We start from the raw sequence: 144179 nt of genomic DNA on the forward strand, positions 1-144179 counted from the left end.
CATAACACTTTAACCATCGTGTGGACGACACTGATGATGGGCCATTAGCTCGTGAGCAATTACCTAGTTCGAGTGTGGTGTCATTTGTATCCAGAAGCGGACGAACGAGTGCTTCTCTGAAACCCATGATTCGAAGCTGTGTACCGAATCCTGTGTCTCGTTAGGCTTGGGGACAGAAGGGTTCGTTATATAGGCTTCGACCAGGCGTATGTCCCTCCCCCTAATTATGGTCTCTACCTCTCGAAACAGATGGTTTCGGTACTGCTTCAAATTATGGTCTCTACCTCTCGAAACAGATGGTTTCGGTACTGCTTCAAATTATGGTCTCTTCCTCTCGAAACAGATGGTTTCGGTACTGCTTCAAATTATGGTCTCTACCTCTCGAAACAGATGGTTTCGGTACTGCTTCAAATTATGGTCTCTACCTCTCGAAACAGATGGTTTCGGTACTGCTTCAAATTATGGTCTCTACCTCTCGAGACAGATGGTTTCGGTACTGCTTCAAACACACGTGTCTCCGAGGCTAAAATGGTTCGGTAACACAGCTTCGAGCTGGCGAATCCCAAGCACTTCTATCATGTCTTAGGACGAGTGTCCACGACTGAAACCCCTTCAATTCACGTCCCCCCCCCGTGAATTATGTCCTCGACTCCCCAGTGGTGTTGTCACCACACGGTACTTACCCTACCCTTGGTCTAGCTAGTCCTTGGACTTCATCTTTCCTCGACTTTATGCCCAAGTTTCACCTCCCTCTTCTTCTCCCTGACGAGGGAGTCTGATCAGTCACGCGACGGTGTGAAACAGACGAGAGAACCACGGCGTAATAGCCCAGCTGTCTATTGCCTCAGGGCGTAAAAATTATCTATTTCCACCGTGGCGCTCAGCAGACCACAGACTGAAGCTATGAGTCGTGTGTGTGTGTGTCTGTGTCTCTTTCTCTCACTTTGAACGCAATATATCCTATGGAAGTTCTAATTCTCCCTCTAATTCTAAGGTATACGTCTTCAATGAGCATTAGATATGAGTCTTGTACAAATTCTATTAGCATTTACCTCAAAGAAGTATTGGGGAATTTGACCTGAATGTGGTGTTGTTGTGGTTGGTCTGCGTCCTTAACTTCACGAGGAACTAGTGTGTGTTGTGTGGTCTCAGCCTCGCCAGGAAACATACGGTGAGCGACGTAGTTCCTCCTTAGGAAGCGAACAGGTGTTGACAATGGCAGTGTTTGTGTTGTCCCAATGAGGGGGGAGAGCCTCTCTCTCTCTCTCTCTCTCTCTCTCTCTCTCTCTCTCTCTCTCTCTCTCTCTCTCTCTCTCTCTCTCCTAAAACCGGGTCGCAACAGGTGGCCGGGGTTGTCTACTTTAAACCTAGGCTCAGCATTTTTCCACGTCAAAGAGCACGGGGTCATCTCCCCCTGCACCCTGTGCATTAGTGAGACGTGGTGGTGGCTGTGCATTTTGGAAGGCCACCTGGGAAGGAGGCCTGGTCGAACACCCCACCACCAACACCAACCCCGTGGTGCACACACACACCCACACACCACGCCACCACCACCACCACCGCGCCCCGCCGCGCCCGCGCGCCTGTGGAGGGAGGAAGGGTTGGGAAGAAAGGGGGAAAGGGGCACCATCACCAACCCCGTGCACACACACACCCACCGCCGCCGCCGCGCCTGTGGAGGAAGGAAGGGTTGGGAAGGAAGGGGGAAAGGGGCACCCCACCAACCCCGTGCACACACACCACGCCACCACCGCCACACCACGCCCCGCCGCGCCTGTGGAGGGAGGAAGGGTTGGGAAAGGGGAAGGGAGGGTTGGGAAGGGGATGCAGGAATGGTGTATGGGGGGGTTAAAGAAAGAAATAGAAGGAAAGACAAGTGTTGGGGGTGGAGAGTAGAAATTGGAGGTGAAAGTCATCCACCATACTCGTCAAGTCATCGTAAGATTCATGTCAATTTTTGGAGTGTGACAGTACAGGAGGGGATACAGGCGTTGACATGAGGCCTGTCATGTCACACACACACACACACACACACACACGAGAACCGAGATGCTGGAGAAGGTACAGAAGAAGACGCGGGACGACTCCATGGTTTCCAGGGACTGACAAGACGATTCGATTCTCGTGGTGAGGTGAGGCGCCCTAGCCAGGCCAACGCCACCGAAGACAGGTGTCCCACAGGAGGGATAAGGGCAGCCAGGTTCGAATCCCTCGCGAACCTCATCCCATACCATTGTTTCCCCAGGCCATCATCAGCGTATAACGCCACAGTAAACACCACCATCATCATCAGCATATAACGCCACAGTAAACACCACCATCATCATCAGCATATAACGCCAAAGTAAACACCATCATCATCAGCATATAACGCCATAGTTAACACCATCATCATCAGCATATAACGCCACAGTAAACACCATCATCATCAGCATATAACGCCACAGTAAACATCATCATCATCAGCATATAACGCCATAGTAAACACCATCATCATCAGCATATAACGCCACAGTAAACACCATCATCATCAGCATATAACGCCACAGTAAACATCATCATCATCAGCAGCATATAACGCCACAGTAAACACCATCATCATCAGCATATAACGCCACAGTAAACATCATCATCATCAGCATATAACGCCATAGTAAACACCATCATCATCAGCATATAACGCCACAGTAAACACCATCATCATCATCAGCATATAACGCCAAAGTAAACACCATCATCATCAGCATATAACGCCATAGTTAACACCATCATCATCAGCATATAACGCCACAGTAAACACCATCATCATCAGCATATAACGCCACAGTAAACACCACCATCATCAGCATATAACGCCACAGTAAACACCACCATCATCATCAGCATATAACGCCAAAGTAAACACCATCATCATCAGCATATAACGCCATAGTTAACACCATCATCATCAGCATATAACGCCACAGTAAACACCATCATCATCAGCATATAACGCCACAGTAAACATCATCATCATCAGCAGCATATAACGCCATAGTAAACACCATCATCATCATCATCAGCATATAACGCCACAGTAAACACCATCATCATCAGCATATAACGCCACAGTAAACACCATCATCATCATCAGCATATAACGCCACAGTAAACACCACCATCATCATCAGCATATAACGCCATAGTAAACACCATCATCATCATCAGCATATAACGCCACAGTAAACACCATCATCATCATCATCAGCATATAACGCCACAGTAAACACCATCATCATCATCAGCATATAACGCCACAGTAAACACCATCATCATCATCAGCATATAACGCCACAGTAAACACCATCATCATCATCATCAGCATATAACGCCACAGTAAACACCACCATCATCATCAGCATATAAAGCCACAGTAAATATCATCATCAGCATATAACGCCACAGTAAACACCATCATCATCATCAGCATATAACGCCACAGTAAACACCATCATCATCATCAGCATATAACGCCACAGTAAACACCATCATCATCATCAGCATATAACGCCACAGTAAACACCATCATCATCATCATCAGCATATAACGCCACAGTAAACACCATCATCATCATCAGCATATAACGCCACAGTAAACACCATCATCATCAGCATATAACGCCACAGTAAACACCATCATCATCATCAGCTTATAACGTCACAGTAAACACCATCATCATCAGCATACAACGGCACAGTAAACACCATCATCATCATCAGCATATAACGCCACAGTAAGCATCATCATCAGCATATAAAGTCACAGTAAGCACCATCATCATCATCAGCATATAACGCCACAGTAAACACCATCATCATCATCAACATATAACGCCACAGTAAACATCATCATCATCATCAGCATATAACGCCACAGTAAACACCATCATCATCATCATCATCAGCATATAACGCCACAGTAAACACCATCATCATCATCATCATCAGCATATAACGCCACAGTAAACACCATCATCATCATCATCAGCACATAACGCCACAGTAAGCACCATCATCATCATCAGCATATAACGCCACAGTAAACATCATCATCAGCATATAACGCCACAGTAAACATCATCATAAGCATATAACGCCACAGTAAACATCATCATAAGCATATAACGCCACAGTAAATATCATCATCAGCATATAACGCCACAGTAAACATCATCATAAGCATATAACGCCACAGTAAATATCATCATCAGCATATAACGCCACAGTAAACATCATCATAATCATCGGCATATAACGCCACAGTAAATATCATCATCAGCATATAACGCCACAGTAAACATCATCATCATCATCAGCATATAACGCCACAGTAAACATCATCATCATCATCAGCATATAACGCCACAGTAAACACATCACATCATCATCAGCACATAACGCCACAGTAAGCACCATCATCATCATCAGCATATAATGCCACAGTAAACATCATCATCAGCATATAACGCCACAGTAAACATCATCATAAGCATATAACGCCACAGTAAACACCATCATCATCAGCAGCAGTAACGCCACAGTAAACATCATCATCAGCATATAACGCCACAGTAAACACCGTCATCATCACAGCATATAACGCCACAGTAACATCATCATCCATCAGCAATAACGCCACAGTAAACACATCATCATCAAGCATATAACGCCACAGTAAAAATCATCATCATCAGCATATAACGCCACAGTAAACATCATCATAAGCAATAAACGCCACAGTAAACATCATCATCAGCATATAACGCCACAGTAAACACACATCATCATCAGCATATAACCCACAGTAAACACCATCATCAATCATCAGCATATAACGCCACAGTAAACACCATCATACATCATCAGCATATAACGCCACAGTAAACACCACCATCATCAGCATATAACGCCACAGTAAACATCATCATCATCAGCTTATAACGCCACAGTAAACACCATCAATCATCATCAGCATATAACGCCACAGTAAACTCCATCATCATCAATCAGGCATATAACGCCACAGTAACAGCAATCATCATCAGCATATAGAAGCCACAGTAAGCACCATCATCATCATCAGCATATAACGCCACAGTAAACACCATCATCATCATCAGCATATAACGCCACAGTAAACATCATCATCATCACATATAACGCCATAGTAAACACCATCATCATCACAGTATAACGCCACAGTACAACATCATCATCATCAGCATATAACGCCACAGTAAACCATCATCATCATCAGCAGCATATAACGCCACAGTAAACACCATCATCATCAGCATATAACGCCACAGTAAACACTCATCATCATCAGCATATAACGCCACAGTAAACACCATCATCATCAGCATATAACGCCACAGTAAACACATCATCATCAGCATATAACGCCAAAGTAAACACCATCATCATAGCATATACCCATATTAACACCATCATCATCAGCATATAACGCCACAGTAAACACCATCATCATCAGCATATATAACGCCACAGTAAACACCACATCATCAGCATATAACGCCACAGTAAACACTCACCATCATCATCAGCATATAACGCCAAAGTAACACCATCATCATCAGCATATAACGCCAAGTTAACACCATCATCATCAGCATATAACGCCACAGTAAACACCATCATCATCAGCATATAACGCCACAGTAAACACCATCATCACAGCATATAACGCCAAGTAAACACCATCATCATCATCATCAGCATATAACGCCACAGTAAACACCATCATCATCAGCATATAACGCCACAGTAAACACCATCATCATCATCAGCATATAACGCCACAGTAAACACCACCATCATCATCAGCATATAACGCCATAGTAAACACCATCATCATCATCAGCATAAAAACGCCACAGTAAACACCATCATCATCATCAGCATATAACGCCACAGTAAACACCATCATCATCATCAGCAATAACGCCACAGTAAACACCATCATCATCATCAGCATATAACGCCACAGTAAACACCATCATCATCATCATCAGCATATAACGCCACAGTAAACACCACCATCATCATCAGCATATAAGCCAATCATCAGCATATAACGCCACAGTAAACACCAATCATCATCTCAGAATATAACGCCACAGTAAACACCATCATCATCAGCAGCATATAACGCCACAGTAAACATCATCATCATCAGCAGCATATAACGCCACAGTAAACATCATCATCATCATCAGCATATAACGCCACAGTAAACACCATCATCATCATCATCATCAGCATATAACGCCACAGTAAACATCATCATCATCAGCATATAACGCCACAGTAAACACCATCATCATCATCATCAACATATAACGCCACAGTAAACACCATCATCATCATCATCAGCATATAACGCCACAGTAAAACATCATCATCATCATCAGCACATAACGCCACAGTAAACACCATCATCATCATCAGCATATAACGCCACAGTAAACATCATCATCAGCATATAACGCCACAGTAAACATCATCATAAGCATATAACGCCACAGTAAACACATCATAACATATACTCCACAGTAAATCATCATCAGCATATAACGCCACAGTAAACATCATCATAACATATACCACAGTAAATATCACATCACATATAACCCACAGTAACATCATCATAAGCATATAACGCCACAGTAAATATCATCATTTAGCATATAACGCCACAGTAAAACATCATCATCAGCATATAAGGCCCCAGTAAAACATCATCATCAGCATATAACGCCACAGTAAACATCATCATCATCATCAGCATATAACGCCACAGTAAACACCATCATCATCATCAGCATATAACGCCACAGTAAACATCATCATCATTAGCATATAACGCCACAGTAAACATCATCATCATCAGCATATATCGCCACAGTAAACACCATCATCATCATCAGCATATAACGCCACAGTAAACATCATCATCATCAGCATATATCGCCACAGTAAACACCATCATCATCATCAGCATATGACGCCACAGTAAACATCATCATCATCAGCATATAACGCCACAGTAAACACCATCATCATCATCATCAGCATATAACGCCACAGTAAACACCATCATCATCAGCATATATCGCCACAGTAAACAACATCATCATCATCAGCATATATCGCCACAGTAAACACCATCATCATCAGCATATAACGCCACAGTAAACATCATCATCATTATCAGCATAGAACGCCACAGTAAACACCATCATCATCATCATCAGCATATAACGCCACAGTAAACACCATCATCATCATCAGCATATATCGCCACAGTAAACACCATCATCATCAGCATATAACGCCACAGTAAACACCATCATCATCAGCATATAACGCCACAGTAAACACCATCATCATCATCATCAGCATATAACGCCACAGTAAACACCATCATCATCAGCATATATCGCCACAGTAAACACCATCATCATCAGCATATAACGCCACAGTAAACACCATCATCATCAGCATATAACGCCACAGTAAACACCATCATCATCATCAGCATATAACGCCACAGTAAACACCATCATCATCAGCATATAACACCACAGTAAAAGTACCTCCACAGTCATCATATATACCTCACAGCCCCATGCCCCCGCCCCACCCACATCAACACAATCGACACTATATCCAATAACCCATCATCATCACCATGGCAACCACCCCATCAATACATTCCCTTCCCCCCCACCAACCTCTAAGAAGACCCACCCCCCAACCCCACCACCTCTCTCTCTCTCTCTCTCTCTCTCTCTCTCTCTCTCTCTCTCTCTCTCTCTCTCTCTCTCTCTCTCTCTCTCTCTCTCCCTTCCTTCCCCTTGTTCCTCCTTCTCCCTCCCTCCTCCCCTTCCTCCTCCTCCCCTTCTTCATCCTCCCCTTCCTCCTCCTCCTCCTGACCATCGACCAGGTGGCCAGCAGCAGCTCCCCCCCCCCAGCAAGCCCCACCCCAGCAAGCCCCCCCCAGCAAGCCAGCCCCCCCAGCAAGCCCCACCCCAGCAAGCCAGCCCCCCCCAGCCAGCCCCCCCTCCCCCTCCTCACTCCCTCACGACCTGGCCTCCTACGACAGATCACCAACCAGTCTAAGAACACACATAGACCCAACTGCTCATTCACCAGTGCCCATCCAGATGGCAGAACTCTCCCGCCACACACACACACACACACACACACACACACACACACACACACACACACACACATGCGTTTTCCCCACGAAAATTCTCATGCGTTCTTTTATTATTTTTGGTATATTATTGACCTTATCATCAAACCTCACACCTTTCTACACGTCATGGTCAGTATATAAAGCATATAGTTTATATATAAGCATATATATATATATATATATATATATATATATATATATATATATATATATATATATATATATATATATATATATATATAAGCATATAGTTTACATATAAGCATATATATATAAGCATATAGTTTATATATAAGCATATATATATATATATATATATATATATATATATATATATATATATATATATATATATATATATATATATATATATATATATAAGCATATAGTTTATATATAAGCATATATATATAAGCATATATATATATAAACATATAGTTTATATATAAGCATATATATATATATATATATATATATATATATATATATAAGCATATAGTTTATATATAAGCATATAGTTTATATATAAGCATATATATATATATATAAACATATAGTTTATATATAAGCATATATATATAAGCATATAGTTTATATATAAGCATATATATATAAGCATATAGTTTATATATAAGCATATATATTATTTTTTTCTCTTCATTGAATATGGTACATTTAGGGAAATTGACTAGGTTCACTTCGTGGGGTAAAAATCGAACCACTAGGGTTCGAAACGGAGTGAGACCATCTCTTTAATTTCCACTAATGTATCATTTATTCTTTATTGTCTCTCGTTTATCGTCGTTATCTCTGCACTTATCATCACTAAACGTTAAATGATCGTTAACGGGCAATTACCAGTTCGTTCGTTGGCTACGAGTGGAACCAATAGGTTTGTGAAGCTTCAGTGAACCTTCGAAGCGCTTCGAATCCATTGGCTCGCATAGAAAACGTAGCTGATACCGTATTTCCCATTTTCCTTAAAGGAAAATGGGAATACGGTATCCCTTTCAACTCATTCTGAAGCTTCAGTGAACCTTTGAAACGCTTCGAAACCATTGCCTCGCACAGAAAACGTAGTTGAGACCGTATTTCCCATTTTCCTTAAAGGAAAATGGGGTTATCCCTCTCGACTCATTTAGGGACCCGTATCATTCCGGTGGTGAAAAGGGGGGGGGGGGAGATTTGGGGGGCCATTCGGGGGGGATTTGGGGGGGGCCATTTGGGGTGCCATTTGGGGGGGGGCCATTTGAGTCGGGGGGATAGCCATTTAATGTCTCTGAAATGGCACTAGTGGTTCCTTACTATTACAGCATTTGCCCAGAACCACTTCCTTACGGCTCTCTCTTTAGGACACCCTCCCCCCCCCCCCCCAGCTGGCGCATGGCGGCGGAGGGCCACGCCCTGTGACAGCCCAGGGCCAAGGGGAATGGATCGCCGGAACACCTGGCCAAGACAGAGCGCCAAGCCCAAACTTCGTGCTCTTACCAGTTTTTGGACGATGTCAAAGTTCGTGCGCTACCAGTTTGGGACGCTGAGAAAGTTTGCGCTCTACCAGTTTTGGACGCTATCAAAGTTCGCATTCCCATTTTTGGACGCTATCAAAGTTCGCATTCCCATTTTTGGAAGCTGTCAAAGATCGCATTCCCATTTTTGGACGCTATCAAAGTTCGCATTCCCATTTTTGGACGCTATCAAAGTTCGCATTCCCATTTTTGGACGCTATCAAAGTTCGCATTCCCATTTTTGGACGCTATCAAAGTTCGCATTCCCATTTTTGGACGCTATCAAAGTTCGCATTCCCATTTTTGGACGCTATCAAAGTTCGCATTCCCATTTTTGGACGCTATCAAAGTTCGCATTCCCATTTTTGGACGCTATCAAAGTTCGCATTCCCAGTTTTGGACGCTGTCAAAATTCGCTCTACCAGTTTGGGACGCTGTCAAATTTCGCTTTCCCAGTTTGGGACGCCAGGAAACATTTGCATCTGTCACCTTCAAAGATTGGAGGATCTAAATCTAAATCACCTTTAGAGATAGGGAGATCTAATCACATACATTCCCTCGTGTAGTGATTAGGTTAGGTTTTAGACCCTATGGTAACTGTGCTAATCATTATTTGATTATAAACTATATACCGTCGTGCTCAAGGGTCGTACCGTCGTGCTCAAGGGTCGTAACGTCGTGTTCAAGGGTCGTAACGTCGTGTTCAAGGGTCGTACCGTCGTGCTCAAGGGTCGTACCGTCGTGTTCAAGGGTCGTACCGTCGTGCTCAAGGGGGTCGTACCGTCGTGTTCAAGGGTCGTACCGTCGTGTTCAAGGGGGTCGTACCGTCGTGTTCAGTGGTCGTAACGTCGTGCTCAAGGGTCGTAAAGTCGTGCTCAAGGGTCGTAACGTCGTGTTCAAGGGTCGTACCGTCGTGTTCAAGGGTCGTACCATCGTGCTCAAGGGTTGTACCGTCGTGTTCAAGGGTCGTACCGTCGTGCTCAAGGGTTGTACCGTCGTGTTCAAGGATCGTACCGTCGTGCTCAAGGGTCGTATCGTCGTGTTCAAGGATCGTACCGTCGTGCTCAAGGGTCGTACCGTCGTGTTTAAGGGTCGTACCGTCGTGCTCAAGGGTCGTACCGTCGTGCTCGAGGGTCGTACCGTCGTGCTCAAGGGTCGTACCCTCGTGCTCAAGGGTCGTACCGTCGTGCTCAAGGGGGTCGTATCGTCGTGTTCAAGGGTCGTTCCATAAGGAAAGGCGGCCTTTCTTAACACAAGTTTACAATCAAGAAGAGAAACAAGTGTGGAATGTCTGTGCATGTTATTGCATGATTTCAACCCGTTTTCTGTGAAGCGTCCGTAATTCCAGCCCACTTTCTATGAAGCCTCCTTAAAATTTACAGCACTAACTTCGGTAAATGACCAAGTACAGGGGATATAGCAGAGGAGATACCCTTGTATATATAGATATCTTCTCTATATAGATCTAACTCGCATTTCATTTAATTATTTTGTTTTGATATGCACACGATTAACACCTTCAAAGCCAGTTCACACACACACACACACACACACACACACACACACACACACACACACATATATATATATATATATATATATATATATATATATATATATATATATATAGCAATTTGGAGAAGTTTTGGGTCATTTTACTGCCCTGGGCAGCCGGGGGTCGCCGCTCCCCTGGGGAGGGTGGAAAGGGGGAGGGGCGCAGGTCGTAAAAGAAGGTGAGGGGAGGAAGGGGGAAAGGGGAAGGGGGAAGGGGGAGGGGAAGGATACGTAGACGACCAGAGTTACGACCTGGGGGGGGAGGGGAGCAGGTGGTCGTACGGCTGGGTTCCCTACTGAAGTGGTATTGACTCTCTAGTGGTGGCTCTACCACTACACCTACTACTACACCGTGGTGGCTCTGCCACTACACCTACTACTACACCTATCACTATACCTACCACTATACCTACCACTACACCTACTACTACACCTACCACTACAAATACCTTCACACCTACCACTATACCTGCCACCATAACTACCACTATACCTACCACCACACCTACCACTACACCTACCACTACACCTACCACCACACCTACCACCACACCTACCACTATACCTGCCACCATAACTACCACTATACCTACCACCACACCTACCACTACACCTACCACCACACCTACCACTACACCTACCACCATACCTACCACTACACCTACCACCACACCTACCACTACACCTACCACCATACCAACCACTACACCTACCACTACACCTACCACTACACTTACCACCACACCTACCACCACACCTACCACTACACCTACCACCACACCTACCACCATACCTACCACTACACCTACCACCACACCTACCACCATACCTACCACTACACCTACCACCATACCTACCACCACACCTACCACCACACCTACCACCATACCAACCACTACACCTACCACCACACCTACCACCACACCTACCACCATACCTACCACCACACCTACCACCACACCTACCACCACACCTACCACCACGCCTACCACCACACCTACCACCATACCTACCACCACACCTACCACCATACCTACCACCACACCTACCACTACACCTACCACCACACCTACCACCACAACTACCACCATACCTACCACTACACCTACCACCACACCTACCACCATACCTACCACCACACCTACCACCATACCTACCACCACACCTACCACCATACCTACCACCACACCTACCACCATACCTACCACCACACCTACCACCATACCTACCACCACACCTACCACCATACCTACCACCACACCTACCACTACACCTACCACCACACCTACCACCACACCTACCACCATACCTACCACCACACCTACCACCACACCTACCACCATACCAACCACTACACCTACCACCACACCTACCACCACGCCTACCACTATACCTACTACCACACCTACCACTACACCTACCACTACACCTACCACCACACCTACCACCACACCTACCACCATACCTACCACCACACCTACCACCACACCTACCACCACACCTACCACCATACCTACCACCACACCTACTACCATACCTACCACCACGCCTACCACTATACCTACCACCACACCTACCACCACACCTACCACCATACCTACCACCACACCTACCACCACACCTACCACCATACCAACCACTACACCTACCACCACACCTACCACCACGCCTACCACTATACCTACTACCACACCTACTACCACACCTACCACCACACCTACCACCACCACACCTACCACCACACCTACCACTACAACTGCCACCATACCTACCACCACGAGGGGGAGGGGAGGTGGAGACGGAGGGGTGGGGGTGGGGGGGCCGGGCCCGACCTGCAACACTCTCTGGGCCAAGGAAGGGAAACAGACATGATCTGTTCCCCTTAAAGACATAGATGTCTATTTCCTCTTCTGTTTCGCCCAAGACGCATCCTAAAAAGTGCGTTCAATATCCGCACTTGAAGTTCTACATGAACATACACACACACACACACACACACACTCTGGTTGAACTTGGCTCTCTCGTGTTCAATAGTTCATGATGAACAAGGTCGTCTGTTTCTATATATAATCTTTGTTCATTTCTTGTAAAAGAATATATATATATATATATATATATATATATATATATATATATATATATATATATATATATATATATTTTTTTTTTTTTATACTTTGTCGCTGTCTCCCGCGTTTGCGAGGTAGCGCAAGGAATCAGACGAAAGAAATGGCCCAACCCCCCCCCCATACACATGTATATACATACGTCCACACACGCAAATATACATACCTACACAGCTTTCCATGGTTTACCCCAGACGCTTCACATGCCCTGATTCAATCCACTGACAGCACGTCAGCCCCGGTATACCACATCGCTCCAATTCACTCTATTCCTTGCCCTCCTTTCACCCTCCTGCATGTTCAGGCCCCGATCACACAAAATCTTTTTCACTCCATCTTTCCACCTCCAATTTGGTCTCCCTCTTCTCCTTGTTCCCTCCACCTCCGACACATATATCCTCTTGGTCAATCTTTCCTCACTCATCCTCTCCATGTGCCCAAACCACTTCAAAACACCCTCTTCTGCTCTCTCAACCACGCTCTTTTTATTTCCACACATCTCTCTTACCCTTACGTTACTCACTCGATCAAACCACCTCACACCACACATTGTCCTCAAACATCTCATTTCCAGCACATCCATCCTCCTGCGCACAACTCTATCCATAGCCCACGCCTCGCAACCATACAACATTGTTGGCACCACTATTCCTTCAAACATACCCATTTTTGCTTTCCGAGATAATGTTCTCGACTTCCACACATTCTTCAAGGCCCCCAGAATTTTCGCCCCCTCCCCAACCCTATGATCCACTTCCGCTTCCATGGCTCCATCCGCTGCCAGATCCACTCCCAGATATCTAAAACACTTCACTTCCTCCAGTTTTTCTCCATTCAAACTCACCTCCCAATTGACTTGACCCTCAACCCTACTGTACCTAATAACCTTGCTCTTATTCACATTTACTCTTAACTTTCTTCTTCCACACACTTTACCAAACTCAGTCACCAGCTTCTGCATATATATATATATATATATATATATATATATATATATATATATATATATATATATATATATATATATATATATATTTTTTTTTTTTTGCCGCTGTCTTCCGCGTTTGCGAGGTAGCGCAAGGAAACAGACGAAAGAAATGGCCCAACCCACCCCCATACACATGTATATACATACGTCCACACACGCAAATATACATACCTACACAGCTTTCCATGGTTTACCCCAGACGCTTCACATGCCCTGATTCAATCCACTGACAGCACGTCAACCCCGGTATACCACATCGCTCCAATTCACTCTATTCCTTGCCCGCCTTTCACCCTCCTGCATGTTCAGGCCATATATATATATATATATATATATATATATATATATATATATATATATATATATATATATATATATATATATATATGTTTATTTATTTATTTATCTAAATACAATAAAAAAATAGGTGGATATATTTTTTCTTTGTTCTATTGTTTGCCAGAATGATGACTCAACAAACAAGAACAAACGAAGTCATCTCTCTCTTTCTCTCTCTCTCTCTCTCTCTCTCTCTCTCTCTCTCTCTCTCTCTCTCTCTCTCTCTCTCTCTCTCTCTCTCTCTCTGTCCCTCTCTCTCTCTCTCTCTCTCTCTCTCTCTCTCTCTCTCTCTCTCTCTCTCTCTCTCTCTCTCTCTCTCTCTCTCTCACAGCTGGCGTGGGTAAACACCCACCTCGGTCGAGCCTACCCCAGGCATAGTCAGCCAACCGTATACAAAGGCCAGTCAACCTTCTCCCCTCTCACTCCCCTCCCCTCTCCCCTCTCTTCTCCCCTCACCCCGACCTATCCTAGCCCTGGCCGGCCGCTTTAACACGGCTGGAAGTCTGGCCAGGCCAAGCCGCTCCTAACATAGCTCATGACCCACCCTTTTAAAACCCTTTATCCTTTAGGATTAAGTCCCCCCCCCGTGTCTCTCTCTCTCTCTCTCTCTCTCTCTCTCTCTCTCTCTCTCTCTCTCTCTCTCTCTCTCTCTCTCTCTGTGTGTGTGTGTGTGTGTGTGTGTGTGTGTGTGGGGAGAGGGGGGGGGGGGGATCTCTGTGGTGCAGAGGTTAGTGGTATGTAGTTAAGTAGTTAAGGTGTGTAGTTAAGTAGTTAAGGTGTGTAGTTATGTAGTTAAGGTGTGTAGTTGAGTAGTTAAGGTGTGTAGTTAAGTAGTTAAGGTATGTAGGTGAGTAGTTAAGGTGTGTAGTTGAGTAGTTAAGGTGTGTAGTTAAATAATTAAGGTGTGTAGTTAAGTAGTTAAGGTGTGTAGTTAAGTAGTTAAGGTGTGTAGTTCAATAATTAAGGTGTGTAGTTAAGTAGTTAAGGTGTGTAGTTAAGTAGTTAAGGTGTGTAGTTCAGTAGTTAAGGTGTGTAGTTGAGTAGTTAAGGTATGTAGTTGAGTAGTTAAGGTGTGTAATTAAGTAGTTAAGGTGTGTAGTTGAGTAGTTAAGGTATGTAGTTGAGTAGTTAAGGTGTGTAATTAAGTAGTTAAGGTGTGTAGTTGAGTAGTTAAGGTGTGTAGTTCAATAATTAAGGTGCGTAGTTAAGTAGTTAAGGTGTGTAGTTAAGTAGTTAAGGTGTGTAGTTCAATAATTACGGTGTGTAGTTAAGTAGTTAAGGTGTGTAGTTAAGTAGTTAAGGTGTGTAGGTGAGTAGTTAAGGTGTGTAGTTGAGTAGTTAAGGTGTGTAGTTAAATAATTAAGGTGTGTAGTTAAGTAGTTAAGGTGTGTAGTTCAGTAGTTAAGGTGCGTAGTTAAGTAGTTAAGGTGTGTAGTTAAGTAGTTAAGGTGTGTAGTTCAATAATTACGGTGTGTAGTTAATTAGTTAAGGTGTGTAGTTAAGTAGTTAAGGTGTGTAGTTGAGTAGTTAAGGTATGTAGTTGAGTAGTTAAGGTGTGTAATTAAGTAGTTAAGGTGTGTAGTTGAGTAGTTAAGGTGTGCACTTTCGTCACAGGAGTGTATGGTAACTACTTAACGAGGAGGTCAACCCAGGAGGAGGGGGAGGGGGGAGGGGTGGGGGTCAGAGGTCAGAAATGGGGCGTCCGCGGTGATGGGATAACCAAATACATACAAACATCTGTTAATTCTGTTCCACTGTTAATATCTGTTAATTCTGCTCCACTGTTTATATCTACTAATGCTGTCCCACTGTTCATATCTGTTAATTCTGCTCCACTGTTAATATCTGTTAATTCTGCTCCACTGTTTATATCTACTAATGCTGTCCCACTGTTAATATCTGTTAATTCTGTTCCACTGTTAATATCTGTTAATTCTGCTCCACTGTTTATATCTACTAATGCTGTTCCACTGTTAATATCTGTTTATTCTGTTCCACTATCTATACCTGTTAATTCTGTTCCACTGTTAGTATGTGTTAATTCTGTTCTACTGTTTACATCCCTCTGTTAACATCCCTCGCGTCTGTTCTACGGTCCATCTGTTCATTCGTCTATGTCTCATGTCTCATGTCTGTGTCCTTCATAACGCTTTGTCTGTAATCAAAGTCTGTGTTTTACCCCCCCACCTCCACTTACATGTCATTATGAGTGTCTGTGTGTCTGTATCTACGTCTGAGTGTGTGTGTGTGTGTGTGTGTGTGTGTGTGTGTGTGTGTGTGTGTGTGTGTGTGCGTGTGTGCGTGTGTGTCTCTGTCTGTATCTACGTGTGTGTGTGTGTGTGTGTGTGTGTGTGTGTGTGTGTGTGTGTGTGTGTGTGTGTGTGTGTGTGTCGTCTAACGAATTAATCCAAATTTGTTGAAATTTATTCCAGTTTTTTTCCTTTGGGGAGGCGATGGCCCGGGTAATGGTATTACAGGCATTTATTGGTGGCTAATTAGAACAGGTGGGCCATTAATAGTACTGATTAGAGCCCTAATTAGTGTGGGTATTTTGGGAATCGTGGAGAGGGTCCAAAAGGTGGTTTATATATATATATATATATATATATATATATATATATATATATATATATATATATATATATACATTCTTTCTTTTTCTTTCATACTATTCGCCATTTCCCGCGATAGCGAGGTAGCGTCAAGAACAGAGGACTGGGCCTTTGAGGGAATATCCTCACCTGGCCCCCTTCTCTGTTCCTTCTTTGGGAAAATATATATATATATATATATATATATATATATATATATATATATATATATATATATATATATATATATATATATATATATATATATATATAGATATTGATTGAGGGTATTGATTGAGTGGGTGAAGGCATGTACAGAGCATCAGATTGGGGAAGAGCAGTGTGGTTTCAGAAGTGGTAGAGCATGTGTGGATCAAGTGTTTGCTTTGAAGAATGTATGTGAGGAATACTTAGAAAAGCAAATGGATTTGTATGTAGCATTTATGGATCTGGAGAAGGCATATGATAGAGTTCATAGAGATGCTCTGTGGAAGGTATTAAGAATATATGGTGTGGGAGGAATGTTGTTATTAGAAGCAGTGAAAAGTTTTTATAGAGGATATAAGGCATGTGTACGTGCAAGGAGAGAGGAAAGTGATTGGTTCTCAGTGAATGTAGGTTTGCGGCAGGGGTGTGTGATGTCTCCATGGTTGTTTAATTTGTTTATGGATGGGGTTGTTAGGGAGGTGAATGCAAGAGTTTTGGAAAGAGGGGCAAGTATGCAGTCTGTTGGGGATGAGAGAGTTTGGGATGTGAGTCAGCTGTTGCTCGCTGATGATACAGCGCTAGTGGCTGATTCATGTGAGAAACTGCAGAAGCTGGTGACTGAGTTTGGTAAAGTGTGTGAAAGAAGAAAGTTAAGAGCAAATGTGAATAAGAGCAAGGTTATTAGGTACAGTAGGGTTGAGGGTCAAGTCAATTGGGAGGTAAGTTTGAATGGAGAAAAACTGGAGGAAGTAAAGTGTTTTAGATATCTGGGAGCGGATCTGGCAGCGGATGGAACCATGGAAGCGGAAGTGAATCATAGGGTGGGGGAGGGGGCGAAAATCCTGGGAGCCTTGAAGAATGTGTGGAAGTCGAGAACATTATCTCGAAAAGCAAAAATGGGTATGTTTGAAGGAATAGTGGTTCCAACAATGTTGTATGGTTGCAAGGCGTGGGCTATGGATAGAGTTGTGCGCAGGAGGGTGGATGTGCTGGAAATGAGATGTTTGAGGACAATGTGTGGTGTGAGGTGGTTTGATCGAGTAAGTAATGTAAGGATAAGAGAGATGTGTGGAAATAAATAGAGCGTGGTTGAGAGAGCAGAAGAGGGTGTTTTGAAATGGTTTGGGCACATGGAGAGAATGAGTGAGGAAAGATTGACCAAGACGATATATGTGTCGGAGGTGGAGGGAACGAGGAGAAGTGGGAGACCAAATTGGAGGTGGAAAGATGGAGTGAAAAAGATTTTGAGTGATCGTGGCCTGAACATGCAGGAGGGTGAAAGGCGGGCAAGGAACAGAGTGAATTGGATCGATGTTGTATACCGGGGTCGACGTGCTGTCAATGGATTTAATCAGGGCATGTGAAGCGTCTGGGGTAAACCATGGAAAGTTGTGTGGGGCCTGGATGTGGAAAGGGAGCTGTGGTTTCGGGCATTATAGCGTGGCAGCTGGAGACTGAGTGTGGACGAATGGGGCCTTTGTTGTCTTTTCCTAGCGCTACCTCGCACACATGTGGGGGAGGGGGATGTTATTCCATGTGTGGTGAGGTGGCGATGAGAATAAATAAAGGCAGACATTATGAATTATGTACATGTGTATATATGTATGTGTCTGTGTGTATATATATGTGTACATTGAGATGTATAAGTATGTATATTTGCGTGTGTGGACGTGTATGTATATACATGTGTATGGGGGGGGTTGGGCCATTTCTTTCGTCTGTTTCCTTGCGCTACCTCGCTATAGCCTGGCATTTTTTGCTCACATTTTCAACTTCCTCAGATTTTAATGAAAATATTTTGTAGAGATATTATTTTATACGGTATTCAAGTATTTTGGGTCAAAAGACTTTAATTCATAATATTAACCGGTTAATTACCACATGAACTAATTATGATAAAAATTAAATGCTAATTACTCGAGTAATTATACGAATTTTTAGATTTTGACCAGAGAATCGTATTCAGCATACATAAAAGGAACTATGCTAAAAATTTGAAGAAAAGCTATTTTTTCAAAAAAATCAAGAAAAATCCCAAGCCTTGAATTTTTTTTTCTTTTTTGCTCAGATTTTCAACTTCCTCAGATTTTAGTGAAAATATTTTGTAGAGATGTTATTTTATATGGGATTAAAGTATTTTGAGTCAAAAGACTGTAATTCCTGATATTAACGGGTCAATTACCACCTGGATTAATTATGATAAAGATTAAATGATAATTACTCGAGCAATCATACGAATTTTTAGATTTTGACCACAGATTCATATTCAGCATATATAAAAGTATCTATGCTGAAAATTTCAAGAAAATCTATTTTTTCAAAAAAATCAATAATAAATCTTGCATTTTATCCTCAGATTTTCAACTTCCTCAGATTTTAATGAAAATTTGTGTATAGATGTTATTTTATATGGGATTTAAGTATTTCGTGTCAAAAGACTGTAATTCATAATATTAATTGTTTAATTAGCACCTGGACTAATTATGATGAAATTTAAATGCTAATTACTCGAGTAATTATACGAATTTTTATATTTTGACCACAGATTCTTACTCAGCATACATAAAAGTATCTTTGCTGAAAATTTCAAGAAAATCTAGTTTTTCAAAAAAATCAAGAAAAATCCTAGGCAATTTTTTTGCTCAGATTTTCAACTTCCTCAGATTTTAATGAAATTTTGTGTTTAGATGTTATTTTATATGGGATTTAAGTGTTTTGAATCAAAAGACTGTGATTCATGATATTAACCGGTTAATTACCATCTGGACTAATTATACGAATTATATGAAATTTAAGCATTTTGAGTAAAAAGACTGTAATTCTTGAGATTAATGGGTTAATTACCACCTGGACTAATTATGATGAAATGGAAATGCTAATTACTCGAGTAATTATACGAATTTTTATATTTTGACCAGAGAATCGTATTCAGCATACATGAAAGTATCTATGCTGAAATTTTCAAGAAAATCTATTTTTCAAAAAATCAAGAAAAATCCCAGGCTATAGCCTGGCATTTTTTTTGCTCAGATTTTCAACTTTCTCAAATTTTAATGAAAATCCTTTTATAGATTTTATTTTATATGGGATTTAAGTATTTTGAGCCAAAAGACTGTATTTCCTGATATTAACCGGTTAATTACCACCTGGACTAATTATGATAAAAATTTTACTATAATTGCTCGAGTAATTATACGAATTTTTAGATTTTGATCACAGATTCGTATTCAGCATGCATAAACATATCTATGCTGAAAATGTCAAGAAAATCTATTTTTTCAAGAAAATCAAGAAAAATCCCAGGCTATGGCCTTGTATTTTTTTTGCTCAGATTTTCAACTTCCTCAGATTTTAATGAAAATATGTGTATAAATGTTATTTTATCTGGTATTTAAGTATTTCGTGTCAAAAGACTGTAATTCATAATATTGACCGTTTAATTAGCACCTGGACAAATTCTGATGAAAGTTAAATGCTAATTACTCGACTAATTATGCGAATTTTTAGATTTTGACCACAGATTCGTATTCAGCATACATAATAGTATCTTTGATGATAATTTCAAGAAAATTTATGTTTTCAAAAAAATCAAGAAAAATCCCAGGCTATAGCCTGGCATTTTTTTTGCTCAGATTTTCAACCTCCTCAGATTTTCATGAAAATTTGTGTATAGATGTTATTTTATATGGGATTTAAGTATTTGGTGTCAAAAGATTGTAATTGATGATATCAACTGGTTAATTACCACCTGGACTTGCATTTTTTTTGCTCAGATTTTCAACTTTCTCAAATTTTAATGAAAATCTTTTTATAGATGTTATCTTATATGGGATTTAAGTATTTTCAGTCAAAAGACTGTAATTCCTGATATTAACCCGTTAATTACCACCTGGATTAATTATGATAAAAATTAAATAATAATTACTCGAGTATTTATACGAATTCTTTGATTTTGGCCAGAGATTCGTATTCAGCATACATAAACGTATCTATGCTCAGATTTTCAACTTCCTCAGATTTTAATGAAAATTTGTGTATAGATGTTATTTTATATGGGATTTAAGTATTTGGTGTCAAAAGATTGTAATTGATGATATTAACTGGTTAATTACCACCTGGACTAATTATTGTAAAAATTAAATGATAATTATTAGAGCAATTATACGAATTTTTAGATTTTGACCAAAGATTCGTATTCAGCATACATAAACTTATCTATATTGAAAATTTCAAGAAAATCTATTTTTTCAAAAAATCAAGAAAAATGTAAGTAATTTTTTTTTATGAGATTTTCAACTTACTCAGATTTTAATGATAATTTGTGTATAGATGTTATTTTATATGGTATTTAAGCATTTGGTGTCAAAAGAGTGTAATTCATAATATTAACCGTTTAATTCGCACCTGGACTAATTATGATGAAATTTAAATGCTAGTTACGAGTAATTATACGAATTTTTAGATTTTGACCACAGATTCGTATTCAGCATACATAAACGTATCTATGCTGAAAATTTCATTAAAAATATATTATAGCCTTGCATTTTTTTTGCTCAGATTTTCAACTTTCTCAAATTTTAATGAAAATCTTTTTATAGATGTTATTTTATATGGGATCTAAGTATTTTGAGTCAAAAGACTGTATTTCCTGATATTAACCGGTTAATTACCACCTGGACTAATTATGATGAAAATCAAATGATAATTACTCGAGTAATTATACGAATTTTTAGATTTTGACCAGAGAATCGTATTCAGCATATATAGAATTATCTATGCCGAAAATTTCAAGAAAATCTATATTTACAAAAAAATCAAGAAAAATCCTAGGCCATAGCCTAGCATTTTCTTGGCTCAGATTTTCAACTTCCTCAGATTTTAATGAAAATGTTTTAATAGATGTTATTTTATATGGGATTTAAGGATTTTGAGTCAAAAGACTGTTATTTCCTGATATTAACCGGTTAATTACCACCTGGGCTAATTATGATAAAAATCAAATGATAATTACTCGAGTAATTATACGAATTTTTAGATTTTGACCACAGATTCGTATTCAGCATGCATAAACGTATCTATGTTGAAAAGGTCAAGAAAATCTATTTTTCAAAAAAATCTAGAAAAATCCTAGGTTATAGCCTGGCAATTTTTTTTGCTCAGATTTTCAACTTCCTCAGATTTTAATGAAATTTTGTGTATAGATGTTATTTTATATGGGATTTAAGTATTTTGAGTCAAAAGACTGTAATTCATGATATTAACCGGTTAATTACCACCTGGACTAATTATACGAATTTTATGGGATTTAAGCATTTTGAGTCAAAAGACTGTAATTCTTGATATTAATGGGTTAATTACCACCTGGACTAATTATGATGAAATCTAAATGCTAATACTCGAGTAATTATACGAATTTTTAGATTTTGACCAGAGAATCGTATTCAGCATACATGAAAGTATCTATGCTGAAAATTTCAAGAAAATCTATTTTTCAAAAAATCAAGAAAAATCCCAGGAATTGCATTTTTTTTTTTTTTTTTTTGCTCAGATTTTCAACTTTCTCAAATTTTAATGAAAATCTTTTTATAGATGTTATTTTATATGGGATTTAAGTATTTTGAGTCAAAAGACCGTAATTCATGATATTAACCGGTTAATTACCACCTGGACTAATTATGATAAAAATTGAATGATAATTACTCGAATGATTATACGAATTCTTTGATTTTGGCCACAGATTCATATTCAGCATGCATAAACGTATCTATGCTGAAAATGTCAAGAAAATAAATTGTTTCAAAAAAATCAAGAAAAATCCAAGGCCTTGCATTTTTTTTTTTGCTCAGATTTTCAACTTCCTCAGATTTTAATGAAAATATTTGTAGAGATGTTATAATATATGGGATTTAAGTATTTTCAGTCAAAAGACTGTAATTCATGAATTACATGAATTTTTAGATTTTGGCCACAGATTCGTATTGAGCATGCATAAACGTATCTATGCTGAAAGTGTCAAGAAAATCTATTTTTTCAAAAAAATCAAGAAAAATCCCTGGCTATTTTAATGAAAATTTGTGTATAGATGTTATTTTATATGGGATTTTAGTATTTTGAGTCAAAAGACTGTAATTCATAATAGTGACCGTTTAATTAGCACCTGGACAAATTATGATGAAAGTTAAATGCTAATTGCTCGACTAATTATACGAATTTTTAAATTTTGACCACAGATTCGTATTCAGCATACAGAATAGTATCTTTGATGAAAATTTCAAGAAAATTTATTTTTTCAAAAAAATCAAGAAAAATCCACCGTATATATAGACATGCATTTTTTGCTCAGGTTTTCAACTTTCTCAGATTTTAATGAAAATCTTATTAGAGATGTTATCTTATATGGGATTTAATTATTTTGAGTGAAAAGACTGTAATTGATGATATTAACTGGTTAATTACCACCTGGACTAATTATAATAAAAATCAAATGCTAATTACTCGAGTAATTATACGAATTCTTTGATTTTGGCCACAGATTCGTATTCAGTATACATAAACGTATTTATGCTGAAAATTTCAAGAAAATCTATTTTTTCAAAAAAATCAAGAAAAATCCCAGGCTATAGCCTTGCATTTTTTTTTTGCTCAGATTTTCAACTACCTCAGATTTTAATGAAAATTTGTGTATAGATGTTATTTTATATGGGATTTTAGTATTTTGAGTCAAAAGACTGTAATTCCTGATATTAACTGGTTAATTACCACCTGGACTAATTATGATAAAAATTAAATGATAATTACTCGAATAATTATACGAATTCTTTGATTTTGGCCACAGATTCATATTCAGCATGCATAAACGTATCTATGCTGAAAATGTCAAGAAAATAAATTGTTTCAAAAAAATCAAGAAAAATCCAAAGCCTTGCATTTTTTTTTTGCTCAGATTTTCAACTTCCTCAGATTTTAATGAAAATATTTGTAGAGATGTTATTATATATGGGATTTAAGTATTTTCAGTCAAAAGACTGTAATTCATGATATTAACCGGTTAATTACCACCTGGACTAATGATGAAAATTAAATGCTAATTACTCGAGTGATTATACAAATTTTTAGGTTTTGACCAAAGATTCGTATTCAGCATACATAAACGTATCTATGCTGAAAATTTCAAGAAAATCTATTTTTTCAAAAAATCAAGAAAAATCTAATGCATTTTTTTTGCTCAGATTTTCAACTTCCTCAGATTTTAATGATAATTTGTGTATAGATGTTATATTATATGGTATTTAAGTATTTGGTGTCAAAAGATAGTAATTCAGAATATTAACCGTTTAATTAGCACCTGGACTAATTATGATGAAATTTAAAAGCTAATTACTCGAGTAATTATACAAATTTTTAGATTTTGACCATAGATTCGTATTCAGCATACATAAAAGTATCTTTGTTGAAAATTTCAAGAAAATCTTGTTTTTCAAAAAAAAAAATCATTAAAAATGCCAGGCTGTAGCCTTGCATTTTCTTTTGCTGAGATTTTGAACTTCCTCAGATTCTAATGAAAATTTGTGTATAGATGTTATTTTATATGGTATTTAAGCATTTGGTGTCAAAAGACTGGAATTCATGATGTTAACCGTTTAATTAGCACCTGGACTAATTATGATGAAATTTAAATGCTAATTACTCGAGAAATTTTACGAATTTTTAGATTTTGACCACAGATTCGTATTCAGCATACATAGAATTTTCTATGCTGAAAATTTCAAGAAAATCAATTTTTTCAAAAAACTCAAGAAAAATTGCATTTTCTTTTTTTGCTCAGATTTTCAACTTTCTTAAATTTTAATGACAATCTATTTATAGATGTTATTTTATATGGGATTTAAGTATTTTGAGTCAAAAGACTGTATATCCTGATATTAACCGGTTAATTACCACCTGGACTAATTATGATAAAAATTAAATGCTAATTACTCGAGTGATTATACGAATTTTTAGATTTTGACCACAGATTCGTATTCAGCATGCATAAACGTATCTATGTTGAAAATGTCAAGAAAATCTATTTCAAAAAAATCAAGATAAATCCCTGGCTATAGCCATGCATTTTTTTTTTTTTTTGCTCAGATTTTCAACTACCTAAGATTTTAATGAAAATTTGTGTATAGGTGTTATTTTATATGGTATTTACGAATTTTGAGTCAAAAGACTGTATTTCCTGATATTAACTGGTTAATTGCCACCTGGACTAATTATGGTAAAAATTAAATTATAATTACTCGAGCAAATATACGAATTTTTAGATTTTGACCACAGATTCCTATTCAGCATACATAAAAGTATCTATGCTGAAAATTTCAAGAAAATCTGTTTTTTCAAAAAAAATCAAGAAAAATCCCAGGGTATAGCCTTGCATTTTTTTTGCTCACATTTTCAACTTCCTCAGATTTTAATGAAAAGTTGTGTATAGATGTTATTCTATATGGTATTTAAATATTTCGTGTCAGAAGACTGTAATTCATTATATTAACTGTTTAATTAGCACCTGGCGTAATTATGATGAAATTTAAATGCTAATTACTCGAGTAATTATACGAATTTTTAGATTTTGACCACAGACTCGTATTCAGCATACATAAAAGTATCTATGCTGAAAATGTCAAGAAAATCTATTTTTTCAAAAAAATCAAGAAAAATCTAAGGTATTTTTTTTGTTCAGATTTTCAACTTTCTCAGACTTTAATGAAAATTTGTGTATAGATGATATTTTATATGGTATTTAAGTATTTCGTGTCAAAAGACTGTAATTCATAATATTAACCGTTAATTAGCACCTGGACTAATTATGATGAAATTTAGATGCTAATTACTCGAGTAATTACACGAATTTTTAGATTTTAACCACAGATTCGTATTCAGCATACATAAAAGATATGTTGAAAATTTCAAGAAAATCTATTTTTTCAAAAAAAAATCAAGAAAAATGGCATGCTATAGCCTTGGTTTTTTTTTTTTTTCTCACGTTTTCAACTTCCTCAGATTTTAATGAAAATCTTTGTATAGATGTTATTTTATATGGGATTTAAGTATTTTGAGTCAAAAGACTGTAATTCATAATATTAACTGGTTATTTACCCCCTGGACTAATTATGATAGAAATTAAATGTAATTACTCGAGGAATTATACGAATTTTTAGATTTTGACCACAGATTCGTATTCAGCATCGTCGTGCTCAAGGATCGTACCGTTGTGCTCAAGGATCGTACCGTCGTGCTCAAGGATCGTACCGTCGTGCTCAAGGGTTGTACCGTCGTGCTCAAGGGTCGTACCGTCGTGCTCAAGGGTCGTAACGTCGTGCTCAAGGATCGCACCGTCGTGCTCAAGGGTCGTACCGTCGTGCTCAAGGATCGTACCGTCGTGCTGAAGGATCGTACCGTCATGCCCAAGGATCGTACCGTCGTGCTCAAGGGTCATACCGTCGTGCTCAAGGGTCGTACCGTCGTGCTCAAGGGTCGCACCGTCGTGCTCAAGGGTCGTACCGTCGTACCGTCGTGCTCAAGGGTCAACACACGATCTCAACTTAGATTACAATGGGCTACTAGGTGTCAGGGAGGCCCTAAGGTCGACATTCACACCTGACCGCCTCCTAGTTATCGACCATCTCTCCCTCACACGTCCTCAGGGGAGGGGCCATCAGCAACTCACTGTCTATCGGAATGTCTATCTTAGCATCGGGATGAGGTTGAGTATGTGAGAGGGAAAAAAAAATATGAGGTTGAGTTCTCATAATGGTGAGGTTATGGTGATAGAGTGAGGTTGAGTCTTATGGTTAACTCAGAAGGGATGAGGTTGAAGGGATGAGGTTGGAGGGATGAGGTTGATGAGGTTGAAGGCCCCCCCTCCCTTTTTCCCCTCCCCCCAACCCCCACAACCTCACTCACGTATGTTGTTGGACGACGCCACCACCACAGTCAACAATACGAACGTAAACTGAATACGTTCGTCTTAATATTCCTTTTCTGTCTACCTCCAATTCCAATGTGTTTACCAATTCCAATGTGTATACCAATTCCAATGTGTATACCAATATATACCAATTCCAATGTGTATACCAGTTCCAATGTGTATACCAGTTCCAATGTGTATATCAGTATATACCAATTCCAATGTGTATACCAGTTCCAATGTGTATACCAATATATACCAATTCCAATGTGTATATCAGTTCCAATGTGTATACCAATTCCAATGTGTATACCAATATATACCAATTCCAATGTGTATACCAGTTCCAATGTGTATACCAATATATACCAATTCCAATGTGTATACCAGTTCCAATGTGTATACCAATATATACCAATTCCAATGTGTATACCGATTCCAATGTGTAGACCAATTCCAATGTGTATACCACTTCCAATATGTATACCAATATATACCAATTCCAATGTATATACCGATTCCAATGTGTAGACCAATTCCAATGTGTATACCCTGTTCGTAAAACCTCTCCTTACTCATCCTCTCCATGAATTCAAACCATTTCAGCACTCCTTCTTCTGCCCTCTCAACCATTCAAACATTCCATTTACGACACATCCATCCTTTCTCGTCCTTTTTTTTTTTTATATCTAGAGTCCGTGCCTCGCGCCTCCATACAACACCGTCGGGCCTGCTATACCATCAAATGTACCCATCTTTTCCCTTAGTGACATTGCTTTTCCACACGTTGCTCAGTGCAGCCACAACCTTCGCCCCCTGACCCACCCTATGGCTCCCTACATCTCCCATGGTTCCATTCGCTGTCACCTCCACTCCAAACCACTTCACTCCCTCACCTGGGTAAGAAACTGGTTCATAAGGACGGAAATGAAGGACGATTTTACTGTCACACACACACACACACACACACACACACACACACGTCAAGGCTGTAAGAGCTATATTCGTCTGCAGCAACACAAGTTACACCAGACACTTCCTAACGTTAGGTAAGACGCTATCTTGCCTCTAAGAACCCCGAGCCAACGTACACAGAAGGGAACTTTGTGGCGCTCGTGAATAAGGTCTTAATTGCCCTCACAGCCTGTGAGCCACAGACGGAAGCCAGCAAGACAAGGGAAAGTCGACTCTCTTCGCATCTCAACTTTTTTTCTTTTAACAAACACGTTATTTCTGGGTGTGGTGTTATCTTGACGTGGTGTTATCTTGGTGTGGTGTTATCTTGATGTGGTGTTATACTGGTGTATCTCTGACGTTATCTTGGTGTGGTGTTATATTGATGTGGTGTTATCTTGACGTGGTGTTATATTGGCGTATCTATGGTGTTATATTAGAGTGATGTTATCTTGACGTGGTGTTACATTAGCGTATCTCTGTTGTTATCTTGGTGTGGTGTTATCTTGCTGTGATGTTGTATTTGCATATCTCTGGCGTTATCTTGGCGTGGTGTTATCTTGCTGTGGTCCTATATTGGGGTATCTCTAGCGTTATCTTGGTGTAGTGTTATCTTGCTGTGGTGTTATCTTAGTATGGTGTTGCTGTCGTGTTATCTTAGTATGGTGTTGACGTGATGTTATCTTAGTATGGTGTTGACGTGATGTTATCTTAGTATGCTGTGGTGTTATCTTAGTATGGTGTTGACGTGATGTTATCTTAGTATGCTGTGGTGTTATCTTAGTATGGTGTTGACGTGATGTTATCATAGTATGCTGTCGTGTTATCTTAGTATGGTGTTGCTGTCGTGTTATCTTAGTATGGTGTTGACGTGGTGTTATCTTAATATCCTGTTATCTCGACGCGGTATCATATCGTCTTAGTGTTATCTTACCTAGTTCTGGCAGCCTTCCCCCCCCCCTTCTATTAAAGATCTACTTATGATTACCTACTTACTAGTCTATCTATCTATCTATCTATCTATCTATCTATCTATCGGTGAATCTATCTGTTTACCTATTTATCTATCTATCTATCGGTGTATCTATCTATATCTATTAGTTTACCTATCTATCTATCCATCTATCTATTTACCGGTGTATCTATCTGTATCTATTTGTCTATCTATCAATCTATATATCTATCGTCTATCTATCTATCTATCTATCTATCTATCTATCTATCTAATGGGCGTTAATGTGTCGCTAAAAGCACGTGATCCTCAGCTCAGTTTCGGCTAATATGAATCTGTTTATAAAGGATCAAAGTCTTTCTGATGCACTTATGATGGGGTTAACACTACGTCCCCTCCCGTTCAAGACTACGGTCATCACATGATGCCATTACCATCACATAATGGCATTATCATCACATAATGCTATTACTATCACATAATGGCATTATCGTCACATAATGCGATTACTATCACATAATGGTATTATCATCACATAATGCTATTACTATCACATAATGGTATTATCGTCACACAATGTGATTACTATCACATAATGGGATTATCATCACATAATGCTATTACTATCACATAATGGTATTATCATCACATAATGCTATTGCTATCACATAATGGTATTATCATCACATAATGTGATTACTATCACATAATGGTATTATCATCACATAATGCTATTGCTATCACATAATGGTATTATCATCACATAATGTGATTACTATCACATAATGGGATTATCATCACATAATGCTATTGCTATCACATAATGGTATTATCATCACATAATGCTATTGCTATCACATAATGGTATTATCATCACATAATGTGATTACTATCACATAATGGGATTATCATCACATAATGCTATTGCTATCACATAATGCTATTATCATCACATAATGTGATTACTATCACAATGCTACTACTGTCACATAATGCTATTACTGTCACATAATGCTATTACTATCACATAATGCTATTACTATCATACAATGCTATTACTATCACATAACGCGATTACCATCACATACTGTGATTACTATCACATAATGCTATTACTATCACATAATGCTATTGCTATCACATAATGCTATTACTATCACATAATGTGATTTCTATCACATGATTGTAAGCGGGTTAAATAATGTAATCCCTGCCATCACATAATGCGATTGTAAGCGGAATGGATGATGTAGTCCCTGCCATCACATAATGCGATTGTAAGCGGCGTGAAAAATGTGATTCCTGCCATCACATGATGCGATAGGTGAGCAATGTAATTCCTGCCATCACATAATACTCTTTAAAAATCATGTAATTAAGTTTTGAAATAATTAAATCTACATAATATTCATGATTAACCGCATGTTACTTATTCGTTACCTCTGGGAACTTAGAAGCGCTATAGAAAAGATTATCTTATAATTCCAGGTATAGAAACCTTTCAGTATGTTATAGACGAATTTTGAGAGCTTTTTGGTAAAAAATACCCGTAAATATACCCTGAAAAATACCTGTAGATATATCCTGCATCTTTTGTCTTTTTTTTTTTAGGACAATCTGTTTCCTGAAATATGTATTTGTTATATTTTCCTGTTATATTTTTCTTGCGAAATAAGTTAATTTTGAAGTCGAAAATGTAGTGTTGGGGGCATAAAATGGTTGTAAATAAACTCTTGAGACGATGGAAGATTCAATATATGTTATGATGATATACTTTATAATCAATCATTATATACTTCATAATCATTACATACTTTATAATCAATCATTATATACTGTATAATCAATCATTATATACTTTATAATCATTACATACTTTATAATCAATCATTATATACTGTATAATCAATCATTATATACTTTATAAACAATCATTACATACTTTATAATCATAATATACTTTATGATCAATCATTATATACTTCACAATCATTATATACTTTATAATTAATCATTACAGACTTTATAATCATTATATACTTTCTAATCAATCATTATATACTTTATAATTAATCATTACAGACTTTATAATCATTATGTACTTTCTAATCAATCATTATATACTTCACAATCATTATATACTTTATAATTAATCATTACAGACTTTATAATCATTATATACTTTCTAATCAATCATTATATACTTCACAATCATTATATACTTTATAATTAATCATTACAGACTTTATAATCATTATATACTTTCTAATCAATCATTATGTACTTTATAATCAATCATTAAATACTTTATAATTAATCATTACAGACTTTATAATCATTATATGCTTTCTAATCAATCATTATATACTTCACAATCATTATATACTTTATAATCAATCATTATATACTTTATAATTAATCATTACAGACTTTATAATCATTATATACTTTCTAATCAATCATTATATACTTCACAATCATTATATACTTTATAATCAATCATTATATACTTTATAAACAATCATTACATACTTTATAATCATAATATACTTTATGATCAATCATTATATACTTCACAATCATTATATACTTTATAATTAATCATTACAGACTTTATAATCATTATATACTTTCTAATCAATCATTATATACTTTATAATTAATCATTACAGACTTTATAATCATTATATACTTTCTAATCAATCATTATATACTTCACAATCATTATATACTTTATAATTAATCATTACAGACTTTATAATCATTATATACTTTCTAATCAATCATTATATACTTCACAATCATTATATACTTTATAATTAATCATTACAGACTTTATAATCATTATATACTTTCTAATCAATCATTATATACTTCACAATCATTATATACTTTATAATTAATCATTACAGACTTTATAATCATTATATACTTTCTAATTAATCATTATATACTTCACAATCATTATATACTTTATAATCAATCATTATATACTTTATAATTAATCATTACAGACTTTATAATCATTATATACTTTCTAATCAATCATTATATACTTCACAATCATTATATACTTTATAATTAATCATTACAGACTTTATAATCATTATATACTTTCTAATCAATCATTATATACTTCACAATCATTATATACTTTATAATTAATCATTACAGACTTTATAATCATTATATACTTTCTAATCAATCATTATATACTTCACAATCATTATATACTTTATAATCAATCATTATATACTTTATAATTAATCATTACAGACTTTATAATTAATCATTACAGACTTTATAATCATTATATACTTTCTAATCAATCATTATATACTTCACAATCATTATATACTTTATAATTAATCATTACAGACTTTATAATCATTATATACTTTCTAATCAATCATTATGTACTTTATAATCAATCATTATATACTTTATAATTAATCATTACAGACTTTATAATCATTATATACTTTCTAATCAATCATTATATACTTCACAATCATTATATACTTTATAATCAATCATTATATACTTTATAATTAATCATTACAGACTTTATAATCATTATATACTTTCTAATCAATCATTATATACTTCACAATCATTATATACTTTATAATTAATCATTACAGACTTTATAATCATCATATACTTTCTAATCAATCATTATATACTTCACAATCATTATATACTTTATGATTAATCATTACAGACTTTATAATCATTATATACTTTCTAATCAATCATTATGTACTTTATAATCAATCATTATATACTTTATAATTAATCATTACAGACTTTATAATCATTATATACTTTCTAATCAATCATTATATACTTCACAATCATTATATACTTTATAATCAATCATTATATACTTTATAATTAATCATTACAGACTTTATAATCATTATATACTTTCTAATCAATCATTATATACTTCACAATCATTATATACTTTATAATTAATCATTACAGACTTTATAATCATTATATACTTTCTAATCAATCATTATGTACTTTATAATCAATCATTATATACTTTATAATTAATCATTACAGACTTTATAATCATTATATACTTTCTAATCAATCATTATATACTTCACAATCATTATATACTTTATAATCAATCATTATATACTTTATAATTAATCATTACAGACTTTATAATCATTATATACTTTATAATGAATCATTATATACTTCACAATCATTATGTACTTTATAATCAATCATTATATACTTTATAATTAATCATTACATACTTTATAATCATAATATACTTTATAATCAATCATTATATACTTTATAATCAATCATTATATACTTTATAATCAATCATTACATACTTTATAATCATTATATACTTTATAATCAATCATTATATACTTTATAATCAATCATTATATACTTTATAATCAATCATTATATACTTTATAATGAATCATTACATACTTTATAATCATAATATACTTTATAATCAATCATTATATACTTCACAATCATTATATACTTTATAATTAATCATTACAGACTTTATAATCATTATATACTTTCTAATCAATCATTATATACTTCACAATCATTATATACTTTATAATCAATCATTATATACTTTATAATGAATCATTACATACTTTATAATCATAATATACTTTATAATCAATCATTATATACTTTATAAATCAATCATTACATACTTTATAATCATTATATACTTTATAATCAATCATTACATACTTTATAATCATAATATACTTTATAACCAATCATTATATACTTTATAATCAATCATTACATACTTTATAATCATTATAAACTTTATAATCAATCATTATATACTTTATAACCAATCATTATATACTTTATAATCAATCATTACATACTTTATAATCATAATATACTTTATAATCAATCATTATATACTTTATAATCAATCATTACATACTTTATAATCATAATATACTTTATAACCAATCATTATATACTTTATAATCAATCATTACATACTTTATAATCATTATAAACTTTATAATCAATCATTATATACTTTATAATCAATCATTATATACTTTATAATCAATCATTACATACTTTATAATCATAATATACTTTATAATCAATCATTATATACTTTATAATCAATCATTACATACTTTATAATCATTATATACTTTATAATCAATCATTATATACTTTATAATCATAATATACTTTATAATCAATCATTATATACTTTATAATCAATCATTACATACTTTATAATCATAATATACTTTATAATCAATCATTACATACTTTATAATCATAATATACTTTATAACCAATCATTATATACTTTATAATCAATCATTACATACTTTATAATCATTATAAACTTTATAATCAATCATTATATACTTTATAATCAATCATTATATACTTTATAATCAATCATTACATACTTTATAATCATAATATACTTTATAATCAATCATTATATACTTTATAATCAATCATTACATACTTTATAATCATAATATACTTTATAATCAATCATTATATACTTTATAATCAATCATTACATACTTTATAATCATAATATACTTTATAACCAATCATTATATACTTTATAATCAATCATTATATACTTTATAATCATTATAAACTTTATAATCAATCATTATATACTTTATAATCAATCATTATATACTTTATAATCAATCATTACATACTTTATAATCATAATATACTTTATAATCAATCATTATATACTTTATAATCAATCATTACATACTTTATAATCATTATATACTTTATAATCAATCATTATATACTTTATAATCAATCATTACATACTTTATCATCATTATATACTTTATAATCAATCATTATATACTTCATAATCATTATATACTTTTCAATCAGTATATACTCTATAATCATTATATACTTTATAATCATTATATGATCATTATATACTTATAATCATCTGTCCCAGGAAGCATAAAGAATTATATTATAATTTCGAGAACAGAAGCCTTTTAGTAGGTTACATCCCATTTATGAAAAAAGAGAAATTGGCTGGAAATACACTTTTTATGTCATTTATTTTCTCCGATAAATACATCTACATGAAGATATCAGTCCTGGCAATTTTGCCCAGAATGAAGTGAATTGAATTTATTTGCGATAAAGCAATTCATCATATTGTACACCACACACACACACACACACACACACACAACACACGTCCTGTGCCATTAATGTCACCTCGAGCACACACACACACACACACACAACACACACACACACACACGTCCTGTGCCATTAATGGCACCTCGAACACACACACACACACACACACACACACACACACACACACACGTCCTGTGCCATTAATGTCACCTCGAGCACACACACACACACAACACACACACACACACACACGTCCTGTGCCATTAATGGCACCTCGAACACACACACACACACACACACACACACACACTCGACCTGTGCCATTAATGGCACACCCGAAAATGGGCTATCATTGTCAAACACTTCATGCCGGGCTTCACCTTAGCGAATCTATACAAATTATATACATTCTAAGCTCGGGATGTTCTTTGAAGGCAATTATGTCCTGTAATTAAACTTCGAAATGACTAGCATTTGCATATTTCCTGATTATTCGCTTCCTATCTTTTTATTTCCGATCTCTCGACTCTTATGAAAATTTTGCATCTTTCAATCTAGGTATAGAAAACCATTCCTTATGCAATATTCCAATTCAGAAATAAAATATTTTTTAGCCTGAAACATGCCACTGTAATTTTTGTATATTTTATTCAGGTTTTACATTTCCCGTAAAATATTAGCACATCCTATTTTTTTCCGCTAAATAAGATTCTTGTATTCAATTTGAAGGGTTATTTGGAGGCCATAAGATTCTTGTGTTCAATTTGAAGGGCAGTTTGGAGGCCATAAGATTCTTGTGTTCAATTTGAAGGGCAGTTTGGAGGCCATAAGATTCTTGTGTTCAATTTGAAGGGCAGTTTGGAGGCCATAAGATTCTTGTGTTCAATTTGAAGGGCAGTTTGGAGGCCATAAGATTCTTGTGTTCAATTTGAAGGGCAGTTTGGAGGCCATAAGATTCTTGTGTTCAATTTGAAGGGCAGTTTGGAGGCCATAAGATTCTTGTGTTCAATTTGAAGGGCAGTTTGGAGGCCATAAGATTCTTGTGTTCAATTTGAAGGGCAGTTTGGAGGCCATAAGATTCTTGTGTTCAATTTGAAGGGCTGTTTGGAGGCCATAAGATTCTTGTGTTCAATTTGAAGGGCAGTTTGGAGGCCATAAGATTCTTGTGTTCAATTTGAAGGGCAGTTTGGAGGCCATAAGATTCTTGTGTTCAATTTGAAGGGCAGTTTGGAGGCCATAAGATTCTTGTGTTCAATTTGAAGGGCAGTTTGGAGGCCATAAGATTCTTGTGTTCAATTTGAAGGGCAGTTTGGAGGCCATAAGATTCTTGTGTTCAATTTGAAGGGTTATTTGGAGGCCATAAGATTCTTGTGTTCAATTTGAAGGGTTATTTGGAGGCCATAAGATTCTTGTGTTCAATTTGAAGGGTTATTTGGAGGCCATAAGTCCCGTAATCAAGACTTGCAAATGATTACAAATTTCAAGATACTTAATGAGTATTTATCCCATGATTATTCACTATTTAACATAATCATTCCAGGTACAGAAGCCTAATATATTATAATATAAGTCTAAACATTCCTTTATAATATATACCCTTTACAAATATACCCTGAACTTACATTTTTGTCATAGAATATAAAAGTTCTATGTAAATTTGCTTTTAAACTCAGTAGACGTCATTATTTTTCAAACCCTGAACAGCATTTAGGTGTGTTTTAATTAGCCTCTGGTATAATTACATGCATAAAACATTGTATATATAATTATTTATCTCATGACCTTCCCTTCCGCCATGCAGAAGAAAGGAGACCCAGTGATGCTGATAAACAGCCAATGGGGCAGCTCACTCGTTAAGTCGTTACACAAAATTGCAGCCCTTGTGTTTACGCGACACACACACACACACACACACAGTAGAGGTAGTATGATATAATTTTCGCCACTAGCCACAAAAAAAGTACAAAAATGGTACCCAAAGTGATCCACCAGGCTTGCAAAATTAATCTTATTGTGATTCTAAAAAAAGTGGAAGACATGAGAGATATTGACTGACGAATATAACACATTAATGTTCCAAATTAGTCCAAGCATATATATATCTTCCCGCCATCCAACACAGAAAAAAAATGTTGTATAACCTTGATGTAAATATGAACTTCTACATCTACCTACCTACCTGCGTGTCACTCACTGACTCCAGAGTAGAACAGTTCATCTACCGTACAGGTAGAATGAATGGATCACCTGAGATTCACCTCTCAACGTTTTTCTCAGGAAAGTTCGGTCAAGGTTGACAATGGTAACGTTTGCAGACAAACGTAACAATAGAAAAACGTTTTCTCGTAAGGGGGACGAATCTTCTTGTCAAATGAATGCATTTTCTTCTTTTAAAGAATTGTAAATGTCCATTGTTTTAGAATATATCAGACCAAACAATATAACAATATTATGTCAAACAAATCAATTAATTACATTGATGTATTTAATTCCATATATCTTTGTTTGTTGGCTCGTTGTCAATAGCTGGGTGTACTACCCAATTGGGTTGGAACAGACCTGACATAAAGAAATGTTCAGTTTTAGATATGCTTATCCAGTAGGTATAAAAGTTTAAATAGATTTTATTGACCTGTGATTGCGCTTGATTTCCTAAATTCTATTCTGTTCTATTTCTGGAAGTCTGAGAGGAACATAGTGCAAATACTAGATACTGACAGGTATGGGGGACAGATTACAATAAAGTATTCTTTAAACTAGTAATATCACAGTCTTTAATGGGGGGAAATGATACAATTAAACAATAGAGATGAGGAAAAAAAAACACAACTTGAAAATTGCTTTCATAAAGTTTGACCAATCCTCCAAAATATGTGATTGATGCCACGACTATGACTGAACATAGAGCTAAGACTCAGTATATACATGAAAGACAATAGATAAAAAAATGAGTCCAAATTTGTAGATTAAAAACCCTCATTAAGCATAAGTATAAAAAGTGAGACACATTGCGCATCCAGCTGCTCACCTGAGAGCTCGCATAGGCAAGATGTCGGTGGTCAGCTGTCTCCGTGCTGGGTCCATCGCCTTGAAAAATGTCCCCGTTCCCACGCCATTGCATGGCCATTAGTAAGTGTACTTAAGGTTATGAAGTTGTTATTGAGTCTGCAGTACTGGCTGGGGTTGTTACAAGGTCGTTCTCTTGTCTCTAATGGCCTTTGTACACCGGCCGGAGGGTCGTTCGTATCATGGGATTAAAACAAATTTTTTTTTTAGCTCTACAGAGCACCTCATTTCCCAGTAATTCAACAGAGGTATTGGGGAACTACCTCTCTTACTACCACAACCCAGACAGTAGTTATGGTAATGGCTTAATGGCTCTAGAGTTGTTTAGAAGTAAATGGAGTAGTTCTCCCCAGCAATAAATTCCTTTCCCACATAATTAATTAATTTAGTTGTCGATTAAGAGGTATTTATGAATCTTAACTCAGTACGGAGAGATTTTTAAAGTTTTCTAGACCCATGACACGAAGCGGTCGTGTTTTAACCCCGGGAATGTTGATGGAGGTCAATGTGATGACGTTGACACCTGGGGTCAAACGATATTATGCCGACATATTTTTTTTTTTTACCTATATGCTGGACTTTCCAATTCTTTCAACAGAAGAAAATAAGGTGATGATTTAGTTAATGATTAGATACATTGGTAGTACTATGGAGTTGACTAATGCATGATCATTTTATTGTATTGATTATTAATTGTTTTAATGTATTGTTAATTTAAACGAGGTTGGGTAGAGTTTAAGGCACTCAGTACGAATTGTACAGCATGATTGGGATAGAGATAACAAAACAGGCATTGAAGTATATATATAGACAATTTTTTAAATTGCTAATATAGTATAGGCCTAAATTTCATTAGTCGATTGAGCTGTACTTCTGTATTACAGGTGTTACCAACTGTATTGCAAGCTTTTTGGATTCTCTTGTTTAGGGAGACTCGGAGAGTGATAGAGAGAGAGTGAGAAAGGACGTGAATGCAACCTTCAGCTTCCTAAATCACTTGTCTGACACTGAATGGTTCTATGATTATCTTGTTAAGTAATGTGAGAAATGTTTGTAAATTTTCGTTTGACAAACTCAGTCTCCAACTAATGCAATTTCTCTATCATCAGCAAACCACAGCTGACACTTCCTAGGCCCTCTTATCCCAGTTAACTGTGTACTCACTCCTCCCTCTAAGACTCCTGCATTTACCTCACTCTCCACCCCATCCATCAACAGATTAAACAACCATGGTGACATCACACACCCGTCGACCATTCACTCTCTGCTCTTCCTACTTGTACACATGCCTTACATTCTTTGTAGAGGCTCCTGCTGTCCAAGGCTGCACTACTTCCAGTAGCAAGGAACTGTAGATTCCTTTGGAGTGAGAAGTATTTTGAAAAAGCTTTACTCCCTGTGATAAGCCCATGCCAAAGGTGACTTTTTGCTCGCATCATAACCTTGAGCAGACAAGAGTCCAGTAAAACCTCCATATATACATATGAAAGTCTTCAGTCACTTAACCCTCGATGGACTTGAATTCATTTCACACACTTCAGTCACCGTAAATGGACAGTCTCTCCCACTGAACAAAACGCCAACCATTCTAGGCACCACTTATGACACGTATGATATTCACTCCCCTTACCAGTAACATAAACATAAAATCAACGCACAAAGTAAATCCCCTCAAAACACTAACTGGCACCAGATTTGGACAAGAAAAAAAAACCCTTGAAAACTTGACCTAAACAATTCATCTGCTCCATTAAACTATGTTTCATCTCTCTGGTCTTCCACCCTTTACATGGACAAATATAACAAAATTGTGAACCACACTAAATTGTGCAGTCACTGAACAATCACTGGCTGCCTAGAAATCAAAAACACCAAACACTTTCAGAATGAGACAAAAATCCTCCCAACCTCAACATGCTCAGCGTCCAATTCTTAGCAATAGCACCAGGTACCCTTCAGCCTGAGCTTCTCCATGACTAACCACCAACCCCCAAGTAGAAATGAAAAGCTTACTCCTGCCTCACACTGCAGTAACCTCTACTCCCAGATCCCCTCCATCTCTAACAGATATACACACTAAAATAACCCAGCAAGTACTAAACGACTGACCTACGAACGTAGTCTTAAACTCCAACCCTCCAAACATGCACCCGTCAGAAACCATACTACCCACACAAACATGAGTCACACTCTCCTTATTTTTCTGGATATCACCCATCACTACAGCACTACAAAAAAAATTTGATATATCCCTAGACCCTTCATGTCCATGATGCAACTGCCATAAAGAAGACACAGCACTTATTCAGTTGCCCTGCTCACTCTGCACATAGACACTTACATATCACAATACTTTATGACCTGTGGTCCTGACAAGGGGTTGTGGCCAGCTTCCTTAGTGCTATAGGAGTCTCATAAGAAATTGTAAGTGCCTGTTTAGGATTTTTGTGAAACGAAAATGCTGTCTGTGGTGATACTATATTAAAGTATTTTGTGGCTGCATCTGGCCAAATTATTTATTTCATTTTTACACTCCAATGATACAGCAAAGTCACTAGTGTCTTAACAAAAATTGTGCCTTAGTGTTTTATGTTTGATTTTTTGGAACTATCTAGTAAGATCTGTTTTTTTTTCTATTTTCAGTTCAGCGAGAGATGGGGGGTGGCCCTAGAAAGATGATCATTACTCCTTCTCGTTGGCAGTGGCACAAATTCAAGGACCTGCTTCACTTCTATATCATGCTTGGGGTCATTCCTCTTGGAATAATGACATTTGCCATCAATATTTTCATTGGTCCTGCTCAGTTGGCTCCCATCCCAGAAGATTATGTCCCTAAACCTTGGGAATACTATGCGGTAAGGTTGAAGGCTAAGTTTAAGAAATAGTTGTAGCCAGTGTTACTCATCAACACAAGGTGATGAATGTATATAAGAAGTAAAAAATTACTCGCTCTTCCCTCACATTGCATGTGGGGTGCATGCAATGTGGAAGAGCCAAGCAGATTTGCAGAAAGCAAACCCGGTTTTTCATTGCAGAAATGAGGTCATGTTTCAATCCTTCCATCCCTATAGGGGTTATGCTACAATGCCCACTCCTGGATCCAATATTCACACTCTCATCTCCCAAATACAGACATGAAACTTGTATATAGTACGTTGTGTAAAGCGCTTATGATACTTAGAACTTGTACCTTGATGCATGTGCCATGACTGGATAAAATATGATAGGAATTATGGAAGGTTGACTTGTATGTTGAGTTGTTTTAGGTACTTGTTTTCATTTGCTTTTTCTTGTTCTGTAGTGTTGCATCTTTCTGCTTGTTCAGACCCTGAGCTCTGAAAATCTTTTCTACTTTGTCTTTCCATCTCCAGTTTAGTCTTTCCTGTATCTGTCCCCTCCACTTCTGACACATATATGCTTTTTGTAAGTTTCTCACAAATTCTCCGCATAGGTGCAGGCCATTTCAGGACTTCTTCTTCATCAATCTAAACTGGACTTTCCTTATTACCATACCTCTCTTTTACCCTATCACTTACTTGATCATCCCTCCTCACACCACATGTTGTCCTAAAACATATAATTTCCAACATAGGTGTTAGCTTTGAAGAATGTATGTGAGAAATACCTAGAAAAGCAAATGGATTTGTATGTAGCATTTATGGATCTGGAGAAGGCATATGATAGAGTTGATAGAGATGCTCTGTGGAAGGTATTAAAGAATATATGGTGTGGGAGGTAAGTTGTTAGAAGCAGTGAAAAGCTTTTATCGAGGATGTAAGGCATGTGTACGTGTAGGAAGAGAGGAAAGTGATTGGTTCTCAGTGAATGTAGGTTTGCAGCAGGGGTGTGTGATGTCTCCATGGTTATTTAATTTGTTTATGGATGGGGTTGTTAGGGAGGTGAATGCAAGAGTTTTGGAAAGAGGGGCAAGTATGAAGTCTGTTGTGGATGAGAGAGCTTGGGAAGTGAGTCAGTTGTTGTTTGCTGATGATACAGCGCTTGTGGCTGATTCATGTGAGAAACTGCAGAAGCTGGTGGCTGAGTTTGGTAAAGTGTGTGAAAGAAGAAAGTTAAGAGTAAATGTGAATAAGAGCAAGGTTATTAGGTACAGAAGGGTTGAGGGTCAAGTCAATTGGGAGTTAAGTTTGAATGGAGAAAAACTGGAGGAAGTAAAGTGTTTTAGATATCTGGGAGTGGATCTGGCAGCGGATGGAACCATGGAAGTGGAAGTGGATCATAGAGTGGGGGAGGGGGCGAAAATCCTGGGAGCCTTGAAGAATGTGTGGAAGTCGAGAACATTATCTCGGAAAGCAAAAATGGGTATGTTTGAAGGAATAGTGGTTCCAACAATGTTGTATGGTTGCAAGGCGTGGGCTATGGATAGAGTTGTGCGCAGGAGGATGGATTTGCTGGAAATGAGATGTTTGAGGACAATGTGTGGTGTGAGGTGGTTTGATCGAGTAAGTAACGTAAGGGTAAGAGAGATGTGTGGAAATAAAAAGAGTGTGGTTGAGAGAGCAGAAGAGGGTGTTTTGAAATGGTTTGGGCACATGGAGAGAATGAGTGAGGAAAGATTGACCAAGAGGATATATGTGTCGGAGGTGGAGGGAACGAGGAGAAGTGGGAGACCAAATTGGAGGTGGAAAGATGGAGTGAAAAAGATTTTGTGTGATCGGGGCCTGAACATGCAGGAGGGTGAAAGGAGGGCAAGGAATAGAGTGAATTGGATCGATGTGGTATACCTGGGGTTGACGTGCTGTCAGTGGATTGAATCAGGGCATGTGAAGCGTCTGGGGTAAACCATGGAAAGCTGTGTAGGTATGTATATTTGTGTGTGTGGACGTATGTATATACATGTGTATGGGGGTGGGTTGGGCCATTTCTTTCGTGTGTTTCCTTGCGCTACCTCGCAAACGCGGGAGACAGCGACAAAGCAAAAAAAAAAAAAAAATTGCCTTCTGTACCATTTCATCTCAATCTGGCAATGCTCCCAGTTGTTGTGGAAGAGAAGGCTTAGGAAGTGAGTCAGTTGTTGTTCACTGATGATACAGCGCTGGTGGCTGATTCGGGTATGAAACTGCAGAAGTTGGTGACTGAGTTTGGTAAAGTGTGTGAAAGAAGAAAGCTGAGAGTAAATGTGAATAAAGGCAAAGTTTTTAGGTTCAGGAGGGTTGAGGGACAAGTTAATTGGGAGGTAAGTTTGAATGGAGAAAAACTGGAGGAAGTGAAATGTTTTAGATATCTGGGAGTGGATTTAGCATCGGATGGAACCATGGAAGTGGAAGTGAGTCACAGTATGGTGGGGGGGGCGAAGGTTCTGGGAGCTTTGAAGAATGTGTGGAAGCAAGAACGTTATCTCGTAGAACAAAAATGGGTATGTTTGAAGGAGTAGTGGTTCCAACAATGTTATATGCTATAGATAGGGTTGTATGGAGGAGGGTGGATGTGTTGGAAATGAAATGTTTGAGGACAATATGTGGTGTGAGGTGGTTTGATCGAGTAAGTAATGAAAGGATAAGAGATGTGTGGTAATAAAAAGAGTGTGGTTAAGAGAGCAGAAGAGGTTGTGTTGAAATGGTTTGGTCACATAGAGACAATGAGTGAGGAAAGTTTGACTAAGAGGATATATGTGTCAGAGGTAGAGGGAATGAGGAGATGTAGGAGACCAAATTGGAGGTGGAAGGATGAATTGAAAAAGATTTTGAACGATCAGGGCCTGAACATAGAGGAGGGTGAAGGCGTGCAAGGAATAGAATGAATTGGAACGGTGTGGTATACTGGGGTCGACGTGCTGTCAGTGGATTGAGCCAGGGCATATGAAGCATCTGGGGTAAACCTTGGAAAGTTTTGTGGGGCCTGGATGCGGAAAGGGAGCTGTGGTTTTGGAGCATTACACATGACAGCTAGAGACTGAGCATGAACGAATGTGACCTAATTTGTCTTTTCCTAGTGTTACCTCGCGGGGGGGAGGGATGCTGTTTCATGTGTGGCTGGGTGGCAACGGGAATGGATGAAGGTTGCAAGTATGAATATGTACATGTGTATATATGTATATGTCTCTGTATGTATACGTTGAAATGTATAGGTATGTATATGTGTGTGTGTGGGCATTTATGTATATTCATGTGTATGTGGGTTGGTTGGGCCATTTTTTCGTCTGTTTCCTTGTGCTACCTCGCTGACGTTGGAGACTTCGATTAAGTATAATAGATATTGATAAATGTTATTCACAGTTATTCTCAACTTTTCTCTCACACACTCCCAAGCTCAGAAACCAAATTCTGCAGTTTATCACCACAAAACTTCTGCCAGTACCATGTTACCAGCAAAAAGATAAAAGCTCCCAAGCACCCCACCTTTTCTAGACTGTAGACCTACCCTTTTCCCCAGAACGCATTCACTTCCCTCAGTACCCTATCTATTTCTGTAAACAGATTTAAACAGCCATATTGACATCTGGCTTACCTGTCACAGACCCACCTGCACCTAAAACCACTCACCCTCCTCTCTTTTTGCTCACACACACACACCATACTCTCTTGATAAATGATACTCTGCTTCTAATAATTTTCCTCCCAAACCATTTATTTGTAATACCATCCGCAATGCAACTATCAACCCTATCTTATGCTTTTTCCAGCTTCATAACTGGAAAAAGCACTTTCTTGTAAGTGCTTCTCACATATTCAAAGCTAATATCAGATCCACACATCCTTTATGACTTCTGATGACTACTACTCAGATATTTCTGTAGTTTTTTCTGACTGCTTCATGTGCCCTAATTCTGCCACTGACATTGCTCCAATTTACAATATCCCATGCATTCTTGACAGTCTCTTCCTTGTTCAGTTTCTGATTACTTAGAGAATCTTTTACTCCTTTTCTTCCTTCCTTATGCTTGGTCTCCCCCTCTTGTTCCCTTCACCCCTGACTTGTACTTTCTTACAGTTAATTTCTCCTCACACACCCTTTCCATATACCCAGAGTATATTAAGTAAGTAAGTTTTTATTAGTCAAATTGTAATTTTTTTTTTTTTTTTTTTTTTTTTTTTTTTTTTTTATACTTTGTCGCTGTCTCCCGCGCTTGCGAGGTAGCGCAAGGAAACAGACGAAAGAAATGGCCCAACCCCCCCCCATACACATGTACATACACACGTCCACACACGCAAATATACATACCTACACAGCTTTCCATGGTTTACCCCAGACGCTTCACATGCCTTGATTCACTCCACTGACAGCAAGTCAACCCCTGTATACCACATCGCTCCAATTCACTCTATTCCTTGCCCTCCTTTCACCCTCCTGCATGTTCAGGCCCCGATCACACAAAATCTTTTTCACTCCATCTTTCCACCTCCAATTTGGTCTCCCTCTTCTCCTCGTTCCCTCCACCTCCGACACATATATCCTCTTGGTCAATCTTTCCTCACTCATTCTCTCCATGTGCCCAAACCATTTCAAAACACCCTCTTCTGCTCTCTCAACCACGCTCTTTTTATTTCCACACATCTCTCTTACCCTTATTGTAATACAAGATATATTACAAAATGAAATTCTTCTTGGCTTTGAGAGCTCCCTAGTGTTTCTACATTAAAAGAATAATAAAATTAATAAAGCAATAAAATATTAAAGGAAACACTAATATTTTACTCTCCTATTGTGATGACAAATGATTGAAAAGGAGGATGCTTTTAGGTACAAAAGACTTTCTGTATCTATCAGTACGCTGCATGGGCAAAGCTAACCTCCTTCCTGATTTTAAATATGTGTAACAATTGCATAGCGGATGGGTTACATCTTTCATAATCCTATCTACTTGTTTCATTACGCCTGTCTGATAAAGCTTATCTAGTGATGTGGTCGCCACACCTAATTTTCCTGCCTTTTTAACAATTCTTCCCAACTTATTTGTATCTTTACAAGTAAGTTTCCCATACCAGGCAGTCACTGAAAAATTTAGAACTGATTCTAATATTGATTTGTAACATATGTTAATGATCACTTTATCTACATTTAGGTTGCGCAATGTACGTACAAAGTGTAGTCTTTGGTTACATTTCCTTGACACCATATCTGTATTAACACTGCCTTTCAACTGGTCATCAATCTTAAGTCCCAAATACTTGTACTGGTTTACTCTTTGAACGTGTTCTTCCTCAATTGTTAATAAGTTGGGTACATGTTTATTTTTAGCATCCTTTTTTTGCTATCTCCACCATACTCTTTTTAATTGCACATTTCTCTTGTAATCATTTTTGAGTTGATAAACTTCCTTCACACCACATATTGTCGTATAGCATTTCATTTCCAACGCATCCACCCTCTTCCATAATTTTGTATGTAAGGCCCATGCCTAACAGCCTTACAACATCATTAGGAGTGCTAGACCTACCATCAAACATACCCATTGTTGTCCTCACAGACTCCTCTTGCCTCACACTCCTCATTGCACCTAGGACCTATGTCTGCTCACCCACCCTATTGCTTGCTTCAGCTTCTGTGTTTCTGTCTGCTGACTAGTCCACTCCCAGGTATCAAAAAGTTTTCACTACCTTCAGGTTCTCTCCTTTCAAACCCACATTCCATCCTGTCTCTCTCTTAATGACCTTACTTTTATGGACATAAACCCCTCACCTTTTTTCACAGACTCCCAAACTCAGACACTAGCTTCTTCAGTTTCTCTTACTTGAGTCTACCTCCAGTGTTGTGTCATCAGCAATAAGCAACTTACTAACCTCCCAGCTTCTGTATGACAAAATTTTTTTTTCCAATTTTGAAAGGATAGTGTAGATAACTTTTTACCATGTATATTATATTCCAAAATGTGTGAAAATCATGTGGCATGCTCTTAAAGAAAAAGGTCGTATTTTTTGAGTTGAGGTGACTGGCTGCAGAGGCATTTTAGTTGGCTGCAGATGTGCAGCGAATGGAATAGTTTGCATATTATTCTTAAACAGGTAATTGTTTTCCCCTGGATCGAAATTTTCATAACATTTTAATGAAACTGTTGCTTTGATTTTTTCTGTAGATGTCCTCCCCTAAAAAAGGAAAAAATATTGTTTAATTTATGTATTTGTTTTGTTTTTACAGCACCCAATCTCCCGATTCTTGGCAAAGTACCTGTACACTAGTCATCAACAGGACTACGAAAAGTACCTTCACTTTATGTATGAGGAAAATGAAATAAAACAGATGAAGTAAGTTCATGGGCTTTTAGTATAATATGATTGAGATATTTTTTAGTGGGTATTGATAATAGGACATATGAAAGTTTGAACATTGTATATGGTACTGCGATTTAGTGACTATACCAACTGTATTATGACAAAACAGTGAGATGATTACAACAATTGCATGGAAAAAGTGGCAGATGCAGAAAAATGTAGTGCAAGCAGAGTGTGCTACTGGTAAGATTGTTTATCGGATGGTGGAAGGCAGGATGGGTATAGGCATTTGCAGTCTTTGTCACAAGGGCTGTAGAGGATAGATGAGAGCAGGTGGGTGTGAAGGTGGAATTATGAAAGTTTTATCTGAAATTTAATTTTTACTATTTTGATAAAATAATAGTGAACATTAAATGATTGGATGATGAGAGGATGAGAGTAAATGTTAATAGGAGAGAAATTAGTGTTGCTTTGATTGTGAGCATGAAAGTAAGTGAAAGTTAGATAAGAAAGAATAGGGGGTTGCATGCTTACTTTAGTCAGAAATAGATTGATAAGGCTTGAAATATATGATGCAAAAGATATAGCCATGCTGTCTGCAAAAATGAAAAAAAAAGCTCATGAATTCTATTATAATTTCATTGAATTTATGATGAGTTGAGTCTCATTAGTCTGGTCAATTTATTTTGTAAGAGATGTAGTTCACCTGAAGCTGCAGAAACCCCTGGAGGAGTGCAGGGGTTATGATGATAATTTTTTTTTTTTTTTTTATTATACTTTGTTGCTGTCTCCCGCGTTTGCGAGGTAGCGCAAGGAAACAGACGAAAGAAATGGCCCCCCCCCCCATACACATGTATATACATACGTCCACACACGCAAATATACATACCTACACAGCTTTCCATGGTTTACCCCAGACGCTTCACATGCCTTGCTTCAATCCACTGACAGCACGTCAACCCCGGTATACCACATCGCTCCAATTCACTCTATTCCTTGCCCTCCTTTCACCCTCCTGCATGTTCATGCCCCGATCACACAAAATCTTTTTCACTCCATCTTTCCACCTCCAATTTGGTCTCCCTCTTCTCCTTGTTCCCTCCACCTCCGACACATATATCCTCTTGGTCAATCTTTCCTCACTCATCCTCTCCATGTGCCCAAACCACTTCAAAACACCCTCTTCTACTCTCTCAACCATGCTCTTTCTATTTCCACACATCTCTCTTACCCTTACGTTACTCACTCGATCAAACCACCTCACACCACACATTGTCCTCAAACATCTCATTTCCAGCACATCCATCCTCCTGCGCACAACTCTATCCATAGCCCACGCCTCGCAACCATACAACATTGTTGGAACCACTATTCCTTCAAACATACCCATTTTTGCTTTCCGAGATAATGTTCTCGACTTCCACACATTTTTCAAGGCCCCCAGGATTTTCGCCCCCTCCCCCACCCTATGATCCACTTCCGCTTCCATGGTTCCATCCGCTGCCAGATCCACTCCCAGATATCTAAAACACTTCACTTCCTCCAGTTTTTCTCCATTCAAACTCACCTCCCAATTGACTTGACCCTCAACCCTACTGTACCTAATAACCTTGCTCTTATTCACATTTACTCTTAACTTTCTTCTTCCACACACTTTTCCAAACTCAGTCACCAGCTTCTGCAGTTTCTCACATGAATCAGCCACCAGCGCTGTATCATCAGCGAACAACAACTGACTCACTTCCCAAGCTCTCTCATCCCCAACAGACTTCATACTTGCCCCTCTTTCCAAAACTCTTGCATTTACCTCCCTAACAACCCCATCCATAAACAAATTAAACAACCATGAAGACATCACACACCCCTGCCGCAAACCTACATTCACTGAGAACCAATCACTTTCCTCTCTTCCTACACGTACACATGCCTTACATCCTCGATAAAAACTTTTCACTGCTTCTAACAACTTTCCTCCCACACCATATATTCTTAATACCTTTGCTTGTACAAAATTGCTGCTGTCTCCAGCCGTTCTTTTTCCATCTGTGAACCTTTGCTGAAAAGTAATTCCTCTTGCAAAATTATTCTCTCTCCCTGGCATCAATAGAAATTCTCACCTCACTTAGAAATGACAGTGGTTTCCTTAAACTTGACGGTTCTTTTGAACATAATTTAATGACGACCCAGAACAAGTAAACAAACATTTTGTTCTTCAAATAGTTTTGATTTTATTGTTTAAAGAACCTACAGGTGAATATGTTTGCTAATTACATAGAAGTATAAGGGAAGATGAACTTATGAAATTGTGCTATGATTTTTCTCTAAAGAATTGACACGTTTTACCCTTAGGTTGATTGAGAAGAAGGTTCATAAGGTGATGGCTGAGCGTGGAGATTCTCAGGCATACTATTATCGACCGATCCTTACTAAGTACCAGCGCATGGTTCGTGAAAATTATGAGCAACTGCAAAATAGTAGGGGTACTTAAATTTCTTAGTATTGCTAATTCGTTGTGGGACTTCAGTTGTAAATCTTTTCTTTTATTATCAGGTTTTTGGTTAATGGCAGATCATTCATTGAATTATTGATTGCAGTTCAGTAGTGCAACAAATTGAGATATATAAAACAGATTGACAGCATTTTTAGAACCATATTGTATATATGTAACAAGAACATGATGATTAGGTCAGGCCAAAAATACTGTGGTATTTTGATTGCAGTGTAAATTGTAAATAGTTTTATTATATACAATTATGTATTGTTTCATTAAATCCTATTTTACATAATGGACTTTTCATTTTCATACTTGTGTGTTATTTCCCACATTAGCAAGATATCACCAGGAACAGACAAAGAAAAGGTTTCATTCACTAATGTTCATTTTCAAGCTGTCATGTGTAATGCACTGAAACCAGATTACTCAATCCACAAACAGGCTTCCCAGACCTTACCATAGTTTCTCCCGTACTTCACATGCTCTGGTTCAGTCTGTTGATGGCACATCACCCCTTGTATACCATATGCCAGTTCACTTGATCCCATGTAAGTCTTATGCCTACCTGCATGTTCTGGCCTCAGGCACTTGAAACATATTTCACACAATCCTTCTATGTCCAATTCAGTCCACTTTTGACACATACATCCTCTCTTTTGCCATCTCCACACTCATTGTCTCATGTAACCATTTCAGCACTCTCTCTTCAGCCCTTTCAACTGTACTCTTCTTATTACCACATTTCTGTCTTTCCCACCCATTAGTTCTTATGGATCAACCCTCCTTTCACACCACATTTTGTCCTCAAACATATCATTTCCAATACCTTCACTCTCCTACGCACATTCTATATTCTTAGATATGCTCATCTTTTCTTTCCCAGGTAGTGACTACTCTTTCCAAACATTCCCCAATTTCTTCCAAGTCCTTTACCCCATTATCCAACCAATGACTTGCTTCAGTTCCGATGTTTGCATTTGCTGTCATATCCACCCTCAGTATCTAAAACACTCCTATTCTTTCATGTTCTTTTCATTCAACTTGTACTCTAAACACAAACTATCAAGCTCCACTACTGTACTTTAATAGCCTTGCTTTTATTTGCATTTACTTTCAACTCTCTCCTTTCCCACACTTGTAAACTCAGACACCAGCTTCTGCAGTTCCTCACTTGAATCTGCTACAGTGCTGTGTCATAAGCAAATAACAGTCATTTTAAAACCAGGTATCATTCTAATATGGTTTTAGAAAATTTGATTCTACCATAGATCCTTTGAATATCAAATTTCATTCAGAGGATTTGCTGATCATCTTGATTTAGAGAGAGAGTATGAAATGGAGATATATGGCAAAACCAAAAAATTGGCTTTCAAGGCTGTCAATGAAGTTTTATTAAAACAACGTTTTGAAAGAATATTAAAGGTGAGGGTTGGTAGTCATTATATGAAAAAATTCCTGCATCAAGGACAGTTGCCACAGGGCAGCATGTTAAGTGTTAACTGCTTCATTGCTCTCATTGATAGTGTTGTAGACAGTATGCCCGAGGGTGTTAAGTTACCCTTGATGTTACTTCTATTGTACATCTGATGTTGCAGGAAAACACTTGTGAGCTGCTGTTAGATAAAATTAGTGACTTAGTTTTAATTTCTGAGAACAAAAGACTAAAGCCATACATTTTGCAAGGTAACCAAAAGATCAACAATTTCAAAGTGTTATTGAAATGAATTTTCATTACATAGTAAGAGGAGATAAGATTTTAAGGCATGACTGATGATTGATGTGGGCCCCTCATAATAAAAAGACTTCAAGTAGAATAAGATTTCTAAACATTTTTAAGATAGTGTGTCTAATCCTGGGGAGCTGATAGGAAAATTATGTTATATAATTCAAAAACTAGACTGTGACTGCCAATTGGTCATTGATTATATCTAGAAAATGATTGTTTTGCATAATCTTGGTGTTAGAATATACATGGGAACTTTCAGATCCATCAAAATTGAAAGTGTGTGTGCAGATTTTGGTAAGCTTTCTACTGATTTCAGACTTGAAGAACTTTGCTTACATTACCTCTTTAGGCTCGAACATATTTTATGTAACCCTTTACACAATACTGTATATTTTCGTTGCCAAGAGGACTGCAGTATTTGATCAACATAGAAAGTTCCTTCAATCTGTTACTGTAAAAATGAAAAATGCCGGTAATGAGTGGTTTGGACATAACTTGAGAAATAGATTTTTTTGGTAACTTTCCTGATAAGTTCCTGAGATTAACTTTGTAGGGACTGGATGCAAACACCTGAAACCAACATTGTGTACTTAATGATGAAAAGTAATTTCTTTCAGCATGATATAATACATGAAAATGATATATTTACTGATGTCACAAAATGTGATGAAGGTGTAGGGTATGCTGTAGTTAATGAAGAATCTAGCTGCTGCAGAACATTATGGTTTTTGGTTACGTCTAAATTAGCTGAACCATCCCAAAATAGATATATATTTATAACCTACTTCACTTCCCATCATCTACTCCAAGCCATATTAGACTATGCCCCAAAGAATTCTTTTGTTCAAAAAGTCTAAGTCAGGATTGTGAGAATCCACTCAAAGCAAAAAGAGAATGTTATCATTGGTAATGGAATTACAAGTGGAAAAAACCAGCTAAACCTAGCAATCTACATGCATGAGTTATACATAATTATTTCATAGGCAGATTAGATAATTGTGAAGTGTAAATGTCCAGTGAGATGTGATGTAAAGGAAGGCACAAAAGTATAGCTTTTTCCCTTTCAAATGGAATTATCATTTTGAGACATTTATCTGTTGACTGAAAATTGGTCATACTGTTCCCATGGTCACTGAAACAAAAAATTCATGCAAATATATTTATTTAATTGTTAAGAAAGCCAACAGACAATTTCATGTGAAAAGTAAGTTTTTGAATAACCATCAGGTTCAAGGCTTTAAAAAATCTACAAAACCATCGTCAGGAATTGCCCGGAGAATTACAAAGATAGATTTGGAAAAAAAAACTTCAAAGATGCAGGTAGTATCCCATGTTTAGGCAGTTTGGATCCCTATAGGTTTGAAATGGTTTCTCTTAAGATAAAGAATTACTACACCTATACAATACGTCCAGCTTTTGGGAAGCAAATTTTGTGATGTTGATTACGTAGGTTTCCAGGAGGATATGGTTTCCCAAATATGTTTATATCATTGCAGGGTTAAACCATAGTTTGGAGGCAAACAAAGGGATATGAATGACAGATAATAGATGTAGGTGGAAATTGTGTTTTCCTGATGTTGAGCTTATCTAGGGTCCTGCTTCCCCCTTCCTGCATAGGACTGAATTAAGAGGGGCTTTTTCAGTGTTTGAAAAGTGAACGAGTATTAGAGTGAGGAGGGGAGGGAAAGTGAGATGAATCATCACCGAGAGTGAATAGGGTTAGAGGTTGAAAGGGATCATTTATGGAGAGAAGAAAAGAGCAGGTGATAGGACAGAGCCCTGAAAGACACCAGTGTTGATAGGATAAGAAAATGAAGTCACTCCACCGATTACTTGTGCAATGGACTGTCGGGGGGGGAAATTTTTCATCAGAGAACAGAGAGAAGCAGCAGAGTCAAAGGAAGAACTTTAGAAAGTGATGACTTATGCTACAGTCAATTGAATGCTGTGATGTTGAGGGCCATGAAAACAGAATCTTCAAAATCCATGAGAGACAAGAATCAAGAGGTGAGTCACATAGGAAAGAATGCTATTGGCCCTTTGAACCACAAAAGCTGCATTGGTTGTCTGAAGAATGGGAATGGTATTGTGATAAGAAGTGAGAACAATGGGCTAATTGTTGGAGGGGTTAGATGTATTAGGCCGATAAGAAATAGGTTGGGCAAGGGTCACAACTAGCTCAAAGGCACGCTCTTTCAGAACTCAAGGAGGTATCCCATCTGGACCTTACGCTTCATTCACTTGATGCTGGGACAGTATTTGAAAGACTGTGTAAGTGTATTACAGTATAGGGTACTCCTGGGGAAAGAAGAATAGACACAAAAGCCATCCAAAGTGGAATCAGAGAGGGAGAAAAAAATACCAAATAGAGCCCTAGCTGTATCAGTTGGATTGTTAGAAATAGCTAGATCAGGTTGGGAGAGAGGAGGAAAAATTGAACCACAAGGGACTGAAGGGTGTTTTAGTTGAGGACCAAGGTTGTTGGAGGACATTGTCAAATGCTTTGTTGATATCTGTTGCCAACTTGCAACTAATACTGTGAGGGAAGGGCGATGTGCTTGGTTTATGCTGTCTAGGATGTGTCCGTGTAAGATATGTGCCCAATGTGACAGTGGATTGATTGGTTCTAATACAGTTTTGGGTGTGTAATATTTTTCTCTTGATTCTGTTGTGGATCAGTTTTTCAGAGTGTGGGTATTAAAGACAAAAGAAGCCTAGGATGGGAAAGGAAAGGGGCATTTAGGAGGTTTAGAGGAGTCTGAAGACTTGTGCTGTTAGAAATTTTCCAGAAGTAAGGCATTTTGTTGTGTAGTTAGTACTAGTTGAAGAAACCTGTAAGTAATAGTTGGAGTGCATTTAGGCCAAACTATTTTGTGGGAAAACTTTATATGTTATCAAGGCTTTTAACAGGAGGGTTCATTAAGATTTTAATTGCATTATTTCGCCTCACGTGTAGTGAAGGATGGGAGAGCATTGATTTCAGAATGGATTTTGTAGTTTTTTTTCATGACTCCCGGGTATATATGACGTTGTTTTGTGGTATATTTTTTTTTTGAGAAGTATAAATATGTTTGCATGTTCTTCAGGAGTAGGGGTGCTAAGGGGTTTGGTCAATTGTGCTTCATGCTATGGACTGGTGCTGGAAGTGAGGATCATCCTTATTGTGCAAAGTAGTTGTTTGGTGTGTTTTTCTGCGGTTAATGTATTTAAGGGCACCAATTTTTTTTTTTTTTTTTTGCTTTTCAATGATTGAGTGATTGTTTAGCCTTTATGTATATCTATATTTGTTATTTATTAATTATACTTTGTCGCTGTCTCCCGCGTTAGCGAGGTAGCGCAAGGAAACAGATGAAAGAATGGCCCAACCCATCCACATACGCATGTATATACATGCACGTCCACACACGCACATATACATACCTATACATTTCAACGTATACATATATATACATACAAGGTCATATGCATATGTACACATGTACATAATTCATACTTGCTGCCTTGATTCATTCTCGTCGCTACCTCGCCACACATGAAATAACACCCCCTCCCCACGCACGCGCGCGAGTAGCGCTAGGAAAAGACAACAAAAGCCACATTCGTTTCACACTCAGTCTCTAGCTGTCATGTATGATGCACCGAAACCACAGCTCCCTTTCCACATCTAGGCCCCACAAAACTTTCCATAGTTTATCCCAGACGCTCCACATGCCCTAGTTCAATCCATTGACAGCACGTCGACCCCGATATACCACATCGTTCCAATTCACTACTGTATTCCCTGCACGCCTTTCACCCTCCTGCATGTTCAGGCCCCGATCGCTCAAAATCTTTTTCACTCCATCCTTCTGCCTCCAATTTGGTCTGCCACTACTCCTCGTTCCCTCCACCTCTGACACATATATCCTCTTGGTCAATCTTTCCTCACTCATTCTCTCCATGTGACCAAACCATTTCAATACACCCTCTTCTGCTCTCTCAACCACACTCTTTTTATTACCACACATCTCTCTTACCCTTTCATTATTACTCGATCAAACCACTTCCCTGAACTACGATTGTTTGAATGTAACCAAAAGATGATCACAAAATGATCACAATGGAATCATATCTCATTATCTCTGGGTAATAGCTTTACCACTACAAACAAAATCAAAGCTTCATTGATTTTGGAATTAATATGTGATACAGTAAGTGTTTCCGTTCATGATTAAAAAAAAGAGATAGTCCCAGGTGGAAAATATACGATTTTTTTAAAGCATAGAGTGAAAGTTTACGTAAACCTTATGAAGGTTAAATACGGAATGGAGACTTTTCCTATAAATTCAATTATTTCTATGGTTATCTTAAGATGTATTCCTAGTCTTCACTTGATATACATTTGTTTATATCATTTACTATTCTTCAAGAAACATTGTTTATATTGAGCAAACACACTCGTAGTAATTGTCGACATGCACTTTCAAGTTGCATTATAACCACATGCATCAATAAATCGTATTATTCAGTAGTTAAAGGCTACGCCATACGAAATAGTTAACGACCCACAACTAGCAGTTTAGCGAAGGAGAAAACAGATGGTGTCGAAGGACAACTATATTTCATTCCCTCAAAACCTGATGGCCAGTTATGGTCGTGAGATGTATAATTGAATACACTTATAGTTAAGGAATTTATGATTGTAGTTTGGAAACACGGCCAGGAAGGTTCTTTAATTAAGAGAATAAAACCAGTCTAATTACTAGGAAGTAATTAAAAGCCAACGGAACCTCGTATAATGATAAAAAATTGCATTTGATTTGGAAATAACAGTTGAAATTACTATTAAAAATTCCTCAACTGTATTGTAAGAACAAAAACTTGTACACGTAATAGAAATTAGAAATATTCAGTGACACCGTAGTGGTCATTGACACCAACACGAGCATCTTTCAGTTTCAGTCATTTTTGTTCCAATTCTTAGTAATATCGCTGGAAAAGATTTATTCTCTTATGGAAAATGTATATACATATACTGCTAAACTCCTAAAATATAGAAAAAAAATTTCGAGAAAATTTGATGAAAGTTTTAGTTCTTCCATTATCAATATATTGCACCACATAATCTTAGAAGTTAACGTACTAAAGGATTACTATAAAGAGTTTAGTTATGTGTGCAAATAGTCACATATTTGTGACATAAGTAATTTTATGGTTAAACGAGAAAATAAATAATTTTCAAAAAAGCTACCATAGAGGAAGCACCTGTTTCCGCTGAAATTTCGTACAAACCCTTGTGGTTGCTCACAGAGTACTAACTAAATTCGACTGTAAAAGTATATCCTTTATGACATTAAATAAAGACAGAAATAATCTATTGAATCCGTCTATTAAAGAGGAGAAGGCAAACAGATGTAATATTCCAATTTGTTGTTCTGGCCTCAGTCTCTCGTTTGATTGTTTACTATTATCATATGATCAGACACAACCTCCCTAGCTATGGTAAGCTGGCTTATTTATCACTCCCTTTGCTCTGAAGGTGTTCAATGGTCGTTTATGGCCACTTTGTCGTGTCGGATGACTATGTAATTGGCATCGTGACCCCGTAATTGGGTAGATGTACGTGTGCGGTGTGGTGAAAGGCAGTTTTGGAGGGGCTGGAAAGGACTTCGTTTTCGTGGAGGTTATTAAATGATTTTCGAAATGAACTTTGTCGCACTATGTCGTCGTTTTATTAATGGCATAAGATATAGAAATGGATTAATTGATGAGGAATGGCTTCATTATGGATGAGATAGTACCTTTTTTTAATACTCATTAATGGATATTGTCCAGCCTTGTAATTGGTGAATGAGAGGCGTAGGTCGTTATGACGAAACCGATTGAAATGAGGTGAAGTTAAACCATCTTTGACCAGAGCCGACCTTTACTTTACCCAAACCCATAAAAAATAATGATCAAAAATTGATTTGTAACGATTTGGTTAAGGTTGCGTTGGTTTAGGTTAAAGTCATATGACTAATGTCTAGCTCGCCATTGCGTGCCATCAGATTATCACGACATATTGAATATGAAAAATAATTGCTCTGTTATGATGTAGAGGAAAATTACAGAATGTATTTGCAAAATCACGAGTATTATGAAGGATATCCAGCGATTTTTTTCAGATTAGTTTAGATTAGGTTTCGTTCAGGTAGATTTTCCTATGATTTTTTTATTACTTTTAAACGACTGTTACTTTCTTTTCTGTTTCAAACTACTGCTTTTCTTGTTATTTCCCCTCACTCCAAACCCTCCTTCCCACTGGGGGCGGCCCCCGTTATCATTGGAGGAATGGGGGAGGATAACTCGAAAGGTCGTGATTTGTCGTAGGATTGAAGGGCAGAATAGTGCACAATACACCTAAGAAACCATTAAGACACCAATTTACCTTCCAAATAGGTGGATGTCTGAAATGGGTGATTTTACCTTTTTTTTGTTTTGTTTATGTATTGAAATGGTTAAAGACGTCTTTGGGTGGGTGGTTAACGCCTCCTCTGCTGACACCTTGGTAGGAGTCACTACTGACATTTCCTCCTTTACCCTTGATAGGTTAAGTTAGGTTTTGTTTGGTTAGGTTAGGTTTGGCTTGGTTGAGTCAGGTTTGGTTAGGTTAGGTTAGGTTTACTGAAGTGTCTGTAAATAATTGGGGCTGAAGTGCCAATAAACATTCCCGTAGGACAGACTGTCGGTAGAGGCTGATGTCCCAGAAATCCATTGTATTAATTAGATAATGAATGCAATCATGATTATGCACTTAAATTGTGCTACCTTGTTATTTATTTGTTTAAGAATATTGTTATGCAGTTGATTTGGTGCCAGTAATGAGAAATTTGTAACTTATGAGGTTAGCTATCCGTTGAAAGCAGCTTTGGGTAATGAGTGATTATATTGCAATGATGGAACAGTGTTTAGAGAACAGAAGGAATGATGCAGAGGATCATCTGGAACATAGTATTATATTCTGCAGTACTAATCCTCTTATTGTCTCTTGCCACTGTTGTGAGTCTACGCCCCTTGTGCCCTCATGTACACGTCAGCTGATGTATGATTCCGTGTCTTATCCATAGATGCTTCAAGGAATCTAACAACTCGCCTAAAAAAAAAGAATCATGCGTTATTGATTGCACAGTTGTCAAAGAAACTGTAATTACATCGTTTTAGAAATTGCATAGTCCTGGTATGAAATAAAAATGTTGTGAAAAACTTTAGAGAAAGAAATAATATCTCTTATGTTATTCATTTTTCTAATGAAAATAAGGTTACTTCTTCCTTTATTTAAGAAATGTCCTGTCTTTGCCACTATGCAGTATTTGGGAAGTACCTTGGGTTACAGGTTACGCCCATCCATCACAGAGCTTCACATGGCAACACTCCCTCTGTGGACCATAGCACACAGGGATACAAACCAACACATTCAAACAGACAAATATCTGAACATAACACATAGTAATCAACCCCCCCCCCCCCACCAATTATGTGAAATGTACCTCATACAATGGACACTTTGTGTAGTGACTTGAGATAGGCTATCTATAAAGATATGACATATCTTGGAGTATTTTATATCCTAATATTACATTCCTTTCCTGATCATATATCCTAATTTCTGATCTTTAGCTTCATTCCTTAGATTGTAAGGTTTTCTGCAAGGATGCATTAAGAATTATCGTAAGGGTATTGCTCTGAATGATAATTCCTGCTTTATATAACTGAGCCAATCCTGAAAAAAGCATAGCCATGTAATGATTTATTTGTAACTAACTCTTTAGGTTGAGTGAATCATCAATAATGCTACCAATCATTGCGTCATCACTCAGTGACAGTCATGTTGCATAGGGTGGGCCAAGGTAGCATTTCATTTATAGTTTTTTGTATGTGCCTTATATGTATTGAAGCTATTTAGATAGTCAGACAAACAATATCATTGTTTTATTATTCTGTGATAAATTTAGCAATGATGAGGTTGGGTTGAGATCATTAACAATACCACAACAAATGTTGTAATGAAACCACATAAATACCTTCAGAAACTTTGAAGATGTAGAATAAGGAGCTTATGCTAGTATGAAAAGAAGTGCATTGACACTGACATTACTATGTAGGGAAGACATCTCTAAACTAGCTTAAGCAGCGTCTGTTAGTATCTTAGCAATTTGCCTCCACCACAAGTTTGGTGTTCTCCTTGGTTATGTTGAGGCATACATCTCTTGTTTCATGGCTGTTTCATTAGTCTTATACTTTTGTTGTTTCATAAGAGAGAGAGAGATTTTCATGGTACTATTATGCTATTTCAACAGTATTTTTGTGCTTGGGTAAACCAATCTGATGGCAGCGCTAAGGCAAAAATTATTATTTTTCTTTGATTGCCTAAAACTTTTGTATCAAATTTTTCTCTATCTGCTCATTTGAGCACAACATAGGCATTTAATATGGCTTACATTGTGTTAATCTGGTATATTTCAGTGTGTTTTGCCTATTTTCGTGTTTTGTCCTACCAGGCATGGGTTGATACATATATTTTTTTCAGTTTTCGGTACAGATATATTGTATGTTTACCAGCACATTGACTGGGAGCTGCAGCTCTACAATGAACTCTCCAGTTGTACCACAAGTAACCAGTCCATTATCATCCCAGCAATAAACCACATTAATGTGGGTCTTGTTAAACGCGAAAATGCAGCTTAGATACAGGAGTACAGAGAAGTACAAGCAGAATGCAGGAGAGTTTGGGAAATGTGCTGGCAGGGACATGACAAACAGTCTACTACCTAAATTGATATTGATTATGGGAGGATTTTGCTTTTCTGTTTGTATTATGAAAATTTTATATGAGGATTGTCTGCTTGCACATCTGTATTATGAACATTTTATATGAGGATTGTACCACTTGCACATCATAATGCTACTTTAGATAGTTTGGTAGAAATTACTTGGTGTCTCAACAGCATAGTGTACTATTGTAATTCACTAGATTTCTTGTGGGTCAAAAAGCAGTTACTTGGCTGTTTTGAATATAATAAATTTGGTGTGTATAGTGTTTGATTTGATATTGCAACCCTAGTTGAATCTTTACGAGCTCATATGTATTACACTGCATCATCAGAATGGAGATCATGAAACAAAATATTAAAGATGTGTACAGAAAAGCAGTAATCTGTTAATATAATAATGATTTAAAATTGTCAACTTGGTTTCCCACAGCATTACAGATGTGTTTTCCCAACCCTATGGCAATCTTATACTTCACTGTATTTTGTTCTATTTCCATTTTCAGTTATGCCACATTAATGTTGGTGTATTTCTGCTTTGAATTTAAGCTGCTGTGGGAAGTCAGGTGGGATTACATTGATTAACCCCACATATTCTTTGCCACCATTTAATGAATGAATACCTAATAACTCCAGCATGTGATCATCTGTTTTTGGAGATCCACTCTTCCTTTAATGTTGTATTCAAAATCTTTTTTCATGATCCCCAAACATGTGTAAATATAGAAGTTGGATGTTTTCATTATCTGAACCAAATAAAATGTTATTATACATTACATAGTAAGGTGGAGACTTGGCTGGGAGGATCAGCAGTGGTCTTTCATCATGGTAGTTAAACACTCGGAATAACGTTTAGCTGCTGTACATGTCTTTAGTCAGTAAAGGATGCATAGGATCCTTCAAACGTGGATGGGAGAATTTAACCCTCAATTGTTGTAAAGTTTGTCCTTTCCAGACGTAGTATTCCATTTCTTACAAAAATAGTTCTGCCTTCACATTTTCAGATGACTGTATGAAAAGGAAACTTCATTTATCCTGTGCATCCATATAAGGTACTGACTTCAGTTTTTGCATAAGACAGAACAAAGGAAAATGTTCTTGTATCTTTGTCGTTGAAGTTACGTGTTACATGTTATTGTTAGAATTACATTAAGGATGTTTTTGCTGCTTTGTCTTTAATGTTTGTAAACTTTATTTAGGATGGACCATGTAGCGCTTAAGATTTTTTTTTTATTAAATGTATAATTCATGAGAGATTTATTTTGGAATGTGAAATTATAGAGAATTTTGTTTCACAATCATGCTACGGGAAATATGGATGTCTGAGGAGATTAACAAGTTTTGTTTGGATGTATGTAAACCTTGATGAAATGAAAGCACCTCACCATGGTCCAGGCTTGTGTCAAATCTTCTCTCTTCACCAGACTCTCTCACTTTGCCCTAGACACCCTACATCTGCCACCCTAGTTATCAAACATATTCAGTAGTCTATAGGAACATGAGGTAGAAGCCTCAGCAAACACTTTGCTAGAGTTGCCTTCTGCCAGTGGCCTTTTAAGGGTGAGGCACTAAAGGCTAAGAACTGGAACTAGAGTTCACTTGTTGTGGAGACTCCATTGTGGTGGCCAGCCCCTTGAGGGAGTTCCAGGTGGGAATAGGCATCAGAGATATAGATAAAGCTTAATCTGTAAGGCCTAAATGGCTATACATTTTATTACAAATAAGATTATTTTAACAGACATCGTACAGTCAAGAGGATGACGAACCTTACCGTGGGGAATTTGGAGCTGGCTATGTGGTGGGTTCCTTCTCCAAAGGTTTTGTGTATGGACCAGATGACCCTGATCAAGATATGACACTCATCTTTGCACCAGATCAAAAACCTAAAATCCTACTAATGGGACTTAGAAGGTTTGTGTATATTATAGTTTCTGAGAGACTCCTTACAAAGATGCATACATACTTTGTCAGTGTTCGTGCAATTCTTTACAAAGAGTATTTGATATGTAAATTTCAGAATTACTGTACTTATAGTGATATATGCCAAAAAGGAGAAAGGTAATGTTTTAAGTATTTTGTTAGTTTTTGATGATTTTTAGCACTTAATGACATTAAAGGGAGATCACCATAAGCCTTGCAGAAAGTTCTAAACAAATTAAAATATTTACATTTGAATAACAAATTGTGGTAAGCAGTCTATTTTTATTGTGTATTCTTTGAATCCAGTATCATTGATTGTTGATCATTTTGAGAATTGAATAATTTTCGCTATATATGTTTAATAATCCATATGTTTAAGTTTATGACAGTAATGTAGAGCAAGATTTTGGTGTCTCTTCAAATTTTGCATGTCTGCCTATGATGTTACTCCATGTTTCTGTGGACCAGTGTCATTTGTGAATGATGGCTAAGTTGATTTCTTAGATTTTTTTTTTTTTGCTGTCTCCCGCGTTTGCGAGGTAGCGCAAGGAAACAGACGAAAGAAATGGCCCAACCCACCCCCATACACATGTATATACATATGTCCACACACGCAAATATACATACCTACACAGCTTTCCATGGTTTACCCCAGACGCTTCACATGCCCTGATTCAATCCACTGACAGCACGTCAACCCCGGTATACCACATCGCTCCAATTCACTCTATTCCTTGCCCTCCTTTCACCCTCCTGCATGTTCAGGCCCCGATCACACAAAATCTTTTTCACTCCATCCTTCCACCTCCAATTTGGTCTCCCTCTTCTCCTCGTTCCCTCCACCTCCGACACATATATCCTCTTGGTCAATCTTTCCTCACTCATTCTCTCCATGTGCCCAAACCATTTCAAAACACCCTCTTCTGCTCTCTCAACCACGCTCTTTTTATTTCCACACATCTCTCTTACCCTTACGTTACTTACTTGATCAAACCACCTCACACCACACATTGTCCTCAAACATCTCATTTCCAGCACATCCATCCTCCTGCGCACCACTCTATCCATAGCCCACGCCTCGCAACCATACAACATTGTTGGAACCACTATTCCTTCAAACATACCCATTTTTGCTTTCCGAGATAATGTTCTCGACTTCCACACATTCTTCAAGGCTCCCAGAATTTTCGCCCCCTCCCCCATCCTATGATCCACTTCCGCTTCCATGGTTCCATCCGCTGCCAGATCCACTCCCAGATATCTAAAACACTTTACTTCCTCCAGTTTTTCTCCATTAGATATAACAGTGATATGACTTGCACAGCTGTGCTAGGAGGGAAAATTATACATATGTAACTGAAAAAAATTTTTAAACTTTAATCTTTTAAGTTAACCCTGGGGATATGGGAGAAAGAATTGTCGTCCACAATGTCTCTTGCATGTCTTAGAAGGCATTTAAGTTGGGCAGGAGCAAGAGGCTAGAAATTCTCCATTCATGTATTATCAGTTTTTAAAAGTAAGAACTGAAGAAGCAAAGCAAGGGTTTTTCCTTGAAGGCTCAGTTCCTGATGCTATCTTGCTGAGGCAGGAATGATGAGCATGTATGAAATTTCATATCTTTCTCAGGTATTGTTTTGTAATGCATATTGAATTAAAAGCCTATTTTAGAGTATGCAAGTAGTTTTTATTTAATGAAGCTAGGTGAAATGATTTTGTCTGCCTCTGTGAGTTTGGTGAACTGGCTTCTTGGCTTGTTCTTGGCTGGATATTGGGGCTTAGGTATGCCTAGAGGATACATAAGGAACTGACTAAAACAGTTTGAACTATAGAATCTGTTAATTTGAAAGGGAGTTTATCAGTGATCAGTAGTTATCTCTCCCTCCTACTTTGTCCAGTACCCAACTCATGTGTTTGCCAAGATATTAATCAGCAGCAGCAGCAAGTCAAGATCTTATTGTTTTAAAGTTGTAGATTGGACACAACCTAACTCCTGGTGCTCTTAGACCAGCAGTTTAAGCACTCTGTGGCCAGAGTGGTCCAGCTTTGTAGCATTTGATTTTCTAAGTCACGATACTTCATTTTCATATTTCATCAGTAGAACTGGGAGTATAGTGAGCAGTGACTGATAAAAAAAACCATCAGTTTCTGCAGTATTAATGATTATTAATCATACTTGTTAATCAGGTATGTGATTATTATTGTATTTTATAGTTTGAGGGTCCCAGCATCTGGGAATATCTAAGTCTGTAAGAATTTCTCAAGATGATAAGAGGCTTCCCTTGAATTATAAGTACATCCTTTGTGGTCAATTGAGCATCCGTGGATAAACCCCAGTCCAGTTCACCAGTCACACTTTTATGAGTACTTATCAGTGCTAAGGAGTTTTGTACAGTTTGCCCTTTGGATCACTCTTGTAGTTGCCTGTTGCACAGGTAAGGGAATGGTACTGAAAGAAAAAATTGGCTTACTACTAACAAGCCTGATGAAAAACTAGACTGGGTGCAAGATCTAAGTAGTGTCTTTGTCCAGTCAAGATGGTGAAGCTTGGTCCTGCAGATTTGGATGCTACTCGTGTGTTAGTGTGGCTCTGTGTGACCAAAACATGCTTGGCTTTCTAAGTAAAGGTAACACTTCCACACAGATTCCTGCTGAGATTTCTGAAGTGGTTAGATACTTATGAACAAGAGTTTGACTGGGTGCAGAACATGGATGGGAAAGATCAAATATGGGTGATGTGGTGCATAGGAGGTGATGTTCTATCAGTGGGCTGACTTTGGGCACACGAAGCAGTAAGGGAAACCATGGAAAGGTCTTTGGGACTGGGCTATGGTTTCATTGTATTATAAATAACAGCTAAAGAATGGATGTCAGCAAATGAGGCTGTTTGTTTATCCCTGGTGTTACCTTGCTATGCAGGAAAATTCAAACAATTATTAAAAAGTAGAAATTTCAGTTATTTTTAATGTTTACATCATCTCTTGCTTCTTTCTGTCTGACTTTTACACTTGTACTCTAAAAGTTACATGTTATGTATTATTTCAGGAACATCCCAACCTTATTAGCACTAGCATTTGATTGCATTTTAGAAAATATCGTCTTGGAAACCTATTGACAAAGCTAATGATTGATTACTTGCCAAACCTGAAAAACTAAAAGTATGAGCATGCCACTGCCGTGAGTCTGCTTTCCTTATCAGTTTACAAGCACATGGTCATATCTTGGCAGGCTGTACAGTTGGATGCAGCATTCATTGTCATCATACTAAATTCAGGTAGCTAGAATGCATAATATTCCAACATCTTTTCATATAAGGACCTTTCATATAAGGACCAGTTTACTTTGACTCTTTAAAGTCATGTATGGATCAGGTCTCCATAGTTGTATTGTCCCTGTCTTGTGTGCATATGTTTTGTCACTGCCTTCCCTACATCATCTTGCATTTAAGAATTTTTTTTATTGTATATATTTGGGCTTGCCATTGGAGATGCAGATCAGCGTAATGTCAAGGTAAAACAAAAGATCTGTACTCTTCATGTTTTAGCTCAGAAAATCTTCTTAAATTCAAAGCTAATTTTCTTTTATCAGAGTTCACTGTTATTCTAAAAAAAAGGTTTCTACAAATCTTCTTTTTCTATTTTTAGGAGCGGAAAATCCTCGATACAGAAGGTTGTGTTCCACAAAATGACACCAAATGAAACCCTATTTTTAGAGTCCACAAACAAGATTGAATCTGAAAATATCTCAAATTCATCATTTGTTCAGTTTAAGATTCTTGATTTTCCTGGACAAATCGACTTCTTTGAACCATCATTTGATTCTGAAAAGATCTTTGGAGGACATGGAGCACTGGTATTTGTCATAGATGCTCAGGTATGGTCATTATGTATATATATATGTATTTTATTTATATATGTATTTTTTTTTATTATTTTTTATTTTTTATTTTGCTTTGTCGCTGTCTCCCGCATTTGCAAGGTAGCTCAAGGAAACAGACGAAAGAAATGGCCCAACCCACCCCCACACACATGTATATACATACATGTCCACACACGCAAATATACATACCTATACATCTCAATGTACACATATATATACACACACAGACACATACATATATACCCATGCACACAATTCACACTGTCTGCCTTTATTCATTTCCATCGCCACCTCGCCACACATGGAATACCATCCCCCTCCCCCCTCATGTGTGCGAGGTAGCGCTAGGAAAAGACAACAAAGGCCCCATTCGTTCACACTCAGTCTCTAGCTGTCATGCAATAATGCCCGAAACCACAGCTCCCTTTCCACATCCAGGCCCCACACTACTTTCCATGGTTTACCCCAGACGCTTCACATGCCCTGATTCAATCCACTGACAACACGTCAACCTGGTATACCACATCGATCCAATTCACTCTGTTCCTTGCCTGCCTTTCACCCTCCTGCATGTTCAGGCCCCGATCACTCAAAATCTTTTTCACTCCATCTTTCCACCTCCAATTTGGTCTCCCACTTCTCCTCGTTCCCTCCACCTCCGACACATATATCGTCTTGGTCAATCTTTCCTCACTCATTCTCTCCATGTGCCCAAACCATTTCAAAACACCCTCTTCTGCTTTCTCAACCACGCTCTTTTTATTTCCACACATCTCTCTTACCCTTACATTACTTACTCGATCAAACCACCTCACACCACACATTGTCCTCAAACATCTCATTTCCAGCACATCCACCCTCCTGCGCACAGCTCTATCCATAGCCCACGCCTCGCAACCATACAACATTGTTGGAACCACTATTCCTTCAAACATACCCATTTTTGCTTTCGGAGATAATGTTCTCGACTTCCACACATTCTTCAAGGCTCCCAGGATTTTCGCCCCCTCCCCCACCCTATGATTCACTTCCGCTTCCATGGTACCATCCGCTGCCAGATCCACTCCCAGATATCTAAAACACTTTACTTCCTCCAGTTTTTCTCCATTCAAACTTACCTCCCAATTGACTTGACCCTCAACCCTACTGTACCTAATAACCTTGCTCTTATTCACATTTACCCTTAACTTTCTTCTTTCACACACTTTACCAAACTCAGTCACCAGCTTCTGCAGTTTCTCACATGAATCAGCCACCAGCGATGTATCATCAGCGAACAACAACTGACTCACTTCCCAAGCTCTCTCATTCACAACAGACTTCATACTTGCCCCTCTTTCCAAAACTCTTGCATTCACCTCCCTAACAACCCCATCCATAAACAAATTAAACAACCATGGAGACATCACACATCCCTGCCGCAAACCTACATTCACTGAGAACCAATCACTTTCCTCTCTTCCTACACGTACACATGCCTTACATCCTTGATAAAAACTTTTCACTGCTTCTAAGAACTTGCCTCCCACACCATATATTCTTAATAACTTCCACAGAGCATCACTATCAATGCTATCATATGCCTTCTCCAGATCCATAAATGCTACATACAAATCCATTTGCTTTTCTAAGTTTTCTCACATACATTCTTCAAAGCAAACACCTGATGCACACATCCTCTACCACTTCTGAAACCACACTGCTCTTCCCCAATCTGATGCTCTGTACATGCCTTCACCCTCTCAATCAATACCCTCCCATATAATTTACCAGGAATACTCAACAAACTTATACCTCTGTAATTTGAGCACTCACTCTTATCCCCTTTGCCTTTGTACAATGGCACTATGCACGCATTCTGCCAATCCTCAGGCACCTCACCATGAGTCATACATACATTAAATGACCTTACAAACCAGTCATCAATACAGTCACCCCCTTTTTAATAAATTCCACTGCAATACCATCCAAACCTGCTGCCTTGCCAGCTTTCATCTTCCGCAAAGCTTTTACTACCTCTTCCCTGTTTACCAAATCATTTTCCCTAACCCTCTCACTTTGCACACCACCTCGACTAAAACACCCTATATCTGCCACTCTATCATCAAACACATTCAACAAACCTTCAAAATACTCACTCCATTTCCTTCTCACATCACCACTACTTGTTATCACCTCCCCATTAGCGCCCTTCAATGAAGTTCCCATTTGCTCCCTTGTCTTACGCACTTTATTTACCTCCTTCCAGAACATCTTTTTATTCTCCCTAAAATTTAATGATACTCTCTCACCCCAACTCTCATTTGCCCTCTTTTTCACCTCTTGCACCTTTCTCTTGACCTCCTGTCTCTTTCTTTTATACATCTCCCACTCAATTTCATTTTTTCCCTGCAAAAATCGTCCAAATGCCTCTCTCTTCTCTTTCACTAATAATCTTACTTCTTCATCCCACCACTCACTACCCTTTCTACTCAACCCACCTCCCACGCTTCTCATGCCACAAGCATCTTTTGCGCGGTCCATCACTGATTCCCTAAATACATTCCATTCCTCCCCCACTCCCCTTACTTCCATTGTTCTCACCTTTTTCCATTCTGTACTCAGTCTCTCCTGGTACTTCCTCACACAAGTCTCCTTCCCAAGCTCACTTACTCTCACCACCCTCTTCACCCCAACATTCACTCTTCTTTTCTGAAAACCCATACAAACCTTCACCTTAGCCTCCACAAGATAATGATCAGACATCCCTCCAGTTGCACCTCTCAGCACATTAACATCCAAAAGTCTCTCTCGCGCGCCTGTCAATTAACACGTAATCCAATAACGCTTTCTGGCCATCTCTCCTACTTACATACGTATACTTATGTATATCTCGCTTTTTAAACCAGGTATTCCCAATCACCAGTCCTTTTTCAGCACATAAATCTACAAGCTCTTCACCATTTCCATTTACAACACTGAACACTCCATGTATACCAATTATTCCCTCAACTGCCACATTACTCACCTTTGCATTCAAATCACCCATCACTATAACCCGGTCTCGTGCATCAAAACCACTAACACACTCATTCAGCTGCTCCCAAAACACTTGCCTCTCATGATCTTTCTTCTCATGCCCAGGTGCATATGCACCAATAATCACCCATCTCTCTCCATCAACTTTCAGTTTTACCCATATTAATCGAGAATTTACTTTCTTACATTCTATCACATACTCCCACAACTCCTGTTTCAGGAGTACTGCTACTCCTTCCCTTGCTCTTGTCCTCTCACTAACCCCTGACTTTACTCCCAAGACATTTCCATATATATGTATATGTATATATATATATATATATATATATATATATATATATATATATATATATATATATATATATATATTTTTCTTTTTCTTTCTTTTAAACTATTCGCCATTTCCCGCGTTAGCGAGGTAGTGCTAAGAACAGAGGACTGGGCCTTTTTTGGAATATCCTCAACTGGCCCCCTCTGTTCCTTCTTTTGGAAAATTTAAAAAAAAAAAGAAAAAAAAAAAAACGAGAGGGGAGGATTTCCAGCCCCCCGTTCCCTCCCCTTTTAGTCGCCTTCTACGACACGCAGGGAATACGTGGGAAGTATTCTTAATCCCCTATCCCCAGGGATAATATATATATATATATATATATATATATATATATATATATATATATATATATATATATATATATATATGTATTAACTATTTTTTATTATCATACTTAATTGCTGTTTCCTGCATCAGCAAGGTAGCGCCAGGAAACAGACAAAGAATGGCCTATCCAGTCTATACACATATATATGTATATATATACATAAACAACCATACATGCACATATACATACACATACACAGAAATATACATATCTACACAGGTACATATTCATTCTCTCAATATGTCCAAACCATTTTAACACACCCTCTTCTGCTCTCTTTTTTCTTTTTTACCACATATCTCTTACCCTTTCATTACTTATGTGATCAAACCATCTCGCTCCACAAACTACCCTCATACATTTCATTTCCAATACATCCACCCTCCTCCATACAATCCTACCTATAGTCTATGTCTCGCAACCATACAATATTGTTGGAACTACTATTCTTTCAAGCATACCCATTTTTGCTCTTCAAGATAACATTCTCTCTTTCCACACATTCTTCATTGCTCCCAGAACCTTCGCCCCTTCCCTCACCCTGTGACTCGCTTCCACTTCCGTGGTTCCATTTGCTGCTAAATCCACTCCCAGATATCTAAAACACTTCACTTCCCCCAGTTTTTCTCCATTCAGACTTATATCCCAGCTAACTTGTCCCTCAACCCTGCTGAACCTAATAACCTTGCTCTTATTCACATTTACTCTCAACTTTCTCCTTTCACGCACTTTTCCAAACTCGCTTACCAACTTCTGCAGTTTCTCACTCGAATTAGCCACCAATGCTGTATCGTCGGTGAACAAAAACTGACTCGCTTCACAGGCTCTCATCCCCAGCAAACTGCATACTTGCCTCTCTCTCCAAAACACAAATTTTACAGTTGACCGAACTTCACTGGGAACCAGTCTGTACATGTAAATATTCTTAAATTGAAGTTTGATAATGTCTGAATTTAGATATGAATTTAATTGAAAATTTGATAGTTTTATTTCAACTGAATTTTCACTGCTAATCACAGAATTCTTAGTGTAAATTTAGAGCTTGCATGTTTAGCCCTTTCATATGGAATGCATGGAGTTTTCTGTAAAGCTTCCTACTGCAAGACCTTATTAAGTTGGAATTTTGTGAATGCTGCAAGTGTCTGTGGGAAAATTCCTTGAAGTGTAAAAGTTACTCTTCTTACCTTAGACAACGTGAAATAAAGTAACGAGCCTTTGTATGGTGATGTCTCATAGATTGACATTTTGCAAAAAATAGCATTTGAGAATTATGGTGCTGATTCTTAGGTTGACATTAAGGCCTCAATAGTGAGGGAAATTAAAGAAATATGTTTTTTACCAATTTGAACATTTTTTCCCTTCATAATGAAGTATTTAAAGATTTGTTTTTTTCCAGTCTTAATGCCTTTTGTAATGATTCTAGCTGCTGATGTATGCCATTTGAGACTGCTAGGATTACATTCAAGTACTGTAATGAAATACATGCATTTAGAATGTAGCAAATTTTTTCAGTCATAATGGATTTCATAATGATATCATGGCTGGATATTATTAGATTTCTACCCCACAAGCGTTAGAAAACTTTCATATTCCACATGCTGATGCGGAGTGGAAGGCTTACATTTAAGTCCTTTCTGTCAATCTATCTATCTACATCTCTGACACCAGTTCCAACTGAAACTCCCTGAAGGGGATGGCCACAGCAATAGAATCTCCATAACTGGTGGACTCCAGTTCTGCTTCTTAATCGTTAGTGCCTTATCCTTAGTAGGCCAATGACAGAGGGTAACTCTAGTGCAGTGTTTGTAGAGGCTCCTACCTAATGTTTCTAGTGCCTGCTACTCCGTAATATTTCTACCTAATGCTCCTGCCTAAATGTTCCTACCTACTGCTGCTATCTGCTGCTCTTACCATTTTGCCAAAAGGCAGGGCTAGTGTGTAGTGCTCACTACAGGAAAATCAAGAGTTATGAAGAATGAGCTGTAGAGTTAAATGTTGCCAAGTATTATGTGTTTCAAGGAAAGATTGTATGTTTGTGGACAGAAAGCCAGTAGTCCATGTCTGGGCGAGGCAGAAAGTTTAGAGTGCTACCTGAGTCAGAGAAGTGCAATTTGACAACTACTGAAATGCTGGCTCACTACTCAACTGTCACTAACCCTCCTGATACCCAATAAAATACCTGTTTTCACTCATAATGCTTTTACCCTACCAGCACATGGAAAACCATGTGGAATCATATTCCAGCTACTGATACTCACCTTTAAAGGAATGCTTGGTTCACATTCCAGAAACATTCTAAATGCATTGTATAAGTGGTTACTACCTGTCTTGAAAACATTAAAACATATTTTAAACTTTAAAACAATGTATAGTACTAGTATCAAAAGATATACAGGTACTAATAGAAAAAATTACCTTAGCTTGGAAATCAGCTGAGGAAGTTCATGATATGGTTGTAGCCAGTGTGTATACACTAGGATGTGCTTCTGTTGGGATTTGGACCTGAATGTATTTCAACAGTAGTTAAAGAGATGACTTGTTTTATTTTGTTGTACCATCATTAAATGTAAATGCGAATAAAAGCAAGATTATTAGGTACAGTAGGGTTGAGGGACAAGTCAATTGGGAGGTAAGTTTGAATGGAAAAAACTGGAGGAAGTGAAGTGTTTTAGATATCTGGGAGTGGATTTGGCAGCGGATAGAACCATAGAAGCGGAAGTGAATCATAGGGTGGGGGAGGGAGTGAAAGTTCTGGGAGCGTTGAAAAATGTGTGGAAGTCGAGAACATTATCTTTGAAAGCAAAAATGGGTATGTTTGAAGGAATAGTGGTTCCAACAATGTTATATGGTTGCGAGGCATGGGCTGTAGATAGAGTTGTGCGGAGGAGGGTGGATGTGCTGGAAATGAGATGTTTGAGGACAATATGTGGTGTGAGGTGGTTTGATCGAGTAAGTAATGAAAGGGTAAGAGAGATGTGTGGTAATAAAAAGAGTGTGGTTGAGAGAGCAGAAGAAGGTGTTTTGAAATTGTTTGGTCACGTGGAGAAAATGAGTGAGGAAAGATTGACCAAGAGGATATATGTGTCAGAGATGGAGGGAACGAGGAGAGGTGGGAGACCAAATTGGGGGTGGAAAGATGGAATGAAAAAGATTTTGAGTGATCGGGGCCTGAACATGCTGGAGAGTGAAAGGCGTGCAAGGAATCGAGTGAATTGGAACGATGTGGTATACCGGGGTCGACGTGCTGTCAATGGATTGAACCAGGGCATGTGAAGTGTCTGGGGTAAACCATGGAAAGTTCTGTGGAGCCTGGATGTTGAAAGGGAGCTGTGGTTTCGGTCCATTTTAGATGAAACTAGAGACTGAGTGTGAACGAATGTGGCCTTTGTTGTCTTTTCCTAGCACTACCTCGCACACATGCGGGGGGAAGTGGTTGTTATTTCATGTGTGGCGGGGTGGCAACAGGAATGAATAAGGGCAGACAGTGTGAATAATGTACATATGTATATATGTATATGTCTGTGTGTGTGTGTATATATATATATATATATATATATATATATATATATATATATATATATATATATATATATATGTATACATTGAGATGTATAAGTATGTATATGTGCTGTGTGTGGACGTGTATGTATATACATGTGTATGTGGGTGGGTTGGGCCATTCTTTCGTCTGTTTCCTTGTGCTACCTCGCTAACGCGGGAGACAGCGACAATGTATAATAAATATAATATATACCATCATTATGACTAAAAAATCCTGAAATACCCACTTTATTTGCTGATATGTTTTTTAAAGGAAAAGAAATTGGTGCAGTGTGCCATAAATGTTGAAAAAATGAATATGTAAACCAGATTTTTTTTTACTTTTCAAATTTTTTATTTGGCCAGTATATTATTTTATTTATTTTGCTTTGTCGCTATCTCCCGCGTTAGCAAGGTAGCGCAAGGAAACAGATGAAAGAATGGCCCAACCCACCCACATACACATGTATATACATACACGTCCACACACGTAAATATACATACCTATACACCTCAATGTATACATATATATATATATATGTACACACATAGACATATACATATATACACACGTACATAATTCATACTGTCTGCCTTTATTCATTCCCATCGCCACCTCGCCACACATGAAATAACAACCCCCTCCCCCCTCATGTGTGCGAGGTAGCGATAGGAAAAGACAACAAAGGCCCCATTCGTTTACTCTCAGTCTCTAGCTGTCATGTATTAATGCACTGAAACCACAGCTCCCTTTCCACATCCAGGCCCCACAGAACTTTCCATGGTTTACCCCAGACGCTTCACATGCCCTGGTTCAATCCATTGACAGCATGTCGACCCCGGTATACCACATCGTTCCAATTCACTCTATTCCTTGCACACCTTTCACCCTCCTGCATGTTCAGGCCCCGATCACTCAAAATCTTTTTCGCTCCATCTTTCCACCTCCAATTTGGTCTCCCACTTCTCGTTCCCTCCACCTCTGACACATATATCCTCTTTGTCAATCTTTCCTCACCCATTCTCAAAACACCCTCTTCTGCTCTCTCAACCACACTATTTTCATTACCACACATTTCTCTTACCCTATTATTACTTACTAGATCAAACCACCTCACACCACATATTGCCCTCAAACATCTCATTTCCAGCACATCCACTCCCCTACACACAACTCTATCCATAGCCCATGCCTCGCAACCATACAACATTGTTGGAACCACTATTCCTTCAAACATACCCATTTTTGCTTCGAGATAATGTTCTCGACTTCCACGCATTCTTCAAGGCCCCAGAATTTTCGCCCCCTCCCCCACCCTATGATTCACTTCCGCTTCTATGATTCCATCCGCTGCCAGATCCACTCCCAGATATCTAAAACACTTCACTTCCTCCAGTTTTTCTCCATTCAAACTTACCTCCCAATTGACTTGACCCTCAATCCTACTGTACCTAATAACCTTGCTCTTATTCACATTTACTCTTAACTTTCTTCTTTCACACACTTTACCAAACTCAGTCACCAGCTTCTACAGAGTTTGGTAAAGAGTGTGAAAGAAGAAAGTTAAGAGTAAATGTGAATAAGAGCAAGGTTATTAGGTACAGTAGGGTTGAGGGTCAAGTCAATTGGGAGGTACAGTGGGGTTGACGGTCAAGTCAATTTGGCCAGTAGAATACCAAATATTCTTTTCCTTTAATAACAAAAAATTTAAGATTTTTTTCTTGTGTATTTGATAATGACAACAGAGGAAAATGATTGATTCGTATTCCACTGTCAGTGGCTTGTAAACCCAATTATGTTTTTCCTTCATCTTCTTAGTAGTGTTGGTATTGCACAGGTTGCCTTCTTTTTTAATTTGAACAACCATTTAAGTAGTGTTTCCATTCCAACATGTCTTCAAAAAGTAAAATAGATTCCAGAGTCCAGGGGAATACTTTTACTGGTATAGTATGTAGGTGCATCACCCTGGAGATTAGATTAGAAATGCTGAGGCAGTTTGATGAGGATCAGAAGCTTATGGCCATAGCTTAGTTCTGTTCTGGCAGTTTGATGAGGATCAGAAACTTATGGCCATAGCCAAGTTCTTAGGTGTTGCTCATTTTACTTTGGTTACCATTTGTGAAAATATAGATGAAATTACGCCTAGTTTATTGTCTGCCACTGTATTAACAGAAAAGAAAGTTTGCAGAATAAAGTGAGTGGAGGATCAGAGTCATATGAAATGCCATTGTTATTTCATTTGATAAAAGAGAAGGATTTAACTTTATATGATTATATAAAGGGTTAAGTTATTGAGTCATCAGGAGAAATTTGGTTTAAGCTAGGGGTAGTATTAAGAGGTTCAAACTTCCTTATGACTGATGACAGTGCTGTTGCAGATATTGAGGCAGCACAGTGATATCCTTCGTATTTGAAGCAAATTGTTCTTGGGAGAAGTTATACAGCAAAACACTTTTTTTGTGCTGATGAGTCCAGCTTGTTTTGGTAAGGAAGAAAAGTGTACTCTCAGGGTTCAAGGCAGGCAAACATCTTTTGAATCTTTTATTGGGAGGAAATGTTGAGGGTAATTTTAAGATTAAGCCTTTGCTAGAAAGTCAGAAAATCCCAGTCTGCAGTACCAATAATTTGGCAGTTTAACCAAAAGGCATGGATTGCCTGGGTCATTTTTGATGATTGATTTACTAGCTATTTCTGTTGAGGTGTAGTGTGCAACTGTGATGATAGTGTCTTGTCTAACAAAGCATTGTTTATTTGTGACTGCCTCAGGCCGTTCTCAGCAACTTAACTGAAATAAAATCCAAATGTTAGGCGGAGTGCATTCCTAAAAAGAAATGCATCCTTGCTTCAGCCCATGGATCAGAGTGTGATTGCCACCTTCAAGGTATATTACATGAAGGGGATAGTCCACTTATTGTCACTGGGGAGGGTAAGTCTTCAGTCAGGGAGTGGTGGAAGAAGTAAAACATCATGAGTGATATGTACAACATTGCATTGTTGTGGGAGGAAGTTAAACCCACAAAATTGAATGTTTGGCATAAGATATGTCATGAGGTGGAGGGAACGAGGAGAAGTGGGAGACCAGATTGGAGGTGGAAAGATGGATTGAAAAAGATTTTTGAGTGATCGGGGCCTGAACATGCAGGAGGGTGAAAGGCGGGCAAGGAATGGAGTGAATTGGATCGATGTGGTATACCGGGGTCGATGTGCTGTCAGTGGATTGAATCAGGGCATGTGAAGCGTCTGGGGTAAACCATGGAAAGTTGTGTGTGGCCTGGATGTGGAAAGGGAGCTGTGGTTTTGGGCATTATTTCATGACAGCTAGAGACTGAATGTGAACGAATGGGGCCTCTGTTGTCTTTTCCTAGCGCTACCTCGCACACATGAGGGGGAAGGGGGATGTTATTCCATGTGTTGCGAGGTGGCGATGGGAATAAATAAAGGCAGACAGTATGAATTATATACATGTGTATATATGTATATGTCTATGTGTGTATATATATGTGTACATTGAGATGTATGGGTATGTATATTTGCGTGTGTGGACGTGTATGTATATACATTGTGTATGGGGTGGGTTGGGCCATTTCTTTTGTCTGTTCCCTTGTGCTACCTCGCAGACGCGGGAGACAGCGAGAAAGCAAATAAATGAATGTCTTGAGTGTGTGCATGGTTTCTTAGGTTATAGGTAGGAAGCAACAATGATCCAGATCCAGCAGACAATTGTTACTCATGCCAATATTGTTGTCTTTGAAAAAATTGAAGGTCAGGATGTGACTTAGTTGCTCAAGATGCATTCAGAGGATCTGACCAATGGAGAAGTCATGTGGTTGGAGGTAGGAAAACTCCAAGATAAGAGGGAAGGTACCAGTACTGGTACCTGCCTTGCCACAGGCAGACTCACAACTAATGGCATATTAGAAGTTTTTGATTGTTAAGACAGTACCATAACCCACATTAATGGCATGGATCCTGACCGCAAAGAAGACCTGGTGTTCTCTAGAGAGTAGAAAGCTTACTGATTCTTCCTGAACCAATAAAGAAATTTATGGATAGCTTGATAAAAAGAGCAAACAAACTTCTCTTTCCTCTTCACTTGAAAGAGTTGCTGATTCAGTAACTATCACTCCACCTCCATCCCATTTCATCATCATCCCAAGTCCTCATCACCAGCTTTTTCAGTATCATAAAATTTCATCTAATTTACCTATGCTATGGTAACAGTTGCTGAATCCGGAATTGTATATTCATTTATGCTGGAGTAAGAATATATTGATGATGAGCTGAATTGTTTTGGGTATAATCTTCAGAAGAATTAAAATGGATACATTTTTTTGTCTGGAATGTAACTCCCTTATAACATGGGTTTCAGTGACTCATATAGACATTCTTCTGTAACTAGTCTTTCAGGAACATACTTTTTTTTTCTGCATGATATTGAGCTTAAATACATGTGGCTGACTAGATGGAAAATGAGGAATTACTGGAAGGGAGCTTTTGATTACTTCAGTAAAAAATTTCTCTAGTGTCTTTAAGTCAGAAGCATGAATATGTGGTTACTCTGCTGGAATTGATATTTAGATTTTGATTGCCTTAGATTTTATGATCAATGTCAGAATTTTTTGAGATGATGATGTTGCCACCACCAGATTATTATTGTATGCATTGGTTATCCCTGGGGATAGGGGAGAAAGAATACTTCCCACGTATTCCCTGCGTGTCGTAGAAGGCGACTAAAAGGGAAGGGAGCAGGGGGCTGGAAATCTTCCCCTCTCATTTTTTCTTTTTTTTTTTCTTCCAAAGGAAGGAACAGAGAAGGGGACCGGGTGAGGATGTTTCCTCAGAGGACCAGTCCTCTGTTCTTAACGGTACCTCGCTGAGGCGGGAAATGGCGAATAGTATGAAAGAAAAAGAAAGATTGGTGTTCCATTATAATTTTTTTATTATTATTGTACTTGACAGCCATTTCCTGCATTAGTGAGGTACCTCCAGGAAACAGATGAAGAAAGACTCATCCACTCACATACTCATATGTGCACATACATGTTCCTATAATTTTTGTTTTTTCACATATTAGCCATTTCCCACATTAGCATGGTAGTGTCAAGAACAGAGGACTGAGCCTTAGAGGGTAAATCCTTACCTGGCCCCCTTCTCTGTTCTTTCTTTTAGGAAAGTAAAAACTGGAGGGGAAGATTTCCAGCCCTTGCTACCACTCCTTTAGTTTCCTTTTACGACACACAAGGAATATGTGGGAAGTATTCTTTCTTATCTCGGAAAGCAAAAATGGGTATGTTTGAAGGAATAGTGGTTCCAACAATGTTGTTTGGTTGCGAGGTGTGGGCTATGGATAGAGTTGTGTGCAGGAGGGTGGATGTGCTGGAAATGAGATGTTTGAGGACAATATGTGGTGTGAGGTGGTTTGATCGAGTAAGTAATGTAAGGGTAAGAGAGATGTGTGGAAATAAAATGAGCATGGTTGAGAGAGCAGAAGAGGGTGTTTTGAAATGGTTTGGGCACATGGAGAGAATGAGTGAGGAAAGATTGACCAAGAGGATATATGTGTCGGAGGTGGAGGGAACGAGGAGAAGTGGGAGACCAAATTGGAGGTGGAAAGATGGAGTGAAAAAGATTTTGAGTGATCGGGGCCTGAACATGCAGGAGGGTGTAAGGCGGGCAAGGAATAGAGTGAATTGGATTGATGTGGTATACCAGGGTCGACATGCTGTCAATGGATTGAATCAGGGCATGTGAAGCGTCTGGGGTAAACCATGGAAAGTTTTGCGGGGCCTGGATATGGTAAGGGAGCTGTGGTTTCGGGCATTATTACATGACAGCTAGAGACTGAGTGTGAACGAATGGGGCCTTTGTTGTCTTTTCCTAGCGCTAGTGGTTCCAACAATGTTGTTTGGTTGTGAGGTGTGGGCTATGGATAGAGTTGTGTGCAGGAGGGTGGATGTGCTGGAAATGAGATGGTTGAGGACAATATGTGGTGTGAGGTGGTTTGATCGAGTAAGTAATGTAAGGGTAAGAGAGATGTGTGGAAATAAAAAGAGCGTGGTTGAGAGAGCAGAAGAGGGTGTTTTGAAATGGTTTGGGCACATGGAGAGAATGAGTGAGGAAAGATTGACCAAGAGGATATATGTGTCGGAGGTGGAGGGAACGAGGAGAAGTGGGTGACCAAATTGGAGGTGGAAAGATGGAGTGAAAAAGATTTTGAGTGATCGGGGCCTGAACATGCAGGAGGGTGTAAGGCGGGCAAGGAATAGAGTGAATTGGATTGATGTGGTATACCAGGGTCGACGTGCTGTCAGTGGATTGAATCAGGGCATGTGAAGCGTCTGGGGTAAACCATGGAAAGTTTTGCGGGGCCTGGATGTGGTAAGGGAGCTGTGGTTTTGGGCATTATTACATGACAGCTAGAGACTGAGTGTGAACGAATGGGGCCTTTGTTGTCTTTTCCTAGCGCTACCTCGCACACATGAGGGGGAAGGGGGATGTTATTCCATGTGTGGCGAGGTGGCGATGGGAATAAATAAAGGCAGACATTATGAATTATGTACATGTGTATATATGTATATGCCTGTGTGTGTATATATATGTGTACATTGAGATTTTTTTTTTTTTTTTTTTTTTTTATACTTTGTCGCTGTCTCCCGTGTTTGCGAGGTAGCGCAAGGAAACAGACGAAAGAAATGCCCCCCCCCCCATACACATGTATATACATACGTCCACACACGCAAATGTACATACCTACACAGCTTTCCATGGTTTACCCCAGACGCTTCACATGCCTTGATTCAATCCACTGACAGCACGTCAACCCCGGTATACCACATCGCTCCAATTCACTCTATTCCTTGCCCTCCTTTCACCCTCCTGCATGTTCAGGCCCCGATCACTCAAAATCTTTTTCACTCCATCTTTCCACCTCCAATTTGGTCTCCCTCTTCTCCTTGCTCCCTCCACCTCCGACACATATATCCTCTTGGTCAATCTTTCCTCACTCATTCTCTCCATGTGCCCAAACCACTTCAAAACACCCTCTTCTGCTCTCTCAACCACGCTCTTTTTATTTCCACACATCTCTCTTACCCTTACGTTACTCACTCGATCAAACCACCTCACACCACACATTGTCCTCAAACATCTCATTTCCAGCACATCCATCCTCCTGCGCACAACTCTATCCATAGCCCACGCCTCGCAACCATACAACATTGTTGGAACCACTATTCCTTCAAACATACCCATTTTTGCTTTCCGAGATAATGTTCTCGACTTCCACACATTCTTCAAGGCCCCCAGAATTTTCGCCCCCTCCCCCACCCAATGATCCACTTCCGCTTCCATGGTTCCATCCGCTGCCAGATCCACTCCCAGATATCTAAAACACTTCACTTCCTCCAGTTTTTCTCCATTCAAACTCACCTCCCAATTGACTTGACCCTCAACCCTTGCTCTTATTCACATTTACTCTTAACTTTCTTCTTCCACACACTTTACCAAACTCAGTCACCAGCTTCTGCAGTTTTTCACATGAATCAGCCACCAGCGCTGTATCATCAGCGAACAACAACTGACTCACTTCCCAAGCTCTCTCATCCCCAACAGACTTCATACTTGCCCCTCTTTCCAAAACTCTTGCATTTACCTCCCTAACAACCCCATCCATAAACAAATTAAACAACCATGGAGACATCACACACCCCTGCCGCAAACCTACATTCACTGAGAACCAATCACTTTCCTCTCTTCCTACACGTACACATGCCTTACATCCTCGATAAAAACTTTTCACTGCTTCTAACAACTTTCCTCCCACACCATATATTCTTAATACCTTCCACAGAGCATCTCTATCAACTCTATCATATGCCTTCTCCAGATCCATAAATGCTACATACAAATCCATTTGCTTTTCTAAGTATTTCTCACATACATTCTTCAAAGCAAACACCTGATCCACACATCCTCTACCACTTCTGAAACCACACTGCTCTTCCCCAATCTGATGCTCTGTACATGCCTTCACCCTCTCAATCAATACCCTTCCATATAATTTACCAGGAATACTCAACAAACTTATACCTCTGTAATTTGAGCATTCACTCTTATCCCCTTTGCCTTTGTACAATGGCACTATGCACGCATTCCGCCAATCCTCAGGCACCTCACCATGAGTCATACATACATTAAATAACCTTACCAACCAGTCAACAATACAGTCACCCCCTTTTTTAATAAATTCCACTGCAATACCATCCAAAACCTGCTGCCTTGCCGGCTTTCATCTTCCGCAAAGCTTTCACTACCTCTTCTCTGTTTACCAAATCATTTTCCCTAACCCTCTCACTTTGCACACCACCTCGACCAAAACACCCTATATCTGCCACTCTATCATCAAACACATTCAACAAACCTTCAAAATACTCACTCCATCTCCTTCTCACATCACCACTACTTGTTATCACCTCCCCATTTGCGCCCGTCACTGAAGTTCCCATTTGCTCCCTTGTCTTACGCACTTTATTTACCTCCTTCCAGAACATCTTTTTATTCTCCCTAAAATTTAATGATACTCTCTCACCCCAACTCTCATTTGCCCTCTTTTTCACCTCTTGCACCTTTCTCTTGACCTCCTGTCTCTTTCTTTTATACATCTCCCACTCAATTGCATTTTTTCCCTGCAAAAATCGTCCAAATGCCTCTCTCTTCTCTTACACTAATACTCTTACTTCTTCATCCCACCACTCACTACCCTTTCTAATCAACCCACCTCCCACTCTTCTCATGCCATAAGCATCTTTTGCGCAATCCATCATTGATTCCCTAAATACATCCCATTCCTCCCCCACTCCCCTTGCTTCCATTGTTCTCACCTTTTTCCATTCTGTACTCAGTCTCTCCTGGTACTTCCTCACACAGGTCTCCTTCTCAAGCTTACTTACTCTCACCACCCTCTTCACCCCAACATTCACTCTTCTTTTCTGAAAACCCATACAAATCTTCACCTTAGCCTCCACAAGATAATGATCAGACATCCCTCCAGTTGCACCTCTCAGCACATTAACATCCAAAAGTCTCTCTTTCGCACGCCTGTCAATTAACACGTAATCCAATAACGCTCTCTGGCCATCTCTCCTACTTACATAAGTATACTTATGTATATCTCGCTTTTTAAACCAGGTATTCCCAATCATCAGTCCTTTTTCAGCACATAAATCTACAAGCTCTTCACCATTTCCATTTACAACACTGAACACCCCATGTATACCAATTATTCCCTCAACTGCCACATTACTCACCTTTGCATTCAAATCACCCATCACTATAACCCGGTCTCGTGCATCAAAACCACTAACACACTCATTCAGCTGCTCCCAAAACACTTGCCTCTCTTGATCTTTCTTCTCATGCCCAGGTGCATATGCACCAATAATCACCCACCTCTCTCCATCAACTTTCAGTTTTACCCATATTTATCGAGAATTTACTTTCTTACACTCTATCACATACTCCCACAACTCCTGTTTCAGGAGTATTGCTACTCCTTCCCTTGCTCTTGTCCTCTCACTAACCCCTGACTTTACTCCCCAGACATTCCCAAACCACTCTTCCCCTTTACCCTTGAGCTTCGTTTCACTGAGTGAAATGTATAAGTGAGATGTGTAAGTATGTATATTTGTGTGTGTGGACGTGTATGTATATACATGTATATGGGGGTGGGTTGGGCCATTTCTTTCGTCTGTTTCCTTGTGCTACCTCGCAAATGCGGGAGACAGCGACAAAACAAAATAAAAAATAATATATTCTTCCCTGTTCTCAGGGATATATGAATATTTCATTTAGTTATTTATAATGACCAAGTACAATTTCTATGAGCGTCCTGTTGTTACCCAGGATGTTTCTAAAAGCTCCTGCATACATACATAGACTTACATACATATACATACACAGTCAGTGATGTAGCACCAGAAAACATATGAAGAAAGTCCACAGTTGCTCACATCCATTACCATTATTGATCTTATTATTTTTATTTTTTCATGTCATCACTAAGACACAACTGCATTCAGTTTTACTTAACATATATCTTATATATTTTCATTATTAGTTTTCTGTCTCCTCTAACAAAAGTTCTCTATCATACCTCTCATTATTTCTCTTGAAAACATTTTCTTATGAATGAATATTTCTATTCTATGACGGTCTTTGATATTAGCTTTTAAAAATTCTCTTGCAGCTTAGGTTGTTGTAAATCATTAATTTAGATTCTTCATGTACTTCATTTGTATTACCATCAGAAGATCTAGATTAAGGAAAAATTGCCAAAACATGGTTCATGTTAGCTTTGATGACAGTTGAAATTTGCTTTGTGGTACTGGATACAGTCATTGAAATATAACTATCATCATTGATGGTGCTGTTAGCATGTCATCTGCTCGTACTTATGTAGTGAATTTGGATACAAAATTCTGGATCCGAGATGTTTTAAGAACTAAGTTTAGATTCTCATTTTTTTTTTGACACTTAATAATTTAACTTTGTGACTGTTGATTTTGTAAAAAAAAAAAGTTTTACCACTTGGAAGAATTGGTTTACTGGTTCAAGGTTTAGTTTGAGTTTTCACTGATAAAAATGTAAATTTTTTTCCAGGATGATTATATGGAAGCACTGACAAGACTACATCAGACCGTTTTAAGAGCACACAAGGTTAATCCGCACCTCAGATTTGAAGTATTCATTCATAAAGTCGATGGCTTGTCTGATGATACCAAGATTGAAACCCAGAGAGATATTCACCAAAGAGCAAATGATGAACTTATTGATGCAGGTGGCGTAATCGCTGTTACTTTTATGTTAAGTTTGTACTCTAATATGTAACCTCAGTGCATCAAGTCATTTATCTATCTGTTTCTCTGATGCTTATTTCCTTCAGAAACTCCCTCAAGGGGGTGGCCATAGTAAAGGAGTCTCCATAACTGATTGACTCAAGTGGCAGTGGCACAAGGTGAGCTGAAGCCCCCATTTTGAAAAGCAGGGGGCTCAGCCCCCCATTTTGTTTAAAGTTACTTGTATAGAACTGCAGTATGCTGCATCATTGTGAAAGTTTTTGCTCCAGTGAGCCCCTCCCACTTTTTAGAAGCTGCCTCTGTCTCTGAGTGCTGCTGTATATCTTCTAGTACCTCACCTGAACAGGCCTCTGGCAGATGGCAACTCTAGTGAAATGTTTTCAGAGGCTCCTTCGTAATGTTCCTCCCAACAACTATTGCTTTTGCCTGATGCTCCCAACCAGTTTTCCTCCCTACTACTTCTGCCTACTGCTTCTGTCTAATGATCCTACCTACTGCATCTATCTAGCTAGCATATATTGCTCACTGCAGGAAATATCTAGTATTACAAAGAATGAGATGTGTGAGTTAAGTGTTTTCAAATGTTATGTGTGAAGGGGAGATTGCATGTTTGTGGACAGAATGCCAGTAATCCATGTGTGGGTGAGGCAGAAAGAAAATACAGCTACTTGGGTCAGAGTAGTGTAACTTGACAACCACTGAAGTGTTGACTCACTATGCAGATATCACTAACCCTCCTGATACCCAGGCGAGCAGTACTGGTGATATACCTCACTGGTTGGAGGCTGTCAACCAACTACTACCTATCAGTATTAATTCCATCAGTTCTTTTGCCTCTATTTATTTCTCTTTCTTTTTCCCTTTTCTGTTTCTCATTTTTCATTTTCTCTGGTACTTTCTTCATACTCTCTCTGTTTTTTTAATGTTTCAGGTTGAAGTGAGACTGCTTTTGGTTGCAGTGTTGAATTGTTTTTCTATCTGCAGTAATACTTTTAAATTCTCCTTATCTGATTTATTTGCAAATGTGATGTTTTTTCAGCATATTTTAAGTATGAATGTACATTTCTGTTATATCAGTCTGGTGGAAACATATTGATGAACAAGAAGCAGGTGAGACCACTAATAATGAAATGATTTATCTAGTGAAATGAACTTGTTATTATGTTAACTATCAAGTAAGCATAATACCATCATGATAAAATTTTAACTATCATGATTGTTGTACACATCATCTGAGTTAGATGTAGCTGGCAATTTGGCAATTTGAATAGCTTACAGTGACTTATTCTGGTATTTTTGTATTATAATATTATTATTATTATTATTATTATTATTATTATTATTATTATTATTATTATGGAGGAAGTAAAGTGTTTTAGATATCTGGGAGTGGATCTGGCAGCGGATGGAACCATGGAAGCGGAAGTGGATCATAGGGTGGGGGAGGGGGCAAAAATCCTGGGAGCCTTTAAAAATGTGTGGAAGTCGAGAACATTATCTCGGAAAGCAAAAATGGGTATGTTTGAAGGAATAGTGGTTCCAACAATGTTGTATGGTTGCGAGGTGTGGGCTATGGATAGAGTTGTGCGCAGGAGGGTGGATGTGCTGGAAATGAGATGTTTGAGGACAATGTGTGGTGTGAGGTGGTTTGATCGAGTAAGTAACGTAAGGGTAAGAGAGATGTGTGGAAATAAAAAGAGCGTGGTTGAGAGAGCAGAAGAGGGTGTTTTGAAATGGTTTGGGCACATGGAGAGAATGAGTGAGGAAAGATTGACCAAGAGGATATATGTGTTGGAGGTGGAGGGAACGAGAAGTGGGAGACCAAACTGGAGGTGGAGAGGTGGAGTGAAAAAGATTTTGTGTGATTAGGGCCTGAACATGCAGGAGGGTGAAAGGAGGGCAAGGAATAGAGTGAATTGGATCGATGTGGTATACTGGGGTTGATGTGCTGTCAGTGGATTGAATCAGGGCATGTGAAGCGTCTGGGGTAAACCATGGAAAGCTGTGTAGGTAAGTATATTTGCGTGTGTGGACGTGTATGTATATACATGTGTATGGGGGTGGGTTGGGCCATTTCTTTCGTCTGTTTCCTTGCGCTACCTCGCAAACGCGGGAGCAAAAAAGCAAAAAAAAAAAAAAAAAAATTATTATTATAATTATTATAATGGTATTGCAGTGGAATCTATTAAAAAAGGGGGTGACTGTATTGTTGACTGGTTGGTAAGGTTATTTAATGTATGTATGACTCATGGTGAGGTGCCTGAGGATTGGCGGAATGCGTGCATAGTGCAGTTGTACAAAGGCAAAGGGGATAAGAGTGAGTGCTCAAATTACAGAGGTATAAGTTTGTTGAGTATTCCTGGTAAATTATGTGGGAGGGTATTGATTGAGAGGGTGAAGGCATGTACAGTACAGAGCATCAGATTGGGGAAGAGCAGTGTGGTTTCAGAAGTGGTAGAGGATGTGTGGATCAGGTGTTTGCTTTGAAGAATGTATGTGAGAAATACTTAGAAAAGCAAATGGATTTGTATGTAGCATTTATGGATCTGGAGAAGGCATATGATAGAGTTGATAGAGATGCTCTGTGGAAGGTATTAAGAATATATGGTGTGGGAGGAAAGTTGTTAGAAGCAGTGAAAAGTTTTTATCGAGGATGTAAGGCATGTGTACGTGTAGGAAGAGAGGAAAGTGATTGGTTCTCAGTGAATGTAGGTTTGCGGCAGGGGTATGTGATGTCTTAATGGTTGTTTAATTTGTTTATGGATGGGGTTGTTAGGGAGGTGAATGCAAGAGTTTTGGAAAGAGGGGCAAGTGTGAAGTCTGTTGTGGATAAGAGAGCTTGGGAAGCGAGTCAGTTGTTGTTTGCTGATGATACAGCGCTGGTGGCTGATTCATGTGAGAAGCTGCAGAAGCTGGTGACTGAGTTTGGTAAAGTGTGTGAAATAAGAAAGTTAAGAGTAAATGTGAATAAGAGCAAGGTTATTAGGTACAGTAGGGTTGAGGGTCAAGTCAATTGGGAGGTAAGTTTGAATGGAGAAAAACTGGAGGAAGTAAAGTGTTTTAGATATCTGGGAGCGGATCTGGCAGCGGATGGATCCATGGAAGCGGAAGTGAATCATAGGGTGGGGGAGGGGGCGAAAGTCCTGGGAGCCTTGAATAATGTGTGGAAGTCGAGAACATTATCTCGGAAAGCAAAAATGGGTATGTTTGAAGGAATAGTGGTTCCAACAATGTTGTATGGTTGCGAGGCGTGGGCTATGGATAGAGTTGTGCGCAGGAGGGTGGATGTGCTGGAAATGAGATGTTTGAGGACAATGTGTGGTGTGAGGTGGTTTGATCGAGTAAGTAATGTAAGGGTAAGAGAGATGTGTGGAAATAAAAAGAGCGTGGTTGAGAGAGCAGAAGAGGGTGTTTTGAAATGGTTTGGGCACATGGAGAGAATGAGTGAGGAAAGATTGACCAAGAGGATATATGTGTCGGAGGTGGAGGGAACGAGGAGAAGTGGGAGACCAAACTGGAGGTGGAAAGATGGAGTGAAAAAGATTTTGAGTGATCGGGGCCTGAACATGCAGGAGGGTGAAAGGCGGGCAAGGAATAGAGTGAATTGGATCGATGTTGTATACCGGGGTTGACGTGCTGTCAGTGGATTGAATCAGGGCATGTGAAGCGTCTTGGGTAAACCATGGAAAGTTGTGTGGGGCCTGGAAGTGGAAAGGGAGCTGTGGTTTCAGGCATTATTGCATGACAGCTAGAGACTGAGTGTGAACAAATGGGGCCTTTATTGTCTTTTCCGAGCGCTACCTCGCACACATGAGGGGTGAGGGGGATGGTATTTCATGTGTGGCGAGGTGGCGATGGGAATGAATAAAGGCAGACGGTGTGAATTGTGTGCATGGGTATATATGTATGTGTCTGTGTGTGTACATAAATGTGTACATTGAGATGTATAGGTATGTTTATTTGCGTGTGTGGACGTGTATGTATATACATGTGTATGGGGGTGGGTTGGGCCATTTCTTTCGTCTGTTTCCTTGCGTTACCTCGCAAACGCAGGAGACAGCGACAAAGCAAAATAAATAGATAAAAAAACATTATTATTATTATTGGATGTGGAAAGGGAGCTGTGGTTTCGGTGCATTGTTACATGACAGCTAGAGACTGAGTGTGAACGAGTGTGGCCTTTGTTGTCTTTTTTTAGCACTACCTCGCGCACATGATGGGGGAGGGGGTTGAAATTTCATGTGTGGCGGGGTGGCAATGGGAATGAATAAAGGCAGACAGTATGAATTATGTACATGTGTATATATGTATATGTCTGTGTGTGTATATATATGTATACGTTGAGATGTATAGGTATGCATATTTGTGTGTGTGGACGTGTATGTATATACATATGTATGTGGGTGGGTTGGGCCATTCTTTCGTCTGTTTCCTTGTGCTACCTCGCTAACGCAGGAGACAGCCACAAAGCAAAATAAATAAATATATTTATGGATCTGGAGAAGGCAAATGATAGAGTTGATAGAGATGCTCTGTGGAAGGTATTAAGAATATATGGTGTGGGAGGTAAGTTGTTAGAAGCAGTGAAAAGTTTTTATCGAGGATGTAAGGCATGTGTACGTGTCGGAAGAGAGGAAAGTGATTGGTTCTCAGTGAATGTTGGTTTGTGGCAGGGGTGAGTGATGTCTCCATGGTTGTTTAATTTGTTTATGGATGGGGTTGTTAGGGAGGTGAATGCAAGAGTTTTGGAAAGAGGGGCAAGTATACAGTCTGTTGTGGATGAGAGAGCGTGGGAAGTAAGTCAGTTGTTGTTCGCTGATGATACAGCGCTGGTGGCTGATTCATGTGAGAAACTGCAGAAGCTTGTGACTGAGTTTGGTAAAGTGTGTGAAAGAAGAAAGCTGAGAGTAAATGTGAATAAGAGTAAGGTTATTAGGTACAGTAGGGTTGAGGGACAAGTCACTTGGTAGGTAAGTATGAATGGAGAAAAACTGGAGGAAGTGGAGTGTTTTAGATATCTGGGAGAGGATTTGCCAGAGGTTGGAACCATGGAAGTGGAAGTGAATCATATGGTGGGGGAGGGTGCGAAAGTTCTGGGAGCGTTGAAAAATGTGTGGAAGTTGAGAACGTTATCTTGTAAAGCAAAAAGGGGTATGTTTGAAGGAATGGTGGTTCCAACAATGTTATATGGTTGCAAGGCATGGGCTATAGGTAGAGTTGTGCAGAGGAGGGTGGATGTACTGGAAATGAGATGTTTGAGGACAATATGTGGTGTGAGGTGGTTTGATCGAGTAAGTAATGAAAGGGTAAGAGAGATGTGTGGTAATAAAAAGAGTGTGGTTGAGAGAGCAGAAGAGGGTAAACTTTCCATGGTTTACCCCAACCGCTTCACATGCCCTGGTTTAATCCATTGGCAGGACGTTGACCCTGGTATACCACAGCCTTACAATTCACTCTATTCCTTGTACACCTTTCACCCTCCTGCATGTTGAGGCCCCGATCGCTCAAAATCTTTTTCACTCCATCCTTCCACCTCCAACTTGGTCTCCCACTTCTGTTCATTCCCTCCTCCTCTGACACATATATCCTCTTTGTCAATCTTTCCTCACTCATTCTCTCCATGTGACCAAACCATTTCAAAACACCCTCTTCTGCTCTCTCATTTGTTGTACTTGATTATTGGATTGTCTTCTTGTATCCTGTGTAATTTCTTGAACTATTTCATGGGGGCATTTCATCAGGGATGGAAAAATTTTGAAGTTAGCTTATATCTATTCTTGAGAAAACAAAAAGTGCACTGTTGGTATTACTGTTAGACAGTGAATCACTTGGGCAGTTCAGTGGTGTAAGCTTGTGACAGAAGGCAGAAATCCTTAAGAAGTCTCCTGAGTTATGTTATTAACTAAGTACATTGAAGAAGTTGCCTAAGATTATATGGTTGATCACTTTCTGAGTAAATGAATTAGTCAGGATGTTTTGAGATTTTTTTTCACTGGAGAAATTTGTCTTCTCATAGGATTTGTGTTTGTGGATCACTTATTGATAGGAGCTTATTATGTCAAGTTTGGAGTCTGAAGGAATCCTTGTGCCTTTTTCCTTTATTCATTTTCATGTTGGTTGTAGCGTTTGATTGGCAAAATAGAAATGATTGCTTTAAGCTATCTACACAATATGTGGTTTCTATTTTTTATTCCCATACCCTGTTATTTGATTTTTTTATGCCTAGGTGTTTTGTAAAGCCTTCGTCAGATTGTAGGATCTTGGTTTGTATTGTGTATTCATTCCTTAGCTTGCACTTTAGTTTCCTTGCTTAGGTATGTTGGATTTTCAGATACCACAGTAAGGATTACTGAGATTATGCTTATATTTTTGAATGGGAGTATCAGTTTAACAAATAAACTTTTACAGGAATTTTGAAATATTTGCATTTTTAGTTTCAATTTGTGGGACTGAATTTGGGAATCCATTTCTGCTACATCAATATATACAAAGCAGTATGCTTTGTATATGTTGATGCATTTGATCTGATCAAACCCTCCGCGAATGGAGTTCAGGAAATGATACTTGATATATATGGTACTTTTATTGTTGTACTACCGCAGGACCTATTTTATGGGTTTTCTGCACAGGAGCAGGGAAATCATGGCCTTCTTTGGAATGAAGTCCTGAATGAGATTACTCATTTTAACTTTTTTTTTTTATATACTTTGTCGCTGTCTCCCGCGTTTGCGAGGTAGCGCAAGGAAACAGACGAAAGAAATGGCCCAACCCCCCCCCCCCATACACATGTATATACATACATCCACACACGCAAATATACATACCTACACAGCTTTCCATGGTTTACCCCAGACGCTTCACATGCCTTGATTCAATCCACTGACAGCACGTCAACCCCGGTATACCACATCGCTCCAATTCACTCTATTCCTTGCCCTCCTTTCACCCTCCTGCATGTTCAGGCCCCGATCACACAAAATCTTTTTCACTCCATCTTTCCACCTCCAATTTGGTCTCCCTCTTCTCCTCGTTCCCTCCACCTCCGACACATATATCCTCTTGGTCAATCTTTCCTCACTCATTCTCTCCATGTGCCCAAACCACTTCAAAACACCCTCTTCTGCTCTCTCAACCACGCTCTTTTTATTTCCACACATCTCTCTTACCCTTACGTTACTCACTCGATCAAACCACCTCACACCACACATTGTCCTCAAACATCTCATTTCCAGCACATCCATCCTCCTGTGCACAACTCTATCCATAGCCCACGCCTCGCAACCATACAACATTGTTGGAACCACTATTCCTTCAAACATACCCATTTTTGCTTTCCGAGATAATGTTCTCGACTTCCACACATTCTTCAAGGCCCCCAGAATTTTCGCCCCCTCCCCCACCCTATGATCCACTTCCGCTTCCATGGTTCCATCCGCTGCCAGATCCACTCCCAGATATCTAAAACACTTCACTTCCTCCAGTTTTTCTCCATTCAAACTCACCTCCCAATTGACTTGACCCTCAACCCTACTGTACCTAATAACCTTGCTCTTATTCACATTTACTCTTAACTTTCTTCTTCCACACACTTTACCAAACTCAGTCACCAGCTTCTGCAGTTTCTCACATGAATCAGCCACCAGCGCTGTATCATCAGCGAACAACAACTGACTCACTTCCCAAGCTCTCTCATCCCCAACAGACTTCATACTTGCCCCTCTTTCCAAAACTCTTGCATTTACCTCCCTAACAACCCCATCCATAAACAAATTAAACAACCATGGAGACATCACACACCCCTGCCGCAAACCTACATTCACTGAGAACCAATCACTTTCCTCTCTTCCTACACGTACACATGCCTTACATCCTCGATAAAAACTTTTCACTGCTTCTAACAACTTTCCTCCCACACCATATATTCTTAATACCTTCCACAGAGCATCTCTATCAACTCTATCATATGCCTTCTCCAGATCCATAAATGCTACATACAAATCCATTTGCTTTTCTAAGTATTTCTCACATACATTCTTCAAAGCAAACACCTGATCCACACATCCTCTACCACTTCTGAAACCACACTGCTCTTCCCCAATCTGATGCTCTGTACATGCCTTCACCCTCTCAATCAATACCCTTCCATATAATTTACCAGGAATACTCAACAAACTTATACCTCTGTAATTTGAGCATTCACTCTTATCCCCTTTGCCTTTGTACAATGGCACTATGCACGCATTCCGCCAATCCTCAGGCACCTCACCATGAGTCATACATACATTAAATAACCTTACCAACCAGTCAACAATACAGTCACCCCCTTTTTTAATAAATTCCACTGCAATACCATCCAAAACCTGCTGCCTTGCCGGCTTTCATCTTCCGCAAAGCTTTCACTACCTCTTCTCTGTTTACCAAATCATTTTCCCTAACCCTCTCACTTTGCACACCACCTCGACCAAAACACCCTATATCTGCCACTCTATCATCAAACACATTCAACAAACCTTCAAAATACTCACTCCATCTCCTTCTCACATCACCACTACTTGTTATCACCTCCCCATTTGCGCCCGTCACTGAAGTTCCCATTTGCTCCCTTGTCTTACGCACTTTATTTACCTCCTTCCAGAACATCTTTTTATTCTCCCTAAAATTTAATGATACTCTCTCACCCCAACTCTCATTTGCCCTCTTTTTCACCTCTTGCACCTTTCTCTTGACCTCCTGTCTCTTTCTTTTATACATCTCCCACTCAATTGCATTTTTTCCCTGCAAAAATCGTCCAAATGCCTCTCTCTTCTCTTACACTAATACTCTTACTTCTTCATCCCACCACTCACTACCCTTTCTAATCAACCCACCTCCCACTCTTCTCATGCCATAAGCATCTTTTGCGCAATCCATCATTGATTCCCTAAATACATCCCATTCCTCCCCCACTCCCCTTGCTTCCATTGTTCTCACCTTTTTCCATTCTGTACTCAGTCTCTCCTGGTACTTCCTCACACAGGTCTCCTTCTCAAGCTTACTTACTCTCACCACCCTCTTCACCCCAACATTCACTCTTCTTTTCTGAAAACCCATACAAATCTTCACCTTAGCCTCCACAAGATAATGATCAGACATCCCTCCAGTTGCACCTCTCAGCACATTAACATCCAAAAGTCTCTCTTTCGCACGCCTGTCAATTAACACGTAATCCAATAACGCTCTCTGGCCATCTCTCCTACTTACATAAGTATACTTATGTATATCTCGCTTTTTAAACCAGGTATTCCCAATCATCAGTCCTTTTTCAGCACATAAATCTACAAGCTCTTCACCATTTCCATTTACAACACTGAACACCCCATGTATACCAATTATTCCCTCAACTGCCACATTACTCACCTTTGCATTCAAATCACCCATCACTATAACCCGGTCTCGTGCATCAAAACCACTAACACACTCATTCAGCTGCTCCCAAAACACTTGCCTCTCTTGATCTTTCTTCTCATGCCCAGGTGCATATGCACCAATAATCACCCACCTCTCTCCATCAACTTTCAGTTTTACCCATATTTATCGAGAATTTACTTTCTTACACTCTATCACATACTCCCACAACTCCTGTTTCAGGAGTATTGCTACTCCTTCCCTTGCTCTTGTCCTCTCACTAACCCCTGACTTTACTCCCCAGACATTCCCAAACCACTCTTCCCCTTTACCCTTGAGCTTCGTTTCACTGAGTGAAATGTATAAGTGAGATGTGTAAGTATGTATATTTGTGTGTGTGGACGTGTATGTATATACATGTATATGGGGGTGGGTTGGGCCATTTCTTTCGTCTGTTTCCTTGTGCTACCTCGCAAATGCGGGAGACAGCGACAAAACAAAATAAAAAATAATATATTCTTCCCTGTTCTCAGGGATATATGAATATTTCATTTAGTTATTTATAATGACCAAGTACAATTTCTATGAGCGTCCTGTTGTTACCCAGGATGTTTCTAAAAGCTCCTGCATACATACATAGACTTACATACATATACATACACAGTCAGTGATGTAGCACCAGAAAACATATGAAGAAAGTCCACAGTTGCTCACATCCATTACCATTATTGATCTTATTATTTTTATTTTTTCATGTCATCACTAAGACACAACTGCATTCAGTTTTACTTAACATATATCTTATATATTTTCATTATTAGTTTTCTGTCTCCTCTAACAAAAGTTCTCTATCATACCTCTCATTATTTCTCTTGAAAACATTTTCTTATGAATGAATATTTCTATTCTATGACGGTCTTTGATATTAGCTTTTAAAAATTCTCTTGCAGCTTAGGTTGTTGTAAATCATTAATTTAGATTCTTCATGTACTTCATTTGTATTACCATCAGAAGATCTAGATTAAGGAAAAATTGCCAAAACATGGTTCATGTTAGCTTTGATGACAGTTGAAATTTGCTTTGTGGTACTGGATACAGTCATTGAAATATAACTATCATCATTGATGGTGCTGTTAGCATGTCATCTGCTCGTACTTATGTAGTGAATTTGGATACAAAATTCTGGATCCGAGATGTTTTAAGAACTAAGTTTAGATTCTCATTTTTTTTTTGACACTTAATAATTTAACTTTGTGACTGTTGATTTTGTAAAAAAAAAAGTTTTACCACTTGGAAGAATTGGTTTACTGGTTCAAGGTTTAGTTTGAGTTTTCACTGATAAAAATGTAAATTTTTTTCCAGGATGATTATATGGAAGCACTGACAAGACTACATCAGACCGTTTTAAGAGCACACAAGGTTAATCCGCACCTCAGATTTGAAGTATTCATTCATAAAGTCGATGGCTTGTCTGATGATACCAAGATTGAAACCCAGAGAGATATTCACCAAAGAGCAAATGATGAACTTATTGATGCAGGTGGCGTAATCGCTGTTACTTTTATGTTAAGTTTGTACTCTAATATGTAACCTCAGTGCATCAAGTCATTTATCTATCTGTTTCTCTGATGCTTATTTCCTTCAGAAACTCCCTCAAGGGGGTGGCCATAGTAAAGGAGTCTCCATAACTGATTGACTCAAGTGGCAGTGGCACAAGGTGAGCTGAAGCCCCCATTTTGAAAAGCAGGGGGCTCAGCCCCCCATTTTGTTTAAAGTTACTTGTATAGAACTGCAGTATGCTGCATCATTGTGAAAGTTTTTGCTCCAGTGAGCCCCTCCCACTTTTTAGAAGCTGCCTCTGTCTCTGAGTGCTGCTGTATATCTTCTAGTACCTCACCTGAACAGGCCTCTGGCAGATGGCAACTCTAGTGAAATGTTTTCAGAGGCTCCTTCGTAATGTTCCTCCCAACAACTATTGCTTTTGCCTGATGCTCCCAACCAGTTTTCCTCCCTACTACTTCTGCCTACTGCTTCTGTCTAATGATCCTACCTACTGCATCTATCTAGCTAGCATATATTGCTCACTGCAGGAAATATCTAGTATTACAAAGAATGAGATGTGTGAGTTAAGTGTTTTCAAATGTTATGTGTGAAGGGGAGATTGCATGTTTGTGGACAGAATGCCAGTAATCCATGTGTGGGTGAGGCAGAAAGAAAATACAGCTACTTGGGTCAGAGTAGTGTAACTTGACAACCACTGAAGTGTTGACTCACTATGCAGATATCACTAACCCTCCTGATACCCAGGCGAGCAGTACTGGTGATATACCTCACTGGTTGGAGGCTGTCAACCAACTACTACCTATCAGTATTAATTCCATCAGTTCTTTTGCCTCTATTTATTTCTCTTTCTTTTTCCCTTTTCTGTTTCTCATTTTTCATTTTCTCTGGTACTTTCTTCATACTCTCTCTGTTTTTTTAATGTTTCAGGTTGAAGTGAGACTGCTTTTGGTTGCAGTGTTGAATTGTTTTTCTATCTGCAGTAATACTTTTAAATTCTCCTTATCTGATTTATTTGCAAATGTGATGTTTTTTCAGCATATTTTAAGTATGAATGTACATTTCTGTTATATCAGTCTGGTGGAAACATATTGATGAACAAGAAGCAGGTGAGACCACTAATAATGAAATGATTTATCTAGTGAAATGAACTTGTTATTATGTTAACTATCAAGTAAGCATAATACCATCATGATAAAATTTTAACTATCATGATTGTTGTACACATCATCTGAGTTAGATGTAGCTGGCAATTTGGCAATTTGAATAGCTTACAGTGACTTATTCTGGTATTTTTGTATTATAATATTATTATTATTATTATTATTATTATTATTATTATTATTATTATTATGGAGGAAGTAAAGTGTTTTAGATATCTGGGAGTGGATCTGGCAGCGGATGGAACCATGGAAGCGGAAGTGGATCATAGGGTGGGGGAGGGGGCAAAAATCCTGGGAGCCTTTAAAAATGTGTGGAAGTCGAGAACATTATCTCGGAAAGCAAAAATGGGTATGTTTGAAGGAATAGTGGTTCCAACAATGTTGTATGGTTGCGAGGTGTGGGCTATGGATAGAGTTGTGCGCAGGAGGGTGGATGTGCTGGAAATGAGATGTTTGAGGACAATGTGTGGTGTGAGGTGGTTTGATCGAGTAAGTAACGTAAGGGTAAGAGAGATGTGTGGAAATAAAAAGAGCGTGGTTGAGAGAGCAGAAGAGGGTGTTTTGAAATGGTTTGGGCACATGGAGAGAATGAGTGAGGAAAGATTGACCAAGAGGATATATGTGTTGGAGGTGGAGGGAACGAGAAGTGGGAGACCAAACTGGAGGTGGAGAGGTGGAGTGAAAAAGATTTTGTGTGATTAGGGCCTGAACATGCAGGAGGGTGAAAGGAGGGCAAGGAATAGAGTGAATTGGATCGATGTGGTATACTGGGGTTGATGTGCTGTCAGTGGATTGAATCAGGGCATGTGAAGCGTCTGGGGTAAACCATGGAAAGCTGTGTAGGTAAGTATATTTGCGTGTGTGGACGTGTATGTATATACATGTGTATGGGGGTGGGTTGGGCCATTTCTTTCGTCTGTTTCCTTGCGCTACCTCGCAAACGCGGGAGCAAAAAAGCAAAAAAAAGAAAAAAAAAAATTATTATTATAATTATTATAATGGTATTGCAGTGGAATCTATTAAAAAAGGGGGTGACTGTATTGTTGACTGGTTGGTAAGGTTATTTAATGTATGTATGACTCATGGTGAGGTGCCTGAGGATTGGCGGAATGCGTGCATAGTGCAGTTGTACAAAGGCAAAGGGGATAAGAGTGAGTGCTCAAATTACAGAGGTATAAGTTTGTTGAGTATTCCTGGTAAATTATGTGGGAGGGTATTGATTGAGAGGGTGAAGGCATGTACAGTACAGAGCATCAGATTGGGGAAGAGCAGTGTGGTTTCAGAAGTGGTAGAGGATGTGTGGATCAGGTGTTTGCTTTGAAGAATGTATGTGAGAAATACTTAGAAAAGCAAATGGATTTGTATGTAGCATTTATGGATCTGGAGAAGGCATATGATAGAGTTGATAGAGATGCTCTGTGGAAGGTATTAAGAATATATGGTGTGGGAGGAAAGTTGTTAGAAGCAGTGAAAAGTTTTTATCGAGGATGTAAGGCATGTGTACGTGTAGGAAGAGAGGAAAGTGATTGGTTCTCAGTGAATGTAGGTTTGCGGCAGGGGTATGTGATGTCTTAATGGTTGTTTAATTTGTTTATGGATGGGGTTGTTAGGGAGGTGAATGCAAGAGTTTTGGAAAGAGGGGCAAGTGTGAAGTCTGTTGTGGATAAGAGAGCTTGGGAAGCGAGTCAGTTGTTGTTTGCTGATGATACAGCGCTGGTGGCTGATTCATGTGAGAAGCTGCAGAAGCTGGTGACTGAGTTTGGTAAAGTGTGTGAAATAAGAAAGTTAAGAGTAAATGTGAATAAGAGCAAGGTTATTAGGTACAGTAGGGTTGAGGGTCAAGTCAATTGGGAGGTAAGTTTGAATGGAGAAAAACTGGAGGAAGTAAAGTGTTTTAGATATCTGGGAGCGGATCTGGCAGCGGATGGATCCATGGAAGCGGAAGTGAATCATAGGGTGGGGGAGGGGGCGAAAGTCCTGGGAGCCTTGAATAATGTGTGGAAGTCGAGAACATTATCTCGGAAAGCAAAAATGGGTATGTTTGAAGGAATAGTGGTTCCAACAATGTTGTATGGTTGCGAGGCGTGGGCTATGGATAGAGTTGTGCGCAGGAGGGTGGATGTGCTGGAAATGAGATGTTTGAGGACAATGTGTGGTGTGAGGTGGTTTGATCGAGTAAGTAATGTAAGGGTAAGAGAGATGTGTGGAAATAAAAAGAGCGTGGTTGAGAGAGCAGAAGAGGGTGTTTTGAAATGGTTTGGGCACATGGAGAGAATGAGTGAGGAAAGATTGACCAAGAGGATATATGTGTCGGAGGTGGAGGGAACGAGGAGAAGTGGGAGACCAAATTGGAGGTGGAAAGATGGAGTGAAAAAGATTTTGAGTGATCGGGGCCTGAACATGCAGGAGGGTGAAAGGCGGGCAAGGAATAGAGTGAATTGGATCGATGTGGTATACCGGGGTTGACGTGCTGTCAGTGGATTGAATCAGGGCATGTGAAGCGTCTTGGGTAAACCATGGAAAGTTGTGTGGGGCCTGGAAGTGGAAAGGGAGCTGTGGTTTCAGGCATTATTGCATGACAGCTAGAGACTGAGTGTGAACAAATGGGGCCTTTATTGTCTTTTCCCAGCGCTACCTCGCACACATGAGGGGTGAGGGGGATGGTATTTCATGTGTGGCGAGGTGGCGATGGGAATGAATAAAGGCAGACGGTGTGAATTGTGTGCATGGGTATATATGTATGTGTCTGTGTGTGTACATAAATGTGTACATTGAGATGTATAGGTATGTTTATTTGCGTGTGTGGACGTGTATGTATATACATGTGTATGGGGGTGGGTTGGGCCATTTCTTTCGTCTGTTTCCTTGCGTTACCTCGCAAACGCAGGAGACAGCGACAAAGCAAAATAAATAGATAAAAAAACATTATTATTATTATTGGATGTGGAAAGGGAGCTGTGGTTTCGGTGCATTGTTACATGACAGCTAGAGACTGAGTGTGAACGAGTGTGGCCTTTGTTGTCTTTTTTTAGCACTACCTCGCGCACATGATGGGGGAGGGGGTTGAAATTTCATGTGTGGCGGGGTGGCAATGGGAATGAATAAAGGCAGACAGTATGAATTATGTACATGTGTATATATGTATATGTCTGTGTGTGTATATATATGTATACGTTGAGATGTATAGGTATGCATATTTGTGTGTGTGGACGTGTATGTATATACATATGTATGTGGGTGGGTTGGGCCATTCTTTCGTCTGTTTCCTTGTGCTACCTCGCTAACGCAGGAGACAGCCACAAAGCAAAATAAATAAATATATTTATGGATCTGGAGAAGGCAAATGATAGAGTTGATAGAGATGCTCTGTGGAAGGTATTAAGAATATATGGTGTGGGAGGTAAGTTGTTAGAAGCAGTGAAAAGTTTTTATCGAGGATGTAAGGCATGTGTACGTGTCGGAAGAGAGGAAAGTGATTGGTTCTCAGTGAATGTTGGTTTGTGGCAGGGGTGAGTGATGTCTCCATGGTTGTTTAATTTGTTTATGGATGGGGTTGTTAGGGAGGTGAATGCAAGAGTTTTGGAAAGAGGGGCAAGTATACAGTCTGTTGTGGATGAGAGAGCGTGGGAAGTAAGTCAGTTGTTGTTCGCTGATGATACAGCGCTGGTGGCTGATTCATGTGAGAAACTGCAGAAGCTTGTGACTGAGTTTGGTAAAGTGTGTGAAAGAAGAAAGCTGAGAGTAAATGTGAATAAGAGTAAGGTTATTAGGTACAGTAGGGTTGAGGGACAAGTCACTTGGTAGGTAAGTATGAATGGAGAAAAACTGGAGGAAGTGGAGTGTTTTAGATATCTGGGAGAGGATTTGCCAGAGGTTGGAACCATGGAAGTGGAAGTGAATCATATGGTGGGGGAGGGTGCGAAAGTTCTGGGAGCGTTGAAAAATGTGTGGAAGTTGAGAACGTTATCTTGTAAAGCAAAAAGGGGTATGTTTGAAGGAATGGTGGTTCCAACAATGTTATATGGTTGCAAGGCATGGGCTATAGGTAGAGTTGTGCAGAGGAGGGTGGATGTACTGGAAATGAGATGTTTGAGGACAATATGTGGTGTGAGGTGGTTTGATCGAGTAAGTAATGAAAGGGTAAGAGAGATGTGTGGTAATAAAAAGAGTGTGGTTGAGAGAGCAGAAGAGGGTAAACTTTCCATGGTTTACCCCAACCGCTTCACATGCCCTGGTTTAATCCATTGGCAGGACGTTGACCCTGGTATACCACAGCCTTACAATTCACTCTATTCCTTGTACACCTTTCACCCTCCTGCATGTTGAGGCCCCGATCGCTCAAAATCTTTTTCACTCCATCCTTCCACCTCCAACTTGGTCTCCCACTTCTGTTCATTCCCTCCTCCTCTGACACATATATCCTCTTTGTCAATCTTTCCTCACTCATTCTCTCCATGTGACCAAACCATTTCAAAACACCCTCTTCTGCTCTCTCATTTGTTGTACTTGATTATTGGATTGTCTTCTTGTATCCTGTGTAATTTCTTGAACTATTTCATGGGGGCATTTCATCAGGGATGGAAAAATTTTGAAGTTAGCTTATATCTGTTCTTGAGAAAACAAAAAGTGCACTGTTGGTATTACTGTTAGACAGTGAATCACTTGGGCAGTTCAGTGGTGTAAGCTTGTGACAGAAGGCAGAAATCCTTAAGAAGTCTCCTGAGTTATGTTATTAACTAAGTACATTGAAGAAGTTGCCTAAGATTATATGGTTGATCACTTTCTGAGTAAATGAATTAGTCAGGATGTTTTGAGATTTTTTTTCACTGGAAAAAATTTGTCTTCTCATAGGATTTGTGTTTGTGGATCACTTATTGATAGGAGCTTATTATGTCAAGTTTGGAGTCTGAAGGAATCCTTGTGCCTTTTTCCTTTATTCATTTTCATGTTGGTTGTAGCGTTTGATTGGCAAAATAGAAATGATTGCTTTAAGCTATCTACACAATATGTGGTTTCTATTTTTTATTCCCATACCCTGTTATTTGATTTTTTTATGCCTAGGTGTTTTGTAAAGCCTTCGTCAGATTGTAGGATCTTGGTTTGTATTGTGTATTCATTCCTTAGCTTGCACTTTAGTTTCCTTGCTTAGGTATGTTGGATTTTCAGATACCACAGTAAGGATTACTGAGATTATGCTTATATTTTTGAATGGGAGTATCAGTTTAACAAATAAACTTTTACAGGAATTTTGAAATATTTGCATTTTTAGTTTCAATTTGTGGGACTGAATTTGGGAATCCATTTCTGCTACATCAATATATACAAAGCAGTATGCTTTGTATATGTTGATGCATTTGATCTGATCAAACCCTCCGCGAATGGAGTTCAGGAAATGATACTTGATATATATGGTACTTTTATTGTTGTACTACCGCAGGACCTATTTTATGGGTTTTCTGCACAGGAGCAGGGAAATCATGGCCTTCTTTGGAATGAAGTCCTGAATGAGATTACTCATTTTAACTTTTTTTTTTTATATACTTTGTCGCTGTCTCCCGCGTTTGCGAGGTAGCGCAAGGAAACAGACGAAAGAAATGGCCCAACCCCCCCCCCCCATACACATGTATATACATACATCCACACACGCAAATATACATACCTACACAGCTTTCCATGGTTTACCCCAGACGCTTCACATGCCTTGATTCAATCCACTGACAGCACGTCAACCCCGGTATACCACATCGCTCCAATTCACTCTATTCCTTGCCCTCCTTTCACCCTCCTGCATGTTCAGGCCCCGATCACACAAAATCTTTTTCACTCCATCTTTCCACCTCCAATTTGGTCTCCCTCTTCTCCTCGTTCCCTCCACCTCCGACACATATATCCTCTTGGTCAATCTTTCCTCACTCATTCTCTCCATGTGCCCAAACCACTTCAAAACACCCTCTTCTGCTCTCTCAACTACGCTCTTTTTATTTCCACACATCTCTCTTACCCTTACGTTACTCACTCGATCAAACCACCTCACACCACACATTGTCCTCAAACATCTCATTTCCAGCACATCCATCCTCCTGTGCACAACTCTATCCATAGCCCACGCCTCGCAACCATACAACATTGTTGGAACCACTATTCCTTCAAACATACCCATTTTTGCTTTCCGAGATAATGTTCTCGACTTCCACACATTCTTCAAGGCCCCCAGAATTTTCGCCCCCTCCCCCACCCTATGATCCACTTCCGCTTCCATGGTTCCATCCGCTGCCAGATCCACTCCCAGATATCTAAAACACTTCACTTCCTCCAGTTTTTCTCCATTCAAACTCACCTCCCAATTGACTTGACCCTCAACCCTACTGTACCTAATAACCTTGCTCTTATTCACATTTACTCTTAACTTTCTTGTTCCACACACTTTACCAAACTCAGTCACCAGCTTCTGCAGTTTCTCACATAATCAGCCACCAGCGCTGTATCATCAGCGAACAACAACTGACTCACTTCCCAAGCTCTCTCATCCCCAACAGACTTCATACTTGCCCCTCTTTCCAAAACTCTTGCATTTACCTCCCTAACAACCCCATCCATAAACAAATTAAACAACCATGGAGACATCACACACCCCTGCCGCAAACCTACATTCACTGAGAACCAATCACTTTCCTCTCTTCCTACACGTACACATGCCTTACATCCTCGATAAAAACTTTTCACTGCTTCTAACAACTTTCCTCCCACACCATATATTCTTAATACCTTCCACAGAGCATCTCTATCAACTCTATCATATGCCTTCTCCAGATCCATAAATGCTACATACAAATCCATTTGCTTTTCTAAGTATTTCTCACATACATTCTTCAAAGCAAACACCTGATCCACACATCCTCTACCACTTCTGAAACCACACTGCTCTTCCCCAATCTGATGCTCTGTACATGCCTTCACCCTCTCAATCAATACCCTCCCATAACTATTATGCAAATTTTTTCCTTTGTGTCGTTTTGTGAGGGAAGGTATAGAATGTTGGGAAAATGTTAATTAACTTTGTTTTCCTTTTTAGATTTGGTATCCCGCAATATGAATATTTCTGCTGTTTGAGCAGAATGAAATATGAAAGAAATTTACTATCTTAGTAAACCTAGAACCTTTGCATGATTCTCAATCCTTTTGCTGACATGGATGTCACTGTTATTATATAGCAGGGATCATTGAACATCAGTGCACAACTTAATTGTCTGCTACAATTTGTCTGTTGGCTAGCCATAGATGACAATCCGATCAAAGGATGAGTCGCTGAAGCTGCCTGGAGGCCACAGTGACCCACTAGTGACCACAGTGGGCAGTTTTCTGTCTTCTATAGTGATTCTCTGCATCTTTGGCACCCACTGCCACCCGAAGTGCCCTTTGCCACAGCTTATGATTGGCCAGTCTGGCAAAGGATGTTTTTCCTAAACTAGGATGCATAACTCTTGATTCACTAGAAAAGAAATAATGATTTGGAATGTTTAAGTCTTAATTCAATGAAAAAGAAATTATTTTGTTATTTTTTGTGCACCTTATCAAATGAACAAAAATGTTATGGCACTATTGCCTACTTTGGACTAGCCAGACTGGCAAATAATGTTTTTTTTTTTTTTTTTATAAATTATCTTTGGTTAAATCTTAATTCAGGTTACTGGTAAGGCAGCCTCAAGGTTGAAAACATAGACATATGTAAAATGCGCATTTATATTTGATGCAAAACGAACTGCAGTATACATGAACTGTGAGAGAAGGCCTCAGTATGATTATTATATAGCTAGAACCAAGCCTAAGGATTCTTCGTAGGAAGGACTTAGGAGTCTCCATCTTCCCTGACCTGTTGCCAGACTTTCACATTCTCCTTATTTAGACCCCAGGGGCTGCTTTTCAAAACAGCCAAAACACATTAAATGATTTTGGCTTCTTTCACAAACTTGAGTGAAAAGGGGGAAAAGCCACATGATGTACATAAAATTTTCTGTTGAGTATATGATTTTTTTTTTAATAATGGCATATCTGTAGTGTAAGATTTTAAGTTGTGATGATATTCTCTGTAAATATATGATGCTCTATGATGCAGTTTTACTTGGCTTCATAAAGAATGATTTTTTCTTTTTAGTGCAGAAAATCTACTCTGTAATATGACTTTCAAGAAATTTAATATGAGATATGTAAATATTTTGGTTATTTCAAATTGGAAAATCAATTTAAGAGATCAAATTAAGACTCATTTTTTTCATTAAAAATTGATGCCCTCTGGGACACATCCATGAAATCCAATGATGCAGCAAAGTGTTCATTAATTGGAGAATCATTAGATGCTGAGGTTTAATAAAGACTATGAACTCTGATCATTGTCTTATGTTTACAGGCATGGAACAGATTCACCTGAGTTTCTACCTGACATCCATCTATGACCATAGTATATTTGAAGCCTTTAGTAAAGTGGTCCAGAAGCTAATACCACAGCTTCCTACGCTGGAGAATCTCCTGAACATATTTATATCTGTAAGTTTATGATAGTGGTTATGTATTTAAAGAATTTTTATGGGACATTCATATAAGGAAAGACACCCAGTGCCCTGCTTTAGATTACTGAGGTACCCATTCAATTCCTCCCAAAAGATGCACCTCTTTTTCCCACTGCTTTTGCTTTTAGGTACATAAGTGCAAACAGTCATTCACCTTTCATAATATACCATCAGTTGCACCACATTAGTCTAGAACTCACTTTCTTACATTGTTTACCATCCCCGCAACTCCTCCTTCAACAGAAGTACCAACCCCTCTATTGCTCTCACCCTCACTCTAACCCCTTGGACATTCCCAAGCCAATGGTACCCCTTCCCCTTTAGGTTATTTTCCCTCAGAGCTAGAACATCCAGGTGCCTCTCAGCAAATGTTTAACCTCTTTCTCCCTTCTTTTCAACCTGGTTATAACTCTGCCCATTCAGACTGAGTCTTTCAGGAGCACTCCTCTCCAGGCTGCTCTTTCAGTTCCAGCTTTTACAAAGCGAAATACAAGGAGATGAGGATTTTCTGCCCACCATTCTTGCCCACTATTAACTACCTATCATAACATTTAAGAGATACATAGGCAGTTTTCTCACTCCCCTACCATTAGATATAAAGAAAACCTGTGATATGAGAATAAAGAATCATGTTAGTTAGGTTTCATTAAGTGTTAAGCAAAAGATAGAAATGAAGTTTGCATTTGTGGATTGAGTGTCAGCAACCCATGTGTATATGGTGCAGAGAAGGAAAACCACCTGGGTCAGGGTAGGAAATGTGACATCCATTGCATTGCTGGGTAATTCCACCACTGTCACTCTCCCAACAGTCATGATGAGCAGTACCTCCCGGGTTGGTGCCTACCTAGTTGTGGATGCCCATTACCACCTGCTATCACCTACTACCTTGCTTTCTTGAGATTAGTATGAGGAATAAAAAGACGTTAAACAGAATGAAATGGTCATGGTGTGGTATGGAAAAGAGAAGGAAATGGCTACGAAAGTGAAGAATGAAGTTTTCAGATGGTTTGTGCATATGGAAAGGATGGATGTAAGAAGGATAAGTGAGAAATTGTGACACAAAGTGTTGGATATAAGTTGATGCAAAACAAAAATATACATTCACTGTTTTCACGATTATCCATGACATGAGTGCCTGCATTTAGATCATGAAACTACTGTACTGTAGCTCCTTATTTCTCTGCATTTTTCTTGAAACTTTTGATATATTATTGTCTGCCTTCCCATCTTTCTTGATAATTTTGGTAGGTGTCCACACAAGAATTGTAAGGGAAGTGTTTTGAAATGATGTGTGTTTCACCTTATCTTAATGGTAGAAAATGGCCCATGATATTGAAAGTTATTACTTTTGACTGCCTTTCAGAATTCTGGCATAGAAAAAGCATTCCTGTTTGATGTCCTCTCCAAAATCTACATAGCAACAGATTCCTCACCAGTGGATATGCAGAGTTATGAACTTTGCTGTGAAATGATTGATGTTGTTATAGACATATCAGACATCTATGGGTAAGAGAATTCCACATCCATCATCCCTACTCTCTAGCTCTGTTTTTGTTATTTTTTTAAGTATTGCAGAACAAGTTTTCAAAGTCAATCTTTACCTCATATAAACTTTGGCTGCCTAAAGTAGCTTGTAAGGGTAAAAGGAAAAAATGAAATGAAAATCCTGTATTTCTGATCACAGTTTTCACCTACACTTACTTCATGGTGAAGTCTCCTGTTAGCATCATTCCATTTCACTCTGTGTCCTCCAGTCACCTTGCTTCAAATTCCATGTTTGTGTATTATTCTTGTTTTCATTCATAATGTCATATCTTTGTAGCTCATTACATATGAACTTTTCAGGTACATTATCTGGAAGGTATAATTATTCTTGCATTATCATTCATGAAGTTTACATGTTTTTCAAACTAAATTTATTTCTTTGTGTTCAGTGAAGCATGGGAACTATTACCAACATTGTTACCACTGCATATCATGATTACTGTTACTAATATGAATGATAACCTTCTATTTTCAGGAAGGATGAAGGAATGCAAGTGCCATTTGACAAAGACAGCTCAAGCATTATTAAACTCAATAATGCAACTGTACTCTACTTAAGAGAAGTTAGTCGATATTTAGCACTGGTCTGTATATTGAGAGAGGACAATTTTGACAGACAAGGTAAGTATACATTCATTTGTCTTTGATAATATTTAACTGTTTTAAGGAAGCATGCTTAACATTCCTCAACTGTTACGGGTGCTGGACCTTGACGAGGTAGGTCTAGTTAGTGTTAATGTGTTATCTATCATTATCAGTATCTGTCTTTTGAGGGTTAGCGAATCATTGTTCCCCCTGTTCCCCCTCATCAAGTGATATACTATGCATTACTTCTTCCCCACAAGGGTCACCAAGTTTGTGATCTAAACACTTGGTAATCAACAGAAATGTCTTACATGCATTTTTTTTAATGTTAGCTGAGATGGCAGGGGCAGCTGAGGCCCTAATGAAGGTTGAGATGGCAGGGGTAGCTGAGGCCCTAATGAAAGCCATCCCATTAACTCTATATAAATGCATCCTAGCCTGAGCCAGGTACCCATTTTATTGACCAACCCCTAGGGGTGGATGAACGGCTCGGTCGACTATGGACTGACTGCTGTTACCAGGATTTGACCCTATGGTATGTTTATTGATAGAACTGAGCATTGTTACAAACCATGAAGTTATTAAAGAGAGGAAAGATATGCTTTGATTGTATGAAAATCATTGAAGTGCAGTAAACTCAGATATGGTTTAAAACATGGATGAGGAGCTATGTTCAGGAGGGATCTAACTGATCACTGATTCGCTGAACACTCGTCCAGTTACCAAAACTTAATGAAGATCCACTGAAGGAAGCAGATGTTTGAGATATAGATAGACAGATAGATAGATAGATTACTTTAAACCTGACATTAGTGTAGGGGAAGCATATGTGAACAGGTTCATGAATGTGGAGGGCAGTATGGCCCACATGGCTTATTTGTCTTTGTGATAGGAAAGTAGTTGCCCATGGATTTTAATGTAATCTGACTCCTGCAGTGCCATACAGATAGTCAGGTGCTTGGTCTCATCCCACTCAGTAGTGTGGAACGGGGATGTTTACGCTTGACAAGAAGAGAAGTTACATCGTAGTGGGTGGAACTAGTAAATTGATATGAGGGTTAAAGCTGGAACTCTTGACTTTGATTTATGCTTCTCTTTCACATGTAATGACCTTGAAAACATGTCAGACGCTATCTTTGAGAATTGTTTCTCCTGTATTGGATATCAAAATAGAAATGAAAAAATAACAGGTTGTGAGACATGAAGCCAGACCTTAGAAATTGGTTGATCAGGAGGAATGCAGGTTGACAAGTAGAAGTGATGACAGAGCTACAAATTTGGTCATGCAAGAATAACTTATGAGTGCTGGATTTTAGTAGCTGCCAAATTGTGGAATGCTAGTCTTGAGATATCAGAATGATGTAAATGTATTTACATAGTGCAGCAAATATGTTAAACAATTTTAGCTAGCTTCTTTGTTTTATAATTACTGGTCACAGACTTGGTTTTGAATTTAAGACAAAACTTTGAACTTGCACAGGCAAATTGTTTATTGTTTAATGATTTTCAGTATTCAAGTATCTTTAATATACCTAAAAATTGTAGTTTGAATGGTACATCTCCAGCCAGTGAAAAACTTTTACCAAAATAGGAGTAAAAAGAGGGAGAAATAAGAAACAGTAGGTAGAGGTAGTAGGTAGGAATATTAACATTAGGTTGGAGTAGGAGCCTGTGCAAACACTGTGCTAGAGATGCCCTCTGCCAGTGTCCTGTTAAGGGTGAGGCACTAAAGGCTTAGAAGTGGCGGAGGAATTCAGTACCCATGGCCACCCCCTTGAGAGAGCTCCAGGTGGGAACAGGCATCAGAGGTACTGATTATTAGATAGATATAAGAAGAGATGAGGAAATAATCATTAGGTTTTGGAGGAAATGGAAAATCTTTCTTTTAAAAAAGGGGCTGGACATTATTGTAAGAAAAGATATGATAGGGTAAATGGTTCCAAAACTTTTCATTGTAGGCAAAGAAACAGTAATCATGTGATGCTGTAGTTTTTCATGTTATGTGGTGTAGCTAATGTACAGACACACAATCAGCAAGCTCTCAGAAGCAGAAACCAAATCATAGCTAAACTTAGGAAAGTGAAGTGATACTGCAGCATAAGTCAAGTTTGTTGTTTTAAAGTTAGACTGGGAGAGTTGATATGCTGTTCTGCTTTGGACTCGACCTTGTCTAGTAAGTAAGCAGAGATTTGCATTCACGTAATTAGTGCTAGCTTTTTAGTCTTGGCCCTTGTTTACACTTTATTAGCAGCCATGGGATTGAAAATAACTAAGTTTGGATTTTTTGGTTTTGAAGCCCCACTGGTAACTTTTTTCTCAAACAGTAGATCATCTTCTCATCCTTTTCTTTGTTTGTCTAACATACAGTTCCATATACTCAGTATAGATGAAGATAGATGGTGAAAATGTAACTACAGAAATTCTGTAGCTGTCATGAATATTACATTGACGCTAGAGCTTCTATCCATGGCTCTCTCTCCTTGGCCAAGCCCCACATGACCTCTCCATGGTTTCCCCTGGTTCAACTCACTGATTGTCTGGTACTTCCTGTATTCCACATGCTTTTAAATCAGTCTATCCTTTGCATGCCTCTCACCCTCCTGTATGTTCAGGCCACAATATCTCGGAGCTTCTTTCACTCCATCCTTCTGTCTCCAATTTTATCTTTCCCTTCCTTTCTTCCTCCACTTCTGACACATATATTTTCTTTGCTGGTTTACCTTCACTTATCCTTTTCATTTGTCCAGACCATGCTGTTTTACCTTCACTTATCCTTTTCATTTGTCCAGACCACTCTGTCACTCCAGTTTCAGATCTGTTAATCATACTGAGCTGCTTACCACTGCCACTCAGTATTTACTTAAAATGTGAAATAGGACAAATGATGTATTTGGTTGTCAAGAATTGAAAAGTCCAGTGCTGTCGCCAAGTTGATGCCAAAAGGAACCTGTGCTTATTACTTTATTGATTGCTAAAATATTTCATAACTAGTGGAATTTTATACATATTTAGGCTAGAAGTGTAATAAGAAGGAATAATGTGACTTTACTTATAGAGTATTAGTTGAAATATTGATTCATGGACTGTGCATGTTCTTTTGCTCCAAATTTAATTTTATTTGCATGTTGCAGTTCACCATAACTGCATTTGAATTCGGATTATTTTCCTCAGGCTTGATAGAGTACAACTTCCTCTGCTTCCGTAATGCAATCCAAGAAGTGTTTGATGTGCGGACAAATCAACTACAGCAGCTGACCAATAGCACCTCCTCTCCCCTCCTCCAGAACAGCCACACAAATGGTCCTACGTCCTAGTACAGCTTTGTATAAGAATATCATGCAATCACTTCTACTCATTCTCTCTCAGTTACGTGGGCTGCACTCACCTATACTTTCCAGTCATTGATTATTTGAAGTGTTGTGCAGATAGTTACATGAATGTTTGAGCTGAGAAACTTTACAAAAGATATTGATATCTCGCAGAAAAAAGTTGAGTGGCATCACATCGTCAATGATAAACCAAAACAACTTTCTGCTAATTTCAAGTACTCTGTGAATATTTTGTATTATTTATTTCAGTAAAGGTTTTAGGATGGTCAGGGTATGATTGAAAAACTGCTGTCTTTTATGTTCAGTTTTTAGAAGTAATATCATGTTCCTATTTTTCCATGTACAATATATGATTTTTATATAAAGTTAGGGGAAGTGGAGTTTACATGAAGTCTGAATCCTTAAGAATTAATAAATTCTCTTTTCACAATCAGATTTTTTCTCCTGGTGATAAGATCTAGTAAATAGGCACATAATGCCAAACATAGTATGTTCCCCTTCGTGTGAACCTTTGAAGATCAGTGTGATTCTCAGCTTTGTTGATGTTGTTTAAGGTTAGACAGCCAGTACTGGAAGGTTGTTTTTCTTTGTTATGATTTTGTTAACACAGAAAGAATTTTTGTCAAAGCAACATATTTATTCATATAACATTCAAGATGTCTTATAGTTTTTTAAGCTCAAGTTTATAAAGGTATTTTTAAACCAAAGTATTTCAAGTATGACTTAAGTAGCTATGTCACTTTAAATGTAACTAATTAGTTTTTCAGTTCATGCCATGTATTTAACCATTGTTCTGGCTGGAATATGTGATGCTGTTGCTTAAGGAACACTGAGGATACAACAAATTCCAAAAGAAGGAAACTATTCATGCATATGGTTTTGCAAACACATATGTCTTGGAATCTGAAGTTTAATAATTATACTTTATTGTAGTAAATTGCCAAATTGTTTATATAGAGTTACAGTTTTTTAGTATTTTGTTGAGCAACATTATTTTTCAGTTAATATTTGTAGTCATGTGGAGAGGTTTTATCAGAATTCTCTATGACCCTCTCCAAAGATATCTCTCCTAATTTTAGTGTACATTATTTTTCAACATACTTTGCTCTTCCAAGGTATTAAGATCTGTATATATTCTTGTAGAGTAGATGGGCTTCCTGTTAAGCTCTTGTATAAGCAGGTTAAACAAAGAAGGTCTGTAAGGCATTATCACACTGGGCATCTAGCAAGGAAACAGGCAGTAATTTACCTTTGAGCATTGTCATTTTTCTTTTTCTTTTTACAATATTTCTAGTATACAGAAGAAACAGAGAATGGGGCCATGTGAGGATACTTCTTCTAAGGCTCAGTCCTCTTTTCTTAACGCTACCTCGCTGATGCAGGAAATGGTGAATATGTATGAAAAAGAAAGGACTGGTGTATCTTTTAATTCCTCCTAGAATCTGGACCCTGGTTCAGAGTATTTGGAATTGATATTCACTTGATATTGAAGTGGATACCAGTGCCTGTAGTTGGTATATTTTTTCAGGAAGAACAAACTAGTCAGCAACAAAAGAGTTGAGCATAAATTTTTTTTTATAAATTCAAATAATCCAAATCTGGATACTTAGTTGGAATGCATAATTTTTTTGCAGTGGCAGCATTATTTTTTGAGATTTTCAAATGAAATACTTACAGATACTTTAATACAGCAAGCCTCCAATGAAATAGAATGTATTATGATCATAATTCAGTTGTAGTATATGGTTACAGAAAAAAAAAAAAAATACTTCAGATGCATTGCAGATCTTCCCAGGGAAGCTATGCCCATATCTTACTGAACATGCAATGTTCTCTTGTCATTCTTTTCTATTGTTACATTTATAATTGAAAACAAAGTCTGCAGTTTTTATTTTTCCACATTCAATATCCATTTACTCACATCCATTTTCTCACTCTTCCTGCTATATTAAGGTAGCTTTAGGAACAGACAAACAATAGCCTTATCGGCGCCAATCCAATCCCTGTTGTCATTTTGAAGATACTGTAACCAGAGCCTGTGGAAGGAGAAATGAATGTTTATTTGCACATAGAAAGGTATGTATGACCATATAGCTGCCCCATGAATGTTGTATAGATGTGAGTTTTGGGCTTTGAATTCAAAAGAAAGGAAGAGGTTGAATGTGTTAGAAATGAAATTGAATTTGAAAGAAAGGAAGTGAGTGAATGTGTTGGAAATGAAATCGAATTTAAAATAAAGAGAGTGAATATGTTAGAAATGAAATTGTATTCAAAAGAAAGGAACTGGGTGAATGTGTTGGAAATGAAATGCCTGAGGCCTATTTGTAATTTGGGGCAGTTTGATCATGCAAGGAATGGCAGTGTAAGAAGTAGGTATAGTAGTAAGTCCAGTTTTTTGAGATAATTTATCAGGGCACACAGTGGTCAGACATATGGAGAGGATGAATGGAGAAAAGAGGATCTATGTTTCCGATGTGGAGGGGCAAAGGGGAGGATTACAGAGGTTTTGTGTGATGCTGATGAAGTTGAGGCTATGGGCGATGCCAAAGAGACATCAGGAGAAAGGCCGGAGGAGTTAAGGTGTAGTGAAGATGGAAGGATGGAGTTAAGGAGGCTATTGGCTATTTGGGCTTAAATATTTGGGAGGGTAAGAAGCATGCATGGGATTGAATGAGGTGGATCAGTATATTCTAGATGGGGCATTGGGTTGAACCAGAGCATACAGAGTAGTCAAGTTAAATCATGGCTGTGGATGGTTGATGCTGGTTTCTGTAAATTATGCATGACAGCTAGAGAGTGGATGTGCAAATGAGGCCAGTTCCTGATGCTGCCTTGGTAAGGTTGGAGATATAGACATGTATAAAAAGAAATTATACCTCAGGCAGATAAAAATTGTACTGCAGTGGAATTTCACTGACAAAAAAGGTCCATTTCACTGCAAACTAGTTTGGTTTTTGGCAGCTCTTGAAAGAGGAAAAGCTTATTTGTATCTAACATGATGAATCAACAGGCCCTGTCCAGGTAAGCAAATGATTATTATAGTCATCAAAATTACTGTGGTTGATAATGTTAGTTACCCATAAATATATATATTGTACAAATTTTCCCTTTGCAGGATCATACATTAGTTTTCCTAAACATTTTGTTCGTTAACCATCTCCAAACCATTCAGTATAGAAGATGAAGGAGCAGTGCTCTTAATATATGCTTTTGAATTGTGCCCATAGGTTTGGTATTCACAGACGTTAAGTATATGCTCTTTGATGCTTTAAGAAGCCAGCAGCATTGGAAAACAAAAGAAATACGGAAACTAACAGTATTTGAAGGTTGCTGTCAGATTGAAACGTGCTCATCAGGTCGCATGTGATAATGCAGTATGAATGCAGTCAAGGAGTAGGTCTATCACTGGGAAAAAGGGTAACACATCAACATTTTTCTCATATTTTTTTATCGTTGGGTGACCAGAGCCATTTATTACACCTATGTGAATTATTAAAAACAACATGAGTCAGTGATTTTTTAGGACATTAATTCAGTAGCCTTTGAACATACCTTTCATTTATTCCTAATTGCCCTTCCAGTTTCAGCAAGGTAGTGGTTTCGGTGCATTACACATGACAGCTAGAGATTGAGTGTGAATGAATGTGGCCTTTTTTGTCTGTTTGCTGGTGCTACCTTGCTGAATCCAATCTAAACCATTAAGTCATTCACAGATATTTTTACAGCATCACAGCAACATGTACACAACAGCATTACAGCATGTCCAACAACCAGCACAGTTAAGTTATATGTGGAGGTGATTTCAAGCAAAAAACGGTTGCAATTCTGTTTCCTGTGGGGCGGGGTAGTGCCGGGAATGGATGAAGGCGAGGAAGTATGAATATGTACTTGTGTATATATGCATATGTATGTGCATGTAAATGTGTTTATGTTGATATGTATATGTGCATGTATGGGTATTTATGTATATATATGCGTATATGAGTGAATGGGCCATTCTTCGTCTGTCCAAAAAAAGAACAGCGAAGGGGGCTGAGTGAATATTTTCCCTCCTAGGCTCAATCCTCTGTTCGTAACGCTACCTTGCCAATGCGGGAAATGACGAATATGTATGAAAAAAAATATATCTCCAATCCCCCTCCACTAACCCACAGAAGACAGTTTTGATTTTGCCTTTTCTAACTTCAGTAAGTCTGTTAGTTTTGATCATTTTGGACATTATTTTTTAGTGCTTTTTAAATTGCCCAGTGTGATACCAGTTGTAGAAAATGCTTTTCAGATTCTTTGGTCTGTGAACCTTCTATTGCACATTCTGTAATTATGCAACTGAAATGCCTCAGATTTTTACTAAAAGTTTGGTTGTTTGTGATTGATAGTATAAAATATGTGAAAGATATATACATTTTTTTCTGATGCTTCTTTAACATTTATAAATAAGGATTTGTATGCCTAAACTGTTTTTAGAAAGTTTTATGATTGAATATCCTCTTTATATTTCATTTAATACACACATTTGTTATTTTTTATAAAAAGATAGTTTTTGAATTTCAATAGTTTTTCCTAAGGAAATATATCAAGATATATATTTATGCAGTGCTGTCTTGTGCTGAAGGCAAGTTATTACATGCACAGTATTGCCTAAACACCAGTTACTTTACAAAACATTACATGTGAAAGACACAACAGTAGCGCTCAAAACATGATTAATTTCTGTAAGTTTTGTTTGTACAAGCACACAGGTGAAACATTGATTTCTTGCTTTATATGAAATGTAGTCAGTTAAATGTATGGCTGCTTCCAAACATGGTGATGTTGGTAGACCTCTGCATGAAATGAAGCTATTAGTGTTTCAAGAAGTTAAGGTGTTGGATAAGAACTTTGAGTATTAGATTATTGAACATATGTCTCTAGGGGAAATATCTTTGGTATCCTCACTGTACAAGAAATGTATCTATTGAAGTCTTAATAGCTGTCTTTAGGCAATCAGGTAATGGTAGTAGATATGATCTGTCAATATATCTGTTGGAGGTCTGTGCTATTTGAAATGTATGTATTGTTGTCTCCATGTTAAGCACATCAAAAATGATTAGGAGATATATGATAAGATTCTCAGTTTGCTGGTGAATAGTATGGGAAATGTTTTTGAAAGTCTTTTGCATGAAATGAAGTTCTGTGATGAGTATAATATGAAATATGTACTCTCTCTCTCTCTCTCTCTCTCTCTCTCTCTCTCTCTCTCTCTCTCTCCCATGCATTAAACTGCAAAACTTACTCACGTGAGAAAATGAAATTCTCTTCAACTCCTTAACTCTTAGTTAGGGTTTTCTTTGTAACCCTTAACATTTATAGTTGTTCAGGTTCTTTAAAGAATGTATTTAACCTTGTGGCTTTAGAGATATTAAATAATGATGGAGAAAATTGCTTCAGAAATATGTCCAAGCACTTCATTCACTCTGAATGTACGTAGAAGTTTTGTTGATGTTTCAGCACAACATGCTTAAAAGTTCAGAAGTAAGGCATGTGTGTCAGGTGAGTTGCCACTGCATGTTTTATTGTCTAGTTTTACCTACACTGAAAAATTGGTTACTGATTGTTGTTATGTTTCATCTTTTAGTGTACAATAAATATTTTCTTGTTATAATCATTGTGTGTCATAGAGAAGTGTTTCACAACAGCAAAGATATAAATCTTATTTATTTGTAGAATTACTGTCTCTACCAGTCAGATGCAATGTTGTCAAGATGTGGCAGGCACTGGCAATGTTGCCTCCACTTTAGCTAAAAGCACCTTCCTCATTTTGGTCAACTATCAGTGATGGAAGAGCTAGTATCCATAAAATCAGTCTCCACATGATTGAAAGACAGATCATAATAAAGTTTTCAGGGTCATCTGGCTGTTCCTCAAACTAAGTGGTGTTCAGTTTCTTTCCCAGAAAACTCTTGAAAGCGTGTTGTCATTGCCATGGCTGTAGAATATCTAGAATACCTCTGCCACCATCCAGGTTCAGCACACAGCCTTAAATAGAGGTGCAAAACTTGATGAGAAAACTTATGTGAAGAGGAGTAGTTCATCTCGCATAAATATAAATTTGGAGTAGGCAAAGGGGTTAAATGATGCACTTTACAAATCATGTAAATATGATAAATATTTCAATCTTAGATTTATATTGTACTGTATACTACATCTGTGTCATTATCATTCTCTTGCCTTAGAAGTGCTCTATCTACATGCAGATTGATATTCACTTGCAACTGCTACCCATTAACTCAAACTTTCCATTTAAGATCCTGACCCTTATGATTCATAGTGAATGGAGATGATGTGCACTAAGACTTGGTTATTAGCCATTTCCTGTTCATTAGTTAAACATAAAGTACTGCACTCCTTCATGCAAACGTGTATTTACATTCTAGACACTTGTGTGCACTTAAATTTTGAAAATTCATACCGTATCATTCAGAACTAATGGAGGTGTTTTGCATTAAGACATGATTGATAAATTGCTTTCTTACAAAATAGACGTGTAGTACATAACACTCCTTCCTCATGCAATGCCTTATGTATAACGCACATTTTTGTATGACCCCATTATTGTAATATAATCTCATTGTCTAGACTGGCTGTAGATATCTTGCATTTACCATTGCAGGCAATTCGCTTAATGTTAACCAAGTATAAAGCATAAAAGAAAAATCTCATTATTGTATATAGTTAATTTATTAGACATTTGATAGTAACATTACTGACATTGGGGTTATATCTAAACCTGCTTAAGATCCCATCCACTCTGTAATGTTCATTAAAAAGAAACAAACATGCTTACATTTCATGTGATGTTTTTTGACAAAAGCATGTGGTATGTCTATAATCAAACTTTGTAAAGAAAAGGGGTATCATTGTTTTTCTTGTAGACACTGTGGCATTTGTAATAAAACTAATCTGATAATTGACTTTACATCTGGTACTTGGTATGAAAGTTTGAGGATTTATTTTCATTAGTTATTCTTTCACTCAAAAAGAGAAACCACACTACCATGAAACTGGAGTAGACATGTTTTGTAAAGCAGACGTTATGTCATTTTAGAAAATATTCATTAGACTTACCAAAAACATGTATTGTCATATGTAATTAACCCATACAGGTTTGACATAATAGGGAAGGGGGAAAGTGGCTGTCAAATTAGCCAAGAGTTAAGTTGGTGGTGGCTTTTCTTAAAAAATGAAAACCACCAGGAAGATTTACAGGGTAGTTCCTACATGTGTTTGTGTGCATTTGTTAGCAGGTTAGTTACTCAGATGCCTTGCCTCCATTGCTGCTCAAATATTAAATGCCCCATGTAGATCACATGTCTGGGTGAAAGTGTTAAGGTCACAGGACTTATCAGTTGTTCAGATGTGCTCTGCATATTCAATAGTTTTGGACAAAAATGTTTATCATAAGCTCATGTGTAGATTATCTGAGAAATCAGTTGGTGCTGGTTCTTGTGTACTGATGTTTCTGTTTTGCAAAATTGTCAGTGTACCTAGTCCCCTTAATGATGTGTGATATAGAATGCAGAATGCAATTTGACTATACTTATTAAACTTTCTCTACGTTTTTGAATGTATTGCACGAGTTCTTTTTATGGATTATTTAAAGGATACATCTAGTGTTGTAGGACCTGAGTAAATGCTTATGGCTGTAGTTGTAGATGGTAAAACTCAGGAATATTTCCATGATAATTCTTTTCCACTTTTGTGACTATTTCTCGTGTTGTGAATTATCTAATTGCTAGTTTATATGTAGGCATTTTCATGAAAGTCAAAGAGAAGACTGTTTTGCACAGTGGCTAATACACTGCAGTGTGGAAGGAAAGAGAACATATCTACTGCACAGCTGCACAGCAGTATTAAATTTTTTCTTCTGGAGTTGTCTGGGTTGGAGTGATATGTAATACTTTAATTTCTCAAAATTCTGAAATGCAGGAAATTAATCTGACATCTAGAATTATTCATACAGCAGATTTTGGACTTATTCCAAGGATTTGAAATCGATGTTATAAAACTCTGTAAATCTAAGTGAAAAAAAAGCCACATACATAAATCTGCATGAAAAAGTAGCCATGTGTAAATAGATACTGTATTTGTACTCTATCAATCTTTCCATGATTTGCATGTTTCTAAAACCTTGCAAATAATGTGAAGAGATCACCATAATATGTAAGAATTCTATCAAGCTTTATATCAAATTCTCATGTACTTATGTTTTGTAATATATATGTGCTGGATGTGCTGGAAATGAGATGTTTGAGGACAATATGTGGTGTGAGGTGGTTTGATCGAGTAAGTAATAATAGGGTAAGAGAGATGTGTGGTAACAAAAAGAGTGTGGTTGAGAGAGCCGAAGAGGGTGTTTTGAAATGGTTTGATTACATGGAGAGAATGAGTGAGGAAAGATTGACCAAGAGAATATGTGTGTCAGAGGTGGAGGGAACGAGAAGTGGGAGACCAAATTGGAGGTGGAAGGATGGAGTGAAAAAGATTTTGAGTGATTGGGCCTAAACATGCAGGAGGGTGAAGGCGTGCAAGGAATAGAGTGAATTGGAACGATGTGGTATACTGGGGTCGACGTGCTGTCAATGGATTGAACCAGAGCATGTGAAGCATCTGGGGTAAACCATGGAAAGTTCTGTGGGGCCTGGATGTGGAAAGGGAGCTGCAGTTTCACTGCATTATTACATGATAGCTAGAGACTGAGTGTAAACAAATGGGGCCTTTGTTGTGTTTTCCTAGCGCTACCTCGCACACATGAGGGGGGAGGGGGTTGTTATTCCATGTGTGGCGAGGTGGCGATGGGAATAAATAAAGGCAGAAAGTATGAATTATGTACATGTGTATATATGTATATGTCTGTGTGTGTATATATATGTGTACATTAAGATGTATAGGTATGTATATTTGCGTGTGTGGACGTGTATGTATATACATGTGTATGTGGGGGTGGGTTGGGCCATTCTTTTGTCTGTTTCCTTGCGCTACCTCGTTAACATAGGAGACAGCGACAAAGCAAAATAAATAAATAAATAAATAAATATATTGGAGGTGGAAGGATGGAGTGAAAGGGATTTTGAGCAATTGGGGCCTGAACATGCAGGATGGTGAAAGGCGTGCAAGGAATAGAGTGAATTGGAACGATTTGGTATATATGGTATACCGGGGTCGATTAAGAACAGGGGACTGGGCCTTTGAGGGAATATCCTCACCTGGCCCCCTTCTCTGTTCCTTCTTTTGGAAAATTAAAAAAAAAAAAAATGAGAGGGGAGGATTTCCAGCCCCCCGCTCCCTTCCCTTTTAGTCACTTTGTACGACACGCAGGGAATACTTGGGAAGTATTCTTTCTCCCCTATCCCCAGGGATATTACTTTTCCAAAAGGAGGTACAGAGAAGTGGGCCTAGTAAAGATTTTTCCCTCTAAGGCTCAGTCATCCGTTCTTGACACTACCTTGCTGATGCGGGAAATGGCAAATGTGTAAAAAGAAGTACCTGGTTTAAAAAGAGAGATATACACAAGTATACATATGTAAGCAGGAGAGATGGCCAGAGAGCGTTATTGGATTAAGTGTTAATTGATAGGCGTGTGAAAGAGAGACTTTTGGATGTTAATGTGCTGAGAGGTGCAACTGGAGGGATGTCTGATCATTATCTTGTGGAGGCGAAGGTGAAGATTTGTAGAGGTTTTCAGAAAAGAAGAGAGAATGTTGAGGTAAAGAGAGTGGTGAGAGTAAGTGAGCTTGGGAAGGAGACTTCTGTGAGGAAATACCATGAAAGACTGAGTACAGAATGGAAAAAGGTGAGAACAAAGGACATAAGGGGAGTGGGGGAGGAATGGGATGTATTTAAGGAAGTAGTGATGGCTTGTGCAAAAGATGTTTGTGGCATGAGAAGTGTGGGAGGTGGGCAGATTAGAAAGGGTAGTGAGTGGTGAGATGAAGAAGTAAGATTATTAGTGAAAGAGAAGAGAGAGGCATTTGGACGATTTTTGCAGGGAAATACTGCAAATGAGTGGGAGATGTATAAAAGGAAGAGGCAGGAGGTCAAGAGAAAGGTGCAAGAGGCGAAAAAGAGGGCAAATGAGAGTTGGGGTGAGAGAGTATCATTAAATTTTAGTGAGAATAAAAAGATGTTTTGGAAGGAGGTAAATAAAGTGTGTAAGACAAGGGAACAAATGGGAACATCAGTGAAGGGGGCTAATGGGGTGGTTGATAAGTAGTGGTGATGTGAGAAGGAGATGGAGTGAGTATTTTGAAAGTTTGTTGAATGTGTTTGATGATAGAGTGACAGATATAGGGTGTTTTGGTCGAGGTGGTGTGCAAAGTGAGAGGGTTAGGGAGAATGATTTGGTAAACAGAGAAGAGGTAGTAAAAGCTTTGCGGAAGATGAAAGCCAGTAAGGCAGCGGGTTTTGATGGTATTGCAGTGGAATTTATTATTAAAGGGGGTGACTGTATTGTTGACTGGTTGGTAAGGTTATTTGACGTATGTGTGAATCATGATGAGGTGCCTGAGGATTTGTGGAATGCTTGCATAGTGCCATTGTACAAAGGCAAAGGGGATAAAGGTGAGTGCTCAAATTACAGAGGTATAAGGTTGTTGAGTATTCCTGGGATATTATATGGGAGGGTATTGATTGAGAGGGTGAAAGCATGTACAGAGCATCAGATTGGGGAAGAGCAGTGTGGTAGAGGATGTGTGGATCAGGTGTTTGCTTTGAAGAATGTATGTGAGAAATATTTAGAAAAGCAAATGGATTTGTAAGCAGCATTTATGGATCTGGAGAAGTCATATGATAGAGTTGATAGAGATGCTCTGTGGAAGGTATTAAGAATACATGGTGTGGGGGGAAAGTTCCTAGAAGCAGTGAAAAGTTTTTATTGAGGATGTAAGGCATGTGTAAGAGTAGGAAGAGAGGAAAGTGATTGGTTCTCAGTGAATGTCGGTTTGCGGCAGGGGTGTGTGATGTCTCCATGGTTGTTTAAATTGTTTATGGATGGGGTTGTTAGGGAGGTGAATACAAGAGTTTTGGAAAGAGGGGCAAATATGCAGTCTGTTATGGATGAGAGAGCTTGGGAAGTGAGTCAGTTGTTGTTTGCTGATGATACAGCGCTGTTGGCTGATTCGGGTGAGAAACTGCAGAAACTGGTGACTGAGTTTGGTAAAGTGTGTGAAAGAAGAAAGCTGAGAGTAAATGTGAATAAGAGTAAGGTTATTAGGTACAGTATGGTTGACGGACAAGTCAGTTGGTAGGTAGGTTTGATTGGAGAAAAACTGGAGATAGTGAAGTGTTTTAGATATCTGGGAGTGGATTTGGCAGCGGATGGAACCATGGAATCGGAAGTAAGTCATAGGGTGGGGGAGGGGGTGAAAGTTCTGGGAAAGTTGAAAAATGTGTGGAAGGCGAGAACATTATCTCGGAAAGCAAAAATGGGTATTTTTGAAGGAATAGTGGTTCCGACAATGTTATATTGTTGTGAGGCATGGGCTATAGATAGAGTTGTGTGGAGAAGGGTGGATGTTTTGGAAATGAGATGATGTGAGGTGGTTTGATCGAGTAAGTAATAATAAGGTAAGAGAGATGTGTGGTAATAAAAAGAGTTTGGTTGAGAGAGCAGAAGAGGGTGTTTTGAAATGGTTTGGTCACATGGAAAGAATGAATGAGGAAAGATTGACAAAGAGGATATATGTGTCAGAGGTGGAGGGAACGAGGAGAAGTGGGAGACCAAATTGGACGTGGAAAGATGGAGTGAAAAAGATTTTGAGTGAGTAGGGCCTAAACATGCAGGAGGGTGAAAGGCGTACAAGAAATAGAGTGAATTGGAATGATGTCATATACTGGGGTCGATGTGCTGTCAGTGGATTGAACCAGGGCATGTTAAGCGTCTGGGGTAAACCATGGAGAGTTCTGTGGGGCCTGGATGTGGAAAGGGAGCTGTGGTTTCGGTGCATTATATATGACAGCTAGAGACTGAGTGTGAATGAATGTGGCCTTTGTTGTCTTTTCCTAGTGCTACCTCACGCACATGCAGGGGGAAGGGGTTGTCATTTCATGAGTGGCGGGGTGGCGACAGGTATGAATAAGGGCAGACAGTATGAATTATATACATGTGTATATATGTATATGTCTGTGTGTGTATATATATATGTATACGTTGAGATGTATAGGTATGTATTTGTGTGTGTGTGGACGTGTATGTATATACATGTGTATGTGGGTTGGTTGGGCCATTCTTTCGTCTGTTTCCTTGCGCTAGCTCGCTAACGCGGGAGACAGCGACAAACTATAATAAATAAAATAAATATATATATATATTATGGCAATACATTTATTGTGTATTTTAGAAGCCACTGGATATTTCAGTAGTAAAGTTCAGTTTTAGTAGTGTGTCTAAACTATCTTGATGTTCATATCTTTCTTTGCAAGGATTCCATTCCTTAAGACTGAAATTTACATAGAAAGTGCTTTTAGCACAAATATTGCTTTTAATCATGTGTTGCACTTCTAGGAGATGCCATTTTTCATTAAGAAGGGTTTGACAGATATATAAGTGTTCGTAAATTATTTCTTTTGACATGGCATATAAAGCAAGTAGGTATAAAGAAATGAAGTATTTGATGTCTTAAATGCACAGCTACTTCAGTTACAGCATTATAATCAAGTACTGTATAAAGTTTTAAGTCCATAAATGCATAAATACTAATGAATTTATTATTTCAAATATTAGAGATTCATATGTAAAGTTGCTGGTGTTGACAGACTGTGTTTGATGCTTTGTAATTCATTATACATCCTGTGTGTCTTTAGTACTTTAGTACATTTAAAGATCAAATCATACAGCTTTAGAAATTTCATTGTTACAGGAACGCTAGTCATTAATGATTAGTCATATATCTATTCTGTTTGCTTTCTGAAGTGCAACAAAAAAAAAAAAGGTCATTTCATGCATCTTTTCTAAATTGGGGACTACATCACAGTGCACAGCTTTAACATTACTGATGAGGTGGCTATGGTAATTTCTGCACCATGTATTAGAGCAGTTAATTATTTGACATGTAGATTTTATTTCAAATTACTTACATTATCTTGAATTCTTATTTTTCTCGAAGAAATTGAATTTGTGCATTGCTGGAACATTCTGTATTCTATTTAGGAATAGTTTATGATTGTATGCCTATTGATTTACAAGAGAAATAAAGTTTTTTCTTTTTTAATTCATTGCAGGTTTTAAAAAAATAAGCTTCATTAGTAGCTTGTTTGATAAAGAAGAATATTTGAAGCATAGTCACAAAGAAAAGTGTCAAAACAAAAAAAATTACATTTTGTTAAAAGTTTCAAGTTAACATACTGTAGCATTCATTAAGACTGATATGAACAAGTGTATCAGTTGCCTTTTTTGGATTGTCAAAAAGATGAAATAATATTGTTTCTATGATAACTGCTTCCAGTTGATTCCTTAATTCAGCTGATAAGTAAAATTCATTGGATATCTTTTTCACCCCAAAAGGGATGAATGGGATATTGCTGAAAAGGACCTTGATTCACAGAATGACACTAAAGGCCTTCTCATATTGAATCAGGAAGAGGTAACTATTTTCCTCCTAGTAGAAAAAATTAACACTAGATTTTACATTTTGCTGAAGTACATTAACCTTCCAGATTAATTTTTTTTTCAAAATAGTTGATTTCTGATCCAGAAAACTGGGTCTTCTTTATGAAAAGGCAAGGTAAGCCTGAGAGGGAAGTGTTGCCATGTTTACACATTTTGTTCTTCACTTGTATTAATTTTTTAGCGTTACACCACATTTGCCCTAGTGTTAAAGGTATAGTTATTCACTGAAGTTATCTCTGAAAAACATGTAATTCTTTTCGTACCATAATAGATGATCAACACTAGATATTTTCCTATTGATGATACACATATTGTTTGTAAGAAAAGAAATGAGTAAATGTGAATAAGACTGTAAATAATAGTATGTTTGGTAAAACTATCCATACTTAAAACTATTAATTGAATGTGATGATATTATAGAGGTAAATTTAGTGCCATAAAACCCTGTTGCATATGGTCCCTCTTAGAGTTTGGAATGTAGAGACAGCTCTCTAATAGAGTATAAGTGATAGGGTGTAAGATAGGTTTTGGTCTTTTTCATTTGCTATTTTATGTGTTGAATGGCATATGGCACCTCCATATAAATGGTTGAGTCTTTTTATATGATGGACAGGGTTTCTTTTCCTGAGCTTTTTACTCTATTGTCTTGAAGCTAAAAGTTTCTTACACTGAAAATGAGATGAATTATAAGAATTTAGTAATGTGATGAGTTTTATTACCATACAACCTATAAAAAAAAGATGTCTTCAATAAGGTTTGCAATTGAAAACATGATATCTATGATGGGTTGGAAGTCATTGCTATTGCCAGCCTGCTGGATTTCAGTAAGAACCCAGTTTTGCAAATGTTACTACCACAAAAGGTTCAGTTGTGTATCTACTTGATCTGTCCCATGTAATTAGGGATGAAATTGATACATATACAGACAAAATATTTTATCATTGCAATTTAAATGATTTCTAGCACAGTGAAGATAACATATCTCTGGTGAATGCCAGGTGTCTTCATAAGAAGTAGAGGATATGATGTAAATGCAATCCGTGAAAACTGCGATTTCACATGAAGACTCGCAGCAGGTGCTGGAAGGCTTTATTTAAATCTCCTGCTAATATTTTGATATTTGTATTGCTGATAAATGTTGCTTCAGTCACTATAGGTGCTTTCTTAAAGAGACTACCTCTCTTTGGAAGTGTCCTGTTGTAAGTACATAAATGTATGTAAATGTGTAAATATTTATTTATTTATTTATTTATTTTGCTTTGTCGCTGTCTCCCGCATTTGCGAGGTAGCGCAAGGAAACAGAAGAAAGAAATGGCCCAGCCCACCCCATACACATGTATATACACACACGTCCACACACACAAATATACATACCTATACATCTCAATGAACACATATATATACACACACAGACACATACATATATACCCATGCACACAATTCACACTGTCTGCCTTTATTCATGCCCATCGCCACCTCGCCACACATGGAATACCATCCCCCTCCCCCCTCATGTGTGCGAGGTAGCGCTAGGAAAAGATAACAAAGGCCCCATTCGTTCACACTCAGTCTCCAGCTGTCATGCAATAATGCCCGAAACCACAGCTCCCTTTCCACATCCAGGCCCCACACAACTTTCATGGTTTACCCCAGATGCTTCACATGCCCTGATTCAATCCACTGACAGCATGTCAACCCCGGTATACCACATCAATCCAATTCACTCTATTCCTTGCCCGCCTTTCACCCTCCTGCATGTTCAGGCCCCGATCACTCAAAATCTTTTTCACTCCATCTTTCCACGTCCAATTTGGTCTCCCACTTCTCCTCGTTCCCTCCACCTCTGACACATATATCCTCTTGGTCAATCTTTCCTCACTCATTCTCTCCATGTGCCCAAACCATTTCAAAACACCCTCTTCTGCTCTCTCAACCACGCTCTTTTTATTTCCACACATCTCTCTTACCCTTACATTACTTACTTGATCAAACCACCTCACACCACACATTGTCCTCAAACATCTGATTTCCAGCACATCCACCCTCCTGCGCACAACTCTATCCATAGCCCACGCCTCGCAACCATACAACATTGTTGGAACCACTATTCCTTCAAACATAGCCATTCTTGCTTTTCGAGATAATGTTCTCGACTTCCACACATTCTTCAATGCTCCCAGGGTTTTCGCCCCCTCCCCCACACTATGATTCACTTCCGCTTCCATGGTTCCATCCGCTGCCAGATCCACTCCCAGATATCTAAAACACTTTACTTCCTCCAGTTTTTCTCCATTCAAACTTACCTCCCAATTGACTTGACCCTCAACCCTACTGTACCTAATAACCTTGCTCTTATTCACATTTACTCTTAACTTTCTTCTTTCGCACACTTTACCAAACTCTGTCACCAGCTTCTGCAGTTTCTCACATGAATCAGCCACCAGCGCTGTATCATCAGCGAACAACAACTGACTCACTTCCCAAGCTCTCTCATCTACAACAGACTTCATACTTGCCCCTCTTTCCAAAACTCTTGCATTCACCTCCCTAACAACCCCATCCATAAACAACTTAAACAACCATGGAGACATCACACACCCCTGCCGCAAACCTACATTCACTGAGAACCAATCACTTTCCTCTCTTCCTACACGTACACATGCCTTACATCCTCGATAAAAACTTTTCACTGCTTCTAACAACTTGCCTCCCAAACTATATATTCTTAATACCTTCCACAGAGCATCTCTATCAACTCTATCATATGCCTTCTCCAGATCCATAAATGCTACATACAAATCCATTTGCTTTTCTAAGTATTTCTCACATACATTCTTCAAAGCAAACACCTGATCCACACATCCTCTACCACTTCTGAAACCACACTGCTCTTCCCCAATCTGATGCTCTGTACATGCCTTCACCCTCTCAATCAATACCCTCCCATATAATTTACCAGGAATACTCAACAAACTTATACCTCTGTAATTTGAGCACTCACTCTTATCCCCTTTGCCTTTGTACAATGGCACTACGCACGCATTCTGCCAATCCTCAGGCACCTCACCATGAGTCATACATACATTAAATAACCTTACCAACCAGTCAACAATACAGTCACCCCCTTTTTTAATAAATTCCACTGCAATACCATCCAAACCTGCTGCCTTGCCGGCTTTCATCTTCCGCAAAGCTTTTACTACCTCTTCTCCATTTACCAAATCATTTTCCCTAACCCTCTCACTTTGCACACCACCTCGACCAAGACACCCTATATCTGCCACTCTTTCAATCATCAAACACATTCAACAAACCTTCAAAATACTCACTCCATCTCCTCACATCACCACTACTTGTTATAACCTCCCATTAGCGCCCTTCACTGAAGTTCCCATTTGCTCCCTTGTCTTACGCACTTTATTTACCTCCTTCCAGAACATCTTTTTATTCTCCCTAAAATTTAATGATACTCTCTCACCCCAACTCTCATTTGCCCTCTTTTTCACCTCTTGCACCTTTCTCTTGACCTCCTGTCTCTTTCTTTTATACATCTCCCACTCAATTGCATTTTTTCCCTGCAAAAATCGTCCAAATGACTCTCTCTTCTCTTTCACTAATAATCTTACTTCTTCATCCCACCACTCACTACCCTTTCTAATCAACCCACCTCCCATGCTTCTCATGCTACAAGCATCTTTTGCACAATCCATCACTGATTCCCTAAACACATCCCATTCCTCCCCCACTCCCCTTACTTCCATTGTTCTCACCTTTTTCCATTCTGTACTCGTCTCTCCTGGTACTTCCTCACACAAGTCTCCTTCCCAAGCTCACTTACTCTCACCACCCTCTTCACCCCAACATTCACTCTTCTTTTCTGAAAACCCATACAAATCTTCACCTTAGCCTCCACAAGATAATGATCAGACATCCCTCCAGTTGCACCTCTCAGCACACTTACATCCAAAAGTCTCTCTCGCGCACCTGTCAATTAACACGTAATCCAATAACGCTCTCTGGCCATCTCTCCTACTTACATACGTATACTTATGTATATCTCGCTTTTTAAAACCAGGTCTTCCCAATCACCAGTCCTTTTTCAGCGGGGGGCCAGAAATCCTTGTATTTTTAACTTTCTAAAAAAAATGGGAAACAGAAGGAGCCACGCAGGGAGTGCTCATCCTCCTCGTAGACTCAGATTAGGGTGTCTAAATGTGTGTGGATGTAACCAAGATGTGGAAAAAGGAGAGATAGGTAGTATGTTTGAGGAAAGGAACCTGGATGTTTTGGCTCTGAGTGAAACGAAGCTCAAGGGTAAAGGGGAAGAGTGGTTTGAGAATGTCTTGGGAGTAAAGTCAGGGGTTAGTGAGAGGACAAGAGCAAGGGAAGAAGTAGCAGTACTCCTGAAACAGGAGTTGTGGGAGTACGTGATAGAATGTAAGAAAGTAAATTCTCGATTAATATGGGTAAAACTGAAAGTTGATGGAGAGAGATGGGTGATTATTGGTGCATATGCACCTGGGCATGAGAAGAAAGATTATGAGAGGCAAGTGTTTTGGGAGCAGCTGAATGAGTGTGTTAGTGGTTTTGATGCACGAGACCGGGTTATAATGATGGGTGATTTGAATGCAAAGGTGAGTAATGTGGCAGTTGAGGGAATAATTGGTATACATGGGGTGTTCAGTGTTGTAAATGGAAATGGTGATTTGTAGATTTGTGTAAATATTTATATTTATTTATTATACTTTGTCGCTGTCTCCCATGTTAGCGCAAGAAAACGGACGAAAGAATGGCCCAACCCACCCACATACACATGTATGTATATACACGTCCACACCCGCACATATACATACCTATACATCTCAATGTATACATATATATACACACACAGACATATACATATATATACACATGTACATAATTCATACTGTCTGCCCTTATTCATTCCCGTCGCCACCCCGCCACACGTGAAATGAAAACCCCTTCCCCCTGCATGTGCGCGAGGTAATGCTAGGGAAAGACAACAAAGGCCGCATTCATTCACATTCAGTCTCTAGCTGTCATGTATAATGCACCGAAATCACAGCTCCCTTTCGACATCCAGGCCCCACAGAACTTTCCATGGTTTACCCCAGACACTTCAGATGCCCTGGTTCAATCCAATGACAGCACATCGACCCTGGTATACCAGATCATTCCAATTCACTCTATTCCTTGTACGCCTTTCACCCTCCTGCATGTTTAGGCCCTGATCACTCAAAATCTTTTTCACTCCATCTTTCCACCTCCAATTTGGTCTCCCACTTCTCCTCGTTCCCTCCACCTCTGACTCATATGTTCTCTTTGTCAATCTTTCCTCACTTATTCTCTCCATGTGACCAAAACATTTCAAAACACTCTCTTCTGCTCTCTCAACCACACTCATTTTATTACCACACATCTCTCTTACCCTTTCATTACTTACTCGATCAAACCACCTCACACCACATATTGTACTCAAACATCTCATTTCCAGCACATCCACCCTCATCTGCACAACTCTATCTATAGCCCACGCCTCACAACCATATAACATTGTTGGAACCACTATTCCTCCAAACATACCCATTTTTGCTTTCCAAGATAACATTCTCGACTTCCACACAATTTCCAACGCTCCCAGAACTTACGCCCCCTCCCCCACCCTATGATTCACTTCCACTTCCATGGTTCCATCCGTTGCCAAATCCACTCCCAGATATCTAAAACACTTCTCTTCCTCCAGTTTTTCTTCATTCAAACTTACCACCCAATTGACTTGTCCCTCAACCCTACTGTACCTAATAACCTTACTCTTATTCACATTTACTCTCAGCTTTCTTCTTTCACACACTTTACCAAACTCAGTCACCAGCTTCTGCAGTTTCTCACCCGAATCAGCCACCAGCGCTGTATCATCAGTGAACAACAACTGACTCACTTCCCAAGCTCTCTCATCCATAACAGACCGCATACTTGCCCCTTTTTCCAAGATTCTTGAATTCACCTCCCTAACAACCCCATCCATAAACAAATTAAACAACCATGGAGAGATCACGCACCCCTGCCGCAAACCAACATTCACTGAGAACCAATCACTCTCCTCTCTTCCTACACGTACACATGCCTTACATCCTTGATAAAAACTTTTCACTGCTTCTAACAACTTGCCTCCCACACCATACATTCTTAATACCTTCCACAGAGCATCTCTATCAACTCTATCAAATGCCTTCTCCAGATCCATAAATGCTACATACAAATCCATTTGCTTACCTAAGTATTTCTCACATACATTTTTCAAAGCAAACACCTGATCCGCACATCCTCTACCACTTCTGAAACCACACTGCTCTTCCCCAATCTGATGCTCTGTACATGCCTTCACCCTCTCAATCAATACCCTCCCATATAATTTCCCAGGAATACTCAACAAACTTATACCTCTGTAATATGAGCACTCATTCTTATCCCCCTTGCCTTTGTACAGTGGCACTATGGAAGCATTCCGCCAGTCCTCAGGCACCTTACCATGAGTCATACATACATTAAATAACCTTACCAGCCAGTCAACAATACAGTCACCCTCTTTTTTAAGAAACTCCACTGAAATACCATCTAAACCCGCTGCCTTGCCGGCTTTCATCTTCCACAAAGCTTTTACTACATCTCCTCTGTTTACCAAATCATTCTCCCTAACCCTCTCACTTTGCACACCACTTCGACCAAGACACCCTATATCTGCCACTCTATCATCAAACATATTCAACAAACCTTCAAAGTACTCACCCCATCTTCTCACATCACCACTACTTGTTATCAGCTCCCCATTATCCCCCTTCACTGATGTTCCCATTTGTTCCCTTGTCTTATGCACTTTATTTACCTCCTTCCAAAACATCTTTTCATTCTCTCTAAAATTTAATGATGCTCTCTCACCCCAACTCTCATTTGCTCTCTTTTTTGCCTCTCTCACCTTTCTCTTGACCTCTTGCCTCTTTCTTTTATACATCTCCCAGTCATTTGCATTATTTCCCAGCAAATATCGTCCAAATGCCTCTCTCTTCTCTTTCACTAATAATCTTACTTCTTCATCCCACCACTCACTACCCTTTCTAATCACCCACCTCCCATGTTCTCATGCTACAAGCATCTTTTGCACAATCCATCACTGATTCCCTAAATACATCCCATTCCTCCCCCACTCCCCTTACTTCCATTGTTCTCACCTTTTTCCATTCTGTACTCGTCTCTCCTGGTACTATCCTCACACAAGTCTCCTTCCCAAGCTCACTTACTCTCACCACCCTCTTCACCCCAACATTCACTCTTCTTTTCTGAAAACCCATACAAATCTTCACCTTAGCCTCCACAAGATAATGATCAGACATCCCTCCAGTTGCACCTCTCAGCACACTTACATCCAAAAGTCTCTCTTTCGCGCGACCTTGCAATTAACACGTAATCCAATAACGCTCTCTGGCCATCTCTCCTACTTACATACGTATAACTTATGTATATCTCGCTTTTTAAAACCAGGTCTTCCAATCCCCAGTCCCTTTTTCAGCGGGGGCCAGAAATCCTTGTATTTTTAACTTTCTAAAAAAAATGGGAAACAGAAGGAGCCACGCAGGGAGTGCTCATCCTCCTCGTAGACTCAGATTGGGGTGTCTAAATGTGTGTGGATGTAACCAAGATGTGAAAAAGGAGAGATAGGTAGTATGTTTGAGGAAAGGAACCTGGATGTTTTGGCTCTGAGTGAAACGAAGCTCAAGGGGTAAAGGGGAAGAGTGGTTTGGAATGTCTTGGGAGTAAAGTCAGGGGTTAGTGAGAGGACAAGAGCAAGGGAAGAAGTAGCAGTACTCCTGAAACAGGAGTTGTGGGAGTACGTGATAGAATGTAAGAAAGTAAATTCTCGTTAATATGGGTAAAACTGAAAGTTGATGGAGAGAGATGGGTGATTATTGGTGCATATGCACCTGGGCATGAGAAGAAAGATTATGAGAGGCAAGTGTTTTGGGAGCAGCTGAATGAGTGTGTTAGTGGTTTTGATGCACGAGACCGGGTTATAATGATGGGTGATTTGAATGCAAAGGTGAGTAATGTGGCAGTTGAGGGAATAATTGGTATACATGGGGTGTTCAGTGTTGTAAATGGAAATGGTGATTTGTAGATTTGTGTAAATATTTATATTTATTTATTATACTTTGTCGCTGTCTCCCATGTTAGCGCAAGAAAACGGACGAAAGAATGGCCCAACCCACCCACATACACATGTATGTATATACACGTCCACACCCGCACATATACATACCTATACATCTCAATGTATACATATATATACACACACAGACATATACATATATATATACACATGTACATAATTCATACTGTCTGCCCTTATTCATTCCCGTCGCCACCCCGCCACACGTGAAATGAAAACCCCTTCCCCCTGCATGTGCGCGAGGTAATGCTAGGGAAAGACAACAAAGGCCGCATTCATTCACATTCAGTCTCTAGCTGTCATGTATAATGCACCGAAATCACAGCTCCCTTTCGACATCCAGGCCCCACAGAACTTTCCATGGTTTACCCCAGACACTTCAGATGCCCTGGTTCAATCCATTGACAGCACATCGACCCTGGTATACCAGATCATTCCAATTCACTCTATTCCTTGTACGCCTTTCACCCTCCTGCATGTTTAGGCCCTGATCACTCAAAATCTTTTTCACTCCATCTTTCCACCTCCAATTTGGTCTCCCACTTCTCCTCGTTCCCTCCACCTCTGACTCATATGTTCTCTTTGTCAATCTTTCCTCACTTATTCTCTCCATGTGACCAAAACATTTCAAAACACTCTCTTCTGCTCTCTCAACCACACTCATTTTATTACCACACATCTCTCTTACCCTTTCATTACTTACTCGATCAAACCACCTCACACCACATATTGTACTCAAACATCTCATTTCCAGCACATCCACCCTCATCTGCACAACTCTATCTATATCCCACGCCTCACAACCACATAACATTGTTGGAACCACTATTCCTCCAAACATACCCATTTTTGCTTTCCAAGATAACATTCTCGACTTCCACACAATTTCCAACGCTCCCAGAACTTACGCCCCCCTCCCCCACCCTATGATTCACTTCCACTTCCATGGTTCCATCCGTTGCCAAATCCACTCCCAGATATCTAAAACACTTCTCTTCCTCCAGTTTTTCTTCATTCAAACTTACCACCCAATTGACTTGTCCCTCAACCCTACTGTACCTAATAACCTTACTCTTATTCACATTTACTCTCAGCTTTCTTCTTTCACACACTTTACCAAACTCAGTCACCAGCTTCTGCAGTTTCTCACCCGAATCAGCCACCAGCGCTGTATCATCAGTGAACAACAACTGACTCACTTCCCAAGCTCTCTCATCCATAACAGACCGCATACTTGCCCCTTTTTCCTAGATTCTTGAATTCACCTCCCTAACAACCCCATCCATAAACAAATTAAACAACCATGGAGAGATCACGCACCCCTGCCGCAAACCAACATTCACTGAGAACCAATCACTCTCCTCTCTTCCTACATGTACACATGCCTTACATCCTTGATAAAAACTTTTCACTGCTTCTAACAACTTGCCTCCCACACCATACATTCTTAATACCTTCCACAGAGCATCTCTATCAACTCTATCAAATGCCTTCTCCAGATCCATAAATGCTACATACAAATCCATTTGCTTACCTAAGTATTTCTCACATACATTTTTCAAAGCAAACACCTGATCCGCACATCCTCTACCACTTCTGAAACCACACTGCTCTTCCCCAATCTGATGCTCTGTACATGCCTTCACCCTCTCAATCAATACCCTCCCATATAATTTCCCAGGAATACTCAACAAACTTATACCTCTGTAATATGAGCACTCATTCTTATCCCCTTTGCCTTTGTACAGTGGCACTATGGAAGCATTCCGCCAGTCCTCAGGCACCTTACCATGAGTCATACATACATTAAATAACCTTACCAGCCAGTCAACAATACAGTCACCCTCTTTTTTAAGAAACTCCACTGAAATACCATCTAAACCCGCTGCCTTGCCGGCTTTCATCTTCCACAAAGCTTTTACTACATCTCCTCTGTTTACCAAATCATTCTCCCTAACCCTCTCACTTTGCACACCACCTCGACCAAGACACCCTATATCTGCCACTCTATCATCAAACATATTCAACAAACCTTCAAAGTACTCACCCCATCTTTTCACATCACCACTACTTGTTATCAGCTCCCCATTATCCCCCTTCACTGATGTTCCCATTTGTTCCCTTGTCTTACGCACTTTATTTACCTCCTTCCAAAACATCTTTTCATTCTCTCTAAAATTTAATGATGCTCTCTCACCCCAACTCTCATTTGCTCTCTTTTTCGCCTCTCTCACCTTTCTCTTGACCTCTTGCCTCTTTCTTTTATACATCTCCCAGTCATTTGCATTATTTCCCAGCAAATATCGTCCAAATGCCTCTCTCTTCTCTTTCACTAATAATCTTACTTCATCCCACCACTCACTACCCTTTCTAATCTGCCCACCTCCCATGCTTCTCATGCCACAAGCATCTTTTGCACAAGCCATCACTGCTTCCCTAAATACATCCCATTCTAACCCCCGGTCCCTTTACGTCCTTTATTCTCACCTTTTTCCATGCTGTACTCAGTCTCTCCTGGTACTTCCTCTTAAAAGTCTCCTTCCCAAGCTCACTTACTCTCACCACTTTCTTCACCCCAACATTCTCTCTTCTCTTCTGAACACCTCTACAAATCTTCACCTTCGCCTCCACAAGATAATGATCAGACATCCCTCCAGTTGCACCTTTCAGAACATTAACATCCAAAAGTCTCTCTTTTGCGCGCCTATCAATTAACACGTAATCCAATAATGCTTTCTGGCCATCTCTGCTACTTACATACATATACTTATGTATATCTCTCTTTTTAAACCAGGTATTCCCAATCACCAGTCCTTTTTCAGCACATAAATCTACAAGCTCTTCACCATTTCCATTTACAACACTGAACACCCCATGTACACCAATTATTCCCTCAACTGCCACATTACTCTCCTTTGCATTCAAATCACCCATCACTATAACCCAGTCTCGTGCATCAAACTACTAACACACTCACTCAGCTGCTCCCAAAACACTTGCGTCTTATGATCTTTCTTCTCATGCCCAGGTGCATATGCACCAGTAATCACCCATCTCTCTCCATCCACTTTCAGTTTTACCCATATCAATCTAGAGTTTACTTTCTTACATTCTATCACATACTCCCACCACTCCTGTTTCAGGAGTAGTGCTACTCCTGCCCTTGCTCTCGTCCTTTCACTAACCCCTGACTTTACTCCCAAGACATTCCCAAACCACTCTTCCCCTTCACCCTTCAGCTTCGTTTCACTCACAGCTAAAACATCCAGGTTCCTTTCCTCAAACATACTACCTTTCTCTCCTTTTTTCTCATCTTGGTTACATCCACACACATTTAGACACCCCAATCTGAGCCTTCGAAGAGGATGAGCACTCCCTGTGTGACTCCTTCTTCTGCTTCCCCGTAAATATATATGAACATTTATCTATATTATTTATTTATTTTGCTTTGTCACTGTCTCCCGCGTTAGCGAGGTAGCGCAAGGAAACAGATGAAAGAATGGCCCAATCCACCCATGTACACATGTATATACATACACTTCCACACACGCAAATATACATACCTATACATCTCAACGTATACATATATACATACACAGACATATACATATATACACATGTACATCATTCATACTGTCTGCCTTTATTCATTCCCATTGCCACCTCGCCACACATGAAATAACAACCCCCTCCCCCTCATGTGCAAGGTAGAGCTAGGAAAAGACAACAAAGGCCCCGTTCATTCATATGAATATTTAAGTAAATGAGTAAATAGTAGCCATAATCAGTGATGTGTTATTTAGTGCATTTGTATTATGAGAATCAAAGGAAGCTTGAATCCAGGATATTGACTTGGTACCATGCAGATAACAGCACTGCCTTGGCTTACAGGAAAAGTTTTTCCTGGTAATACCCAATTTTGTAACCTCTTTGTAGAATATATAGTCACAGTTTATGATTAGTTCTTTTTGAATTTGATAAAGTGAACGAATGACTATATCATGCACGATTTTAATCTGTTACGACCCTGTTAGGTAAGAGCTCAGTTTGACAGATATTAGCTGTAATTAAACCAAAGAGCTCCTCAACATTTGTATTCTGAGATTTTGGTTATTATTTATTTTGGGGGTGTGGAAAAATTAACGTAAATAAGATCACATCAATGGCTTTGTTACATTTACTGTTACAGAGCTCTCTTCCACCAACAGTGATAATTTAAAGAATGTCAAGGTATGTTCAGTAAGGTTAAGAAGTTATTTTTGGGGGGGTTAGTATTATGTTATTTGCAGCAACCCCAAAGTAAATAATTCCTAAGATAATTTTTGTAAGTCAGGGTCAGGTTCACATAGGATACAGATATTTTCTCATACTTGATCGCCATTTTCTGCATTAGGGAGGTAGCACCAGGAACAGACAAAGAAAGGCCACATCCACTCGCATCTATTCTCTAGCTGTTGTGTTTAATGCACCGAAACCACAGCTTCCTATCCACAACTGGGCCTCACATTTCTTTCTGTGGTTTACCACAGATGCTTCACATGCATTGGTTCAGTCCAATGATAGTGCATTGACCCCATGCCCACCTCCTGCACATTCAGGGCCCCGATATGTCAAAATCTTTTTTCACTCCATCCTTCCATTTCCAATTTAGTCTCCCTGTTCTTTTTCCTTCCATTCTGACACAAATATCTCTTTGTCAACCTTTCCTCACTTATTCTCTCCATATGTCCAAACCATTTCAGTGCACCTTCTTTTGCTCTCTCAACATTACTGCACATATCTTTTCCTTTCATTACTTACACAATCAAACCACCTCACACCACAAATTGTCATTAAACATTTCATTTCCAACACGTCCTCCCTCCTCCTCACAGCCCTACTTACAGCCCATGCTTTGCATCCATACGATGTTGTTCAGGGCTACTATTCCTACAAACATAAAAATTTTTGCCCTACCTGATAACTTTCTACACATTCTCCATTGATCCCAAAACCTTTGCTTCCTACCTCACCCTATTCCTCCATGGATCCATTCGCTGCCATGTCTGATCCCAATTATGTAAAACACAACACTTCCTCCAGCTTTTATCCATTCAAACTCACACACTAACCAATCTGTTCCTCGACCCTGATGGATCAAATAACCTTGCTTTTATTCACATTTACTCTCAACTTTCTCCTTTCATGCACTCTTCCGAACATAGTCACCATCTTCTTCAGTTTCTCGCTTGAATCCGCCACTAGTACAGTATCATTGGTGAGCAACAACTGACTCACTTCCCAGGCCCTCTCATCCCCCACAGACTGCATACTCGCCCCTCATTCCAAGACTCTTGCATTACCTCCCTCACCACCCAACCCATAAACAAACTGAAGAACCATGATGACATCATATACAACTGCCACAGACCATCTTTCGGTGGGAACCAATCACTCTTCTCTTCTCCTACTCATACACATGCCTTACACCCTTGATAAAAATCTTTTCTGTTTCTAGGAGCTTTTCTCCCACACCATGCATTCTTAAGGCCTTCCATAAAACATCTCTTTCAACATTGTCATGTGCCTTCTCCAGAGCCTTAAATGCTATATACAAATGCATTTGTTTTTGTAAGTATTTCTCACACATTCTTTACAGCAAACACTTGATCCACACATCCTCTACCACTTCTGAAACCATACGGCTTTTCCCCAATCTGATGCCCCGTACATGCCTTTACCCTCTCAATCAATACCCTCCCATATAATTTCCCAGGAATACTCAACAAATGTATGCCTCTGTAATTTGAACACTCTTCTTTATCCCCTTTCCTTTTGTGCAATGGCACTGTACATGCATTCCACAAATCCTCTGGCAACCCACCATGATCCATACATACAGTGAATATCCTTACCAACCAATTGATAGCACAGTCACCCCCTTCCTTAATGAATTGAACTGCAATACTGTCCAAACCCACCACATTCCTGGATTTCATCTGCAAGGCCTTTATCACCTCTTCTCTATTCATCATACTTCACGACTGTGTCACTTTGCATGCAACTCCTACACAAACACCTTACATCTGCCACTCTATCAGCTTATAGTCCTTTGAGATACTCACTATATCTCCTCCTCACTTCATCATTACCTGTTATCACTTCCCCTTTTGCCAGCTTCACTGACTTTCCCATTTATTTTCTTGTTTTTTACGTTATTTTCCTCCTTCCAAGACATCTCATTGTCCCTACAGTTTACTGACACTTGCTCAACCCAACTCTCATTTCCCTTCTTTTTCAACCCCTCCACCTTCCTCTTGACCTCCTGTCATACATTCCCAATCATTTGCACTCCTTCCCTGTAAGTACCACCCAAATTTCTTTCCTTTTTATGTCTTTCACAAGCAAGTATAATTCTTTATCCCACTACTCACTACCCTTTCTAATCTGCCCACCTTACACCTTTTACATGCCACATGCATCTCTTGCACATGCCAGCATTGCTTTCCTAAATTTAAAAAGATACTAGGAAAAAAATATAACTGTTGGGCTCTACTTACAGGAAAATTAAAGGTATTGTGTTATTTTGCCATGCTAAATAGGAACTGTGGAGCCCAGTTAGTACATTGCTTCAGAATCTGTCTTGCAAGTGGTAAAACAGAAATGATAAAATTGAAGCTGATTGCATACAGTGATCACCACCTCATCAACCATAAGACAGTGACAATCTGCTAATGCAAGCTGAGTTAACTAGAATATATCAGTGATATCATGTACTGGCTTACTTTACCAAGTGATTCTAAACCAAGCTAAGTAGTAAAAGGTAATGTATTATGTAGCTCCTCGTATGAACTCTATCACAGCAAGACACGTTTACCAAGATGCATACCTATTGGATTGAGTTGATTACATTCCTACATTCATTTTATGCAGAATGAAGGGTAGAGATCCCATATTTCTTGTGCTTGGTTGGTTCCAGATTGCCCCTCAAAATTTTTTGAGGGATGTTGCCAATTAATCTGGTGTCCTCTTTCTGTACTGCCACATTGTAAGCTTTGTCTCAGGTTTTTAAAAGAACCCAGATTTTCTCTCTCTGTGATTAGCAAGAGCTCCAAGGTTTTACAAGCATGGTGTAGATTTTTTTTGACCTTTGCCAACCTCATTAAAAGTTCAAGCTTCAGTATATGCAAAAGAATTTCATCATTTATTAGGGCAGGATTTTCAGTAACAATCTGGCCATTTTTGTGGTGATGAAGCACAAACTGTAAGACATTTAATCTAAACAATACCAAATGGGTTGGCTCACACGCTACTTTAGCTTGATTACAGCTCATTTATACTGAAACTTCACTATTACATGTTCAAGCTATGAATTAGACACTGGTATTTGGCAAATGTTAAGCAGGGGTTCCTTCAGGAGAAAGGCATGGACTGTGAGGGCAGCTGGCTATACAGGCTCTTCTAAATAGGTTCTGGCTCATTTAACTTGATCATTGCTGACAAGTTAAGAGGTGGTGGTTATGCCATTCTGCATACTTCAGTTGCCTTTCCCCAGTTCAAATCATCCCCTAAACCTTTGGCCTGTCATCAGATCCAAGTTTCAAGAGGACTGTCGTTAAATGTTTTTAAATGTTAATTACCTCAGCGCCTACTCCTTATGAGAGAGACTTAAGGATATGTTTATATGAATTACTGGAATGTTCTCCAAGTTCTTCAAACTTTACTCTGTTAACGTTCAAGTACTTAATGGTTAATTACTTGGATAATAGATGTATATTCATGAGATGACGAGATATATTGAAGAAACGGGGAGATCACCTTTAGTTTTCCTTGGTTTTGAGGACTTTTGCCTAAAAAAAATTCATTGTAGTCTCTTATTTCTAGGAGATGGCTATTCAGCTCAACTGATTATAATTTTTTTATATTTTGGTTTAAAAATGTATCACTTATTTTGTTTTAGCTGAGTCAATCTTCAGTCATTCCTGACAGATCTGAACCAGTAACAATGTGTGATAGGGTTTCCTCACCCCAAGTGAGAGTCTTGATTCTCTCTCTCTCTCTTGCTCAGCAAGTTGGTGGTAGGTACCAGACAGCCACTGATCAGGGAGGTATATTAACAGTACTACTACACCCCTCGATATCAGGAGGGTTAGTGAACACTGTGCAGTGAACCTGCACTTCATTGCCTGTTGAGTGTCACTCCTTATGCAGTGGTAGCATTCTTTCATTCTCTGCATTACCAACATATGGGCTGCTGGTATTCAGTCCACAAACACACAATTGCTCCATCTCGTACTATAACACTTGGCAAGTCGTAGCTCACATGGCTCTAGATTTTCCTTCCTTAGGGCAATACAAGATTACCCTGCCACATGGTAAAATCGTCATAAATACTCGGAAGAACTTCCTCTTGGAGGTTGCAAATATAGCTTAAAACAGCAAACGCTGTATCAACAGATGAAAGGGTACCGTCAAAATTTAAATGAACCTACAAGAGATTCAACCTTATCCAAGTCATACACAAACTAACAAGAGAAAACACTGATAACTTATTTTTAACAAATATGACATTATAGAAAATGAGGTAAACAAAGTTAGCTTCTCATATCACAGAAGTGACTGCAAACTACATTATAGAAATGGATGAAGATAATATAGAAATGGATGAAGATAAAGACAATCTTTTCAGAGGGAAGCAAGTGAACTGTTTAATCTAGGTTTCTATTCTCAAAGAATTAAGTGAAGCTAATAATCCAACAGCAGATTCAAAGTGAAATGAGATTTTTCAACAATGGTAAAGCAGAAACTGATGTAACATTTTCTATACAAGAGAAAATTACAATCACTCAAAAAATTAGTATGGCACAAAGAATAATATATAGCGAAAGATTCTGATGAATAGGAAAAAATGGATGAAAGAAATGGTATGCAATAATCAGAAAAAGGTGGAACTAAAAGAAAACATCACAGATAGACTTTTTATCCTATGTACACACACAACACACACACACACACACACACATGATGCTCCTCCCTGTGGGGTAGGGTAGCGACAGGAATGGATGAAGGCATGTATACATGTGTATATATGTATATGTCTGTGTATAAAAGAAAGAGGCAAGAGGTCAGGAGAAAGGTGCAAGAGGTGAAAAAGAGGGCAAATGAGAGTTGGGGTGAGAGAGTATCATTAAATTTTAGGGAGAATAAAAAGATGTTCTGGATGGATGTAAATAAAGTGCATAAGACTAGAGAGCAAATGGGAACATTGGTGAAGGGGGCAAATGGGAAGGTAATAACAAGTAGTGGTGAAGTGAGAGGGAGGTGAAGTGAGTATTTTGAAGGTTTGTTGAATGTGTTTGATGACAAAGTGGCAGATATAGGGTGTTTTGATCGAGGTGGCGTGTGAAGTGAGAGAGTCAGGGAGAATGATTTGGTAAACAGAGAAGAGGTAGTAAAAGCTTTGCGGAAGATGAAAGCCGGCAAGGCGTAGGGTTTGGATGGTATTGCTGCGGAAGTTATTAAAACAGGGGTGACTGTATTGTTGACTGGTTGGTAAGGTTATTTAATATATGTATGAATCATGGTGAGGTGCCTGAGGATTGGCAGAATGCTTGCATAGTGCCATTGTACAAAGGCAAAGGAGATAAAGGTGAATGTTTAAATTAGGTAGGTATAAGTTTGTTGAGTATTCCTGGGAAATTATATGGGAGGGTATTGATTGAGAGGGTGAAGGCATGTACAGAGCATCAGATTGGGGAAGAGCAGTGTGGTTTTAGAAGTGGTAGAGGATGTGTGGATCAGGTGTTTACTTTGAAGACTGTATGCGAGAAATACTTAGAATAAAGATGGATGTGTATGTAGCATTTATGGATCTGGAGAAGGCATATGATAGAGTTGATAGAGATGCTATGTGGAAGGTATTATGAGTATATGGTGTGGGAGGTAAGTAGCTAGAAGCAGTGAAAAGTTTTATCGAGGATGTAAGGCATGTGTACGTGTAGGAAGAGAGGAAAGTGATTGGTTCTCAGTGCATGTCGGTTTACAGCAGGGGGGGGGGGGCGCATTATGGTTGTTTAATTTGTTTATGGATAGGGTTGTTAGGGAGGTGAATGCAAGGGTTTCGGAGAAAGGGGCAAGTATGCAGTCTGTTGTGGATGAGATGGCTTTGGAAGTGAGTCAGTTGTTGTTCACTGATGATATATTTCTGGTGGATGATCTGGGTGAATACTGCAAAAGTTCGCCCCCTCCCCGCCCTTTGACTCACTTCCGCTTCCATGGTTCCATCGGCTGCCAGATCCACTCCCAGATATCTAAAACACTTCACTTCCTCCAGTTTTTCTCCATTCCCTCCCAACTGACTTGTCCCTCAACCCTACTGTACCTAATAACCTTGCTCTTATTCACATTTACTCTCAACTTTCTTCTTTCACACACTTTACCAAACTCAGTCATCAACTTCTGCAGTTTCTCACCCGAATCAGCCACCGACGCTGTATCATCAGCGAACAACAACTGACTCACTTCCCAAGCTCTCTCATCTACAACAGACTTCATGCTTGCCCCTCTCTCCAAAACTCTCGCATTCACCTCCCTAACAACCCCATCCATAAAGAAATTAAACAACCATGGAGACATCGCACACCCCTGCCGCAAACCGACATTCACTGAGAACCAATCACTTTCCTCTCTTCCTACACGTACACATGCCTTACATCCTTGATAAAAACTTTTCACTGCTTCTAACAACTTGCCGCCCACACCATATATTCTTAACACCTTCCACTGAGCATCTCTATCAACTCTATCATATGCCTTCTCCAGATCCATAAATGCTACATACAAATCCATTTGCTTTTCAAAGTATTTCTCACATACATTCTTCAAAGCAAACACTTGATCCACACATCCTCTACCACTTTTGAAACCACACTGCTCTTCCCCAATCTGATGCTCTGTACATGCCTTCACCCTCTCAATCAATACCCTCCCATATAATTTACCAGGAATACTCAACAAACTTATACCTCTGTAATTTGAGCACTCACCTTTATCCCCTTTGCCTTTGTACAATGGCACTATGCACGCATTCCGCCAATCCTCAGGCACTTCACCATGAGTCATACATACATTGAACATCCTCACCAATCCGTCAACAACACAGTCACCCCCTTTTTTCAATAAATTCCACTGCAATACCATCGAAACTATATGAAACTACAGGAAAGCAGATGGGTCAGCATTCATCCATGAGTGCTTGGAATCCCAGTTTCAAAACTCCGTGGTTGACACCATCACATCCCTGTAACGGGCCATCTTACACTTCATCAACAGACCGAAGTAAGAAGCCTTACACACACACACACACACACACACACACACAATAACGATGAATCTAACCACTTAACTACACTGCTAACTACTACACTGAACACGAGCTTCACACAAGACACTCTGGTT

General features: G+C 38.7%; 2 protein-coding genes across 2 annotated transcripts; both read left to right on the forward strand.

The window, feature by feature from the left end:
• The first annotated feature begins 38615 nt into the window (after positions 1-38615).
• On the forward strand, positions 38616-50642 carry ND-SGDH (NADH dehydrogenase (ubiquinone) SGDH subunit). The gene is made up of 4 exons (XM_071680626.1): positions 38616-38752; positions 41333-41544; positions 47783-47889; positions 50206-50642. The coding sequence occupies exons 1-4, from the start codon at positions 38719-38721 to the stop codon at positions 50342-50344; spliced, it is 492 nt and encodes a 163-aa protein (XP_071536727.1). The 5' UTR covers positions 38616-38718; the 3' UTR covers positions 50345-50642.
• A 6789-nt stretch (positions 50643-57431) lies between these two features.
• Positions 57432-112662, forward strand: RagC-D (Ras-related GTP binding C/D). The gene is made up of 8 exons (XM_071680637.1): positions 57432-57557; positions 62604-62776; positions 66427-66655; positions 84533-84710; positions 105241-105377; positions 106764-106906; positions 107421-107566; positions 110702-112662. Exons 1-8 carry the CDS (start codon positions 57555-57557, stop codon positions 110842-110844), a joined length of 1152 nt encoding a protein of 383 aa, XP_071536738.1. The 5' UTR covers positions 57432-57554; the 3' UTR covers positions 110845-112662.
• Positions 112663-144179: the final 31517 nt, after the last annotated feature.

The sequence above is a fragment of the Panulirus ornatus genome, chromosome 2, assembly GCF_036320965.1.
Source record: "Panulirus ornatus isolate Po-2019 chromosome 2, ASM3632096v1, whole genome shotgun sequence".
In the NCBI taxonomy this organism is placed as follows: domain Eukaryota; kingdom Metazoa; phylum Arthropoda; class Malacostraca; order Decapoda; family Palinuridae; genus Panulirus; species Panulirus ornatus.

Bases quoted from the DNA above. Each gene is read 5' to 3' on its own strand.
- ND-SGDH (XM_071680626.1), top strand. From the start codon at position 38,719: ATGTCCCCGTTCCCACGCCATTGCATGGCCATTA. The intron at 41,545-47,782 runs GTAAGGTTGAAG...TTGTTTTTACAG, and splicing joins AACCTTGGGAATACTATGCG to CACCCAATCTCCCGATTCTT. The intron at 47,890-50,205 runs GTAAGTTCATGG...TTTTACCCTTAG, and splicing joins AATGAAATAAAACAGATGAA to GTTGATTGAGAAGAAGGTTC.
- RagC-D (XM_071680637.1), top strand. The intron at 62,777-66,426 runs GTTTGTGTATAT...TTCTATTTTTAG, and splicing joins CTACTAATGGGACTTAGAAG to GAGCGGAAAATCCTCGATAC. The intron at 107,567-110,701 runs GTAAGTATACAT...TATTTTCCTCAG, and splicing joins GGACAATTTTGACAGACAAG to GCTTGATAGAGTACAACTTC.